The sequence below is a fragment of the Micromys minutus genome, assembly GCF_963924665.1.
Source record: "Micromys minutus genome assembly, chromosome: 1".
Classification (NCBI taxonomy): domain Eukaryota; kingdom Metazoa; phylum Chordata; class Mammalia; order Rodentia; family Muridae; genus Micromys; species Micromys minutus.
The window spans coordinates 230,354,405-230,498,184 of NC_137969.1; the positions used below are offsets into that span (position 1 = coordinate 230,354,405).

The window sequence follows — 143,780 nt, forward strand, 5'->3', positions numbered from 1 at the left end:
TTTTCTTATTCCAGGTTTATTAGATATTTTCTTTTTTGGGGGGGTCTAGTGTCTCTTTTTAAATTTTTAAATATATTTTAACTAAAATAGAATTGCATCATTTTCCTCCTTTCAGCACTCCCTCTGGTCCTTCCATGCCCCATCTCAAATTGATAACCTCTTTTTATTTGATTATCATTATTGCATACACACACACACACACACACACACACACAGAGAGAGAGAGAGAGAGAGATATACCCTACCCATTCTGGTTTTTGTTGTCTGTGTGTATATGGCCTCAGAGATGATATCCCTGAGGGAGGGTATCAGTAAAGAGTCTCATCCCTGAGAGGGGCTAATTCCCCTCTCCCTCAGTCATTAGTTGCCTGTAGTTCCTTGTGTAGGAGTGGGGTCCTGTGAGACTTCCCTCCTTCACGTTAGCGTGTGGGTCTTTTGGTAGTACCATTGCTCTGGTCTAGTTTATACGACCCTTTCTTCGAGACTTACTTCCTACCATATGCTTTAGACTGAGAGACTCATGTGAGTTTGCTGCAGCTGTAGGCCATACATGCCTGGTCCACTGTTCCTGTATCTTTCAGGAAGTATTTGGATACATGGTAGGTAGGTGGGTAGATAGATAGATGGATGGATGGATGGATATATGGATGGATAGTGTCCCTATATATCAAAGGATGGGGTTTTAATATAAACACGTGCTCTGTTTCCCACCATCTCTGTCTCAATTAGTCTCCTTTAATAGCAGCTATTCAAAGTGTCTCAACCTGGAACAATTGTCATTAAATACAGATGCTATTGCCCCAATATTAACAAAGGAAGCACCGCTTGAGTCTCTCTCAAGCAGACCTTGACCTTGACACTTGAGTTAGACACTGTTGGCACATGGGCTGGTCATAGAGGATGGTAGGACACTGTCAGGCTTGCAGTCCGTTTCCATCACAGGCAGGTCTCACTTCACCTCTTATGTCTTCAGATTGTAAGTCAAGAAAGAGATTCCACTAGTCTGGGCTGTGCTCATCTGTGCAATAATTAAGCCACCCTGGCTCAATCCTTTCTTTACCTTTCTTTCTTTCTTTATTTGAATGTACGACTATGGGCGTTCAGCCTGTATGTTTCTCTTGTCACTACTCTGGTGGCTATGGAGACCAGAAGCAGGCATTGGATCCCCTGGGACTAGAATCACCAATGGTTGTGAGCTGCCGTGTGGATGTGGCAAACTGAAGTCTTCTGGGAAAAGCCACCAGTGTGTAGACCTCCACTTCCAGACCCATCAAAAGGGACTGAGAGTCCCTGTATCACTGGGGTTACGAAGGAGCCTTTTAGTGTGTCCTCAGTCCCGGGGTGGAAGATCACACCTCTTTCTTCCACGTCTGGCTTGGGACATAGACAGTCTCTAATAAATATAGGTGATGGATTGTGGAGCTTTGAGGTGACACCAAGACCTAAGGGATTCTGAGCACAGTGCAGTTGTTTCTGCCAGGGCCTGTAACACCCCATGGTGATGAATAAATATATTAAGGCCAGTTACCTAGGAAGTAGACACGTTTTCTTCCTTGCCCTCAAAGAGAGACTCTGGCCAAGGAATAGGCAGATTTGAGGTTGGTAGGAAGCCACTAACTAACCTCTAGGTTTGTCCCGTGAGTCATCTCCAAAGAGACACTCCGCCCTCCTGGTGTTCCCACTTCCACAGCAGGCTTTTACAGCCTTGTTCTCCGCCCAGAGGAAAATGCTTCATCCTCAAATGTAATTGTGTCTGAGGAGGTGTCCTTTGCAACCAGGCGGGGTCACAGAGCCAATGAGTGAGTCAGCACATCCGGACAGAGTTAATTAAAGCAGTGAGGGCAGGCGGGGCAGCTGGAGTCTGGAGCACAGAGCCTCAAGGCAGGGACAACTCCGGTTGGGAATGGGGCTTCCTCTGTGGTCTGCTGTGAGGCAGGGATGGCTCTCTTGATAAGAGGATTTCCTCTATGGTCTGCTGGGCTCCAAAAGTGCAAAGAGAGGCCAAAGTTAGAAAAGGAGCCACCAGAGTCTGCAGAGGAAATGAAGAGTGGCTGTTAGGGCCTCCATGACTCTCCCAAACTGCTTAGGACAACGATTAATTGCAACTCTTAGAGCTTCCATTGGATTCCATTCACAATATCTAAGAATACCCAGGAGTCTCCCAGGAGTTCTCTGTGCCTGGAGGGGACTGAGAGAGACAGTGGAGAGGAAGGAAGATGTAATTCCCTTAGATCCTGCTAGCCCGGAAAGGTGTCACCTGGTGGATGGCAGGTGTCCGAGTTGTCCATTTACAGAATGGTGCCCAGTGGTACTCAGTGGGCAGCTTTAGAGCGAGTGAATGAATGATCTTCCAACAGAGGTTTAGTTGAGCTACTACTGCTTGATAGGTGGTAATGGGGAAATGAGCTAACAGATGAATTGCAAGGAAATGAAAGATTACTCACTTGGATGTTCTGGTGGTGTGGATGGGTATGACCCTTATAGGCTCATGTACTTGAATGATTGGCTCGGGAAGTGGCACTAATAGGAGGTGTGGCCTTGTTGGGAGAAGTGTGTCACTGTGGAGGGTGGGCTTTGAGGTCTCTCTGTGCTCAAGCTAAACTGACTGTGGCACAGACTCTCTCCCTGATGCTTTCGGCTCAAGATTTAGAAATATTGACTCCTGGGCTGGAGAGATGCTCAGTGGTTAAGAGCACCGTCTGTTCTTCCAGAGGTCCTGAGTTCAAATCCCAGCAACCACATGGTGGCTCACAACCATCTGTAATGAGATCTGATGCCCTCTTCCGGTGTGTCTGAAGACAGCTACAGTGTATATAATAAATAAATAAATCTTTATAAAAAAAAAGAAATATTGACTCCTGGACACTGCTATGCTCCCTACCATAACGATAATGAACTGAAACTATGATCTGTAATCTAGCCCCAATTAAATGTTGTTCATTATAAGAGTTGCCTTGGTCATAGTATATCTTCACATAGTGTATCTTAAAACCCTAAGACGGGTATAAATCTCACAAAGGTGAAGTGTCTTGGTCACCACTAAGGTCCCTGGTATCTACAGGTGTAGCACATCCCACAGGCAGCCGCACATGGAAAAAGATAGCTATGCATTCAGCTCAGCTGAGCACAAAAGCAGAAACTTACCGGAAACATTATGATTGTCTTGTGGGGGTTTTAAAAACAGACTTCGCTGCAGGGTTCTTGAGTGTGAACTTTGTAAAGGACAATGTCATATTGCAAGGTGAGAAAGTTGGATGTACCTGGCCCTAGAACAATACTCAGCTTTTTGTGGATGCTCAGTGCTTGCTTGATAATGAGTAGACAGAAAAAGAAGGAAAGGAGGGAGGGAGGGAAGGAGGAAGGGAGGGAGGAAGGGAAAGAGGGAGGGAGAGAGGGAGGAAAGGCGGAAGGAAAAATATTGGGGAAAGTGGCTTAGCACCTAGGAAAACATGGCTGTACATCTAGGGAGGCAGGGGCCTGTGAACCAGGGTGAGCCAAACAGAACTTAAAGTTTGATGTCAGCAACAGCATCTTCTATGCCACCTTTTACCTCATTTTTCAGGTACCTGGTCCTATGGGAGAATGTTAGACAACCCTTCCCCTCCTTCACATCCTGAGGTCACCCACCTTGGAAGTGTCTGCCCAACATGTCCCATGTCTCAGCCAGTAGCTCTCCCCTGTCCTACACATAGTCACTTCTACCTAGCAAGCAAGGCAAAGCGTTTAAGAAGGCCTCTGTGGCTTCTGCAAATGCATCCTTCTCTGTAGACCAGGCTGGCCTCAAACTCGCCTGCCTCTGCCTCCTGGGTGCTGGGATTAAAGGCATATGCCACCAAGCCAGGCTTAGAGAAGCCAGTGCTGACTCTAGGTGTTGAAGACGCTGTGTTAGTCACAGATGGCTCTGAACAGCCCTGCTTGGTAAAGTTTGCTGACTTCTGAGGGAAATGAGCACATGAACACAAACAATATCTTTGTGCCCAGTGGAATGTTGGGCTGAAGGAGGGGCCAGAGAAGGCTGTCTCTGAGATAGAAAGCAGCCACGCTGGGATGTCCCGGATGGCAGGAACTACTCCATCTATCTGGCTCCTGGGTACTCCCCCAGCTTTTAAATTTGACACGTTGTTCCTGCCCAGCCAGAACCTCCTAGGCAAGCCAGGCAGTGCCCTGCCTCCCTGAGTCTGGAGTCCTCTACTGATCCAGCTACAGTAACGACAGCTCTATCAAGACTCTCTCTGGGGACATGGCTGAGCGCGAGACCCAGATAGGCATGGCTCACCACAGGACTGGCCTCTTCCTGCTACTGTCATGGGCCACCTGGACACAGCGGGGTGGACTAGCATGACCCCATCTCTCCCTTTGTCCTCATCCTTCTCCGGGAACCAGCCAGGCAATATATCAGTGACAGGAGGCTTTGGCAATGCTAAGAGAAGCTGGCAGGGCTTGGGTTGGCATGTGAGGTGTAGGGGCCCTGGGCACACCTGCCTGCTGTCTACCTTGCCTCTGCCAGATGAGTATACCTTTTGTCAGCCAGGCTGGGAACTGGGGAGTTGGTTCTGTCAGAGAGAAGACAGGGACTGTGACCCTGAGGTCACTAGCTTGGACTTGAGGCCATCATGGCCAGAGACCTTTGAACTTGAGGTTAGACTTCCAAGATTAAGATGTGGGCATACTCCCTCTGGAACTCAAGGGGGAGGGGGGTTCTTCCACGCCCCTTCTTTGCTTTGGCTGCTCGCTGGTGGTTGATGGCATACATTGATGGCTGTAGCTGCATTTCAGTTTCTGACTGTTATCAGGGGCCTGAGGACACTGGCATTAGATTAGGTCTCCTGCTCCTATATGCTTTGTCTTCACTGACTACATCAGCCGTCCTATTTCCATCCTCGGGTACCAGGGGTTAAGGATGCCAGTGTATGCTTTGGGGGAACACGAACTTGGAGCAGCTGTCAATCCTCTATCTCCTGGGGGAGGGGCAGGAATATTGAGTCATAAATGTCACGGTGAGCAAAAGCTGGCTTCTTTTCTGTTCAGTGTGCGTATCCTTCCTATGAACCCTCAGGAAACACTAGCCAGGATAATACTGTGGGCATCCCTACAGCTATTGTAAGATGGGAAACTCCAGGAAAGCGGAGGCAGGCAGGGGGCATGGTTATAATTGGTCCTGTTCACTGTGAAGTCGGTCACCTAAGCAGGTGCTCAATGTTTGTTGACTGAATCATGCATGACTAAGGTGCTGGCAACACCAGAGGATGGGGGGGGGGTCTCAACCATGTGACTGAAAGAAAACCACTTACCTCCATAAGTTTGCTGGGGGCTGAGGCAGGAGGACCTTGAGTTTGAGGGCCAGCTGAACTATGCAGTGAGTTCTAAATCACGACCAGGCTGGGTAGCAAGATCCAGTCTGGAAAACAAAAGAAGTTCACAGTGTGTATACATCACTGGTGGGGTGTTCACGAGACCCGGCAGACGTTCGTGAGCTGCAATGCTAATTTTATGGAAGTGCTCGATCAGATTCTTCTGGAGATCCTGGGTGTGCTGGGTCTATAGCCTGCAGCACCAGGAGTGGGTGACGTTGAGACTCACTTTCTTTGCTGTAGGGACCGGCTGGACTGTCTCAATCAGAGGTCATGACGAAAACTCCGAGAACTGGGAGACCAGCACTATGACTTTGGCGACTGCACCAGAGTCTGACACATAAGTGACCAGTTTTGATTTCTTGGCATCCGTTTTCGATGTCTTCCTCGCTGACATCTCGGCGCTAGATCGTCAGAAAGCACAGACCCCCGAACTCTGGGCTGACTCTGAGGCTGTGGCCTTTCTTCTTTGGTTTCCAGTCGCTCACCTGGGCGCTCATCCGGCAGCTGCTCTTGCCCACCCGCGGCACCTCTGCCGACCCTGCGACTCTGAGACCCAGCGCGCCCTCTGGTGGCACACAGCCCCAGACCGGAGCGGAGAGGTCCCTGGAGCGCTCTTGCAACCCTGAATGTGACTCCGATGTTTCCTGCCGGGCATCCTGGACCTTGGATTTCCTTCCCCACCCCTCCCCCGCCAACAGCCCCGTGGATTATGTGCCACCTCTCTTTGTCCGGAGTACAAGAGGGCGGGACTCGGGCGGGAAAGGGATGAGGGAGGACGGACAACATCCTCACCTCCAGACTTCCAGTATGAAAGTGCAAACAAACGTCTCTTGAGAGCCCCAGCTATCTCGCCTTTTCCCCCTTTAAAAACCCACTGATAGCTAAAGGGATCTGGCAACTGTAAATCTGCCTACAAGACAGACACACAGCTATTGTGTAGGAGACCAGCCCCATGCTTTTACCCCATCATTTCTGAGCCAGTGCTAAATACCATGTGTGTAACCCAGTTTACCCCGAAGAGTGAGACCTATCGGTACAGTATCGCCTACGGGGAAACCGAGGCACAGAGACATTAGGGATGTGTTCAAGATCACACAGATGGAAATGTTTATCCTGACAGTCTGGCTTTATGCTAATGTTAGCCCCATGTCCGGCAACCTCCATACCGAACACTGTGCCGTCTCTCCTGCTCACTTGCTCCTGAAGATGATACCCCATCTTTCCATCTAGAATGTCCAACTGTCCTGCCCTGATAAACAAGTCTGCTGGGCATTCTTCCTGCTCCCCCTTGTTCCCAGACCCTGCACACACCCCATTCTCTTCAAGAGGCTGCATTCTTTGGGACTCCCTGCTTTAGCTGGGGGATGCTGAGCCTGCCCGCAGCTGAAGCTACTGGCTTTCTTTGCACCTGGCACGAAGTAGGAAAATGTTCTATGCTAATTTCCCATCTTTCCCACTAGCCATTTCCTCCTGAATCCCAGCTTCCTCTCCCACCAGAAAAAGAATAACGAATAGCCTCCGAGGGTCCCTGGTGACCCGTCCTCTATCTAGGGATTGAATGTGAAGTAGAGAGAAATAGCAGGGGGCTTATTGGGCTCCTAGCCCAGTGGAGAGTGTCTTGTTTGTTTCCCACAATGCCCAGCAAGAGCTTAAGGTAAAAAGTCTAACTGTGACTGTTGCTGACCTAACCAGCTTGGGAGCCACTTACCACTATACATTTAAATAGCAATGTCTGGGTGGGGTTAGTGACAGCTATACAGGGGGCATGAGATACTCCCCCCCCACCCCCCCACCCAGTTGTGTCTCCGTGTAAGGCTCTGGCTCCTCCTTCCCTATACAGGGACAGTTTCACTGATGCTTTCTTGCCTTCATCCTAGAAGGCAGATGCTATCTTTGACAAGTAGAGAAATTGAACCACACAGAGGCAAAGGGACATGCTCAGATCATGCAAGTATCTCAGAGAGTCCCACTCTGAGGCTGAGGTGGCCACCACTGTGCTATGCTGTCTCCTAGGTGATACAGAACTTAAATTCTGCAGCCTGATTTCTTCTCGTCAACGTCTGCGTTTTGGCCCAGGGCTGCTACATGGACCAGCTTGTTTCACTTGGCCCCATGCAGTTGTTCTGAAGACCTCTCACTTTACATTGCTCTAAGCAGTGCCCCTTTAAAGGGGACAAATAGCATACCAATGGTGGTCACTTCATCCAGCCCGATAGGTGATGCCCTGGGGTGGTCCCAGGGCTGTGCTGTGGCCATCACAATTTCTGTCTCTCTTAGAGAAGGAGTTTGGTAGTCACTATCCTAGTTTTAGCTTCTGTTGCCGTGGCAAAGCCAGCTTAGGGAAGAAATGACTTTTCTTGGCTCATAGCTCCAGGACACTGTCCGTCACAGCAGGGAAGCCATGCTGGTGGGAACTTAAGACAGCTAGTCACATCACCACCACAGACAGGAGAAGGGAGAAAGGCATGCACACAGGATTGTTGCTCAGATGTCTTTCTCTGCTCTTAATTCAGGACCCAAGTAATGCTTCCTGTTTCCAAGCTGGGTCTTCCCACATTGATTAATCAAGACAACGCTCCCCCGCCCTCCACAGACATGGCCACACATCAACCTGATCTAGTCAATCCCCCAGTGAGACTCTCTTCCCAGGTGATTCTAGACCATCTCAAATTGACAATTAAAAGTCACCACCACAGTTGCCACCCACTTCTGCTTGAGCTGCCTTGCCCACCAGGTACACCAGTGAGAGGGGTTGTCTGAGCTTCTGCCTGGGGTCCCTGTCACACTGAAACCTATCTAATATCTCCCATCCCTTCCTGATGGTACCAAACAAATTTTTTTTAATTCAGATTCATAACAGTTAGTTGTTCTTAATTAAAGTTAGGAAACAACCTGAATGTAGCTGTACACACTTGTAATCCCAGCACTTGGAAAATATAGGAGGATGAGGAACCAAAGATCAGCCACAGACACGTGGTTTGTTTAACTGTTAATCTGTGATATAGGAGACTCTGTATTAAAATCAGCACCAACTAAACCAAAAACAAACAAACAAAACAAAGTAGAAAGAAAGGAAAGGAAAGGAAAATAGATAAATAATGCTGGAAGCGTAGTTCCGAGTTAAAAGTGCACACTGCTCTTCCATTTCCAGCACCTGTGCTGGGTGTAGCCAAAATACCTATAAATCCAGGAAAAATCTAGTGCCCTCTTTTGACCATCAAGGGCAATTGCACTCACATGCACATACCCACCCAGACACACATGCAAGTGTGTGTAATAAAAGTAAATCTTTTTTATTCATTATTTTGTTGATTTGCAATTCAAATGTTGTCCCACTTCCCAGTCTCTCCTCTGCAAGCCCCCCTCCCCTTTGCCTCTAAGAGGGTAGTCCCCCACTCACCCACCCACTTCTGCCTCAACCCTCTAGTATCCCCCTTTGCTAGGGCAACAGGATCAATTGTTTTCTCCCCCTTTGATGCCAGATAAGGCAGTCCTCTGATACATATGTATTGGGAGCCATGGGCCCACTCATGTGTATTCTTTGGTTGGTGGTTTAGTCCCTGGGAGCTCTGGGTAGGGGGTCTGGTTGGTTGATATTGTTGTTCTTCCTATAGGTTTGCAACCCCTTTCAGCTCCTTCAGTCCTTCCCCTAACTCTTCCATTGAGGTTCCCTGGGCTCAGTGTAATGGTTGGCTGTGAGTATCTGCATCTGTCTTAGTCGGGTGCTGGCAGAGCCTCTCAGGGGACAGCTATACCAGGCTCCTCCTGTAAGCACTTCTTGGCATCAGCAATAGTGTCAGGGTTTGGTGACTGTATATGGGATGGATTCCAAGGTAGGACAGTCTCTGGATGGCCTTTCCTTCTGTCTCCGATCCACTTATGAAGGTAAATCTTAAAGAAACAAATATAGGAAGAAAAATGAATGAATGAATGAATGAATGAATGCATGTTAGTAGCAAGGGACTGTTGTGATGGCTAAGAGGGTAAAAGCACTTGCTGCATGACCCTGGTGACTCAAGATTGATCCCTAGGATTCATGAAAAGGTAGATGGGGTGAACTGGTTCTATAAAGTCTTATTTTAACCTCCACACACATGCTGTGACACATACCTCCCACACACAATATGGATGATAATAATAAAAATTTAAAATTAACAATGAGTTGGGTGTGTGGTGTGCAGCTTTAATCCCAGCATTTAATAAACTGAGACAGAAAGATTATAAGTTTGAGGCCAACCTGGGTTACCTAATGAGACTCTACCTGTTTTAAAAAAAATTGGTAATGACTATTTTTAAAAGGTGCTTTTTTCTTGAATCTAAAAACATCAGCAGCATTTGGCTATAAGAAAATAGAATTAAGGACTTAAAATACTTACTGTTTCTGAAATTTAGTTATTGCAACATTGAAGAAATTCAGACATCTGCAGTGGGGCTCAAACACAGCTGACAGGGCTTACCCAGCAGATGAGAGCCTGAAGATTTCAACAGCTGTATCTACAGAATCCCCCCCACACACACACACTCTTTTTGAGAAACGGTTTTCTTATATCACTATGACTGTCCTAGAACTGTTGATGTAGACCAGGCTGGCCTCAAACTGAGGTCTTCCTGCCTCTGCCCCTCAAGTGCTGGGATTAAAGGCATGGACCACCATGCCCAGTTCTACAAAACCCTCTTAAGAACCACTGTTCTGGGCTGGAGAGATGGCTCAGTGGTTAAGAGCACTGACTGCTCTTCCAGAGGCCCTGAGTTCAAATCCCAGCAACCAGATGGTGGCTCACAACCATCTGTAATGAGATCTGATGCCCTCTTCTGGTGTGTCTAAAGACAGCTACAGTGTACTTATATATAATAAATAAATAAATCTTTAAAAAAAAAAAAAAAAAACCACTGTTCTGCAGAAGGATCAGAAGTTTATATTTATCTTCTGCTACATAATGAGTTTAAGGCCATCCTAGACTAGGTGAGATTCTGTCTCAAAAAGCAGAGAGAGGAGTAAGGAGGGAGTGAGAAAAGCCACCACCATCACCACCTAGCATCCCTGGTGGGGTGGTCATTGCTGATGTGTACCGAGACATGTTCTTCCTTTGCAAGACTATAACTGCCATTGGGTCTGGGTGAGAGGATTACCCACTGTTCCAGAAGCTCTCAATGGCTGGGTGTGCATGCCTTTAATCCCAGTGCTCAGAGGCAGAAGCAGGAGGATCTCTGTGAGTTTGAGGTGACCTGGTCTACAGAGTAAGCTTCAGGGTACCCAGGGCTATGTAACGAGACTCTGACTCTAAACAAACAAACAGAGGCTAGCAGTGCCCGTGACTAACCAGCCTATGACCAGTGCAGGATTAATTTATGTTGATGGCCTTATTCATGCATGTTTTCACCAAAAACTCCAGCCGAAGCTGATACTCGAGGTATGAGGAGCCTTAATCCCCAGATCTGAGAAAACCTTCAGAGCAGCAGTGAGGCAACACAAGTGGAGTACTTTATACTTAACCTAGTGTCATCCATCCATCTTGGGCATAGGGTCACACTAAAAATTGTGTGGAATCACCTTCTGGCTGTGTGCATGAGGTAACCATGAGATATACATGAATTTTACATGTAGACATAGATTCTAGTCCTTCATCATCTTCTTATCTGTCAAATGGTATCAAATCTGTCATATTTCATCAAATATGTCCGAATGAGAAATCTAAAACAGCTCTGGTCTCAAGCATTTCCAGTAAGAAATCTACACCTGTGTTAGTATTACTGGATATGAAGGGAACACAGAGGCACACTTGTTTAAGGACAGGGAAAGGCACAAATTTAAGTTATTGTCATTGTATACTTGAACACAAGACAGTGTTGTTTTTTTCAGATGTATGTATGTATGTACGTATGTATTGAGTACACTGTAGCTGTCTTCAGACACACCAGAAGAGAGCATCAGATCCCATTACAGATGGTTGTGAGCCACCATGTGGTTGCTGGGAATTGAACTCAGGATCTCTGGAAGAGCAGTCAGTGCTCTTAACCACTGAGCCATCTCTCCAGCCCCAAGAGAATATCTTTTTAGGGGTGAAAAATACAAACTTTTGTTGAGCAATTGCTTGGTACAAGGCTCTAGGGAAGGTGGGCATGTTGATGAGGGAGGAAAAGAACAGGTATGGGCAGGGTGTGGCCCTTATTTTCTAGGACTCTTTGGGGTAAAAGACATCAAGTCCCAGGAGAAAACATCCTTAAAGGTTATGCTTCTGTGTCTAGGGCAGATTCCATCTTCAGGGAGAGCTGGATCCAGGAACCATCTGGGCTCTCTTCGGCTCCTTATGTGTTCATGCCTGATCTAAAGGGACACGGTAAAAAAGGAAGGCAGAGGTGACAAAGCTAATGTCCAGCTGCAAGGTCCCAGTTTTCAACTGTGGGACTGACTTGCTAAAGTGTTTCAAGGCTGGCAACTAGGAATATTCTGACTTCCCATCCTCCTTTCCTTGGATGAGTGTGGCAAAGGGAAGACTTGTTTCTGAAGTCCTTGAGTGTCTGTACCACTGTCCTAACCTGCGTTCCTTGACCTGTCCTGTGCTGCACTGGTCTCTGTAGCAGACCCTGGTGTCTCAGCTGTAGATAGAGAAGGCAGGGAGAATAAAGAGAGACTGAGATCTTCAGAAAGAAGAGAGATGTATTTCCTAAGACTGGGAAGTCTAAGGTCAGTAACTTGCATATGATAAGGGTCTTCTGTCTCTGTCATCCAGTAGTAGAAAGAAGGGGAGGAAGAAGGCGCCCCTGGTGACCTCTCCCATTCTCCCATTACAATGAGGATTAAGTTTCCCACACAGGAGTTTGGAGGGACACATTCAAACTGTGGTAGAGACAATGTAGAAATACTGACCTTGGAGGCAACTCCTAGAAGCCCTGCAGAACACATGGGTAAGCGAAAGTCTTGACAGATGTATGATCTTACATAATACACAGTGGCCCGAGCTCCAGTAGGAAGTGACTCCGAGAAGGTCCTGAGTGCTGACCAATCAGACCAACAGTTCGTCCCTCTCTAATATCCTGGAGCAGCAATGTGGGGAGAGGAGGCCGATTCTCCCCACCTTTTTGTTTAGTAATCATTGCATTTGTTGGGGGCTCCTCCCAAGGGTCTGGATGCTACAGGCTGCTATTAGTCCTTGAACTAAGATTCAGATAAGAACGATTTGCCATGATCTCAACTCTGTGTGATCCTGGCTACCTTTCTGGGTTGCTCTACCCTGCCCTAGGATGCACCACAAATCACTAGCTTTCTTCTTCAAGTTGTCTTGGTCGTGGAGTTTTACCCCAGCAATAGAAAAGTGACTAGTGCACACCTCATGCACGGCCCCTACCACACCCAGAGATGTTCCTTCTCAGTACGTGTGTCATCACGTTCAGACAATAGAACTTGGAAGAGGTGGGATGGTTTTCCTTGAGTAGTGTCCAGACAAATGAGGTCACAATCCACAATCATCTCTGCCTAGACTGTTGTCTGATCCATTCTTGGGGAAAGCACTGGGCGGTCCATCAACACGGGAGGCAGTCTGCTCCATTTGCTGGAGCAGTGAGCTGGCAGGAGGGATATATCAGGTCTTCTCTCTCTATTCTCTCCCACGGTCCTTGGCAGCAGAAATGGTTAATGTTGTGGTAAATATTAAAAAAAGGATCATCGGCTGCTGGTTCCCATGGGTTCTCACTCCACAAGCCACTCCACCGCAGAGTGAGAATGCATGGGAATTGGTAGCCTCCAATCCACTTTTTAAAAATTAAAAAAAAAAAAAAATTTAGATTAGACTTTTGCATATTGATGATGCTCCTTCCAAAATGATTTGTGGAGGATGAGTTGTCTTAATAAGACTCAAAATAAACCCACAGCAACTCTCAGGATGATCTTGCCTCTGTGGTCTCATCTCTGCCATTGTGAGGGAGTCTGTTGCTCACTAATAATCCATACATTGGGTTATTGAGCCGGGTGTGGAACATTGAGATGATCGTGCTCCAGGTACAACTTAGAGATGGGTTAGACTCTTCGAGGGGTCGAAGATAGGATGGGGCAGTCGGAAGCATCTAATATTACTCATTTTAGTTGAAGCAGATACTACCTAATGCCTTGGTTGTGGGCAGAGCCTCATCTGGCTGAAGTGCAATGTGGACTCAGAGCATGTTACAGTGGGAGACACCACGTCTGGGATCAGTCTCTCTGTCCCCAGAATTGAAGTCAGAACCCCCATTAAGAAGGGAAGTAGTAGGGCTGGAGAGATGGCTCAGTGGTTAAGAGAACTGACTGCTCTTCCAGAGGTCCTGAGTTCAATTCCCAGCAACCACATGGTGGCTCACAACCATCTGTGGTGGGGTCTGATGCCCTCTTCTGGTGTGTCTGAGGGGAACAACAGGGTACTCGCATAGAATAAATAAATAAATCTTCTTAAAAAAAAGGAAAAGGAAGGAAGAGGTAAAGCCAAGCTGTGTGCTAGGCATGTGTAAACTGCATACCCACCTTGCACCAAACGACCTTACATTTATTTGTTGATTGATATATTGACTGATTGATTGATTGATAAGTTCTTTGTGGTCCTAGATGACCTTAAACACACCAGGTAGACTGGGTTAACCTTGAACACAGAGACTTATCTGTTGCTTCTTCTGCTTTTGCCCACAGAATGCCGGATTTAAGGGCGTGTGCTACCAGCCCAGCTTTTGACAAACCACAATGTTGAGGTCATATCACAGAAGTATATATTGCTCCAGGATCATGTTGTTAACAAGGAACATAGCCAAGATTTGAACTCAGTTTTGCAAGATTCCAAAGCCAGTGTTCTTTGCCAATTATAACATTCACAGTAACAAGTAATGTCCAATCCATGTGGACGTCATGACACTAGGAAAGAACAACCAAGTCACAGTACCCATCAGGATGAGCCTGGTATTTGTCATGAATGTGCTTCAAGCCCAGCCATAGAGATGATATCAGCTTGAGGCTGAATAGATGAAAAACAAAAAAATAAAAAATAAAAATAAAAGACTACACATAAGCAACAATGGTGGGGGTGGTTACCAGGCTAAGTGGAAATGAAGTAGTCCATTCTTTTCCTTCTTGTCTTAACTTGAATAGCTACATTTTGGCTGCTTTGTGTATTAGGTTCAGTTTCATTGGAAGGTAACTAACTATCTGGGGCTTTCTTTTAAAGTCTCAAAACCACTGCTCTCAAATGGTGTTTCTACAACCCCACAGGCAAAAACATGTCTGCCAGTGGCACGTCTCTCTTCTGTGGATTGAAGACATCGAGAGCAATGAAGGAATCAAGACACCATAAAACTTCATACTCTAGCCATCCTTTGACATTGGGGACAAGGAAGGACTCTCTATACTGGAATCGATAAGTTAGCCAGGACCAGCAGGATTAAAGGAGATGTGCACTGTTCGGTGTTGGAAGAAACGGGAAAATAAAACTACTTGTTTGTCCTTGAATAGCCTTTCAAGTTGGAAAAGGGAAGAACGTGAGCTCACGAGCTCCGTTATGCAATCCTAGGACCTACCCTAGCATCAGGAGGTACCTCCTGGGTACCATTTCCTGGGTATCTGTGCAGAAAGTTGTGAGAACATCCATTTGGCTTAGAAGTGCTACCTATTTGAGCTGCCCATACCAAGCATGTTGACCCTGATGGGAAGCTTTGGTTTGGCAATAGATGGTCTTCTTTTTCATCACCTCCTCCGTCTTCTTCCAGTAGCACTTCACTTCCTTTGGGCCATGGAGAATTAAACTATACCCTTTGGCTTCCATCCATAACTGGTTAGTCCCATCACATTCCTTCTCAAATTTTCTCCCTCCCTGCTGATAGCAAACTTTTATTTTAATTTGAAAGAACTCTTCAGTAAGAGCTGGGTGTGCTCTGTTAAACCCGTGTGCCATGGGGCTAGGTCTGGTCCACAGTGGTCTCCCAACAGGCTCTTTCTAAAGCCCTGACATAAATCTGTTGGCTGTATGGAACATCAATTTCCCCTGTTATCCACTGTGATTAGATTCCCAAACTAGCTTCCAAAGCCACTGGTATTGACACTGTTGAAGGTAGCTGAGTAGAACAAAGAATAATTTGGGGGCAGATTTGACTTGGTTTTTAACTCCAGTTCTTCTAGCCCTGAGAAATGTACCTACAGACTTTCAGTTTTCTCCTCGGATAGTAAGATGAGGATAGTGGTACCCACCCCAGCTGCACGGTGTCTTGCTTACCTTGTAGTAAGAATAAACCACAGGACAGTGTCTAGTAGCCAGTGCTGAGTGAACACTCAGAAATGCTGGCTTGCGCACCTTCCAGCTCATTAAGCCAAAAACCACAGCATAATTAGTATACTCCTTCTGTGACTTGAAAATGGATAACAATGAAAATGAATATTTAATGATGAACTGTGGTGAGTTTGAATGAGAATGACCCCCATAGGTTCATCTATTTGAAAGTTTAGTAACCAGCTAGTGGAACTGTTTGGAAAGGATTAGGAGGTGTGGCCTTGTTGAGTAGTTGTGGCCTCGTTGAAGGTGTGTCACTAGGGGTGGGCTTTGAAGTTTCAAAAGCCCAGACCAGATACAGTACCCCCACCCCTTTCTCTGCCTACTGCCTATGGATCAGAATGTAAAGCTTTTTGAACTCCATGACTGTTTGCTTCTTGCCATAATGACCATAATTCTCTGAAACTGTCGGCAAACTTCCAATTAAATACTTTCTTTTATAAGAGCTGCCTTGATCATGGGGTCTCTTTGAAATAATAACTAAGCCACAGGCCCAAATAGAAATCCCACCATAAGATTAAATAACAATGAACTGTCTTAAATCATGCATTTGAGAGGTAGAAGTAGAAGGACCAGGGGTTCAAGGCCATCCTTGGCTATCTAAGGGGTTTAAGGCCAGTTTAGGTTACATAAGACCAACAGCGTGGCTGGGTAATGAAAGAAGGGAGGGATGGAGAGAGGGAGGGAGGTAGATGGGGGGAGGGAAAGAGGGTGTTGGGAAGAGGGAGGGAGGAAGAAAATAAAAAGTCTTCATTGTGATACTTGACAAATGGTAGAATTATTCAGTTAGGAAAAATGGCTAGAGGGGTGGATCATGACAGTTCTGTGAGCAGCTCTGGACCCTTTTAGTGCCTTGGCGATGACCATTATTTATCTATGTGAAGAAGTTCTTAGAACTCACTGTGATATCTCCTGATGGAATCTCTTGGAGGTGGAGGCAGGATGATTAGGGGTTTAAGGCAAGAGCCAGGAAATGGCTCACCTGCTAGAGGCATTTGCCACCATGTCTGGAAGCACTAGTGCCAGTGCCTGGAACCCATATGACAGAAGGAAAGAACCAACTCCCAAAAGCTATTCTCAGATGTCTGTGTGTACAACACAGCATGTGTGTGGACCTGCACCTACAGCAAAAGACTTTCTTGGAAGGAGTTTTTTTTTTTGTTTTTTTTTTTTTTGTTTTTGTTTTTGTTTTTTTTTTTTTTTAATCAGTAGCTTTGATTTGCTGAACAAGATGAAATTTATTAAAAAGCAACCCAACTTTTAGCCAGTTTTGTTTTTGTTTTTGTATCAATATAAACTTGGGTCCTATTCATGCTTGCCGACATGGTCGTCTGATCCTATCACCTGCCCACGATTCACCACCAGCTACGGTAGACTCTACTGGTTGCCCACCCACCTCTACTTCTTTCTTTCACAGCATTGAATGCCTCGGTTTTAAACATTCAAGAAAAGCAAGCCTTTCCCTCTATGAGTAAACACATTGTTTAAGGTAGTCGTGATAGGCTAGTTCTGCACTGACTGTGGTTGATTGGAGGGTGAGCATATGACTGAATTCTGGCCACTTAAGGAGTGAGTATACTTGTATGGTAGCATATGCTTGTAATCCAGGCACTGAAAACATGGTGGCAGGTGAATAGTTCCAAGCCAGCAGGGGCTACATAGCAAGACCCTGTCTCAGAAGGATAAGGGCTTGAACGCGTACCGCACTGGTAGAGTGCTTGCCTGGTGCACAAGACTCTGAGTTCCATCCCCTGAAAAGAAAGCGCAAAGGTGCTTCTTCTGGGGTTAGAAATGGAAAACTCCTGGGAAGAAATTCTGTCTGAACCCAATACAAGTCAAACTAAGCAAAGTAAGGAGGAGCAGCATCTGCCTCAATACAGACATGCATGCGTTCAGCCCTTCCTTAGATTCTACACAGAGGGCAAGTAAGCGATTCAAGACCACGAGGACTACCCTTCAACGCCCCTCCCTACCCCAAAAGGCCCATTGAGTAACAGGAGCTTTGAGTAAGAAGTCACAGACCCATGCAGTTTTGTTTTGTCTTAACCCCAGTACTTCACACTTGTAATCCCAGAGCTCAGGAGCAGGAGGATTGCTCCAAGCTTGAAGACCAATCTGGAACACGTAGCAATGTCCTGGCCAGCCAGAACTATGTGGTAAGACCTTGTCTAAAACAAACCAAAAAAAAAAAATAAAATAAAATAAAAAAAATAATAAACTAGAGCAAGCGAAGAGAAGAGAGACCCTATTCCAAAGCCACAGAGGGAAGCAGAAAGAACAGAATTTGGGGGATTCTGAAACAGCTGCAGGTGAGAGAAAACAGGGACCAGTCAGTGAGCCTGAGACCCGCACATCTGTGCTTCAGTAGGCCAGATGAGCCCGCCCTTCCTTGTCCCATGTTTGTCCCTTTCTCTCTGGGGTTCACATGCCCTCCACAATGCTGCTGACACCACCTTTCTCCAAGTCCCTTCATTGCCAGACTTGCAGTTGTCTTTCAGAGCAAGTCCCTGGGGTTGAGTATAAACCTCTCCCGCGCCTTCAGTCAGCAGGTGTAAAGAGGAATTACTGCCCTCCCTGCTCTGCTGGGCCTGGCTGAATTACCCCAAAGCCATGTTTATCATTCCATTGAACCTGGTGCCCATGTTTAATGTGCTATCTACGCTGACCCCAGGTGTCTCTCTGCTCCGCTGCTCTTCCTTGCAGCCGTCCTACTGTCTGTGGCTCGGAGGGTCATCCCTGACAAGTGTATTACCGGTGTTTATCCATATTAACTCTCGGATCGGTGACTGCCTTTTACCCATCTTCCCAAACTCTCTTTGGTTCTCCTGCAGCCTCGCTTTCTGCCCTGTTTCCCCCTAAGTCGGGAATCTATTGTGGTCTCGGGTGTCCAGGGGCTCATGAAAAATAGAGATGCTATGGATGGCTCTGCCGACAAAGCTTGGGCCTTCATCTGGAGTTGCTACTGACCCAATCATAATTGCATCATTCGGAGCAGTGGGGGAGCTCACCAAGGGGATTGGTTTAATTACATCACACATCTGGAGAGGCAGTGGTGGGCCTGCGTTTGCGTCTATCAGCGCTCTGTTGAAAGCTATCTTCTTCATCATGTCTTGCATAGGTGTAGCATGTTACACTTCACAAAACCTTTCCCTCTCCCCCCATAAAGCCTGGAAGCCATCACCCCATCTCACTCTCTGTAAAACATTCTGAGAGAGCTGAGGCAAAGTTCATTTTGTTTAACTGCATCATTAGGAAATCAAAACATGTCACATGACCCCTAGTTGGTCATGGGCATCTAGTTGGTTTATCTTGTTGATTTGTTTTGACTCAAAATTCATGATCCCCTTGCCTCAGTTTCCCCCTGGCTGGAATCTTGAGCACGTGCTGCCGTGCCTAGCTCAGATGTCTCCAGTTTTGACTTTACTTTCTTCTTTCTATGTAGCCCTGGCCTGCAATTCACCATCTCAGTTTTGAATTCTGGTGTCAGTGCTGAGACAGGATCAACTGACATGATTTTTTTTTTTTTTTTGTTCTTACTTGAAAATAACATTTCAGTGTTAGGGTTTAATTTCCTCCAAAGCTTCATATATTTTATGTTTTCTTTAAAATAGTTATACTTGAGACTAGAAATATAAATGGGAAAAGTGTGTGTGTGTGTGTGTATGTGTGTTTGTGTGTGTGTATGTGTGTGTGTGTATGTGTGTGTGTGTGTGTGTATGTGTGTTTGTGTGTGTGTATGTGTGTGTGTGTGTGTTTGTGTGTGTGTATGTGTGTTTGTGTGTGTGTATGTGTGTGTGTGTGTGTGTGTGTGTGTGTGTGTGTGTGTGTGTGTGTGTGGTGGCTCAGTGAGTAAAGGTACCTGCCACCAAGCCTGATAACTTGTGTTTGATTCCTGTGCCCCACTTGGTAAAAGGCAAACACTACTCTTAGGGCTTGTCCCTAACCTCTTTTCTTCTGCACAGGACCTACAGGAAGAACCAATCTGTGTGTTAATCAGGGAGCTTTAATGTACTATTCAGCTGTGCTGGGGAACATGAGTTGTTTGGGGTGTATGATGAGGGAGCAGGTCTCACTCACGCGTGTGTGCGAACTTGTGCAAACACACACACACACACACACACACACAGTTTTAAAAAATGAAATGTAAATGCAGTCCAGTTTTCCATTGTGGCCAGAGGATGTTGACAGAGGGACATTTGTAGTTAAACTGTCATTGGTTGAGAAGTTTTTCATTGGTTGAGATGAATTGCTTATACTATCATTTCTAGTCAAGAATGTTTTGTGCTCAAATTGATGCCAGAGTCACAAGAAATTGGATGATAAATTAATATGTGACACAGACAAAAATAAGGTCAAGTTTCTTTGTTATGAGGGAAAAAAACCCAGAATGCACTGTAATGGAAAATACTTAATTAGATCATTCACCCAGTCAATAGTTCGTTTGTTCAATGCCGCTTAGCTACCAGGTACTGTCAAGGCACGGTTTTCCTTCTCGTTCTTCCTCCTTTCCCTCAGTCCTCTGGCTCCTCTCTGTGTCCTGCCAACAGTTCTTTTCCTCCCCCAGAACATTGTCAACAGCACTATTACAGCCACGATGCCCTCTGATTGTCCTGGTGATAGGGAGGGAGGAAGGAAAACGCTTGTTTCTCAATTTTCTGCTCCTTCATTCTCCCTACTGGCTTCTGTTGTCTTCTGCACAGGACCTACTGGAAGAGCCAATCTCTGTGTTAATCAGGGAGCTTTAGGACACCATTCTGCTGTGCGGGGAAGCTCGAGATCTTTGAGGTGTGTAAGGGGGGCAGGTAACAGAGTTTTGAAATATCTGGATAGTCCTCCAAGACTCTTGGTGTGGGTTTTAGATAAGAGAGTTAATCAAGAACCCTAGCACTTACCAACTCAAGATCCCCCCTTCATAGTTTTTGGTGTTCTGGTGACAGTGCTAATAGAACACAAGATTTCTAGCCCCAATAACGGCCCATTAGAGCTTCAGGAAAAGCCATCATGTTTCTGTAGCATTTATCTGTCAGCAAGAGACCATTACAGAGCACAAACTCACATTGTATTAGTGTTATCAGTTCCTTATGATCCTTGGCACAAGTGCCAGCCAATGGGCTGGCAGTCTGCTGGCCCCCACGGGATGATATAACTCCATACCCAGATTCAAGCATATGAGAAAGCAGCAGGTTTGCAGAGGTGTATGTCTGGGGACATTCCTCCAACCTGGAGCCCATGACACACGGTCCTCAGAGATGCTCAGGCTAAGATCACTGTCTTGCCCAAGCCTGCTTTAGTCACTGTGGACTGTCAATGGATGTCCTCCCAGGATCTGCCTTTCCCAGTCCTCACCGTGGGCTGGAGCAGAATCAGGTTTGGCTTATGATCCAGACAACTCCATGGAGTCAGCCTCTTCTTCCTCTACTGGTGGTAAGAAGCATATCTACATGTTGGGTGTTTCCCCTCAGCCTTGGTCTCGCCTGCACCCTTGACTTCAGGAGATGTAGGAATGGGTGAGGGATGGCAGACCCAAACTGCAAGCCCTAACATCCACTGGACTCAGTGGCCAGAGGGTAGATTTCCTAAAACTGCCTGATAGGTCTTATTCAATGATGGTGCTATTAAGCCCTCTGGGGGTTAGGGTGCGGGGCATTGAGTTTTTGTGGCTTGAGAGGTACAAACAACTTACTCTAGCACTTGGTCCTCAAGCATATGAGAGGAGGAAGTTATGTAACTTGCCAGACATTTCTTAACTACCGCCTTATTTGTGGAAAATATAAGACTTATGGGAAGGTTGTACCAATGAATGGAGGATAAAGTCGAGACTGGGCTCTGAGGGAACAAAGGTATGCTTTGCACTACACCAGAGACAAGGGTGCAGACATTATGGTGACACTAAGGCACAGAGACCAGCTGTGACGGGGCCAGCAGAGTATGGGTCTGTGCATTTGACTGGATTCATGGTCTACTTGGAGCTTTCTGTTCAAAGGAAAGCATGAGATTGTGGGGCGTAGTAGGCAGTGTCGAATGGCCACGGGTGTAAACAGTGTATTAGAGCAAGAGAGCAGGTCTTGAATGTGGCCCTCACCAACTAGCAATTCCTTTAGCCCTCCCAGGAGTTCGTCATGATCTAAGAGGTGGACACAGATGCCCAGAGCCTAGTGTATCTATGTGCAGAATATACCAGAAGCTCAAATGCCCAGACCCCAGTGTATCTATGTGCAGAACACACCTAGAGGCTCATACTACTGACCTCACAACTTCTGAAAGAACTTGCACTCAGGGAAGGAGGAGGCAGGGGAAGGAGACAGATCCATCTGCAAACATTAAGAAGTGATTTTAAGCAGAAATCCAGACCCCAGCCAGCCAGCATGCTTTGCCAGTGTTTGCTGTGTGACCTGGAGGAGGACATTTTAGTGCACAGGGAAGTGCGCGGATCTCTCCATCCATCAAATCTGAAGAGAGTTCTAATGCAGGTGCTTCTCAGCTCAAGATGGAGTTACATCCCATCAACCTATCATGAATCCAAACAGCCATAGGTTGGAAAGGCGTGGAACATACCCATCCTAGTGAACCTCATAGCTAATGTTTTGGGGCTGAGTGGGAGCTGTAGCTGTCACTGCCTGGCACATCGAGGCAGTATCATACACATCTGTATGCTGGGAAAAGGATCCCCCTCCCCTTAAAGGATCTTGCTGTTTAAGATCCCCCTCCCCTTTGTCCATGAGCTGCTCTTCAAAAGGTATTGCAGGACACAGGATGCTGGAAGTCTCCAGTGAACAACAACAACAACACACACACACACACACACACACACACACACCACACCACACCACACCACACCACACACATACCACACACACACACACATCACACACCACACCACACACCACACACTCACCACAAACACACATCACACACACCATACACACACCACATACACATATCACACAACACACACACACATCACATACCACACACACATCACACACCACACCACACACCACACACACACCACAATCACTTCGCTCATGAAACTTCCAATCTATGGAGGAGGGGGACTTCTCACATCAACAAAGTCCTGATTGCTAACTGTTAAGCAACTTGAAACAATGTGACTGGCAGAAGGTTTGAGTGCTGTCTGGGAGGGAGAGAAGGATCTTCTATATGGCAGCTAGAGTGACTGGACTGTGGAGGGGTCCAGAGACACCTACAGCATCCTGCCATGGATCCATGTCCACATGGGCCAAAGAGCAGGCTTCATTCCTCACTGGGACAGAAGTCATTAACTTTCAGAGCACTGTCAAGCCCTGTGTGAGCTTGGGGACAGAAAGAATTCAGAGAAGCCGGTCAATGAGGCCTTCGAAAGAGATGGGAGTCAGTAGAAACCACTGCATTGCTTTGTCTCTAATAAAACACCCATTGGATTTTGTTTATTTGCTTGTTCTATTTTGTTTTAACGATGCAGGCCTGCTGGGGGTCTGTTGCTAGAGCAAACATTCCTGCCCATCTCTTAATATAATGCCTCAGGACCACCCCACACTCTCTTCCACTTCAGCACATGGGAACAGTATCAGCCGCCCTCCCCAGCCTTGACTAGGGCATTTATCCAAGTCAGACATCGCCCTTGAAGCCAGTGCCTACTCCCTCCACGGTTTTTAACCCCTCCCGGGGTTTCTAGCGCCTGCCCTGCCAGCTTTCTTCCCCAAACACACGGCTTTGCCTACAGGTACAGTCAGCTTAGACATTATTTTGGTGATAAAATTATGTCAACCCCCCCCCCCAACACTGCTCATTGTCTTTTGTAGCGAATAAGGTAATACTCTCTCCTGAGGGCTTTTCCTCCCCCCTTTTAAATAATTCTGTATCCACACCAGCACACATAATCAAATTGATTATAATCCCTGTGGCAGGCACATCCCCAAGGTGAAAAGCCCCACAAGAAGAGTTGAGATTTGACTTATGGCTCATTTTGGTACAGTGGCAGCCCATAATATTCTGGTTCACAGAGGGAGAAGCAGACAGGGATGCAGGTGTGTTGGAAGCTGGGAATTCAGGTGTGCATTTCAAAGTGTCAACCAGTGCCTCAGAGAAGCTGTGACAGGTAAGTTGGAGGTTTCAAAGTACAATTGTGTTTTCCCAAGCAAAGGAGGATTTATGCCTGGAGCCTGGGCCCCCAGTGTACTGTTGAGATTTGACAATGGGCAAAGCGTGACTCTTGTAGGCTAGAGGCATTTTATGGTCACAAGCCACATGCCAGAGGTTTAGAGCAGACTGGCCCAGGTGATAGGAGCAGGGACGGGAATCTCTCCTCTGGCTGGTGGCACCCCTCACCTGCTGGCCTGACCCTTTGCACACTAAACGTGAGGTTAGAGCCAGCGAATTTCTAAGGTACTGGCTGTTTCTCCATAGTGGTGATGGTGCGGAATGTGACTCGTTTTTAATTTGGAGAACAAACCCATACCGAGAGATTCAGAACGGGCTTGCCAAGCCTGTCGGTTCATAGAGCTGTACCGGTGGGGGGGGGGGCGGCAGTGCGTATGTTAGTACCCTCCCTACCAACAGTCCCACCAAGCAGTTTGACTTTCCTCTCTGCTTTTCAGCTGCAGAAGCAAGACCGCAAGCTTTAGGACTCTAAAATCCAGCCTTCCTACTCCACAGGAGGTGGGGACCTTGCTTGCCCGCGGGAGTGTCCTATTCCATTGAAGTCTCTTGGGCTGGCCCCCCTTCCCCCACCCCAGCTCGATTCTGTCACTTTAAGTCCAGCCCCTGAGAGATAGCCAATAGGAGCCAAATCATACATCAGTCTCTCAGCCTTAAAGCTACAGTAGGGTTAGTGGGCTCCAAGTGTCGGGCGCCCCAGCCTTCTCCACGGCTTCGCGTCCCCTCTGCCCGTTCGCTGAGCGCGCGGATGAGTGGGAGCGCGGAGCTGCGCGCGGCTCTCTGCCTCCGGCTCCCCCGCCGCGGCCGCGTCCTCCCACTCCGCCTTCTCGGGCTCACCGTGCCCGGCCGGGACTCGCACCTCGCCTGTGCCCTTCACTCGTCTTCCGCGTGATTTCCCCGCCGCCTTTCTCCTCCAACTGGGAATGCTAAAACGGGACTGATGGACGTGTCCGAACTCTGCATCCCGGACCCCCTCGGCTACCACAACCAGTAGGTGCCTTAGTTTCCCGTCCGCCTGTCCGTCTGTCTGTCTGTCCTTCTGCCCATCCAAGTGTCTCTCTCCTGGATGTCGCAGTTCCTCTTCTATACATTCCTGAAGTGGCAAGGACCTAGGAGGGGCACTCCGGACGTAGAAGGGGGCAAACCTCATACTTGCCAGGGTTTCTTAAACCCTCCTCTTAACTTTTCCCGCATCCTCTTTCATGAGCCCTTACTTTTAGACAACAGTGACGCTTTCTCGTTCACTCTGAATTTGCTCCACTGTGACAAATATCTCCATTTCCGTGACGGGCAGGCGGAAGCCCAGAACAGGTGCGGGAACCTGACCGCAAGGGTGTTCTGTCCCGGTCCTAGGAATCCTCCCCACCGGCGCTTTGATTTCCATGCTGGGTACCCAAAATGATTTCAGCCACAGGCAGAAAAAAAAAAAAAAAAAAAAAGAAAAGAAAAAAGAAAAAGAAAAATCAGGTGTGCTGATTCAGGTCCGGTGAGGGGAACTGCAGGCGACCAACGTCGTGCGAGCTCGGGGGTCCCAGCGGGACGCACTCGGTGTGCGGTCCCCAGGAACCCCTGGGGCGCGGCAGGGCCCCGGGTCGCTGCGCTCTGCACGTCCTGCTTGGGGACCGGTGTCCCGCCAGGAGCTGGGTGTTGCGCTCCGTGCTGCGGAGGTGAAGTCGACTGGTTGGACGTTCGGGGCAGCGTGTCGGGTGCTGTTTCCTTGCCGCGGGCTGAGCAGCGCCAGAACGTAGTGAGCGACAAGGGTGTCTGAGGCTGAGGCTGCGGCGACCGGACACGACTCTCCGTAGCTTCGGGGGTCTTGGGACAGTTTTCTCGGCGTATTGGGTGGGAAGGGGAGAACTGACCCAGAGTCTCGACTGTCGCCGTCCAACACGGGCCACCCGCGCTCTCCAAGGTGTCTGTGCCACCTGCTCAAGCACCTGCCGGGGTCTCCCTTCTGGCGCTCCGAATCCCATCCCACTTCCGTTTGTACCGGTGGTGCCGTCCTAGAAATGGTCTTCCTCGGGCTTAATAATTAAGATTAAAAAGAATCTAATGAAACTCTTAGCTTCTCACCGGCAGCTTTCCTAAGTAACTTTGTGTTTTTCTTTCCTCTACCCCAACGCCCCCTTTTCTTTTCCTTTTCTTTTTTCCCTGAAAGAAACTTACAGAATCAGGTTTTCTTCCCTACTACGGTCTTTCCCTTTCCACATCTTTTATCCTTTCCTCGAACCATCCCGCCAAAGAACTTGGGAGACACCTCTGAGATAAAGACTGTGGACCACCTCTGGTTAGGTGAAGTTTCGAACCCTCCACACCGCCTTGGAGACTACTTCCACTTGCCGGGACCAGCGTGAGGAGGCTGTCTGCCTTCCACTCTTACCCCCGAAACAGTGACACTTTCCCTTGTAGTTTCCGGATTTTCTCCCTGGCTAGGAGTCCTTTTAGATACCTGCAGAATTTAAACAGAGGTTCAGAAGGAGGTGTTGAGGGAGAGGAAATCGGTCCATAATTATAATGGATTCTGATTTCCACCAGCTTGAAAAGTGGCTTTTCAATTCTCTTTCAAGGTTATGCTGCTCCTGGGGCTGCAGGGTTAGAGTAGGGGGTCTTTGCTTTCAGGCTCCTCCCCAAGGGAGTAGGAGAGCCTCGGGAAGCCCTGGGGAAGAATATGGTTGGGGGTGTGGACCGTAATGTTTGTTGGACATTGCCTCATAAAATTACCAAGTACGTCAAATATTGGATATTTAAATTATTTAGGCTCCCTTTCTCCGGAGGTGACTTTTTCCCTTGAGCCTGAAATATCTCTGTGTTTGTCCCTAGCTCAAGTCTTCATCGATCAATATGAAAATGTGTATGCATTGCTAGTGTCGTCCAGACCCCCAGAAGGCCTGATTTCAGTTTGGAGAGATTTGTGGATTAAAAGAGAGCCTCTCCAGGAGGCAACAAACAGGGTGATGGAGCCAAGGTCTTAGAGGTCTGGGGAAGGTCTAAAGTGAAAATCATTTATAAAGTAAGCCTGACAGTGGTGTAGATTCGCTCCCCTTTCTGGCTCCTTCCTTCTTTCCTTTTTTTTTTTTTTTTCTTCTTCAAAATAATAATAACACTAACAATAGCTTCTCCATCCATGAGTCAAAAGTATGTCGGGTTTTGTTCTGTTTTTAAACCCAGGACCTTCCGAGCTGCAGGTCCCAGCCATAACCAGCAGTTCATTTGCGGGTGTTTGCTGAGGCTATGGTCTGTTTGCATTTGCAGTGGTACAGAGGTACCCGGGCATAAACAGGAGCTCGCTGAGGACAGAGGCCAGGATGTGCAGGAGGCAGGTAGCTCTGGAGCCGCTTCTAGCAAAGTAACAAAATGGGGGTGGGGTAGAGGGGAGTGGGGGGGCGCTGCACAGTCTGGTCTGTTGGAGGGACGGTGACGGACATGCGTTTATGACAGGCTGGTGTTTCTCAGGGAACCTGTGGTGGGGTGCTGTGAAGGGGAGTCATGGGCTGTGTATATACATTTTATTTTTATCCCCAAGTGGATTCATTGACATTCCCAGACTTTAGAAAGCCCAAGGGCACAGGAGTGTGAGTTGGGGGTGGGGGTGCAGCTCTCTTGTCCAGTCCTAACACGGAGAGCATTTGTCACATTTTCTGTGTCTCCCGCACTGCCCCAGGTGAGAAATGAGCATGCACACACACACACACACACACACACACACACACACACACACGTGTGCATCTTCTTTTCTACCCTACTGCCCTCCATTATCATTTTCCCACAGTCCGTCCTAGAGGTGACTCCCTCACCCTTTCTAATCAGCATTTCATGTACACGTATGACCTGCCACAGGCAGGCTGAACGTCCTCTCATGCGACTTGCCTGTGTATGAATGACTCCATGAGGCACTGGATGGAGTCCGAGGCTCAGAACCCAATGAGTGTGTCCTGGGGGGGTGGGTGTGGGTATGTGTGGGGGGGTGGAATTGCCACCTTCTGAGGAGGAGGACCACCTTGCTGTTGTTAAGGAAACAAAGAACAAACTGTCCCAAAGGTAAAATATGTGGGTTCACACGTAGGAAAAATGCCACATGGTAATTCAAAATCAGTGACCTGGAGAAAAACAAAGGGGGGAATTAATTTTTAATGGTACATTCAAAAATAAATCAGAGCGAAGGCATTAGTTGTGGTTTTCCAGGGGAGGGGCTCTGGAAAAGAAACCTTTCTGTGTCTGCCACTCCTCTGGAGGTGTCCATAGGTGACAGAGGATGGTGGTATAGCCAGCCGGAGTTATTCAACCCCAAGGCAATAAATAGAAAAAACATTAGGTCAGTGTCACAGGGCCCTGGTCAGTACTGAGGCCCTTCCGGGTCGGTGACAGCACTAATATCCTTGGAAATTTCCTCTTGGGGTGGATTATTTTATTATCATCTTAAAAACAATCTTCTCTTCTGCCAATAATTACAGTGTGTGTGTGTGTGTGTGTGTGTGTATGTGTGTGTGTGTGTGTGTAAAAAAGATCTTTTATAAAAGCATGCACAAGAGAAACATCTTGATCCCCCAAACAGGAACCTTTTCATTCTATTGATTTGGATTAATCAATAAATATCCCATTTAGTTGAGAAAAGGGACAGAGGAGACTTTCGGGACAGCAGTATGTGTGTGTGTGGGGGAGTGGGATCTGTGACAGTGACTTGCTGTCACACCCAGCCTCCTCAGAGTGCCCTGTCCTCAACAGAGCTCTTACAACTCCGTGCTTTGGGCTTCATATTCCTGTAACTGGACGTTTTGTCAGACGGCTTTTGAGGAGGGCCTAAAGTCATTGAAAAGTTTCTCTTCTTCCTTGGTCTTCTGCAAGATGTCATGCGTCTCTGGAGCAGAGGTCTCTGTCATTTCCATGCTGTGGTAGTAGCTGATAGGGTAGCTGGGGAAGGCTCAGAAACAGGCAGGCCGCAGAGGGACAGCCTCTGGCCAGCAGCACACAGCCCAGAGGCAGGATGCTAATTGACCTAGCTCCCTAGAATTTAGCTATAAGAACTGGTTGTCTCCCGATGATTAAGCCACAGTTCAAATTTTAAAGGAAAGAATGGTAGCTCTTTAAGCTATAACCTACCTTTTCAAATAAAGCCAGGCCCATACATTGAACAGCCTGACTCTGATGTCCTCCCTCATCTGCTAGCTTTCCAGAGGTCTGCCCATCTCTCTCAGCAGGAGACCCTCAAAATGCTCCTCCCATATACATAGAAGCTCTGCCCAGGATTAACCAGCTTTGCTGACAGGCTTTGGGAATGTCTATCTTGGATTCCGATGACTCTTCACTCAGTTTCACTCAGTGTTATTGCAATGTTCCAGCTTGGCTGGACTGTTCAGCTTCTAGCATCTGTCCTTCACTGTAATTCCCCAAGAGTACCTGGGGCAGAAGTGGACTGTGAGTACCGGGTCTGCAGATTGCTCTCTGGAAGCCACAGGGTAGGGTTGAGGAGGATGGGCTGCAGCCAAACTAGTCAGTCAGCTTGGAAGCATCCTGAACATTCGGCTGTGTGCCCTTGAAACTCCTGCTGCTTCGAGCTCTGAAGGGAAGGGGGAAAAGTGTGTGTGTGTGTGTGTGTGTGTGTGTGTGAGAGAGAGAAAGAGAGAGAGAGAGACATCTGTGACCCCTGACCAAACCTTCTTTAAGCCTGCTGAGTTTTCTGTCTCTGACCAACACACTCATATCCCTGTAGAATGCTTGCAGAAAAGATCATTAGAGGTAGGGTCCACAGGCTTCAGCTGGCCCTAGTCTCTCCTGGTGGAACCAGAGGGGCCTGGGGCTGGGCTACATCTGGTTGCCCCATTGCCCAATGTGGTCTGGTCCCTGTGCAGGGAGGCTGTGGTGCTTATAATTGCAAATGTAATTAGCAGACCAGCCATGGGGGACTAGGATACTCAACTTCTCTGCACATCTCAGTGACCCCTGTGATAGCTAGCCGGGCAGATTAACCCTCGAAGGACCAGCCTGCCCCTTGCCACCAGTGGGGCCCACCGATCTTTCGCTGACCACAGCAGAACTGTGCTGAGACCAGACCCCTTTCTCTGGAAAAGCTCTCTAGGCAATGAGTAGGAGAGGTTGGTACTTGGAGATTGTTCTTCCCTTGGACACTGGGTTAGGGACCCTCAATTCTTCTCTGCTGGGGCATTTCTTTCCCCCATTTTCCTACACTGGGATGGTGTGATGGGAGTCTTTGGCTGCTTGCTGGTTGGTCCTGTGATCCTGGGAGTCACAGTACTGGAGAAAGCAAAGCACTGGAAAGAGCTCATGATGACTTCTGCTCGAAGCACTGGGGGCTCAGGGGCAGTGGCTTGTATTCACCCATCTCATCAGTCTGAACCACAATCAGCTTGCAGGAAGTGATTGCTTCCCCTGAGCGTGAGCTCGTGAGTGTGTGCTCCGCAAGGCAGCCCAGCTTCTGGCTGTTCTGCTCAGAGATTTGTAGAGAGCTGGTCATCGGGTTCATCTTCCAAAACTAAACACCAAACATCATACAAGTGCAGACACATGTGGCAACCTAGTCTCCCCCCCCCAAACCCCCCCAAGAGCACCTCTCTATTTTTGCCTTCCTGCCTTCTTTGGTCAGGATTAATATCAGAGAGGACCTTAAGGAGATTTTAATTTACAAGTACTGGGGTAAAGAAGTGTCAAGCCCTTTTGTGATTCCACCATGAGCTACAGTCAGCCCCAGGAAGCTATGCTCTGGAGAGCAGTGTGTGCCGCTGTGTACAAGCATGCACCATGGGCATTGCCCACCGCCCCCTTTAAAAGGGGTGAGAGTGTACAAAAAAAATTTAAAAAACCAACACTGCCTGCCTGTCCCTTGCCTGAGCTGAGATCAGGTCTGGCGACATTCCAGTAAACACTCTCACCTTGAAGTTGATCCAGAGTATGGAAGGAACCACAGAGGGACCCGCTGGCTGGTGTTCCTGTGGCAGAGGGATCTAGCTTTGCTCAGAGGAGAGAGTGAGGGCAGACCTGCCTCTCTAACAGATCCCAGGAACGCTGGAGTGCTTGGCCCTTCTGCGGGCTTCCGTGTCCTCTGCTCTGCCCAGACAGCTTACGTCACCAAAACCTGGAGTTTAAAGAGTCAGATGGCTTCTTAAAAAACAAAACAAAACCAAAAACAAAACAAAAAAACCCAAAAATAACTGTAGTTCGCCTGTCCTTTCTATATGGCATCTGATGGGGGAGATGTCAGCTGAACATCTTAAAATTAGAATTATCTCAGTGAAAATTAAAATTACAAAAATCTAAAGTTTGCTAAAGGTGAATTTATGTCTGTGAGAGCATATAACCACACTTTATTTTGCTGTTTTAAAACCCGTATAGAATTTTATCTTAAAAAAATAAAATAAAATGTTCCTTTTTCGTTCCCTAAGACCCTCCAAGTTGTCTATTCCACACTGTCTGTATTCAGCTTTGTTCAGAGAGGAGTCTTTTCTATCCTCGGCTGACATTCAGCATTACGGGGATGGAGCCATTTCTGGGAATGGGTTTCTAGAATATGTTATTTTATTCTTCAATATCATCTTATTCCAGGGTCAAAGAGGAATTGCAGAAACACTGACAGGCTTTTGTTTTTGTCAACTGGCTTTAAACAAAATCAATTTTTTTGTTTAACGGTCTAGTGTGGTCCTCTCTGGACAATCACAGAGACAGGAAGCTGGCAGCCAATGACCGGCCTTTTACTAAAACTTGGCCTTTAAAACTGAGTGAAGGTGACACACCGAAATCACACCGGGCACTACCATCCCAGAGTGTCAGATCTGAAATATAAAGTATTCTTCACTCATGGCTCTTTAATTTTCAGTTGCCTAGTTAACTGGAGTTTATGTATTAGTTTTTAAAATTATCAATTCTTTTGCTAATTCACTTTGGGTTACTGGTTTGAGATTTTTTTTTTTTTACCAACTGTGTAGATACCTGAAGCTGGGCACGCCAGTACATGCCTGCAATCCCAACACTTGTGATGACAGAAAAATCAGAGGTTCAAAGTCATCCTCAACTGCATATAGAGTTGGAGGCTAGCCTGGGCTATAGTAGATCCACATTAAACAAGAAAGAATATGATCTATGTTAATAGAAGAAAGAATGAGGGAGGGGAAGAAAGACCTGGAAAGGTGGTTTTGAACATCACCAGCTTTCCCTGTGCTCTTGGGTCTGGAAGGATGGAGAACAAGGGCCTACAGTCCTAAGAACACATTCTGGGGAGAGGTGGGGTGAAGGGATGCCCTAGGTGACAACTCATCCTCATTTTCTGTCTTCACTCAACAACCCTCGCCATTTCCCTCCCAACCTGGTACAGCCCGTCCTATTCCGCTATCCAGCGTTTCACCTGCCCTGGGGTGGAGCCGGTAAAGTCTGATACGGAGTATCATCGGCCGTTCCATTTTTGATTCATCCATCAATCTCTTTATTTACCGACGCCCACCTGCTCATCTGCTTTGGCAAAACCAGCAAGAACAGTGAAGAAAGATCCAGTATTCAGATTTCATTCAAGCTGGCTGTGTCTGTTACCTGGGAAACCAGTGGTGAAAGTATGAATGGAGGTAACAGGAGAAGGAAAAACTCTTTAGAGTCAGTTTTCAAATCTTCCTCAGTCTCACCGCCCGGTCCTGGGTGCCCTCATTTGGGATCCTGGTGAAGCAGAGTAAGCTAGCTTGGTATGTCCTCTCCTTTCTGCTTTTCCGATCCATCTGCAGAGAACTTCATTAGTAATAAACCAGACCTTCAGCATGCATGAAACAATATTTAGCCGCCTCCCTTCAGGCCGACTCTTTGTCAGCCATCTCCTGGGTCTGTTGATGCCGCTGTCTACCTAAACAGTCAAGCTAACAAGCACTGTCAGAAAAGAACACTGCTTTTCACAGAAATAATAGCAAGAAGGTGGTGGTTGTGATGATTATAAGAATGGTAATAGCAGCTTTCACCTTTTCCTTCCCCCCAGAGTGCCAAGTAAATCCACATGATCTGTGTTCCCACGGTGTCTGGATAAGGGTGGCCACATTTTGCTCAGAGCATAAATACATTTGTGAGAGCATAAAATACACAAAGGCCTCAGAGTTGCATATTTGAATTCATCCAGGAGCAAAACCAGCCCAGTGTCTGGCTATGAGCAGGCAGGTGGCAGAGAAGCTGGTTGGGGTTAAGCACCTGTGCCCAACTGCAGAGAAACGAAGAAGAGAGATGTCTGTCTTTAAGGATGCCGGTTCGGCGGCCCCTCTACATCAGCAGCCTTTGTGCGGCTCCACCTGTCCTCTTGCCGTCGGGTGGTTCTTCTGGCTACATTCTCAGATGTTTCCAAGTTGGGGGCTTTTGAAGGACAAGGGGGCGGTTCTTTGACATGGAGCATCTACAAGAGTGGCATGAAGTGAGCAAAGTCACCTCCCTAGTCCCGGTCAGTTGCCTTACTAGCCATTCCATTTCTGCCAGGCTCTTGTCCCAGCTCGCAGGGTGTGGACCTCTCCAAGAGCCTCTACGTCACTCCTGTGTGCAACAGTGCCACAGTTGTGTTCTCCTTCATTTGCTTTTGTCTGTGCTTGTGCGTGCACTTTGGAACATAAGGCACCGCACTGTCTCCTCTAATATGTCAGGGACCCCGATATCTGCATTCTTTTCAACAACTTAGTATCACTATTACTCAGCTGCTTATCCACGCCCCTCTCAAAGAAAATAAAACCGAGGCTTTGGATTGTGAGTTGATTAAAAAGCGAGTTAGCAAACAAACCAGTCCCCTCTGGAAATGCCAGCAAGGGTAGCTGCACAGTTCAGGTTCAAATCTGATTTTCATTCGGTCAGTGAGAAATTGTATAGCTGCAGTTCCCTTGTTGGATTCAGAGATTTGGTTTGTTTGCTTCATTTTTTTTTTTTTTTTTTTTTTTTTGATAACGAATAATGACAATTAGTTTTTGTTGAATTTAAGAATGATTGGGAGAAATGATTTTTTTAATTTTTAAATGTTTATTATTTTCTTCCAAAGAACATTTGGAATCAGTGTGTCATTGTCACTGCGAGTTCATGGATGGCCTGAGCATGCCTGCCTGCCTTTGTAGCTGTTCACTAGAGAGAGCTGTCACGTTAGCTTCAGCAGGTGCAAGGCCAACTTACTATTGGCTGTTGGGGTGTCCCTTCTGTGTACCCCATTCTGTACTGATGCCAGAGGCAACTGGTTGAAATAAAGACATTTTCCTATATGACCAGTGCACAACCGAACAGCCACAGCCGTGGCGCTGCCTGTTTATTGATGACACAGGAACTTTCCAGTTTCTTTCCTCATCTCCCCAAGAAGTAACTAACTGGAAATGCACATGCCTTTGGAAGAGCCATGGGAACAAGACCTGTGGACTTTTGTAAGGCTGCGTGTGTTTGTTTTTATTTGTTTGCTTTGAGACAGAGTCTTCCTAGTTAGCCTGCTATGTAGTCGCAGGAAGCCCACCCGCTCTGCCTTCTGAGAGCTAAACTAAAGGCACGTACCACCACACCCAGATTCAGAGATTTTTCGCAGAAACGGTATCCTCTCTTGCTTTCCACACATAAGATCTGCCTCTCTTTAAGTTGCTGTGGTGATCAGAACAAGTCATTTCGAAGTGCCAGGCACTTAGCAGGCATGGGGTAGGGGTGCCACGAATGTTTCCTGTTCGTGGAAGTAGGGTGCTTGAACTGGACTTAGCTTAATGTGATCACCGTGGCTTGGATTCTGCGTGTGTAACATAGGGATTAGAGAAGGGATTAGTGGGGAGGGGGTGATGAATAGAAAATGTTCCTCTGAATGAGTGCGGATGTTCTAACCCTAACCCTAACCCTCCTGAGTAGAGTTGCTCGATGAAACAGAGAATACCATACAGTTAAATGTAACTTGGACTTGGATAATTTGGTCTAAGTTAGATAAACAATGATGTTTTCAGTGTAAATCTCATGCAATATTTGCTAAATCTTACATTTGTCTGATTAAGTAATGCGCTAGTATATTCTTATCATTATTGTTAAGGTTGTTGCTTTTGGGGAGATACCAAAGAATAGTTATATGTTTAGGGTTTGGGGAATGAGCAGAGGGTGTTGGGGGGTTCTTTTCTTTTCTTTTTTTCTCTTTTGTTTTTACAATTGTCCTTTTCTTTCCAACTTATTTATTTGTTTAATTTATTTTCGGTGTTTTTTTGACAGAGGCTCACGTAGCCCAGGTTGGTCTGGAACTCCCTAGATAGCCAGTGATGACCTTGAACTCCTCATCCCCCTGCCTCTATCTCCCAAGTGCTAAGATTATAGGCATGCTGTACTATGCCCCCCCCCAAATTATTTCTAATGACATTTGTATTCGTTGATTTTGTGTTTCTGTATGCATGCGTATGTACGGTCATGTGTGTGCCATGTGAGGGTCAGAAGACAACATGTGAGAGTCGGCTCTCTCCCTCTGCCATGTGTGTCTCCAGGGATCTGGTCCGTGGGTTTGGCAAGAGGCGCCTTACCCACTGAATGATCATCTTTCTGGTCCCTCAAAGTATTAAGTGACTGTCTACTGTATCTTGCCCATCTTAACTGGTTAGATTGCTCATGGCCTGGGGGGGGTGAGTGGGTAGAAGTGAGTTCGGCTCTCCCAATGTGCCAGTGGAATCAGGATTGTGAACCTCAGTCATCCGGGACATAGAGCACCCACAGCTGTTGAGGTTTGCTTTAGAGAGAAGCAGAGGGAAAACTTTTCTGCGGACCGGTATTTGCTTGGTGTTCCGCCCTCCACCCCACCCTCAGACGTGTTGGATAACTGCTACAAGAACCCGACATTCAAACAATGAAAAGGGACCCTTGCTCTACCTAAATGGCCAAGAACGATACTATCTTGCCGAGGAGAACTCTGTGGAAAGTCTGCTCTCATCAGTGTCATATTGGAAGCAGAGGGGACCAGGGATCAAATCTGAACAGGGCCATCTGCGAGGGGGTGCAGATAAACTAGGACCTGCTAGTAGCAGAATAGCAGCGAACCCAAGTCGCTCGCCTCCCAGAGCTATTAAGTACCATTGTTTTACCTAAGGTCTCGCTGTCCTCGCTGCCTGGATACCGGGAATAAAAGGGCTCTAGAGCCCCCTACAGGCCCTCTCCGACTCTGCAGCTCATGGGCACCGGCGGAAAGGAGAGGCGCATGGCCACCTCAGAAGCCAGGATCACAGCTCAGCCCTAGTTTCTAGTTCTCCTGAGCTGCGGGGCAGGTTCTGTAGCGTTGCAGCTGCTTCCAGCTGTGGAGTGCCTTCCTCCTACGCGCGCGCGCGCGCGCGCACACACACACACACACACACACGCACACGCAGGACGGGACACACTCACTGCGTCTGCGGCTTGCCTGACCTTCAGACAGCCTGGCAAGTGTTCCAGCCCCACTTATTCTGAGGAATGCCCTCTGGCTGCTGAATACGCAGAAGCATCGCAGCCAGGTGCAGAGCCTGGTATTCAGATCCATGGATGATCTTAATAATAATAGTAACAATCACAACAACTGACCTTGGTTGGGTGCTCACTATGTGACGCATGCTCCTAAAAGATATTTTACACATTCACTCATTGCTTTTCTCACACCAGCCCTGGGAATCTCATCCCGCAGCTAGATAAACGCAGGCATGGGAATAGGAGGTCGCTGTTTGAACCCTTACCTGATGTCCTCTCTCTGACATCATAAGGGCATTTTGGAAAGAATCCTCTCTTGTGGCCTGTGTTCCTCCCTTCATCATCTCCGCCTTCACTCTTTCTCCATCAGCTCCCAAGCTGGAGTCTGTGTGGTTGCTGGAGCCTTGAATCCGCCTGGAGCCTGCCTCAGTGCACAACTCCAGGGCAGCAAACCTGCCTTCGGTTTGCTTCCCCTTGCTCTGCCCAGTAACCCGGGGGTTCTCAGCAGGACTCTGAGGATATCTTCAGTTCTTTTCCCTCTCATTGCTGTTAACACCCACCGACACCTGAAAACGTATCCAAATGGACACTTGAGATCTGTTCTTCCCCGGAAGGCCTTCTCCTATCCCTGAGAACTTCTATGGATCCTGTGAAACCCCACCTAAGTGGCCCCCTTTCCATGAAGCCCTCTTTTACACCCCCTCAAAGGCTGGCTCTCTCTCCTTCATGCTGCCCAGGGGCCCTTGGCCTCAATCCTAACAGAGCAAGTGCTTGCTACTTCCCGTTTGAGAACGGCAGAGAGGTTAGAAGGGAAGAAAGGGGAACCTTGGTGACACAAAGGGAGACAGAGCCCTGTAGATAGTGGTGACCAGGACTGTCTGTGTCTTCACACCTGCTCAGTCTGAACAAGGAGCCGCCTAGCACTAGGGAGGGAGCTGGGAGGAGGCACTCTTCTGGGAAGCAGCTAACACTGTGGTTGGGAAGACACCTAGCTCTAGGTGCCAAGGCCCCAGAAGACTCCACTGTTAAATTTTCAGTCTGTTTTAAAAGCTAATAGTGAAACACAATTCACTATTAAGAATGAAATAATATGTGTATTTCAACACATCATAGCAAAACCAAAGATCATAATACAGAAAGCTCAGCATTTCCCGAGACTGTGGGACACTTTGAAGCAGGTAGCCACCTCTGAGCTTGTCAAGGAGCATATTGTACGGTTCAGTGGCAATTCGTGGCCCATTCTGTCAGCCCCTGAGTTTTCACACTGATAGCTTGAAAGAGGACACCACAGAAACTCAAACATACTATAATCAGTCATTGCCTCCTCTGAGTTCAGCATCGGCCACCAAAATACTATCTGGCTCCCTTGCATCCTGCTGTGTGACTCTGGATAAATGACTTGACCTCTCTGTGCCTCAGATTCCTTATCTGCAGCGAGCCTTTGGCACAACTAAAACGTGGTAAACATCAGGAGCTCAAGCAGAGACTGGTACACAGTAAGTGCTCAATAAGCGTTGACTCGTGGTCCTTAAGCTCCTCACTGTCCTGAACCGTCCAAAACCCACCATCACGGAAGACTTCCCAGATAGAGGAATGTGCACTGTATGTCTGGATTCTAAGGCTCACTGCTTCTCCCCCCTGCCCCACTGCCCATGGCGTTCAACCCGAGTAGCTCAGAGCAGGAAGCAGAAAATATTGAGTGTCCCAGAGGAACAGCTCTGTAGACTAGAGGATTGTGCCCCAGGGCCTGTGAGGCTTTGAGGCCAGGGCTGCCACAGACTGGGAGCCAGGGAGGAAGCACAGGTGAGTTCGGGGCAGAGTGCGCGGAGGTCAACCTGCTTGAGCAGGGAAGGTCGGCAGATGGCTGTTGGCTCACTGAAGCTCCGTGAAGAGACTCCTGTCCTCCCTGTGAGGGTAGGGCACAGAAGCTGTGCCCCAGCAGGCAGGGACTCCCCTGGTACTGGGGACAGAAAACCTGTCTCGGGCTAGTCCAAGGGGAGCATGCGCAGTGAATGTCCTGGGCTGGACCGTGTTGACAGTGCTGTTGTTTCTTGGGATATCGAGCGAGAAGTTGAAAGACCAAATCATTCAGTCTTTCCGCGGACACCCAGGCAGCAGAGGCCAAAATGGGCAAGGGAGCTCTGTTTCTTAGTCACCCCGCTTGGCTCTGGCCCTAAAAGGCCGTTTGCTCTGACGTAATCCGACATTGCTAAATCACACACAGATGGGTCCTACCCAACCCCCAGCCCAGCCCACTTCCAATAGTAAGCTAACTGGGAGCCTATGGATTCCCTGTAACGGTTACAGTTGCCTCTGCACAGACCCGAAGGTGCATCTCACTGATTGCTGTGGTCCCGTTGTGTCATTTAACTCTAGACTCATAGTCCAATGCCCCTGGACGTGACCATGTCTAGAATGGGCAGCCCTGAAAAGGTTTCCCGACTCGCTACTTCTCATGGGATTCTGCTCTTTCCTGGAACACCTCTTGAGGCCTGCCTGGGTCTGAATTACCCGTGAGTCGAAACACAGGGCTGGGATTGGAGGAGCCGCCAATAAATATGATACATCTGAGACTGTTTTGTTAGCCTGGGCTGCCCTTGCGCATAGCAGGGGGAAGGGGGGGGGGAGTGTCTGAGGATTTGAGGGTGTAGAGAGGCTGAGGATCCTGGGCCTACTCATCCAGTAAGTTCATCCCCGTCACTTATTCACCCTGGCCTGCTCTCACTGCTGATGAGAACTGTGTTGGCTCCCTGAGTTGAGCATTCCCTGGCTGACAGGGGGAAAAGAATCTTCTGGAGTAATATTGGGATCCTCAGGCTCCGAGGTCTTAGCAGGAGTGTGCAGGCACTCTGAGAGGACGTCGGAGGGGAGTGGCTCTAAGTGGGAAAGCTTTCCTGCTTTACAGAGTACAGAGGAGGAAGAAACTGCCCAGGTGACCCAGGGAGCCACTGGTACAAAACAAAGCCATTTTCTGAGATAACCGAAGTCCACATGCCTGGAAGGCACCGTGTCTATCACATCTCATGGCAGTCCAGCACGGACCAGCCTTCACATGCTTCCACCCTGCATGTGGACAAACTGCTCAGAAAGGTTCCGTGGGACCCCTGAGAAGGCTTATGGCTGTTCAGAAGATTTGAGCATCTGGAAGTGACCCTCTCCATGGTGGCCCCCTGCCAGAAAGGAAGGAGGAGGAGCCCCTGTCCCTACAGGGACAAGGAGAGTGCCTGTCATACTGACCCAAATGTGGCCTGTATTAGTGCTGTAGAAGGCCTCTGTGAAGACACATGGGCACTGCTTTATGACATAGATGCACTACCCAAGACATCTTTGTTACAACGAAAATATTATTCAGGTGCAGCGCCTTTAATCCCAGCACTCAGGAGACAGAGGCAGGCAGATCTCTGAATTCAAGGCCAGCCTGCTCTGCAGAGCAAGTTCCAGGGCAGCCAGGGCTACACAGGGAAACCCTGTCTGGAAAACAGAAAAAGAAGAAAGAAAGAAAAGAAAAACAATATTAAAGCAATCAAAGCAGTTCTACGAAGCAGGTCCTCTGGAAGCAGGAGACGGGTCTTTGATGACTAGCTATGGAGGAGTCTTCCTGTGTCCCAGACACCTGCAAGACTTGGACATCCTGGCGAGCTCCGGCCCCTGACCAGGCAAGAGAGAATACTTCTCATTCTGTGCCTCCTATCTCTCGGTTCTGGCCGCTCGGACCAGCCTGAGATTGTGCCTGTGGCATGTGGGCTTTCTTTCAGAGAGAGTGGGAAGCAGGGGGTCCTACTTGGCAGCCATGCAGGGATGCAGGGATCTCAGGGGATCCAGGGTGACCCTTCAGAATGCAGGGGTCCACGTGTGTGGCCACCGGCAACAAGTAGTGGGAATGCCACTTATCTTTGTCATTGTCCTCAGAGAGGAATCTTGAAAGAAAGATCTGTGGGGACAGAGTGGTGTGGATGGCAGGGGTGGCAGGGTGGGAAAAGTACAGAATGGGAGCAAATGTGGCTGTGTTCTCTGGTTGCCTCACTGTGGTCTTCAGTGCCCGGGGCAGACACACTGATGCTGCCCTACTAACCTCCGGCTAACTTCTGCCAGGCCGGATCCCAGATCTCACACTCTTCTGACCATTCCTAACAGAGGGGGACTCTAGGACTGTGCTGGGAAGGAAGGCTGTAGAACAGGAGGTGGGAGGGGATTCATGACCCCAGCAGCTAAGAGATGTCCTCATGGAATGTGGGGATTGGGTGGAAAAACAGGTGACCTAGGGTCATTCATCATCATCATTATCATCATCATCATCATCAATTTTAAAAGCAACGGAGTAATTATAAACAGTAAAATCCAAGATCTTTAAGCTCTAAAATTATGAGCTTTGGAAAGTTCTGGAAGGAGACACACAGTACTGTGATTTTAAAGGACTTGTGGGAAATGGGTTTAGGAGTCCTGGCACTGAAAAAAAAAATCTTTTTTTTTTTTTTTTTTGCCTTTCTCTTTCTTATAATTTCACATAAGTATCTTCAATAAAAGTAATAATTTGTGTTAATGAAGCAAGGTACATGAAAGCCAGAAGGCAGACATCTTTCTCTTGAAAGAAAAGCAAAGTCAAAAAGAACCTTATCCCAACATGGAGCCCAAGCTCTGGGGCCTACAAAAGCTCTGCTTAACCTTGCTCTACTGAGTTCTCTCTCTCTCTCTTTCTCTCTCTCTCTCTCTCTCTCTCTCTCTCTCTCTCTCTCTCTCTCTCTCTCTTTCTGCCACCAAGTTGGTCCTGGTCCCTCTGCTTGATGCCATGAGTGGGGTGGGGCTGAATCCAAGGCTCGGTCGTGGGGTGGGGCGTTGACAGTGACTGACTCTCCCTGCTTGGTGAGGGCTGGCTTGCCCTGCCAGGCTCTCGCTACGCTGCATGCCTCACACAGCCTGGCCGGGCCATGGGAGCTGGCAAGGGACAGCAGATCACCTGCCTCAAATGCCATTAATCTTGTGTCTCTGCGGGTCCTTGTCGTCCTTTGCCAGCCTGCCTGGCACCAACTGTGTGTGGTAGAGAAGGACATGAACGAGGCCCTGGGCTTCTCTCCGTGGTAGACCAGGACCCTGGAAAATACCATCTGCCTTTGATTTTTTGAGTCTTCTGACACCAATTCCCCAGGTCAGGATACATCAAGGAGAGCCCTGCCTGGTGAGAGCTCATTGTTATACCCTTGGCAAGACCTTGGCATCCAAGGTCATGGCTGTATTGGCACCCCTAAAGTCACCTGTGGGTCTCCCCAAGGAAGTTTCCAGAAGATGACCTGGAGCTTAAGATTTACGGCAAGCAGCTCATCGGCTTGCACACCGAGAGGCAGAGATTCTAATTTCCTACCCTGGTTTTCCTTGTCTAGTTCATCCTTTCCCCACAGATCGACCAAGTGCAGACTACAAGCCATCTGGGCACCATGGAGTCTGAGCCTGTCCATCCATATCTCCGCAGCAGCCAAGGAACTCTATTTTCTTTACGTTAAGAAAACCAAAGTTAGGGGCTAGAGAGATGGCTCAACAGTTAACGGCAGTAGCTGCTCTTCCAGAGGACCTGGGTTCAACTCTCGGAACCCACACAACAGCTCACTATCATTGTCTGTAATCCAGCCTGACACCCTCACAGACATACATGCCGGCAAAACCACCGATGCACAAAATATAAATCTTTTTTTTTTTTTTAAGCCAAAGCCATCTGCATGCTAACGATGCATTTCTGAAATCCTAGCACCCAGAACCCAGCACTTGGGAGGCGGAGACGAGAGATCAAAAGTTCGAAGTCTTCCTCTGCTACATAGAAAGTTAGAGGGACAGCCTGGGCTACCTCTGACCCTGTCTCAAGGAGAAATACATGAGCGAACGGCTCTTGCTCTATACCCTGTAGAGAAACCTCTTCACCTGGCTTGATGGCACTGTTGAGTGGGCTGAGCCCCTGGCACGGTCTCATCACTTCCCTCAGACAGCGGTGGCCATTGGAAGTTGGCTCTGGCAGAGCCAGCGAGGGTCTGCCGTTTATTCGGCCTCAGGTCCACCGCAGCGTGCTTTCCCGATTTCTGTCTTGACTCTCTCTGTTGCGCACATACATTGTCCTTATCAAGGAGAGGGGGCTGGAAGATGGACTGGTGGCCCCAAAGGCACAGAGCTGGTAAAAATCACAAGATTGGGGCTGGAAAAATGCCTCTGTGGTTAAGAATGTTTGCTGTTCTTCCAGAGAATCTGAGCTCTGCCCCAAACATTAGTGTATGGTAGTTTATAACTGCCTGCTAAACTCCAGCTTCAGGGGATCTAATGCCCTTTTCTGGCTTCTACACACACACACACACACACACACACACACACACACACACACACAGTAAAAATAATGCTTAAACTTTTTTTTAAATGTCAAAGCAAGGATATGCCCCAGGTTCACTCTGGTCTGCCATGCTGGGCACACCCGCAGATGACGAATGACTCCCGTAGCCCCCCTCCCACTGATTTTAACTTTGCTCACTTATGTGGTATAGGGTGCACATGCCCCAGTCCACATGCTGAGGTCAGAGAACAGCTTGTGGGAGTTCCGTCTTTCCATCCTGTGGGTCCCAGGGATGGCGCCTGGATCAGCAGGTTTGGTAGCAAGAGCTTTCTCTAACTGAGCCATCCCAACTGCCCCCACCCCCCCTCTTTTATTAGACCCGGGCTTCATGTATCTCAGGTTCTCCTTAATCACACCTAGGATGGCTTTGACCTCTGTTCCCAGTGCTTGCACCTCCCACGTGTGGGGATTCCAGGTATGTGCCACCAAGCCCAGTTTACAGACAACAGGCTTGTGCTTTGTGCTTCAGGCGTGCCAAGTGAGCACGCTGCCTTCCGAGTGGCAGCTTTTGATATCCCCCCTCCCCCAGAGTTCAGAGGCCATCCAGAGAGTGGAAGGTCTCTGTTTTGCCTCTTACAGACTACACTTGCCACCTTTTCCTGGCAGGGTCCAGTGAGTGACAGCCTTAGACATCACTTTCATACCAGTTGTCGTAGGTGCCGGATAAATTACACATGGGCCCCTTGCAAGGACCCTGTGAAGCAGATGCTCCTCTGCTCCTTGTTTTAAGATGTTGCAACTACAGCCTGGAGAGGTTCTTCGACTGGTCCAGGGTGGCCCAGCGTTACAGCACAGAGTCTGGTTCCTGTGTTCTGCACGGCCTCCTGACACCCCACTCCCCCATTTGCTTCTTTTCAGGCTTGTCTAAAGTACAGATGCCAATGCTGTGTGGGAGGGACTAGTCACCATGGTGATGCTTAAAGGTACAGGATAGGACAGTTTGTGGGTAGACTGGTTGATACTATTGTTTTTCGATTGGGAGTCTTGCTTTGTAGCCCAGGCTGGCCCTGAACCCCAGGCAGTCCTCCTGACATCGCTGTCTAAGGGTTACAAATACAGGCACATCCTGTTGCGTCTTTATTGGTTGTTCGTCAATTCGGGATGAAGCCTTTTTTTAAACAGAAGACTGGCTTTCGGGGGTGTAAAGATAGCTGTCTGATGGGGTACAAAGCCTCTCTGGGAGCTCTGGACTCTTAGAAAGGTCTTCATTCTGAACCTTGTGGTCTCACTTGGAGAGGGGGTATAGCAACCAGCTCATAGGAAAGCCAAGGAGACAAAGCACACTGTGTGTAAGGCATGCTTAGGTCAGAACCTGGGTTCTAACAGTCCCATCCTCCCTCTAACCCCCATTTTCCCTGTTTGTTATACTTACTGTGAGCAGTGCTGGGAACATTGCTCCAGCCAATGGTGAGTTCTTTCCTGGGGATGGGGGTGGGGTTAATATGGCCAAGGTCATTTAGAAGCCATGCTGGGGAATTAGGTAGGTGACAAAGCTTAGCAAAGCGATTTTTTGATGACAAAGAGAGGCTGTGACTCTTTCTCAGAGGATCTGACCCCAAAGGCAGTTCCCAAAAGAAGCGTCAAGAATATGACCAAAGGCAGCATGGCTGGGAACAGAAATGTCCAAGGTGACCATTTTGAAGGGGACTGCACTCTCTAGGTATATAAATATCACTGGTCACAATGGGTCTCCTGACTTCACAGTCACAGCGGATGCCCCAGACCAGCTGTCCCTGCTTCACGTTGTAAACTTGGTGGGAGTTCATGTAAGTCTCCGAGGGAACAGTTACTTCATGAGTAGCTGTGGCAGCCACTGGTCAGGGTCCCTCCAGTTCCATGCAGAATAAGCAATGGCTCTGCAAGATATCTGTAACTTTCTCATCACACCTGCAAATTGCCCGACAGAACCCATGCTGGTTTGGCCTGGAGGACCCAATGAGCCAGAGCTTGCAGAACTTGCTGAAGGCGGAGGGAAGGATCCAAGACACACAGGCTTTCCTGCTCCTGGCCCTTCCTCTGCCCTTGAGAATTAGCCAAGCAGTGAAACCCGGGAGGGCGACTCACCCCCTTTTCCCTGTGCTACCAGAAACTGACATTCTCCTTCTGGAAAACCTTCTAGAAAAGTCATTTGGAGAGGTAGAGACCTGGGGGTTTTGAATAGGAATATACATGGCCTCACGTGCAGGCCCGAGAACAGAGGTAGGATGTCAAAGGCAAAGAATTTTCCAGAACTCAGTTCAGCTGAGATGACCATCCGGCTAGTTTCATTCTGTTGATATGATGAAATGCTGACCAAAAACAACCTGGCCCCAAGGAAGGGGTTATTTGGTTTATACGTTCGGGTCTCATCACTAAGGGAATTCAGGGTAGGAACTAGAGGTAGGGGCCTAGAGGGATGCTGTTTGCTGGCTCTCTGGCTCTTTTACATGCTCTTGCTAAGACAACTTTCTTTTCCTTCCTTTCTTCATTTTTTTCTTAGTTTTTGTTTTTGTTTTGTTTCTTGAGACAGGGTTCTTCTGTGTAGTCCTGGCTGTCCTGGAACTCGCTCTGCAGACCAGGGTGGCCTCAGACTCAGAGATGCACTTGTCTCTGCCTCCCAAGTACTAGGAAGATAACTTTCCCATTACATCCAAAGGCCTCCTGCCTACGTATAGTATCGCCCTCGGTGGGCTGGGCCCTCTTGCATCAATTAATAACCAAGACAACCCACCCCACCCCCCAGACATGCCAACAGGTCAGTGTAATGTGGGCACATCCTCATTTGAGGCTTTCCTCTCAGCTCTAGACTGTATCAAGTTGGTGATTAAAGCTAAGTAAGGTAAGCACCTTCCTTATTTGGACATGTAAATTGCCTTTCTCCCCCCACCCCCGTGAAAAAATGGCTGTGAAATGCACCTTTTCACCTTTAATGTTGTTACTTGACACAGTGTCATCCCTGTATTAGGGGCAAAGTTGGTTGATAGTGGACAGAGTGGCCTTGAGATTGAAAGATGGGGGAATCCCCTCACCCAAACCCAGCAGCCAGAATCTAGGTAAGGCTGTATAGGGAGCTCAGGATCAGAAAGCAACATGTGGGAACACATGTTTGTGTCTGGCGTTTTTGAAGGTCCGCCTGTTCTGACAGGGTTCTGGCCTATCTGGTAGTCTTCTTGAAACTGGAGTCTGCCTTTCTGTGCTGGGCCTTCAGCTGGTTAGACAAGGCCCACCAACACTAGGGGTGACAACATGCTTTCACTTGACGATTTAAACTTTAATCTTATCCAGTTAAACCTTCAAAGAAATGTGTAGAACAATAGCTGGACAAGTATTTTCACACTCTATAGACCAGCTGACTTGACACATAAACTATATAATTGGCTAAATGTATTTGTAAAGTAATGTGTAATCTATACCATACCTCTGCCTTATGCCTTTCAGGCCCTGCTAGTATAGTAAAGGTTTTAAAAAATTCTGAAGTAAAGAAACTTATCTGATCTATTTACTCCAAATAATTTCTTTTGGGGTTCTAACTTCCTTCCTTCCTTCCTTCCTCCCTCCCTCCCTCCCCCCTCCCTCCCTCCCTCCCTCTTCCTCCTCCTTCTTCTAGACAAGGTTTCTCCTGTAGCCCTAGCTATCCTGTAGACCAGGCTGGCCTCAAACTAACAGAAATCTGCCTGCCTCTCCCGAGTGCCGGGGTTAGACGCATGTGGCACCACCACTGCCTGGCAATAGTCTTTACTTGTTTGACCATGGTACTTTTGGGGAAAGGGAGCATATTAAATTCCCGTGGAGTTGGGTCCAAGGCCCAATATACTAGGACTGCTAACTGTCACTGTGTATACTCGGTGCTGCTCAGCGCCTTCTCTGTCTGCAACACACGGCTTTGGCCTCTGGCTCTCTTCTCCACGCTTCCTGCTGTGCTGTGCCAATCCATGACCAAGGACATTGAGCAGTGGATGCTCCCAGGTTCCCTCATGGCCATCGGACATCTAGAAGTGAAAGGACTCGAGGAGGGTGTTGTTCTAAGAGTTGGTTTTAGTTTTTGAATCAAAGTCTCATTGTATAGTCCAGACTTGGTAGAACTTCAGTAGCTCCCCGAGCCTTCCACCTCCCAGCTTCTGGGATCACAAGAAAAACCCTACACTCCTGGCTAGGCACCTATTTGCTGGGGACTCACTCAGGGCTGAGTGCTCAGCCAGATGCACCCACAATCTCTTTTCGTCTTTCCAGTCACCCTTTGAGGTCCGCACAAGTGTCCTATTTGACAGAGACACAGACTGAGAGGCTGTGGGATTTTGCCACAAGTCAGGCTTTGGATCCTGACCCATGTGAGTTCCGAGCAGTGAGCTGACCACAATCTTGCCCGGGTCTTACTGGGTGAGGGCAGCCCTGCAGAGTGAGGACACTCCCCAGCCATGCTGTTTGGGTGGTTCAGTTCATCTGAAAGCAAGTCAACAGCAAGTACTTTTGGTAACAGAAAGAAATAGGAGAGAAGGTCAGGGCTCTGGTGAGCCTAGGGCTGTGTACTAACCTGATATTCCCACATCCAGAGGCGTTGTCAGAAAAATAGGGACACTGGGCAACACTGGGCACAGAATGTCCTGAGCTGCCATCTGCCTTGCTGGTGAGAGATCTTGCTTAGTTCTGGTTTCATTATCTGTGTGAGGGCCCAGGACTCTCGGAGGCAGACATGCCAACAGGCAGAAAGACCAACTAATGAGGGGCAGGAACTTTTGATCTAGTACTAGGTGTATCTTGGAAAAGTCTGGCTACTTTCTAGTCCTCAGCACGTTCTCTGCTTCTGTCCTAAGTATTCTGATTTGCTTGAGGGCATTCCATCAAGATGTAGGTGCTTGTGCTGGCGTGCATGGGAACATATGTGTGTGAGCCATGTGTATGTGAGTATGTGAGCCTATGCGTGTGAGCCTTGGGTATGCATGTGTAGCCAAGTTGCATGTGTGTAAAGGTATGTACACGTGACTTTGTTATCTGCTTACCAGAGACTGGCCTTGCCACCAAGGTGCCCTTAAATAATCTATGTGTATCTGTGTGTGCACAGACTATATGGAGATACATTCCTATATGCCACTGGACTTTTAAACTATGCTCCAATAGCCTCCTGTCCTTACTCAGCTGCTGCCATTCTCACTACTGTAAAAACACACGAGTTCCCTAAACGTGGAACCAGGGCTCTTGCTATCACTGCCAGAACAATAGCCACATTTCCAATATTATGAATGAATAACCAGACAGACTACAAGATGATCTTTTGGTCAGTGCCCTAAAATTTTGTGGACATACTAACTGCTGTCCTTGAACCAACCCCCCTCCCCCACCTCCCCACCTCCCCACCCCCCACCCCTCCCACTAGTTTACTGCCTCAGTCCTGCCACAAGCTTCTGTCTAGTCTTCCGAATATGCTTAATGATGGTTATGCTTGTCTCTTAAAAGCAACAAAAATCATTTGGAAGGAGGCATTTGAGTTGGCTGGCTACTTGGTAAACCCCAGCCCTAGAAGTGACTGTAACAATAAGACATATTTTTTTTTCCAAATGAGGTGTGGCTCAGACCTGTAATCTGAAGACTTGAGTTCAAAGTAAGCTTGGCTACACAGCAAGATCTTGTCTGAGAAGGGCTGGGGGACAGTGAGGTCTTGGGATGTAGGTCAGTTGGGAGGGTGCTTGCCTAGCATTCGTGAAGCTCTGGGTGTGATGGTGCACACTTGTAATCGCAGCATTTAGAAGTTAGCAGAGGATCAGAAGTCCAAGGCTGTATAATGAGTTCAAGGCCAGCCTTGGACCCAACATGAGGGCAGAAGGGAACTTGGGGGTCCTGGAACTTGAGGCCAGAACAACAGAGGTGGACACTCAGGGGCGCTGTTCTCCAAAGCAAGCAAAGTGAGAAAAGCATGAAGGAGAACTTAAGTTGTCTGGCAGTAGGGACAGGAAGGGAGCTTTTCAGAATTAGTAGGGTTAGGTGTCTCAGGTTGGGTCAGTCCTGGGGTAGGAGCAAGGGGTGTCTCAAGTCCATTCCCTCTTGAGGCAGCAATGGGACTCTGCCCACAGGCTAACTAGAAGAGGTGTGTGGTCTGGAGAGATGATGGCTCAGAGAGCCTGCACTGCCCTTGCAGAGGACAGAGTTCAGTCCTCAGCACCTATGTCTGTCTGTTGGCTCATAACTGCCTGTGTTTCCAGTTCCAGGGGATCCAGTGCCTCTAGCCTCTGCCAGCATCCAACTGGCACATGCACCCCACTACACACAATTAAAAATAAAAATTTAAATAAATAAAATAAAGTGAAGCGGCCTCTGTAGCTGCAGCACGTGCTCTTGTGTACTCTAGAGTGCAGGCCTGTGGTCGTCAGGATGTCACATACACACAGACAGAGCTCAGCTGTCTTCCCTACCCCGCTGCCGCTCTGGCTTTTTCGTGTCACCGTGGACATTGGGAACCTTTTTTTTTTTTTTTTTTTTTTTTTTTTTACGTACTTTAAAGGCTGGGTCTCACAAATCAGGCCTTGAACTCACCAAAGTAGCAGAGGTTGACCTTGATCCTCCTTTCTCTACTTCCCTAGTAGTGGAGCTACGGGTATTCAATACCAGGACTGGACTGACTGACTGATATTGATTGATTTGATCAATTGATTTGAGTTTTTTTAGAGTTGCTTACAGAGCATGGGTTAGGGGCTATCTATGACAGCATGGAACCTTACTAGTTACTACACCACTGAACAAAATATCTCTCCCGTCCCTGAAACCATTCACTATTAGCTTCACCTATGTGGCCTTGTGAGCTCCTCCTTCCAGGTTGGTTGTTTGTTTGTTTTGAGACAGACTTTGGATGATATCTCCTTCTACCAGAGTGCCATTTGTAGCTTAAATGTTCTTAGGAAGACAGTGGTGATAGCACGCGCGAAACACACACACACACACACACACACACATACACACTCACACACACACATATCATCATCATCATCATTATTAGTGACAGGGTCCATGTTTTCAGTGACAGGGTAGCAGACTTCAGAAGTTTAGTCTTCGGAGTGCCTGGATCCCAGTCACCAGACAACTTTGAGGAACCATCAGGAAGTGAGGGGGAACTTGGTGTAACATGTAGTGTAGGGAAACGGGGTAAGACCACTTTGGCTGAGAATGGTTTTCCAGAACATTTCCATCTCTTTACACTGTGGTCCATATTCTCAGTTTTCAGCTACACAGCTGCAAGGCCAGGAAAAAAAAAATCAAGTTCTTGTCTGAGGCCACACAGGCAACAAATGGGTATCAGGTATCACTGTGAGATCAAAAGATTTGGGGGATGCTGAGCAGTGGTGGTGTACACCTTTAATCCCAGCACTCCGGAGGCAGAGATGGGTGGATCTTTGAGTTCGAGGCCAGCCAGGGATACATAGAGAAACACCCTGTCTTAAAAACCAACCAAACAAAAATGATTTTGGAGAAAAAAACATTTCGATTAATTACTGGGTCCCATCCTGGGTTCTGGTGGGTAACAGTTCAGTGACAAGAGACACTGTGGGAAGGACTTAGGTCCGGGTGAGGGAAGGGAAGGCTGGTGTTTCTGCAGATAGGAAGACCAAAGACAGAGCAAGCAACAGGCTTTTGCCTTAATCCAGCATGGACGTTTTATCTTCCCAGACTTCACTCTGGCAGGCTCCTTGTAAAGATTTCAGCTCAATACCATTAGTGTCTATCTGCAGAGGCCCCTCATAAAACTGATTAGAAAGTGGGCTTTTGCATGTGGGGTGGAAACCGTGGGCCTAATCGCATTAGTGCATGAGATGATATCTGATTCCCTGCACAGAGCAAACAGACTGGGGGGCCTCCCCTGGAGCCAGGGCTCCCCTAATTTGGTTTGCGAATACACTAGCTAAGCAACCTGAGGGCACTCCTTAGGGGAGTGGATATTTTGTAGAGTGGGAACAAAGCACCCAGGGCCAGAGGGAGGGAAGTGACCACTGCTCTTGTCTGGAGTGGTGAGCTGTATTTCTGAAGGGGTGGGCATTCAGAAGACGAAAGCAGCCATGTAAGGAAGCTTGTTACTTATTGCTTTGCTAGTTTTTGAGACTCTTTGTGTATTTTCCCGTTTTCATTTTCATCTTTTAATATTAATATTAATAATAATACTGGCACCCAAAAAGGTGACTCACTTCCTGCTCTTCAGAGGACCTGGGTTCAGTTCCCAGCACCCACACAGCAGCTCACAACCATCTGTAACTCCAGTCCCAGGGAATCCAATGCCCTCTTCTGGTCTCACAGACTCTTGAATGCATGTGGTGAACAGACATACATGCAAACAAAACAACCATACACATAACATTAAAATAAAATCTTTTTTAAAAAAAGTTATGTGGTCGTGGTGCTGGGAGGAGGCAGAGGCTAGTTGATCTCCGAGTTCAAGGCCAGCCTGATCTGCTGACCGAGTTCCAGGACAGCCTGCAAAGAGATACCCAGCCTAGAAAAACAACAACAAACAAAGGAATGTGGGGGAAGGAGTGTGGTTCAGTTGGTTAAGTGCATGCCTCTGGCACAGGCACACTGCGTCACTGTAATGGTCCCAGCACCCAGCAGGTGGGAACATTCATAGGCAGCTCTGTTAATCTCTCCAACCAGAGTACTTGCTGCTTTTGCTATGGAGGTTTTGCCAACTTAACACAAACTAGAATCACCCAGAAAAGGGGAAGATCAATAGAAGAATTTCCTTCATCAGATTGCGGGCGTGGGGGTTGGGAAGTCTGTGAGGCAGGCTCCTGCTTAATGGTTTATATAGGAGAGTCCAGCCCCCTGCGGGCGGTGCCACCCTTAGGCAGATGGTCTTGGGTTGCATAGGGGAACTAGCTGAGCAAGCCAGGAAAGCAAGCCAGGAAGCAGCCTTCCTCCATGGGCTTTCTTCAGTTTCTTTCAGCTTCCTGCCTCGAATAGGTGATGGGTTGTGTAAGTTTTTAACACATTCCTCCTCAAGTTGCTTTTGGTCAGTGTTTCATTACATCAACAGAGAAGCAAAGGAGAACACTGCTTTCCCAAAGAACCTGAGTTTGGTTCCCAGCACCCACACATCACAAGGACCTGTAACTCTAAATCCAACAGATCCAAACCCCTCTGGCCTCTGCAGGCACCTTTGTGCAAGTGTAAGCTCTCCCTGTCTCTTTGTCTCTATCTCTCTCTTGGGCGAGCGAGTGTGTGTGCACACATACCACAAATACATAAATTAATTAATTAAAAAAAAACTCGACAATAAACTTATAGGAGAATCTCGGCTGTTCCCATTTTGCAGATGGGTAAATTGAAGGCTCACATTAGCTAAGTGACAATTGCTAGGTGACAAGCCCAGGAACCAAACTGTAGACTAACTGGCTTTGGATCCTAGGGTCTTTCTGTGATTCAATGTCCCCAGTGGTGCACACAGAAGGAGTGCATACAAAACATATAAAAACAAAAAGACACACTTTGGTTTTCACTTCTTGGACTGTTCCTTGTTACTTTTTGGCTTGTGTCCAGGCTTCCTCAGGGCAGGATGGAAACTTTGAAGGACTTCTTTATCAGGGTCTCCTTTGGGGGAGTGACTTGTATAACTTTCTCAGCTTTATCTAGGCCTGTCCTCTTTCCTGCTAAAAGCTGTGTGTTGACTGAGTCAAAAGGATCAGAAGTTCAGGACCAACAAGACGGCTCAGCAGGTAAAAATGCTTGCACCAAAGTCGGACAGCCTGAGTTGGATCCCTGGAACCCACGTAAAGATGGAAGGAAAGGACTAACCCCCTGTAAGTTGTCCTGTGATCTTCACAACGCACCACGGCACGTGCATGTGCAAACACACAGGAGCTAATAATTACTAGCACTGTGAGCTTGCATTCCTCTAGACCCCTGCCACCATGCAGCTGAGACCTCCTAAGGACCTTAGGGGGCTGGTTTTCCTCTTGTCTGTAGTGAAGCCACTCTCTGATCCCCGTGTCTCAAGCACACTCATCTCGAAACACACCCACTCTAAGCCCAGCACACCACACCCAGCCCCAAGGCTGCCCCTGCACCTCTCCCCCCACACATCCTTGGCTACTATAGCATGTGAAACCTTGTTTCCAGCAAACAAAATACAACCAAACAGCAAGCCAGGCAGGGTGATGTGCGCACTGCAATCCCGGCATTAGGGGACAGAGGCAGGCAGAGCTTTGTGAGCCATGGCTGACCACATTACTTCCTTACTGTCTGCTTGCTGCTCCCTCCCAGGGCTAAGAATACAGTTGGTCTTATAGAATCATGCTTTCGATGGCTGAGGTTTTTAAAAAAAGAATGTATTTACATAGTAAGACTGTATCGCTTTCAATAAAATTAGCATAATGCCTAGGTATAGGAGAGATCCAGGAAGTGTGATTTCTCACACTGTTCCCTTACCGGAAACTTTAAATTAAGATACTGGCCAATCACTCTTTCATTCCAGCACTCAGGAGGCAGAGACAGGCAGATCTCCACGAGTTTGAAGCCAGCCTGGTCTACAGAGCAAGTTCCAGGCCGACCAAGGCTCGATAGTAAGATTGTGTCTCAAAAACAAAAAAGCCAGCAAACCAATAAATAGAAACTACTTTTACTTTCTCTGTATTCTGAATCTGAGTTTAGTTTCTTCTCAACACAATTATTGAGCGCTTGCTGTTTATTCAGCATCCGGTTGTATGGTGAGGCCGAGAGGTTGGGCAGTCCCTGGATGGAGCTTACCCTGAGGGCCAGAGAGGGCTGTGAGCTGTGGATAACAACAGAATTGGGAGGGGCTCAGTTTGGGGGTTTGGAGGTTTGGGGTGACCAGTAAATAATAGACTTTGTGATTTGTGAGGCATATCTCACTTTTCCGTTCTGAGAAGTTTGGAAGATGTGGGACCACTTGGCTGATAAGTTTTTGTATCAGCTGGAAGCTCTGAGCCAGGGCTCTTCCCTACAACCAAGTAGCACCAACCCCTCCCCAAGCCCCTCCACACCCCTTTCCTGCCCCCCCCTTCTCTGAGAACCTACAGGCTCCGGTTGGCTTACAGTCCTGCAGGAGCAGAAGCTTCCTGCTCTTGTAGTGCCCTCTGCCCCTACCTTACTACAACCCCAAACCGACACATTTTATCATCCTTTATCCAGAACCCATCCTCTCCCCAGTGAAGAAAGGTTCCTAAGAACCAGAACACTCCAGCCCGAAGCTTTACAGTAAAATCCTGAATTGCATAACAGATGTATTATGGAGCGATTATTAGCTTTACTTAAAGATGTTCCATTTGCATGAGGATTAGCTTTGCGTTCCTTTAAATAGCTAGTTAGCTTTGCTGAAGCCTTGGTGTTGAGGAGAAAGGAGGGGCTGGAGAGAAAAGGGGGGCCTGCAAGGCAAGAGGTTTTGAAGCAGCCATAGGCCCCTGGAGCCTTTCTTTCCTCTGAAAGGACACCAGAAGTCACCAGCTAGTCCTACTGCCTAATGACACTTTCTTATCTCTCACCTCCTCCAGGAAGCCTCCCCCGACCCTCTTCTCTGTAGATAATACTGCATTTTGTGATCTAATCAGACACATGAGGACACTTTACGATGGCTTCATTGTCAGTAATTACTTGACTTTTTTTTTTTTAATATGGGTTCTAACTAGATAGCCATGGTTGGCTTGGAACTCGCTATGATGCTACATAGACTGAGTTCAAACTCAGGCAATCCTCCTGCCTCAGCTGAAGTTAGCCACCATGCCAGGCTGCCCTGAATGTCTTTAGGCACAGAGTCTGTTGTATTTGACTCAATAAATGAGTGGTACATCAAATTAAATACATGGTGTCTTACTGTCCTTAGGAAGGACACGTGTTTTCCCATGGGTGTGAGGGATGTTCTGTGCCCTAGGAAACACAGAAGGCGTGTTTGTAGAGAACCTTGTATTGGTTCCCACCAGCCCAAGGGAACCCTGGCTCTGCTCTGGTATCTTTGCTGCTAATGTTCCCCCAGCTCTGACAGTGATGATCGAAGTGGTATCCGGATGCTTTCTGATGCAGAGCTAGATTCCCCCCCACCCCCCCCCCACACACACTACTGCGCTTCCCTGCTTCCTAGCCCAGCCCATCTGGGCAGCAGGCGGGGAATCTAATGACACTAGATTATTACACAGGGTTTCCTGCTGCTACTTCTTTTCACTCTTGCCTTCCCCACCCCCACCCAGCTTTCCAGACTGAATTGAGCTGATTGATCCACACACGCTGATGAGGGAGTTTTGGTGTAACCCTGGCCTCCTGCTAGCTTGTCTGTCCCTCCTGTCACACCCAGGGTCCTGAGATGCAGTGTGGATGTATGCAGGTCCCCAAGCTTGGTGTCCTTAGACCAGTCTGTTGCTTTGCCCCTGATATCCTGGAGTCACATTGTACCCACCCCCCCCCTCAGCTTGTGACTCAGTCACAACCTAGCCAGGCCCAGAGTGTGGCCCCTTCTGTGGAGACCCAAATGGGAAACAAACTTGCCTTTTATGAGCCAGACTGGGGGGAGGGGAGAGGGCTCCAGAATGGGAAGGCAGAATTTGGGTCCAGTCTAAAACAATGGTGAACGAGAGCCATAAGGGGTGGAACAGGTTTGCAATCAGAGCACTAAGGCATACACTAAATAATTTGTTTGGGTTTTGCTTTTGTTTAATTCTAACCCCTTCCCCAAGTATTGGGAATCAAACCCAGATTCCTGAACATGCTAAGCAATTCACGCACAGGGCTATATTCCCAACGCTTGTTTTATTTTGAGATAAGGTCTCACTAAGTTGTCCAGATTAGCTTTTAATTCAGTGTGTAGCCCAGGCTAGCCTTCCCCTCCCCCGCCACCCCCACCATTCTTCTGTCTCATTGCCTCAGTCTCCTGAGTCATGAGATCACACCTAGTTGAATTTTATTTTCCTTCCTTCCTTCCTTCCTTCCTTCCCTCCTTCCCTCCCTCCTTCCTTCCTTCCTTGTCCTGTGTAATCCAGGCTGGCCTTTAAGTCCTGACCCTCTTGGGTCCATGTCTCCAGTGCGGGCATTCCAGGTGGGTACCACCCCTCCTGGTCTTTACAAACTTTCTTAAAAACATTTTATTGGAATAGGTTTTTCACTATAGACCAGTTCAAAGCATAGCACCGAACCCCTGCGTGCCCCTCGTGCCCCTCGTGAGGTTGCCATGATAAACATCAGCCTTATCCCTGCTGAGAGACGGAATTCGCTCCATCACTGTGAGCTGTGTAAACTCCCCACTCTTCTCAGATTTTGCTGGCTTTTCTGCCGATGTCCCCTTCTCCAGACCCCACTCTATACTTATTTGCCACATCTCTTGAGTCATCCCTGTGACATTTTCTCACAAGTTCCTTAGTTCTTGTACCACTAATAGTTTTGAGGCACACAAGCCAGGTCTTTTTCTTTTCTTTTTTCTTTTTTTTTTTTTTTTTTTTAAACTCTCTTTCTAAGTTGTGGTGCTGAAAGACTGTTAAAGGTCAAAGCTGAATTCAGAACTCCGAAAGAAGGGTCTTGGGGACTAGCTTCAGGTACCCCTCGCCGCTAAACTGCACAAATTAGGAAACCTACTCTGCCTCTTTGGGGGCATCTTGGGGCTAAGCTGGAGTAAGGCGGGGACTTGGCTCCTTGGATGTTCTTTGTGGGTGTGTCTCTGAAGCGGTAGATCTGCCCAGCAGGTCTTCTTTGCCTCCGCGGGAGGCGGGGGAGGGGGGTCTGGAGTTATAAAATGCAGATGAAGGAAGGTAGAGAGGGTGGGACAACTTTACTGGAAGCTCACACTTTGCCTGGCTTTTGAAGATAACATTCTAATTCAGTCCTCACAAACACATATTCTACCCTTAGTTAAAAAAGAAAATGGCTTTTTCCTGCTTGTAATGAAATGCTGGGGCCTAGAGGGGGTCTAGAATTTAGAACTTTCTGGAAATCAGAGGAAGAAGGGGCAGGCTGGAGTTTAAGCCTTGCTCATGGGCTCTGGTGTTCTTCCTTCCCATGGGCAGAAGGTTCCTGGGCCTTGTGAGCAGCAAAGCCTTGCTCTTGGCTCCTAGTCCATGGCTAGCTCCTGGAAGCATGACTGACACAAGGGATAGAAGACAGCAAGTATGGATTGCCAGTCCCCCTGTCTGTCATGTTGATCTCCAGCCACTGAATTCATCCAGCGTTTGACTCTGTCCTGTGGATTTTCACTACCTTTGGGTGATTCTATTTTCTGCTTGTTTTTTTGAGACAGGTTTCCTCTGTGTAGCTTTGGCTGTCTTGGAAGTCACTCTGTAGAACAGGCTGGCCTCAAACTCACAGAGATCCACCTGCCTCAGCCTCCCGAGTGCTGGGATCAAAGGCCTGCACCACCACCTCTGGCTGTGATTTAATTTTTTCACTTTTCCATTCCCAGTGAAATGGTCGTGACCCAATAAGCAAAACCCTCATACCGGGCATCAGTCTTCGATGTCAGCTCTATGCCCAGGGGTCTAGCTCTCTTCCAGGGTGGAGTGTCTCACGATCTGCTTCCTGAATCCTTCAGACACTACTAGCTGATGGCCACGGTTACCTTCCTTTTCTAGAAAGGGATGTATAATAATGGCAGATCAGGCAAGGTGGGAAACCATGTCAAAACAAAACACACAGTCTTGGAACCCTCAGCATCCGGGCTTTTCCCACGGGGCTTAGAGAGAACCTGGGCTTTGGGTGATATCTCTAAGGCTGAGACATAAGGCTTAAAGATGAGGGCGCTAGGAAATAACCATTCTAAGTGTGTGAGGAGAGGGAGGGATGGAGAAATGGGGGGGAGACATTAGGTCCTGAACACAAGGCAAAGTAATTTTGGACTCAGGCCAAATAGCCAAAATTTGCCATTAAGGCAACCAAGGCACGTGGGTTTGGGTTGAAGGCTCTTGGGCCCTGAGGCTGCCCACTTTCTGTGGACCAGGCAGACTTTGAGTTTGAGATCCTCCTGCCTCGGGCAGCCTCAGAACTGGAATTACACCAGCAAGCCAGACTAGCCCTGCCCTCACACTGGAAGTTCCTACTCCACCACTTTGAACTCTCTAACTTCAGGGCTTGTAGGCCACCCAAAGTACTAATTCGTTACTAAGTGGCATCTCTTCTGCCTGGATCCACCTGCAGGACAGAGGCCTATCTTTGTAACCTATGTCTTTCCAGCCTGGCCTTCCGGATGCTTTTCTATACCTGCTTCTTAGGCAAGTGCCAGGTGGAAAAACAGCAGAGGTGTTTGTTTGGATTTGGTATCCTGGCAATTTGGGGCCGAAGAAATACCACAAATCATACAGCACAGTAAACCTCACACGAGATTTATTGGTAAAGGCACAAAAGGGTGGCTGCCTCTTCTCAGGCAAGAAGCAGTGAAGAAATGAGCAGGAAGAAGGCATATATAAGGTCCCTCGAGGGTGGAGTTTTCCAGGGCAGAGATTTCCAGGATGGGGACTGGTGGGATTTCAAGTCCTGAGCTTGGGGCTTGGGCCCAGGGATTTGTGGGGTTTTGAGCTCAGGGGCCGGTGGGTTTTCAAAACCCAGAAGTGAGCACGGGCTTTTGATTCTGGTTTCAATTCCTTGGAAGCAGAGTTAGGAATGGTTGGGAGCCATTGTGTGGGTACAAGGAACCAAACTCGGGTCTCCTGTAAGGAGAGCCAATGAATTTACACTGTTGAGTATCTCTCTACCCCCACAGGGTTGTTCTGAAGATGAGGAGCTTGGACATAGAGAACACTGTGCAGACAGAAAGTGCTCTCCGAGGAAGCGTGGTGCTCCCCTTTCCTTTTTTGTTTGTTTTCCTGGTGTTCTTACAACAGCCCAGTGCCACAGAGTTATGTCTTGGGACCTAATTTACTAGTGCGCAGCTAAAGCCCCTTGGCATGTGATGGCATCTGAGGTGTCTCTGCAAATCTAGGAGCTGAGGCTGGACCTCTAGCTCCCCACAGCTCACAGGCCCTACCCTTGCTGGCGTGACTGACCCTCTCCTGCTCACCTCCCAAGAAGCAGCGTCACATTCTCCTCAGTGCTGGTGGAGGATGACTCTGCCTCCCTAGCTTGGGGCAGGACCATTGCTGCAGCGAGCAGCATCCCCACAGGATGAGTTCTGCAGTCCTGAGTGGTAATTGAATTGCAGAATACCATTTTGATGGGACCAACCAGCTGTTAATTTATCAGATCAATAGTCAACCACCGGGGTTGGGTTAATTTATCAGATCAATAGTCAACCACTGGGGTCGGTCATTGGTGAGTGACACCACTGCCAAAGCCATTCCTCGCTGCTCCAGCCCATCCCATAATAGCAGCTTGGATTAGGGAGGCCAAAAGCTGAGGATAATGCCACCTCACCCCCCCCCCCTTCTGGGTAGTAAAGTAGGGCTAGGGGATCTAGTTTAGTGGGTGAGTGCCTGCGTACCACACACAAAACCCTGGGTTCAAACTCCAGCACTGCATAAAATAGGCATGGTGGCACAAACTTGAAATTCTAGCTCTCAGGAAGTAAAGGCTGAAGAGCAGAAGTTCGAGGCTATCCTCAGATACATAGCATGCATAGTATGGTTAAAGCTAGCCTGGGCTATATGGGCTATCTTCTGCCAAAACAAAAATAAAATTTACGAATAGGGTACACACGCATGCACACTGCTGCCTCATTTTCTTCTTGTATTTGGTTCCCAAGAGGGATGGATGAGGTCCTCAGTCAGAGAGGACCTCACCATGATCACAGACTGTGCAGCCATTGAGGCTTGGAAATCCGAGGAGCTCGGGTTTGCTGAGTACTTGCTACATTGCAGGTGCTGCTCCTCAGTGCTTTCTGTTTATTGACACTGAACCCTCAGGAAAGCTCCAGGAGTTGAGTGTGATCTCGTTATTTTGCAGATGAGGAAACTGGAGAGGTTAGGTAAGGGATTGTGTATTCGACAAATGCTAAAACCACGCAGAACCGGGTGATTTGTGCCTTCATCCTGTGGGTTCCTGTCTTAAGGGTAGGAGCCTTATGGATCGTTGCTACTTACACATGGTGGTTGTCCCTGAAGTCATGAGGCTCTTTTTCTAAGTCACAATGTTGTCATATTAAAATAGCATTGTGGGGGAGTAGGGGAGGTGAGTGTGGAGAGGTAGTTCAATGGTTACCAACACGTACTGATGTTTTTGGGGTGGAGAGGACGTGAATTTAATTCTCAGCACTCCTGTTGGGTGGCTCACAACTGTGTGCATGTACACACATGCATGCGCACACACACATAAGCATGCAAACACACACACACACACTTAAAAATAAAAACAAATATATATGTTTTTAATTTTTAAATAGCCTTTTTAGTCTGAGTATGGTGGTGCACACAGCCCCAGTACTTGGGAGGCAGAGACAGGAATATCTCTCTGGAATAGCCTGGGCTACATAACTGCATAGTAAGTTACTTTGCAGAGATACATAGTTGCAGCCTATCTTTAAAAAACATTCTGATGTCATATGATTACAGTTTCCTGTAACCCCAGCTTCTTTGTCGCATTTTGGAATCCTATTTCTCTACAAGCAATCCTCCTGCTCTTGGTTATGATACTTCCTAAACATATGGCAGAGTTTTCAGGGTCTTTTAAAGAGTCATGTTTAGTTGTGTGCATATGTGCACACAAATGCAGATGGCTGTAGGGGCCAGAAGAGGGCATTGGCTTCCCTAGAGTTGGAATCATAGGCAATTATGAGCTACCTGGGATGGGGGTGCTGGGAACTGAACTCAGGTCCTCTCCTTAGCAACTGAGACATCTCTCCAAACTCAGGGGCTGTTTTTTGTTTGCTTGTTTGCTTTTAAAGAAGCCAGACAGCATTCAAGGAAGGGAAAAGGCTAGGGGGTTATGAATTCTAGGGCAGCCTGGGCTACAAGTGAGACTTATCTAAAATAAACAAACACGTGTCAGTAAAGGGCCTTGGCTCAGCAAGTAAAGGCTGCTAAGAGGACTAGGAGGTAAAGGACTAAGAAACAAAGGTGAGAGGTAGAGGACAGACAGGGAAAGGAACAAGGGAGAGGGGTCAGGGATATTTGTCCTGGAATAGGACAAAGAACTTTCTTCAGATAGGGAGGAAAAGGACGTGGCCCATAGGAACACAGCGGTTTGTAATGGTAAAAGGGAAAACCCCTGTGTTAGGATGAGATGTTTAATTTTAGTTGGGTATGTTCATTACATAAGGGAGGGCTTTTGATTGCTGGACTTCAGTACTTTGATAGCTGGACCCTGGTGGTCAGCCTCAGGAGGAGGGGGTGGCCAAAGGAGGGCATAGACCTTGGTGGCTGGCTTTAGGAATGGAATAGAATGGTTTTTATCAAGGCAAATGGAATGGGGAAGATGGGTAAGATCTGCTTGAGCCATATTTGCCAACCCTGAGTCTGTTAGAGCCCTTTGCACTTCCTATGTGAAGTATCTAATCCGAGATTCTCAGGACTCTGATGGTGTGACAGGAGGTAGCTCTCTCTGATAGTCACTCTCAGAAGACTGGGGGTCCAGCCTCTGTAAAGCATTGGCTGTCTACCTTTTCAGACCCTGTTTCCGTACTGACACTCAGCCTGTGACCTCCACATCCTTCTCAGGGTATGAGGCTTTGGGGACTATTTGAAGCCAGTTTGACACAACCAGTTCTCTGCCTTTCCATATTATTTCTTATCCAATTAGTGCTTGTCTGTGTTTTAGTTAAGGTTTTCTATTGCTGTGATAACGCACTATGACCCTAAGCAACTTTGGGAGGAAAGACTTTCTTTTTATAGCTTACAGTTCATCATCCAGGGAAGTCAGGGCAGGGATGCGAGGCAGGAATCTGGAAATAGGAAGGAGACAGAGGCCATGGGGGGAGAACTGATTGCTGGTTTGCTCCCCACAGCTTTCTCAGTCAGCTCTCTAATACACCCCTGAACTACCAGCATAGAGGTGGCACCGCCCACAGTGGCAAGGACCCTTTCATATCAATCAACCAATTTAAAAAATGTACCAAAGGTTTACCCAGAGGCCCCTTTTCTTAACTGAGGTTCTCTCTTCCCAAATGACTCCAGCTTGTTTCAAGTTGACATAAAACTAACCAGCACAGCCTGTCAGAGTTCTGGGCATTGGTGGAAAGCCAGGGAGCAGCCAAATGGAACTCCTAGTCTCACAGAGGAACAGGGCTTGATCTACGCATCCAGGATAGGGCAGCTGGCTGTGCCTTGGTGGAACCAGGAATTCGAGTGTGGCAGGGCCCTTGACCTCAACCCCAACACAGGTGAGGGAGGAGGAGGTGTCTTGTGACAATTTTCTCTGAGATTAAAAACAAACAAACAAACAAACAAACACTATTCAGTCCTGCAGGGGAGCTCCTTAAGCAGGTAAACAACTAAAAACTAGCTCCAGGAACTCCCTAAAACTGACAGGATTCACTAGCAAATAAAAGCTGAGAGTTGCTCAAGAGAAAGTAAAAACTAAGCGGCAAGGAACCTTCTTAGATGAGCTGAGATGCCAAGAAGACTCTCCCACGAGAAAAGCTGCAAAGTTCTTGGAGACCAGACCAGCTGCCTGGAGGAGGTTTAGAGCAATCGCTACTTGGAAAAGACGCTCTCCAGCCTGTTGAGCTGCCTACAGGCTGTGCGGTGTGCTCCAGGTTTTGGGAGCTGTCACCCATGTCACCCATGCTGGGGTGGGCTTTGGTGATGCAGCTGTCTTTGAGTCATCTCTGCTCCTGTAAGCAACTTCAATAAAACTCATTGGTTTATCAAGCTGGACTTGGCGGTATCTGTACTTTGGTCAGTTGTGGGTTCCCTTTCTATCTGGGGCGAGAAGACCAATGTTACATCTCCCAAGAAAAGTTTTGTCTCACAGCAGAAGTTCAGAGGGCTGAGATGGTGCAACCTTGGTGGCAAGTGGGCAGGAAACAGCAGAGGCTGTGGGCTGATCCTGAATGGCCCCAGGCTGCGTAAAATTCTTTGTTTTTGAGTATGGGACTGTCCCCTATGCACAGTAGCACACTTTAGTGTTTCTCTGACTTTGCAACCCCTGCCAAGATATTGACTCTTTCCTTCCTGGGCCTGAATTTCCTTATCTGAGAAATGGGGAAACAAGAGCTAGGCACAGCCACACATGAATATAATCCCAGTAGTTTGTAGGGCTGATATGAGAGGATTGTTATGAGTTCCAAGACAGCCCGGTTTATGATATGAATTCTAGGCCAGCTTGGCTATAGAGTGAGATCTTGTCACAAAACTGTAAAAAAAACTGGGGTGATCGCCTGAGGGTAAGTATAGACCATCTTCTTATTGCTGAGTAAGGAAGGTACAACTCATGTGGTTGAGAAGCTACCATGCATCAATGTGTTCATTCTCAAGATTGTCCGGAAGAATGAGCACTCTTGTCCGTACCCCTAGAGCATGAACAAGGACACCGAGGCATCTAGAGGTTAAATAACCCAGATCATGACTGGCAGAGCTGGGGTCCAAGTTCACACTGCCCAGCTCTGAGTGGACACTGACCACATCGGTGTGAACAAAGTCAAGTGTGCTGTGCGGCAGTCTGTAAGGTACTTATGTCACATCACTAACTGGCACAGAGTGAAATATACAAACGGGTTCAAGACTGGTGGTAATAACTCACAGATGCCATGTCATCTTCAGCAGGACTTGAGAGATGAGATAAAAACAATTTTAACCATTTACATTTTTTGCATTATATGTGAGTGTGCCCATCCATATCACCCCACCATGTGTGTATGTGTGTGTGGTTTGTTCTGCTGTGAGGGTCCCAGGTATAGGACTCAGATCATCAGGTTTGGCAGCAAGCACTTTTACCTACTGAACCATCTTGCTGGCCCTTTGAAGCTTTTTTTTTTTTTTTTTTTTTTTTTTTTGTTCATTTATTTTTTTTATGCGTTTGGGTTTTGGTCGTTGTTTTGCTTTTCTGTCCCCTTTTTGTTTTTTGTTGTTTGTTTTGTTTGTGTACAGGGTTTCTCTCTGTAGGCCTGACTGTCCTGGAACTCACTCTAGATCAGGCTGGCCTCGAACTCAGAGACTGGCCTGCCTCTGCTTCCCGAGTGCTGGGATTAAAGCCACCTCCATTCTCCAGTGTTTGGGGTGCTTTGCTTGCATGTATGTCTGCGCACCAAATGTATGTCTGGTACTCCCAGAGGTCAAAGAGGGCATTATATTCCTATGGAGCTGGGGTTACAGATCATCTGAGCTGCCATATGGGTTTTGAGAATCAAACCATGGTCCTCAGGGCTGAAGTTTCATAAAGTTAATAGAGGCCATCTGTGGGCCAGTGGACTGGGACTTCATGGCTGTCCTGAGGCTGCCACTCTTTATCTAGTGGTTTCTTCCGGACATCCTCTCTTCCCATTCTGGAGTCTACAGCCTGAAAACAGATGGATAGAAAACCCCAATTGAAAGGCACTAATTACCTATCATTATTTTCCCATGCGGTAATTTGTGTGCAATGAGATTTCCATCAGTTGTCTGGGATCAGTCCGGTTTTGACTAATCTTTCGAGTGACATGGCACTTAATTACAGATTTCTGCCTGAGCTCTGGAGCATGTGAGAGGAGGAAGGCTGCCTCTGGCTCTGCTAAACTGTAAGCATTTGTCCTGGGTCCCAGTGGGTGCCAAGTGGGGAAAAACACTGTTTGGGAAATACTCCCAGGGAGACAAATACAAATAAAACCCAGACTTCACAGAGGAAAGTGAATAGCAAAGTAACCGGAAATGGTGGCAGGTGGGTGGCCTTCTCTGTCAGTTTGGTCTCCCGGGCAGTTCCCCTCAGCTCACGGCATCTAAGCCCTACTCTTCTGTGGTGCTGCCCACCAGTCAGCCTGGTCCTTTAGTGACTGGGACGGTTACCTAATCTAAAAGTTGCCAAGTTAGGCAGAGGACCCTCTGAGAACTTGTGGGCCAGTGACGTCAGCTAGGCGGGTGTGCCTGGTTTTGAAAGTTGAAAGATTCATGTTTGCTAGCTGTGCATCTCACAGGAATGATAAAAAGTATTTCCTATTAAAATAAGTAGTTCACCCAGTCACAAAAGAACAGACATAATATGCAGTCACTGATAATGGGATGCTAACCCCAGAGGCTCGCACTGCCCCAGAAACAACTCACAGACTGTGTGAAGTCCAAGAAAAAAAGAAAAGAAAACAAAACAAAACAAAAAAAAGTTGAATTAGTAAACCTATAATAATTTTGGTCATATGTAGAAATGTGTATTTTTGATTCATTAGTTATAATTTCATTTCTATTTATTTGTTTCTTCTTTGCAATATTCATTCATTAAAGGTTATTATATCATGGTTAAAAAAAATATTACAACTGCCATGAAAAGGTAATTAATAAATGTATATAGGATATGTGATTGGAAGGCAATCATTGGGATAAACAGATGAGTCTGTGTCTTTAAATGATTATTGTCAATAACAGGGATAAGTACAAAACCATGAAATAGAAAACTATTCACATAACAAATAAAAACAAGAGGAATATAGAAACAAAAAAAAAAAAAAATAAGTAGTTCAGACTACTGGGGAAAGGTTCGAATGAAACGTCTGGGTTTAAGAAAGAAATGCATCTGTAATTAATGGACATCCGTGCACAGAGCCTGATTTATCATAATGCTAACATGTCTCGTCCTCGGCCTACCTACTCCTTTCCTTCTCTGTCCTCCTCTTCCTCCCTTTACTTCAATGTAGTAAGCACCAAGAAAGGTAGGGCTTTGACATCATTTACACTCTGTGCCATGTTAAAGGCCTGCTGCTTTTTTTTTTTTTTTTTTAAAGACAGGGTCTAATGGCCTTGGATTTTCTAATGGCTGAGGCCAGCCTTGCATTTCTGATTCCCCCTGCTTCCATCGTCCCTCCCGGGGCTGGGATTTTCAGCATGTACTAATATTTCCAACCTTCCTTAAGTGCTGGTTTTTAGAGTCAGGATCTCATGTGGTTGAGGCTGGTCTGGAACTCCCTGTAGAGCCAAACTGCTGTGCATCTCTTGGCAGGACGTTTAGACCTGTTCCTCCCAGGTGCCTGAGGGTCTGAGGGCCTTACCTAAGTGTCCCTGGATTCCAGTTAGGTCAATGATCACTGAAATGTGTGAGTCTGTATCTTAGACATGCCTCCCCATCCCCAGTGGCTTCCCAATCCCAGTCTGTCTGTCTTTATTTTTCAGACCCTCCCCATCCTAGTATTTTGGCAAATTCCTTTCATTTTCTCCTCAGTTTTGGATGAGAGTAGGGCTTGTCAGTTAACTCCCGGTCAGCTAGCTGCTGGATTTCTCCAGAAGCTGTCCATGGGAATTATCCCAATAGCAGCACCCATGTTGTACTGGCTGGGGACCAGTTTTATTTATTTTATTTGGAGCTCAGCTCCATCATCAAGACACCCCTGGGAAACAGAGGTTGTTCCACTCATGAGCACCCCAGGCCCAGAGAAGACACTAGCTGGTTACTCAGAACCAAACATACAGTGGGGCAAAACTGGTGTGTTTGGCACAGATGTTTGTCTCTGTCCTCAGGCGTGTGGCCTGAGGAGAGAGCCAGATGGATCTAGCTAGGATGACAGGTTTTTTTTTTTTTTTTTTTTTTGTGACTCAGATTCTTTTTAGTGGTGAGAAGACCCTACACCACAGAAGAAAACAGGGGCCAGTCTACACCTCCGTCCACCTGTCTGCCCACTAGCAGGTCACCTCGAGAGGACCTATATCCCTGGGGTTCCTGCTAAATTTTATGAGTCCCAGCATTTGAGGCTCTCCCTCTCTTTGTATGTAAAGACTCTTCAGCCTTGTATAGTGATGACCGGCAAGATGGAGGCCACATTTAGTCAGAGCGTAGTGACATTGAGGCCAAGGTGGCTCGCTGGGCTCCAGTTACCAGACAGATCAAAGGGAAATGATGCCTCAAGGGGCTTTGACCACCAATGATTGCTCTTGCAAAGGCCCTGAGATGGGATGCCTGTTCCCTTCCCACAGGAGTCAATAGTTATTGATCCAGTCAGCCCCAAATGAGGGTCTGGCCTGAGCCCCCTCCCAGAGCATGTCTTGGTTGCCTCCTCCTTTCATCCTGGGTCTGTACCCTTCCTGGACTTCCATTTGGTAACCTATCCAGTCACCTCTAAAATCTTTTCATTTTTAATTTTCTTTTCCCTTGTTTGATTTTATTCTTTTCTTTCTTTCTTTCTTTCTTTCTTTCTTTCTTTCTTTCTTTCTTTCTTTCTTTCTTTCTTTCCTTCTTCTTCTTCTTCTTCTTCTTCTTCTTCTTCTTCTTCTTCTTCTTCTTCTTCTTCTTCTTCTTCTTCTTCTTCTTCTTCTTCTTCTAAAGAAAGTGTTTTACTATGTTAGGCCTTCTTGGTCTAGAACTGTCCTATAGGCCAGGTTGGCCTTTTTAAGTCACAAAGATCCACCTGCTTCTGTCTCCAGGACACTTGGATTAAAGTTGTGTGACAGCGGGTTTTTGTAGCAGAGTCTCCAGCAGCTCTGGCTGGCATCCAACTCAACTCACTGTGCACCCAGGGGCTGAAGTTATACACTGTTGGGCATGAGTTTTTGCAGTATCGGGGAATCAAACCCGGGGCGTTATACAAACGGGGCAACAGTCTAAAACTAAGCTATATCCCCACCTCTGTCTAACCTTCTGAATATTTTTTGGAGGGTTAGAGAGCATGTAGAGGTCAGAGGACAGTCTTGTGACGTTCTGCTGCTTCAGCTGGGCTCCAGGGTGGAATGGGCTACTCTCTGCTTTTAGTGTGTCTCCATCTTGGGGACTCGATTCCAAACCCAGACCCTCCCTTTGTGTCCCTACATTTTATTATGTATTTCCTGGTTTTCCACTGTGTGGCCTGGAGGTGGCCTAGAACTTGTGATCTTTTCATCTCAGCTTAAGTAGCTGGGATTGCAGGCATATGTTGGAATGCTCCACACAAAACCATAAACCACCAGCAGCAACAGACAGAAAGTGGAGTGGACTCTAATCTGAATTTTTGCTTTGTTTTGGCGCTGGGATTGAACCCAAGGTACCATACGCAGTTTTCGCCTGAATTGTATTCCCAGCAGTATGCAAGTATCTCTATGGTTTGTAACCTCAGGGGTAGTTTTCCAAAAGTTCTGGATTTGGGGGCTGGCCCTGGGTTTGATCCCAGCATTGAAAAGACAAAGTCTAAAATTACCTTCTGTCTACACCTCTGGGAAAAGTGAATCCATTGGACGTTTACACTTTCCCATCTTCCCGAGCTTAATATTCATATTCGAATATCCCAAAATCTACAAAAAACCTCTTTTAAAAGTTACTTATTCATTATATATATATGAATACATATGAGCACACTGTCATGTCTTCAGACACACACCGCATCAGATCCCATGACAGATGGCTGTGAGCCACCCTGCTGTGGCTGCTGGGAATTGATCTCAGAACCTCTGGAAGAGCAGTCAGTGTTGGGAGACAGTGGGAAGGAAGATTAGTGGGGCAGGACTGAATTAGTGGTCAGCGGGAGGGACTGAACTGTGCTCAGCAAACTGTGAAATGTGGACAGTTATTCTTAAATTCCTTAAATTCCTCCCATTCTCAACGAATGGCTCCTCATCAGAGATTCTAACCCGACTCACACCAATCCAAAGTGCATCCTGCCTTCACACCCTGCCAAGTGTATAAGCAGGTGCTGTTGACCGGTAGGAAGGGCACTCCCTCCCCACCCCCCCACCCCTCCACCTCAGGCAGCCAGACTTCCTGATGAATTGTCTGCCTTCACTTCCCCAGGCCATTGCAACACCACATTCATTCCCACCATAAAGGTGAAACCGCTCTGGAGCCAGGCCACTTCCTAATGACACCAGCCCCTTCTTCCTCTGTCTCACCTTGTGGCCCTATCAGATGTATGGTCCATCTCCCTTCCAGATGGCTCCGACCATTAACCTTTGCAACAGGCTCTTTCTAGTCTCTTCAGTGTGCATGCCTTTGAAGAGGGGGTACCTGTATGTCTATGGGGACAAGAGGTTGATCTTGGGTGTCTTAATGATGCCACACATCATTTGTTGGTCTGACAGGGTCTCAGACAGACAAGGTGGCTCGTGCCTTTGATCCCAGCATTCAGAAGGGCAAGATGGGTAAATCTCTTCTTGAATTTGAGGCCAGCCTAGTCTACAGACTAGTGAGTTCCTAGACAGCCAAGAGTATATAGGTCCTGTCTCCAAAACAAAATAAAACAAAACACTAAAGAAATAAAGAAATGCAAAGAAGAGAAAGGGAGGAAGGGAAGAAGAGGAGGGTTGGGTGTGCGCGGTAAATAAATAATGACATCATTAAATCATATGCCCCTCTACTGGGATCCAGATACTAAATTACTAGCTGCTTATCCTACATCAACTCTGACTGAGGCCAGGATCCAGTGAAGGCTACACTGGGGGCTGGAGAAGAAGCCAGGGCTTGGGAGCACAACCTGACCCCTCTAGTGTCTTTCAGGGTAGGTTGAGCTGGTCAAGACTGGGAAGGCAGTGGGAAATCATGGCCCATACCCTCCCAGGAGAAGCTGCAGTCTCCCTCTCCCTCCCTCCAGGCAAACACTTCTTGTGCCTCCAGAGACAGGGAAGCAGGGCATGTTCAGCAGAAGCTGCCAGGACTTCCTGTGTCAGGTGCACACTGGAAAGTCTTTGTGGAAATTCTGTGGAAGCCTGTGGCAGGCTGGGTAGAATTAGGGAATGTGTGAGTTCTGGTCCCCCTTCACATTTTGCTGCTGAGAGGAGCAAAGCCTAGAGCAGTCAAAGGGAAAGCTAGAAGTTCAGTGGAGAGGAGTCAGCTGCCTTCTCTGCCCTGTGGGGAAGAGCAGAGCAATGCCTTAGGCCATGTGCTCAGTCAGAGTCCCCTCCAATTTCCTCAGGATACATTGCTGGTGGTGGGTAGCAGTAGCCAGGAAGATGACAAAGCACCAGCCAGGGATATAGAAAGGATTCAGGAGAGACCCTTAACTGGGGCCCATTGCTTATGAGATGGAGGATGGAGGCCGGTAGGAGAGGACTCCTGGGGTTGAAAGGAATGCTCCCATTGTGAGGACCTGGGAACCAGCCTTTACAAACTCCATATGTGGACTTGTAAGCTAGGATACAAGGGCTTTATATGGGTCTTTCATTCCAGTACCAGAAGCTCCTTCTCTCTATACGACTGTGCTGTGCAGATGAGTGAGTGACACCCCCAGGAGGTGTGCTGAGGGTCATCGCACTTTGCTGGGACCAAAAGCCTGGTCACATGACCAAATCTGTCATCTCTAGATGAGTCTAGACCAGGGATTGTTATGTGGGTATAATGATTAAAGCTCCTCCTTCCCTATGAAGTGACCCTTTCCGTGGGAACTTTACAAATATATATATATATATGAGCTCACAAGTGTTACCTTCAAGTGGTATAGAAAGCACGGACCCTCCAGCTCTGAGATTTTCCTTCCTACTCAGAAATCTATCTTTCTGTGCTGTTTTCCCAAGATGTCTCCCTGTTCCCTTTTTCCTTTTCTGGATGCATAAACTGGTACCAACTCTCTCCACTGAGGCAGGCGTGAGATCGAGGCTACTTTCACGGATCATGCCTCTAGATGGTTTTGTTTGTTTGTTGGAGACAGGGTTTCTCTTTGCAGTCCTGGCTGTCCTGGAACTCTGTGTAGGCCTGACTGGCCCCAAACTCAGGTCATAGTGTCTTTGCTTCTGATGTGCCACCGTGCCTGGCAGGAGACAATTTTTGAGACAATCTTTTTAGGCTTCCTACCTCAGAGACAAATCCTATCTGAACAAGGTTCCCCTGAGTAATCCTTCAATCCAGTCGCCTTTACATAAACTTGGCTGGAGAGACAGGACTCCCAGTAACAGGAAAGGCATGATTTTTGGAGCTTATGTGAGTTAGGGGTGGGTGTTTAATCTCTAAAAGAAAAGGGAAAAATAAACAAATAAACAAACAAAAAACCTCTGGCTGTTACATGGTGGCACACCAGGCTTAGTGGAGCATGCCTTTAGTCCAAGCACTTGGGAGGCAGAGGCAAGGAATACCTCTGTGACTTTGAGTCAGCCTGGTCTACATAGTCACTTCTAGGCCAATCTGGGCTACTCAGAGCAACTCTGTAAAGTTACATGGTGGTGCAGGTCTGTAGTCCCAGTTCCTTGGTGGCTGAGGCAATAGGATATAGAGTTTAAGGTTAGCCTGAGCTACTTAATGAATTTTAGGCTAGCCAGGGCTGGTCCACCTCAAAAAGAGAATAGGGAGGGAGAGAGAGAGAGAGAGAGAGAGAGAGAGAGAGAGAGAGAGAGAAAGAGAGGGATCACTGTGTTGAATTAGGTTTGCATTCTATTGGCGACAGTCTTTTGGGGACTGGGAGCTGGGTGCAAGCTGGTTTATCCTGGGGCTAAGAAGGAAAAATTGAAGCCAGGCAGTGGTGGAGCACAGCTTTAATCCCAAATCCCTGGGATGGGGGCAGAGGCAGGGGAATCTCTGAGTTTTCTGCCAGTCTGTCTACAGAGCAAAATCTTGGTGGCCAGAGCTACACTAAGAAACCCTGTCTGGAAAAACAAAACAAAACAAAAAATGCAGAGGAAGAGAAAACAGCATCAGAAAATAATACTTTAGATAGGACCTCCATTATCCAACCTGGACTATTACTAAAAACTCACTTGGTGCCTCCGGATTAAACTGCCCCTCTTGTTCAGTTAGAAAATGTGGCAGTCTTGGTGACTACGTGGTACTATTGAGGCAAACCCCAGGCGTGGACTTCACAACTCGTTGGGGTTGGAAGATACGGGGAAAGGGTCTAAAAGGCCATTTTACTGTGAGTGCCTGAGGTGAGGCTCCGTGCTTGGGATAGGTAGGTACACTGTCAGCTTCCACTTTTTGTCAGGTAGGCGGGTTGGCCAAATATTTAGGAGGGGCAGTTATCATCTTACCACCAGTAGGCTAGCTATTTGCAAATGACAGGTTCTCTGATTTGCAGTTTACGAATTATTAAGTTTCTTAGCACTCTGAAGTCGCAGAGACTCGTTCTGGGCTGCAGCTACTGACCTGACCATCTTTAAGGCTTCCCTGTGCCTTACCTATGGACACGCCCCTGTGGCCCGCCCACTAGGCCGGCGCCCCGCCCACCCCCTCACCTTGCTTGGAACTGACTCCGGCGTTCTGTGTCCGCAGGTTGCTGAACCGAATGTCGTCGGAAGACAGGCACCTGGGTTCTAGCTGCGGCTCCTTCATCAAGACGGAGCCATCTAGCCCGTCCTCGGGCATTGATGCCCTGAGCCACCACAGCCCCAGCGGCTCGTCGGACGCCAGCGGTGGCTTTGGCATGGCCCTGGGCACCCACGCCAACGGTCTGGACTCGCCGCCTATGTTCGCAGGTGCGGGGCTGGGAGGCAACCCGTGCCGCAAGAGCTACGAGGACTGTTCTAGTGGTATCATGGAGGACTCGGCCATCAAGTGCGAGTACATGCTTAATGCCATCCCCAAGCGCCTGTGCCTCGTGTGCGGGGACATTGCCTCTGGCTACCACTACGGAGTGGCCTCCTGCGAGGCTTGCAAGGCGTTCTTCAAGAGAACCATCCAAGGTGCGTGGTGGGCAGTGCAAGACCTGGATTCAGGCTTTGGGTGGGGACATTGGTCTACAGGTCTAGTTGGGTTATTCTCTTAAATACAAATTAAGTTTCCCGAGGGTCGAGGTGTTCTAGAGGCCTCCTGGTCTTGAAGTTTCTCACTCGGGGATTTTAGACAAGGATTCCAACTGTAAGGCTCATAAATACCATGTTCCTGTTTCATCTCTGAAACGCCTTAGAACGAGCCACAGGAATACCTGATCCTCGACAGCTCTTACCTGTACACTCTAAGTTGCATGAGCCTTCCCTCCAAAAGCCTATGGTGGGAGGGGGGAGCTAGGGAGAAGGAGGAAAAGGGGTTACCATTATTTACCCCATTATGTCATACTTAGGCTGTCTTTTTGCTTCTGTGTTAATCACACCAATTGAAAGGTAGACCCGCTTTCACGTGCACAGGAACTGACTGGGATCCTGGAGGCTTAGGGCTATTTTTTCCGTACATTAGCATATCACTAGGGTCACATGCTGATAGCCCTAGGGTATTCAGCTCCCCCCCCCCCACCTTGATGAATGTGTTCTGAAGTCCTGGAGCTTCCCTCTGTGCAGGTGAGCAGAGGATAATGGTGAATCTAGTCCTCACTGGGCAATATTCTTTAAGGCCCAGTGGGACTGGGCGCCGAATCTCCACGCTTCAGGCTTAGCGTTGAACACTACTTGCAGCTGTCCATCAGTCAAGATATCGGTTGAGCAGCCCCTAAGAACTGAGAGGCACCAATTCTTTCCCTCCTGGACCTGAACGGACACGCTGCCAAACCCCAGAATGCTACCCAGTACTCCCAGTCTGGTTCCCCACCCCACCCCATCCCCCATCCCCACCCCCTACACCCACCTCCTACCCACTCCACCACCCCTGCGTCCTGCCTTTGGGCCTCAACAGTGGTCTGTTCCACTCTTCTCCCTTGAGCACTTTGGAAGGCACTGACCGAGCCTCCCTAGGGTGATTCTCTTTATTCAACAAGTTTATATTTTGTTAATCTCATTGATCTAATAATAACTTTATTAGACCAAATGAGGGCATTAAAGGTTAGATATGTTTACAGTTCTGCTTAACCATTCGGGGAGGTTGGGCAAACCCACCAGGCTTCTGGGTCAGTCAGTCACTTGAACTTACCCGTGAGCTCAGACTTAGGTGTGCTGCCTCGGTGTCCTTTTGTGCTTTTTATAGAGTGAGTTTCCTTTTTAGGGTTTTATGTAGCCCTCTATAGGCACAATTTGCTGCGTAACCAAGTAACCATCCCTGGATCACGGTCTCTACCTTCCAAATGTCCATGCGCGGGATATTCATGTGGGATATTCTTTCACCTATTGTTTTTCCTTTCTCTTTTTCCCCTATACTCTATTGAGAATTGAACCTAGGAACTGGTGCTTACCCAGGCATGCATGTAGAAGTCAGAGGACAACTTGCTGAGTAGACCCTCCCTTAACCCGTGGGAGAACTATCAGGAGCCTTGACAATAAAGTGTCTTTCACCACTGAGCCGTCTTGCTGGCCCCAGCTTACTGTTCATTGCTATTTTTACTTTTATCACTTGCTGTACACTTTTGCTATAATAAGTTTCATCACATAGACCAAGCTTTGTCATATGCATATATTTAAATGAAAGTAGTGTAGTTACTTCGATCTAATAAAATTTAGATTATTAAACTGTTTTAGGGCCTCTGAGATTGCTTAGTGTAAACCTGCCGGTCACTAAACCTAACAACCTTTCAAACCCTGCAGCCCACATGGTGGATAACTTCTGACCTTACATGCCCATGCATGTGTGTGTACACACAACCTAAATAAAATACAGTTAGCCTATTGTGGTCATGAATAATACTTGGTATTTTGTGACAGGATCTTACTGTATAGCCCTGGCTCACACAAAACACAAGGGATCTACCTGCCTCTATTTCTTGGGTAATGGGAGATTAAAGAAATACACTAGCATGCTGGCTATGAATAATTCTCCCCTTCCACGGGGTTTTTCTACGTAGCCCTGGTTGTCCTGGAACTTGCTGTGTAGACTAAGGTGGCCTCAAACTCAAAGACCCCTGCCTGCCTCTGCTTCCCCAGTACTGGGATTAAAGGCCTGTGCCACCACCCAGCATAAACAATACCTCCCTTAGAGTCTTTTTGCCAAGCCAGCCTGCAAATGTGTAGGCAGAACACATTTTAACATCTTGTTGTACAGAGACAATTGATGGACACCTTCTAGGATGCTCTTGCTTTTGTTTTCTCCTTTTGGGGCTGGGGGTGTAACTCAGGACGTGGCGTACTGGGAATCTGCAGCTTTTTGGTCCTGCCCTTGGGCGGAAGGAACCTCAGGGTCTTTATAGTTGAAATAAATGCAGCGGCAGACAGTTCTGTCTCTTGCTTCAGGCAGGCAGAGAACTTCCAGTGAGCAAATGGCCACCTATGTTTGAAGCATTGTATGTTACTGAAACCGCGGGGCTTTTCTTGTTGAATTGGGAGGTGACCTTGCGGGCTCATTTTACACTCCTTAAGGTAATTTTGTTTGGAAATTAGAAGACGATCACATTTTCTCCTTCCCGCGGTTTCTTTAAATGGGGCAACGATATTTTAGATCAGTTTTTCTCGGAAACCAAGGCTGGTGTGTATAGACCCAGAGCCTCGGCCACCACTTTACTGGGTGGCTGGGAGTGTTCTTAGGGAAGATCTGTAAACAGTACTAATTGTGTGCTACCATGAAAAGGATACAGATCTCTTCCTAGAAGTTGGCTGAATGCTGTGGCCCTTATCTCCAGGAGAGGTCTGAACTCATTATAGAAGATGCTCCTCTCCAGAGCAGGGAAAGCTAGCTTGAGGCCAGAAGTTGGCCGGATACTCTCCTGATTAACTCTTTAGTTTCCTTCTAAGGAAGATTGCTATCAGCGTGTAGCCCTCGCTTGGCATAGCTTTTCTCCTGTCTCTTCCTCTCACCTGGCGGTTTAGTAATTGTCTGGGATGGTTTTATTGTTTCTAATGGAGTCAGTAGCCAAAGAATGAAGCAATCACTTGATAGGAATTCCTGCACCTTGCACAGCAGGGATTTGAGGCTGGAGAGGTGGAGATAAAGGAGATAAATCGTGTCTCCAAAAACAAAAAACAAAAAAAAAAAAAACAAAAAAAACAAAAACAAAACAAAAAAACAAAACAAAACAAAACAGGATTCCTGAGTGCCTAGGGGTTTGCAGGGTCTGCATGCATGACTCTAGGCTCCAGACCACGCCAGCTTTCTCCTAACCAGGAAGATCCGGACCAGTTTTCTTTGTATGCATGGCCAAGGAGGGTGTTTCCAGGACCGAGGCACAGTATGGACTCTTTTTTTTTTTTTTTTGGTTTAACTTCTGAGATCTGATTAGCCCAGAATTTGCTATGTAGTCCAACCTGGCCTTGAGCTCACAGATCCGGCTACCTCTGCCTTCTTTCTAGGAGCTGAATTTGAAGCTGAGATTTTTGCACTGTGCCAGACTAGAACCTAAGGAACTGCCAGAGGGCAAGGCTAGAGTTCTGTTGAGCAGCACCTCAGTCCTAGGCCATCTTTTCAGTCTGGCTTTGTGAGCTGGCATGGTGAGAGAAGCCTTTGAAGAACTGGGAGGCAGTCGGAAAGCCAGCCTGGTCTATATTAGCAATTTTAAGGTCATCCTGGGCTATACAGAAAAGGTTCAGTCTGTGGATTGATATCCAAGCACCTGTAAACTTCTGTAAGCTCTGAGCACAGTGGAGGCTCCAACTCTGCAGTCCCTTCCTGTCAGAAGTTTCTGTCTGCTCCTTCCTTTCCCAAAGGAAGTTTACGGAAACCAGCACACCTGGAGACTAACCCTGGTGGTTCATCCTCTGGGCTTGGCTGCTGGTGAAGGGTGGCTCGCTGGGACCAGCAAATCAGCCTGCCTTCAGCTTTTGTAAATTAAGTAGCGCCGGGACCCAGACACTCCTAACACTGACTTATTGTCCCCAACACGGCTGGCTGTTGGGCCACAAAACTTTTACTATCTTACCCCTTACAGAATGCAGCACAGTCTGCTTTCCAGCTCCTGCCGTTTAAAATCGACTCCACTGGTGTAAGTGGAAAGCCTTCCGCTGTCAGCGGAGATTGTCTGCAGAGCTGGGAGCTGTTAGGAGCATAGCCCAGAATAGATGAGCTCAGAGATAAACAAAGGCACCTTACTGCTGACAGACCAGTGGCTCCAGGCAAAGGGAAGACGGGGGTCTGATTGAATTTGCTAGCCTATCTAAAGGAGGGTTTGTGACTGTCCGGGACGATTAGCCTGCCCTTGGAGCAGAGACTGGCAAAGGTGCCTCCCTTCCCCGGAAAAGGGATGCTGAAGCTAGGGGCAGCATGTGAATGATGTATTAAATGTTCAGGTGATATGATTAATATCTTTCTCATTATGACCTAGTTCTCAGTCAAGTTGGGAACTTTCTAGTTAGCTAGACAGATCGATTTCTGAAGTTAGAGGCTTTGTTTCTGCCTTAGTGTCTCTGAAGCTTATACATCATGCTCTTGAGCTTGGGCAATAGGAATCTGCCCCCTCACAGACAGCCCCTTTCTGTGGTTAGTGCCCTCTGATGTACAGGAGTCTTAGGGGTCAGATTCCTGCCTGTGATACTGACCCCATGCCTACATTGATCAAGTATGTAGATGTTAGGTCTTCTGAAGAGCAGCTCCAGGGCCCTGTCAATCTTGACCACTCTAGCAGTGACTGACAGTAGCCTCAACCTCCCAAGTGCTTCATTTCCGGAGGCACCACACCCAACCGATACTTGTTTTGTTTTGAGATAGTCTCATGCATCATACTTCCACTTGCTAAGTACTGGGATTACAGGCATATGCCTGTAAAAATTCCATTTTTGAAAAGCTTTCCCATGCACATTTTGTGGGGTAGACTTTATTATGTTTCTATAAGAATTTTGAGTCTTTGCCAGCCTTCTAGCTTCTAGCTATGTTTTGAGTCGTGAGTGTTTCAGGTCCCTGTCTACCCTTCCAGGTTGATTGAATGTGTGGACTGCTCTCCTTAACCATTTTGGTTTTAAAAGCCATAGTGCATTAATATGTGAACACACACGCGAGCGCGGCTGTTAGGAAATAATTCTTTTAGTGTTAGCTTCCAGGTGTCAGGTTTAACTAGGCTGTATACTGCTTTTGACTCCCAAAAGTTTTAACTGTCAATTCGCGTTCCTGAGGGTAATGAAATCTGCCTTACATTGCTTTTTCCCTAGTTGCTGACTCATCCAGGTGACCAGTGTTGGTTGCTGACTCATGCATGTGGCCATGGATGATTGCAGTCTTTAGACAGTGCCATTGATTTCTAGTTAAATCTTCAGTTACTGAAGGGCGGGGCTTGTATTACCTTTAATCCCAGTTCTCAGGAGGTAGATGCAGACAGATCACAGAGTTCAAGGCCAGCCTGGTGTTTAGTGAGTGAGGAGAGGGAGGTTCTGTATTAAAATTAGGGAGGGAGGGAGGGAGGGAGGGAGAGAGAGAGAGAGAGTTGACATTATATATCATTTCTGAGACCATTGAAAACTTAAATTTGAATATTAAGCAACTTTCCCTTTTTCTAAATGATCGAAGCCCCTGCCTTAAATTTGAACTTGTGAGTTTGTGTTGAGTACCAACCATTGCACTGGGGACCAGTGCAGGGCCCCTAGTCTAGCCTTAAAGAAGTCAAGGAATAGACTGAGATGGATCAACCTCTAGTGACAGATGGAGACCAAGGCTGAGGGAGGAATCCAGGAAGGTCATGAGAAGAAGTAGCTTTCAGGGTAAGCTGAGGCCCAGGTAAGAACTCTGGGACCACTCCAGGCAGAGGCAACATTAAGTGTCTCAGGACCGATCTGTGGCTTTGTGAGTGGGTGAAAGCATAGACTGAGCTGCTCCAGAGGCTGAAGCAGGAGGATTGCTTGAACCCAGAAGTTAAAGACCAGCTTGGAGCTTAGGTATCTTATAAACCACCTTCTTAAGAAAGTATACTTATTCACCTGGGGGAGGGGTGTCTTCACATGCATGCCTGGTGCCTGCTGATTCCAGAGGGGGTCCTCAGATCTTAGGAGCTGGAGTTAGAGGCAGTTGTGACACACACACACACACACACACACACACACACACACACACACTTTCTTTATTGAGACTTTCTCCAAGTATCCCTGGCTGTTCTGGAACTTACTCTGTAGATCACACTGGCCTCAAACTTAGAGATTCTCCTGCCTCTACCTCCCAAGTGCTGGGATTAAAGGCACCTGGCTAAAGTGGTGAGCCCTTTAATGTGGATGCTAGGAACTGAACTTGCGTCTTCTGCAAGACCTGTATGGGTCCTTACCCACCGAGCCATCTTTCCAGCTGCCCCACTTTTTTTTTTTCCTTTGCTTTTGCTTTTGAGATAGGGTTTCTTTTTGGAGTCTTGATTGGTCTAGAACTTGAGATGTAGACCAGATCTTCCTGCTTCCAGGTGTGCGCTCTACCTACCACCTCTATACTATTTTTTCTTTTAAGAGTGGAATCTGGGAGTGTGGCCTATTGGTAAAACAAACACTTAGCATGCATGAGGCTTGGGCTCAGTCCCCAGCAATGAAGCCTATTTGTACCCACCCTGACTGCCTGGAAGAGGCGATCAACGTAGCAAGAATGAGACATCTCGCCAACCCTGTGATTTAAGACTAGGAACAAGTGAGGAGTTCTGGCTTGGAGTTCCTGCTCACCGGAGGCCTAGCTCCAGGCTCAGTGGGGAAAATCTCCACGGAGCAGGGCTGAGGTATGACAGATGGGTTGTTCTGTCTGGGACCACCTCCAGGCCTTTTGTCTTAGAGAATGAGGCTGGTTGGTGAATCCTGGGGGACTCAGGACAGGTATGGGGACAAAGCTCAGAATCTGAAGCAGCTTGCAGGCCAGTGACAAGCCAGCTGGCTGACCTTGGACAGGGACTTGAGTCCCCTGGCCTTGATTTCCCTGTCATCAGGGTCTGTTAAAACGGAGCCACCAGAGAACAGGAAGAACAGTGCATGATCCTGTTGAAAACCAGTGGATGCTCTCAGAGTGTGCCTTTGACTTGGTGACTTTGTTGAAATTATTCGAAATCATAACTGACCAGTTTGTTTGTTTTAGCTATATCCTTTTGAACTAGTGACTCTTTGAGCTTTCGCTTCTTTATTAGCAAAACCCTGTTAATAGAGATCTCCGTCCCCTCAATACTAGTGCAGAAACTGAGTCATGGACATAGTGAGTGTAACTTACTGCCTGGTTTATAATCGCTCTGAAACCAACAGTTCAGTGTTCCCTATGCTTGACCAAAGGAAGCCATTGGAGGTTTCTGGATAGAGAATTAAAGAATTCTGGCAGTGATAGGAAGGAAAGATCTAGAAGTCAAGTGTATCTGGGGGAAGAGGATGGAGTTAGGTACCATCAGAAGGGAGGAAAGCAGGAGAGGGTTAAAGGCACAGTGACTGGTGAGACTCTGCTAGAGATGGGTGCAAAGGCACGTGGAAAAAGAAATGTGGATCGTGGGAAGGTGGCAGAAGGGTGAGGAATAGAGGACATTTTTGAAATAGACGAAATTCTGGATGCACAAGTCTGGTCAGTTCAGAGACACTGGAGCCCAGGACTTCGTGCTCTGGGCTCTAGGTAAAATGAGATCTAGGGCTGCTGATCTCCAAATGTGAGCCCCCCCCCCCCACCTATTTGGATTCCTTAGAAATGCAAATTTAGGGCCCTGCCCCCTGGACTGAACACCTTGTGAGAGTCTCCTGACTGCTGGCTGGGCTTAGCTATCTGCTTACCACATCCAGCCAGCTCTGTGGGCAAGTTGGGAGGTGGAGGGATGAAGGGAAGGAGAAAGAGCCTTAAAAGGAGTTGAGAACACCATCCCATCAGTTCTGAAACACTGGTTTGCCCTGGGTATGGCTGTGGTTCAGTGATGGTGAGGTCAGCAACCTCACGTGCATATAGAAAACTTCCAGAATCCAAAGAAAGCCGAGATGGCAGTGGTGGCTCATGTAAAGGATCAGATTGTCCACTCCTTGTTATGAAGGAAAGTCCTGTGAGCTGGTGAATTTAGTAAGCAAAATATACAAATAGCCTGTCTGTCTGTCTGTCTGTCTGTCTGTCTGTCTATCTGTCTGTCTGTCTGTCTATCTTATATGTATGTGTGCATACCTCAGAATGCTATGTGATCAAGTCTGTAACTACATCTAAAAGTATGTTTTATGTGTTTTAAACAACATGAAAATGCTGGTCTCTCTACATAGGCTGGCTGTGCTGGAACTCGCTCTGTAGATGAGGCTGGCCTGGATCCACCTTCAGGGTGCTGGAATTAAAGGAGAGTACCACCACGCTGCCTGAAGCAGAGGAGTGGACTTCTCTTTTTCTTGGTGCCACAATGAAAGTTCATTTTAAGGCAGGTGGTGGTATCACATGCCTCTAATCCCAGCACTTGGCAGAGGCAGGCAGGGCTCTGAGAATTTGAGGCCAGCCTGGTCTGCAGGGTGAGTTCCAGGACAGCCAGCATTACAAAGAGAATCCCTGTCTTGAGAAGCCAAATAGACAGAGGAACAGATGATGAAGAGATGATGAAGTACACCTGCCAGGCAGCCATGCACAAAGGCCTTTGTAGAAAAGGGAGATAAACTTGGGCATCCATCCGGCTTAGCTAAGTTGGTGGTGATGGGTGTGGTCCCTTAGGAAGAACCAAGAGGAGGATGGGAGGACCCCTTAGCACACTCATGGCCTCTGACAGTTCACTGTTGCCCTTTGGGAATTCTCTGTGGGGTTCTTCAAGCTTTCAGTTTATTTGCATTCATCCTTAATTCAACAGATACTTACTCAGTGCCAGGCACTGTACTTGCTAATGAATGTGCCTGAGATGGTAACTCATACTTGTAAGTCTGGTGCTTGGGAAGCAGAGGCATGAGGCTTACACGGACTTGCTGGCCAGCCGGGACTCTGGAGCGACAAAGTGGGAGAGGGCTACGGGTGTAGTTCAGTTGGTAGAGTGTTCCCTAGCTTTGCATGAAGCCCTTTGGCGAGTGCTCACGGACACCATGTGTGGTGGTGAAGACCTGTAACTGAGGCGTCTGGAAGGCAGAAATGGGAGGACAGAAGACAGCTTGTCATAAATAAGATCCTGACTCAAAAATATCGAGTGTTTTTAATCCTAGCATGCAGGAGATGGGCAGGCAGATCTCTATGAGTTTGAGGCCAACCTGGTCTATAGAGTGAGTCACAGAAGACAACCGGGGCTGCACAGGGCTATCTTGAAAACAAAACAAAACAAAGCAAAAACAAAAACGAAAAACCCAATATAATAGTGTCTATCTGTAGTAAAGACTTCAGTTCAGAAAGGGAGAGCAACACAAAATTACATCAGTCGCTGTCAGTGGGAAAGATGGAAGGGAGGAAGATGCTGCTGTCCACATGGACAGACCCCAAACTGGGAGGAGGCTGTGTGGTGGACAAATGGCGGAGTTTGGGGTGTAGGGAACTGATGGGTTCTGGGTTTCATGGCCTCATAGACGGTATTGGTGATCCAAGATTACTGGAGCCTCTGTGGGGAAGGATGGGTTAAGCTAGTCAGAGGTCCCCAGAACAAAGGGCCAGGCCCTGGTGTTTGGATTTCTTGGCATGAGTGAGTTGCACCATAGATTGATATGCTGTCTTCTTTGTTACGAGTTTTCAGAGGATCAAACCTAGGGCCCTAGGCCTGCCAGGTTAAGGCCTTTATCACAGAGCTACATCCCAGACCACAGAATTTCTTAAGTTTTCGTAAGGTATAATTTCAAAATAATATTAATTTAAAGACTATGAGAGAAACATAGGTTCTCTTTTTAAAAATTGGTATTACATTCTGTTTATCGAGTACGAGCCCCTACACCACGGCACACACACATGTAGATAGAGGTCAGATCTACCTTCTGAGTCCGGATCCTTCGAAAGTTCTCAGGCTCCTACACAAACACCTTTACCCACTGAGCTATCTTGCTGGCCTTAGAAATACAGAAGGAAAGATAAGAGGGCCCGGCTCCACCCATCTTCTTTGTACTCCTATCTAAAGGTAACCACTATTTAAAAAACCAAACCAAACAACAACAACCAATAAAAAAAAAAAAAAAAACCACAACAACAACAAAAACCCTCTAGCATATTCTTAGTCACTAATGTTATAACTTCACACCTAAACTCTCTGTTTTAGAAATCCTGACTTTTTCAACATGGAGTCACTTGCAATCCAGGGCTAGCCTGGACTCCCATCCTCTGGGCCCTGAAATCATAGGCATGTGCCATTACACCCAGTCTGTTTGTCTGTCCCTATCCAGTGTTGATTCCTCCTTTATTCCCTCCCCTTATTTGGTTGAAACCTTTTTTTTTTTTTTTTTTGTTCTGTCTTCCTTCTTGCTTCACATCCTCTTGTTTCTAGGCTAAATGATGTTTTTTCGATTCTTCCACTTTCTGTGGTTTGTTCTTTGTGGGGCCCAGGCATATACTGCTTGAGCATGTTGAAGAGGGAACACTCCCGATGTATTGTGGGAGGGGAAAGGATTTTTTTTTTAAAGATTTATTCATTTTATTTATATGAGCACACTGTATATGTGTATGTGTATGTATAAGAACACCAGAAAAGAGCATCAGATCCCATTATAGATGGTTGTGAGCCACCATGTATTGCTGGGATTTGAACTTAGGTCCTCTAGAACAGTCAGTGCTCTTAACCACTGAGCCATTTCTCCAGCCTGGAAAGGATTTATTTTTATTTATTTTTTTTTTTAACACTTGGACTCTTACTATATCACACCTTAGGTTATGTGGGATTCTGGCTGACAGTGACCACCTACCTGCCACCCCGCTAACCCGGACACTTGCTGTAAAGTAGAAAAGCAAGGGCAGAAAACACATTGCAGGCACTTAGGTCCTTTCCCTGAGAATACTCCAAGTGCAGCTCAGGTTAGTCTGGGGCACATCATGTAGCTGGTGCTGGCTGTGAACCCCATCCCAACCCTCTTGCATCGATCTCCCCAGAGCTCAGCTGACATAACCTTTATGATTAACAAAAAAAAATCTGCCTTGTAAATTGTAATTTTTCTGAATCTTTTGGTTTTGGGGTAATTACAGATCACATGAAGCTGTAGGCAAACATACAGAGTTTATCTTCCCGTTTCACCTTGGTAAATTTTCTCTCACACCCTGGAAATTGATAGAGATGCAGTTTCCAAGTTGCCCTCTCACTGGTGTGGGGGTTCTGAGTGTGGGGCAGGAATGCAGACCAGTATGGAAAGGTGTTTGTTCATCTTACTCTGTGCACGTGCCGTTCCTTCAGAGCCGAGCCCCTCTGTATTCCTTCCTTGGTGAGTGGGGGAATCCTGTTTGATGTGTGGTCCCACTGCCCCTTTCCATCTCCGACTCTCTGCTACACATCTTTGCCTTTGATCCTGTGTCTAGAACATCTTTGGTTCCTGTTCTTCTGAGACTGTCGGCCTTCCTTTTGTGTCAGCCTTGGAGGGACTCTTGGTGGCCTTGAGGAGGCAGAAGTGCTGGTTTGAATTAGCCAGACACTCCCTCAGCATACACTTCCAGGAAATTTGCTTTTAGCCCAGGCCTGCACCTATCTCTTGCTTTATCTTAAATCTTCTATGCCCAAGGCCTTCTGAGGGTTACTCAAGTGTATCTTCCTCCTTCTAGGTCCTTCCTTTTTTTTTTTTTTTTTTTTTTTGAAGTTACTACCTTTTTTCTTTATTTTTATTTATTGTTTATGTATGTGTGTGGAGGTCAGAGTACAGCCTTCTGGAGTCTGTTCCCTGCTCCTGTGGGTTCTGAGGACAGAACTGAAGTCTTCAGGCTTCAGGACTTTTTACTTTCTCCTCCATCCCCCTCCCTTTTGAGAGAAAGGGTCTCCTGTATCCCAGACAAACCTCAAACTCAGTATATAGCTAAGGGTGGCCTTCAACTCTTGGTCCTCATTTTTTCTTTCCTCCTGAGTACTGGGATCATGGGTGTGTGCCGCCATGCTCGCTGGGATGCCGTTTTGGTGAAGGATCACAGGGCTTCGTGTGCTAAACAAGTACTCTGCCTCCTGAGGTGCATCCCTAGTGCCTCCACCTGTCCCATCCCCCAAAATCTCACTGTTTCGTCAACCTTTAGCAAGCTTGGGGAAGGCATATAGATGTGTGCTTCACTGTGCTGACTGGAAGGGACGTAGATAGCCGAGGTCACTGCATTACATCACAGACAGAGAACTTGCCTGTCGGAGTGTGGCCCCTGGGGAAGAAGGAGGATGGAGAGAGCCTTGGGAGCAAATTGTGTAAGATTCCAGAAGCTTCCTCAGTGTTTGACCCAAGAGGCAGGCTGAAGAGTCACTCTCACTGACATCGTGGGGAAAATGGGGGAGCACATTGTGAGGATGGTTTCAGTTTGAGAAAGCTGAGAAGCACAAAGGCAGTGTGCAGGTCTAGGATGACCATCTGTCCCAATGCAGGGCACCGCAGTTGGGTGACGGGGAGTCCACACAGGACTGAGATTATCTAGCTGTGGGTGAGGAGGGAAGGGTAGAGGGTTGAAGACGGGGACCACACAGAGAGAAAGAGATGCCTCTGTCCTACAAGGGAGCTGGGGCCTTCACTGCAGCTGCTCACCACAGCCCTTGAGGTCAGCTGGGGCCTTGGAACTGTTGGAGCTTAGCAGCTCCCCTGTGCCTGAGCCAGGATAGGACTGCTGGCTTGCTTACAGCCCACAGGGACAGCTGGTGGGGTTTCCCCTGGGGTTCCCTTCTCAGGGTAGGGTGGCCTAGGATCAAAGAGACTACCCCTCTGCCTCAGGGTCACACAGAGTTCCAGCTCAGCTCCGGATGTTCCTCAGGCACAAACAGGAGCTGAGGTCCAGCCATCCATAGATAGATTATAGCGCTCTAAAGTGTCCTTGGGTGGACAGGACCGCCTGTGTGGCACTGATGAGCTAGATGGTAGCATCCTCTACCTCTACGCTAACATCTGCCTGGATGTACAATTTAGTTTGCCGCCCTTGCCTGCCAGGGTCTGTGCTCCACTCTGTCCTGGTGTGCCGAGTTTATCCAGCTCTGAGATGGAAATGGCACCCATTTTATAGATGAGGAAACTGAGGCTCAGACAAGTTAGGACATTCAGTTTGGGACCTGAGTTTGTGCTAGCTGTTGGGTAATGTCCCTGTCCTATGAGGGTCTGTTCACAAACTTGGTCACAAGTGAGTGAGTGTGTGTGTGTGTGTGTGTGAGTGCCCCACCTATGGCCCCTCCCTGTGCTCCCCTAGACTCCCCTTGAGGCCACGGGAACGATGATGAATTAATCTCATCACTTTATCAAGGAGGCACTTAGAGAAATTACAAGAGAGGCCACCAGCCTGTTTTTGCTGGCAGCCAGCCGCCAGGCCCATAAAACAAATTGAAAGGAACCAAATAAATAAGTAGAATTAGGGACACACACAGGCACTCGTGTGTATGTGTGTGTGTGTGTGTGTGTGTGTGTGTGTGTGTGTGTGTGTGTGTGTGTGTGTGGTGTGTGTGTGTTTGCGGGCATGCGTGCACACAGTGTACTCTGAAAGGTCAAGAGCACTGCTGGCACTCTGGCTTTAGGAAGCACGCTTCTGTCACCTGGCCTTAGGAGGACAGCATGATCAAACCCACACATGCTCCTGACCCCCGCCCCCCACTCCCAACCCCATTCTGAGCAATACCCTGCGGCTGTTTCACAGAGCAGCTGAGAGCAGAGTTCGGAGGTCTGAGCTGTGCATCCAAGCAGGCCACCTGGGTTCAGTTCCCAGGCTGTTTCCGCTAACCACACCTCTCACTGGGTAACCTACCCCATCCTGATGTGATCTTCCTGCCACAGCATCCCTGGCGCTCATCTGTAAGAAGTTGGTTGGTTACGTCGAGCAGGGCTGCAGCTGCATCACCAAACACCTGGTTATTTAGCAGTTATCCTGCCTTGGAAGCCTGTGTGTGTCAGGTCTGCGTGAGGAGATAGAACACGGACAGTTGGGCAGCATGGGGTAGTCAGCACAGAGAAGCAACACCTTCCCAGTGGGATCTGGACTGGTGGCTGCAGGCCTGGGGCAGAAGGCACTTTGGACCTGCCTCCGTTTGCCAGTTCCAGAAGTTGGTCCTTGGGTATGGTGGGGTGGAATAAGGAACAGGCTACAGAGCCTCAAAGCCTACACACATGGAACAGATACTTCAGCTGAGCCTGTGTTTCCCCCTCCATTATCTTTAATGTTACCATGTATTGATAGCTTGGTGTAGAGACCCACACGAACTGAAATCCAAGAACTGAGTCTGAGGCCAGCCTGGGTTAGAGTAAGACAGAGTAAGTTTAAAATTACTGGGGGGAAAAAAAGATGAAACAAAACAAAGAGAACATGGTTATATGACTTTAAATTACTGCCACAAGTGAGTTCTAAGGAATAACAATTGAGGGACTGGCAAGAAGGCTCAGTGGATCCTTGTTGCTGAGTTTGACCTGAGTTCGAGCCTCAGGAGCTACGTGTTGAAAGCGGGGAACCAGAAGCTGTCCTCTGATCTCCAAACATGAACTGTGGGCACCTAGGTTCCACCCATAAACAGTACACACCCACATATACATCATCAGTGCAAAACACACACACACACACACACACACACACACACACACACACAGGGTTTGAGGGAGAGGTGAGGGATATAGGGAGAGGAATGAGAACCTGTATAAGAAAATAGTCCTATTGTCCACAGAGGTCTCTGGGGTTTCCTGGCTTGTGCTGTGGGGTTGCTGCAGTGTGGTAACTTGGGACCATCTCTGACCCTGCTTCAGAGCCCTTCTAGGAAGCTGTGGCGCAGGAGGCCCTGGGACACTTCCCGCCTCAGCTGTAGGTTACTTAGCAACGGGAGCTTGCCTTTGTTGGTGAGGTGCTTTCTGATTTCTTCAAGCCGCTTGGGAGCTACAGGGGAGTGGGTATAAGGGCTCTGGGCCTGAGTCTCCATTTCTTGGCTTGTGAATTGGGCACTGATAGGTCAGCTCTGAGGTATGGTAAGGGTCTAGAGAGCCTATCTAGAGGCTGCACATAGTAGGTGCACAATAAGCCCTGGATATTATTACTGTGAGTGGGTAGGTGTGGAGCAGGGCAGGTCCCCAGCTTCTTCCCTGCCCTAAGGGATGGGATGAGGACCTGGTGCCGGTTTGTTGTTCCACAGTTGTTAAATAGGTGGTCAACTGACAGGAATTCAGGGTAGACACTGTTCCTGGATCAGGAAGGCAGCCATGTTTTCAGTATGAGTCTGTGTTTATAAAACAACCAACCTGTGTGCTGAAGTGGTTTGTTATTTTATAGTTTGAGATAGTCCAGGCATGTAGCTTCAGTTGTCCTTAAACCACTGAGCATCCTGTTCGCCCCCCGCCCCCCAGGTGGGACAAATTGAATGGCTTGCCATACTTACAAAGTAGTTCTTTATGAGACAGATTATATAGTTCTTTTTTGAGACAGGCTGTGTATACGGTCTAGGCTGCCTTCCGATTCCTGTTCTGTAGCTAATGGTGACCTTGAACTTCTAACCCTCCCGAGTCTGCCTCCACATGCTAGGATCAGCACCAGGCCTGGTGTGTGTGGTGTACAGGACTGTATGACCTTAAGCAAGCACTTTATAACTGAGCTACATCCTCAGCCCCATTTTGTTTTTAAGACAGGGTCTCCTTGGTTCAGGATGGCCTTGAACTTTGATTGCCTAATCTAGGCTACAATTCTGTTTTTTTTTTTTTTTTTTTTTTGTTTGTTTGTTTTTGAAATTAGGGTCTCACTGTATATAGTCCTGGCTGTCCTCAAACACAGAGATTTGCCTGCTTCTGCAGGGATTAAAGGTGGACACCACCAGATCCAACCTAGGCTTCAATTATTTCAAGACAGGGTTTCTCTGCAGCTCTGGCTGACTCGGAACTCAGGCTGACCTTGAACTCTCAGATCTGCCTCCTGAGAGCCAAGAGATCTTTCACATAAGATTTTGCTTAGCCCTTCCCTTAGGAGCTCACGAACTGTTTTACAGATGAGAAAACTAAGGTTTGGTGACAGGAAAGTGTTAAGTCAGGGGAGCTAGGTGGCCTGGCCCCAGTGGGACGCAAGGTCCAGGTCATACCAGTTTCCTGAGGTTTTCCTAGTGACTGGCGAAAGCTAGAGTCTGGAGGAGCTGGGGTGGTCTGTGTTGATGTTCACTTCTGCACAGCCGCTCTTTTCCTGTGGTTAAATGCTGGCTCATCATATTTTGATTCCACCCCTCCTCCAAATGCTGGGGCTGTTTCCGAACCATGAGTGACCGTTCTCATGAGAACATTTTTCTCCAGGTGGCTTTTTTGGCCTACCCAGCTCACAGGCTGGAATTGGTACGGGAGAGCTTGAAGCATTCTGACAGTCGCTTAGAACCCCTGCTTCTAGAAGCAATTCCTTATGTAACCCTGGGCGGGGCAAGTCAGCTCCGGCCAATTAACCCCCAGATCGTCAACCTAATTGGTGAGAGTCCTGACGGGACAGCAGACACCTGGCAACCTTCTCTCTGTTGCAGGAAACATCGAGTACAGCTGCCCGGCCACCAACGAATGCGAGATCACCAAACGGAGGCGCAAGTCTTGTCAGGCCTGCCGATTCATGAAATGCCTCAAAGTAGGGATGCTGAAGGAAGGTAAGAGGCCCAACAGTCAAGCACCAGGGTCTGGGCTCTGCTTGGTTTGTCTTGCTGGGGAGAGTCAGACCTGTGAAAAAGGGTACTTATGGGCTCAGGGTGGCACCAAGGACCTTCCCCAGGGCAGCAAGTGAGTAAATACAGCTACAGGCCTGCCGGGCATCTTCTTGGAAAGCTGTGGGCCAGTCGTATGGAAGTCCAGAGGTGCCACACATCCTTTTGGGACACCAGACCCTATTTGGAGCCTCAGCTGTAGCTTGTCATTGTGGGAAGTCCTCATTTGAACTAGCTGCCCCCCTCCCCAGCCCCCAATCCATCTTAGCAAGTGACCTCAGAATCCCTGGTCCTCCCTCAGGTGTGCAGGTGAGCCCTTACACACGGCAGAGCTGCACCATGCTATAGGTGTCCCAAGTGCCAGCTGAGCTTCATTTAGTTCCAGCCGAGGTGGTTATTCTTGTTCCGTTTATATATCTTTGGCTTTATGCAAAGCTTTTATCCTTCCCGGATTTTTTTTATAAAGATTTTAATTAAGGAAATTAACTTTACCAGTTTGTATTTCTTTTGTGTGTATGTGTGAGTGTCTGCATGTGGACAGGTGCTCTTGGAGGACAGAAAGAGGACACCTGTCCCCTGGGAGTGAGTAGTTGTAAGTTGCTGTATGGGTGCTGGAAACCAAACCCTGGTCCTAGGTTGAGTTAACTAAAGCACAGTGAAACTAATGTTCTGGGCATCTCTTTTACTTTAAAAGTGGCTCCTGGGAACTGTGAGGTGATATCAGGCTCATTGTGTGGAAGACTGCTGTAAGGCTCTTCTTTCTTCATCATCTCCATGGGTCTGCCTGGGTTCAATCTTGTTCAGTACCATTTTGGGAATGGCATATGTGCATGCATATGTCCATGAGAACGTGTGTCCATGTGTGCATGTGTGCGTATGTATGAATGTATGTATGAATGTATGTATGTCCAACTGTTGCATGTACCCACATCAGTGTATGTGCACGTCTCTCTCAGAGAGAGCCAGTGTAAATTCTTACAGATCACCTTCCGAGCCTCGATCCTTCTTAACATGATAGGAAACAGGAAAAATTTATGAGGATGAGGAACAGGGCAGGCAAAGAGAAAGGGGCATGCTAGGGGGTGCATTCTCCTCTGGGAAGGGAAGTCTTCCCTGGGGTTGCCTGCCTCCCAAACCTAGCTCAACCTTCAGCAGGATGGGCACTTTCCCTACTCCTCTCCTGTACCCTGCTCTGAGCTATTTTCCTGAGAGACAGCTTGGGTGGACCTTCTAGTGTTCAGGGAAATTCCAGGTCCTTTCCCTCCTCGCCTGGGCCCAGGTTAGCATCTGTTCTTATAAAGAAGCTCCAATTTGCCTTTTGGGTCTGTGGTGCAATGAAATACCATGACCAAAACGAGTTGTGGGGGAAAGGGTTTATTTGGCTTACATTTCCACATTGTGTAGTCCATCACTGAAGTCAGGAAAGGAGCTCAAATTGGGTAGGATCCTGGAAGCAGGAGCTGATGCAGAGGCTGCCAAAGGATGCTGCTTACTGGCTTCCTCCTCATGGCTTGCTCAGCCTGCTTTCTTATAGAACACAGGATCACCAGCCCAAGGATGGTGCTACCCACAATGGGCTGGACCCTCCCACATCAATCACTAATTAAGAAAATGCCCTACAGGCTTGCCTATGGCCAGATTTTATGGAGGCATTTTCTTAATTGAGGTTCTCTCCTCTCTATAACTTTATAGCTTGTATCCAGTTGACACAAAACTATTCACCGCAAATCTCTTCTTTGTCATTTCTCAATCCCTTGGTGATGTGTTGGCTGCAGTTCAGAGGGCTCTGTGGAGGAAACAGTCTTCTCCTTTGGAGTGGGCTGTGTTGGGCGTGCTGTGTGGAAGACCGTGGTACAGTTCTGGTCTTGGTTGTATATAGGTGTGACCAAGATGGAGGCTGGACTTGATCCCCTGCCTTGTAACACCAGGCTCTTTTCTGCTGCCAAGACACCCGGTGTTCCGATGAGGCGGCCCACAGAGGCAGGCTGGTCGGTCTCTTTACACCTGTTCTTGGGTGCTGGGAGCCTTCGGGTTTTTAGGATTTAAAGAGACTTCCTCCTAAGCCCCAGAGGGAGAGCCCTCTTGTTCTGGAAACCGAGTGAGACACCAGTCCAGGCAGGAGCCCATTGAGCAGACACTCCCTCCCTTGGCTGGAGTATGCATAGCTCTCTGCCTGCTTTCCACACCTGAGGTAATGTGGGCAAAAGGCAACCTCCCCTTTAAGGTGATAAATGGGACTCACAGGGGCTCAAGGGAGATGGCTATTACACCTCCAGCCCCCCTCTTGAGAAGATCAGGCCCAGGTCCCTCTCCCACCCCGCCCCCCACCGCCCCGAGACAGAAGCCAGGAATGGGGGAATCAACACTCAGTCCCTTGACAGCTCAGGATTCTCTTTAGGAGGGCCGTGGTGGGAGATGCTGGGCTGGCATGGATAATGCAGGTCATCCAGCAGGAGCGCTGCAAGGATGCATGCTGGCCAAGTGGGAGGACTGGGTGATCCCAGAGTCTCCCCCCCCCCCCCCAAGTGGCTTCCCCCATGGCAGCCAGATGTCTCCTGTCCTGAAATACTGAGCCTGATTCAGCCCTTAGGGAGCTTCTCCTGAGGGAGGAAGAGAGTCACCAGGGCACATCCCACCACACCTCCAGTGCTGGCAGGCCTATATCTGAAAGAGAAAAGCAGACAGGAAGCCCCCTGAGTGTGAGTGAAGCCGAGCTCTTTGCTTAGTGTGGGTCCCCTGTGGTACCTGGTATCAGAAGCCCCACTGGGGGACCAGCCTTGGAGGAGCCTGCAGGAGTCTGGGTCACTGCCAGGAAGAGCGTTTGGCAGTAGTCCTGGCTCCAGCTTTGTTTGGGCGATCCTCCTTGCTTACATGTGCAAGGTCTAATCCCTGGGGGCTAGCCTGGGCTCCTGCCTCACTCTGACTTGATTCTGGAAACAAACGGCACACTTTGCTGTGCCTGCTTGCTTCCTGTGTTAGGGTCTCACAGTCAACAGGGGTTTTTCAGAGTCTTACAGGGAAGCAGGGAATAGAATCACTAACCTCCTCCCACCCCCCTCCCACTCCAGTTCTACATGTCAGAACCATATTTTCCGATTTCTAACTACCCAGTAGCTTTGGCTACCCCCGCTCCAGACACACACACACACACACACACACACACACACACACACACACACACACACACGTTGACTTATTTTTCAGCCTGCCTCATGGCTCAGTTGCTGGGCACTTCTGATCTCCCAGACTAGCCTGCTCTTCTCTTAGCTCAGTACCCTAAAGCAGCTCAAGATGTCTCCAGTGACTTTCTTAGTAAAATAGTGCATGCCACTGATCTGTGACTTAGGGGCTCCAGCCATTACTAGGGAGGATGTCAGGTGTGTAGTGTCTTCTGTCACAGGATCAAAGCCTGTTCCATTCCTCAGGTGGTGGGAGTTGGATCCTATTTCCCATGTGACTTCCTTCAGCTTTGCCCTGTCTATATCAGGATGACTGGGATGTCAGTGGACGGAGGTGGCGTCCCAGGGTCTTTATACAGACCTTTTGTGTGGCAATTCACATTTTCTGGGAAAGTCCTCCTTTTTCAGAGTGCAGAGTTGAACATAAAATGTGACTCGGGTTCAGAGCTGGTGACTGGCATTTGTGGTTCCTACGTACGTACGTAACACTCGCTGGACCTTTCTTCACTTGTATCGATACCTGCTGTTCATCAGGTAAAGGTGAGGATCCAGTCAGACAGCCATGACATGTCGGCTCCCTGGTGCCAATTCAGCCAGAGTTAGATACACTCGGGTTCTGCTTGTCTTTCCTTCAGCCGCCCACAGAGTTGAGGGAGCTTGACAGGACCCGTTCATTGATCTTCTTTGGATCTGTTGGGGGCACTCAAAGGGCGATGGCATTCCCTTAAGCTGATCCTCTCTAAGTTCTGGGATCAGAGTGGAATCAGACGGTCCCCTAGCATCTCAGGTGTGGGCTGATTTGGTCTCCAGACCAGAAAAACCCTGAAAATGAACCCACTTGCTGCGATTACCAGGTGCCACATTCCCCAAGTCTTCAGTTCGGCTTCTGGACTTCCTAGCCGGCTTGTCCCAGCCAGCTCCACCTTCTCCTCTCCCGACTTCTTCAGCCACCCCTGTTGTCCCCTCCCTGTTCAGCCCTGCCTGCCTCTTCCCAAGTGTTTTCTGAAAGAAATTTGATTTCAGTGAAAGCTGGGCTGATGGCCATGCAATATGCTCTCACTTCTCCCCGTGAGCGATGGGAAAAGCAGAAAGCTCCTCCGGGGATTCTGGGTAATTGGGTTAGTGGCCAGCTCATGTCAGGAAATTAAAAGGAGGCCCCTGATCAGGTTCCTGCTGCATGCGATCTAATAGTTTTGTATTTATAGAGTGCTCTGCCTCTGGTCTGTGCCAGAAATACTACTCTTCTAGTCTTGTGGATGAAGGAGGTGACATTCTTTTGCTTTTCCAAAATAAATGAATGTTTTGAAACAAACTAACTCTCCAGCAAGTCAGAGGACAACATCCTACTGCTTTCTGCTTATATACAGTGCCCTCCCACCCCATCCTCCAATCTGATGGCTGGAAAGGTCTTCCTAAAACCTTCTGCATACTCAGGTACATTGACCTCTGGCTGGACGGGTGTTGATTGACTAGAGGCAACTGCTCAAGGCTGTGTGAATTCTTACTACTTTCCACTCTGGGCACCGCACACCAGAGCATTGGATCACAGGTTCACCCCATTGGGTCAGACCCTGGTTGATCATTTATCGGCTCCTTGGGAGAGCAGCTTAGACCTCTCTAAGCTTCACTTCCCTCCTCTGGAAAATGAGAATCATAGCGTGACTCTTGTCTTCTTGTTTTCCCCATTTCCAGGGATGTCTCTTGGAATCCACCATGATGTCCAATGCTGGTTTCTGGCTCAGCAGGCTCTTTTGTTCGAATCTTCCCTGCCCTAACCCCTCAACCCCCAAAGTGGATTTTCACTTTTCTGTCATCTGGAAAGCAGTTTGGGGTCCCCATACACACTTAGCTAATGATCCCTGCTTCATGTTGTCTTGGAAATAGAAACAGTAAAATAGAAAAGCTTCAAGTACTATTCAATTAATTGTAGGGCTGGGATAAAACCCAGGGCCACATGTGTACTAGACAACGGCTCTACCTCAGCTCTCTCCCCTTTGAGACATGGTCTCACTAAGTTCCTTGGGCAGACCTTGAACCCCGACTCTCAGCCTCCATGTATGAGCATATGCCACACAGGAAGAATATGGACACCTCCACCACAGGCAGAAGCACCATTAAAGGTCCCTGTCATATCCCCATCATTTCTTTTTTTTTCTCCATTTTTTGGAGGAAACCATTATCCTGGCTTTTGCGTTACTTTCTCTGCCTTTCCCTGCAGGTTCATCTGGAGGTTTTTGTTTGTTGGGAAGGGTTTTCATTCTGTAGCTCAGGGTAATGTTCTCAGCAATCCTCTTGCCTCAGTTTCCCGAAGGCTGGGATAACAGGGATGAGCCATTTTACCGAGCTTCTAGTTTTATTCTAGTATGTTGGTTTTTAGTTTTCAATGACTTTATGTGAGTGAGATTGACGGTGGTGGTAGTAGTTATTTTTTCAAGATAGAGCCTCAGTAAGCAGTGCTGGCTGTTTTGGAATAGACTCATGAGTTTGTGGGTTTGTCTGTGTGCTGGGTGTAGGTTCACAGGCCTTTAGTTCCAGCATTTGGGAGGTAGAGGCAGACAGCTTGGTGTACATATTCTGGGCAGTCTGAGATCCTGCCTCAAAACAAAAGTGTGTATATCTCTGTGTGCCATGTGTTCATTGGTACCCTCGGAGGCCAGAGGAGGGCATTGGATCCCCTGGAGCTGGAATTAGGCAGCTGAGAGCCACCTGACACTGCTGCTGGGATTCAAACTCAGGTCCACGGAAGGAGCTGCCGGTGCCCCTGACGACTGCAGCATCTTTCTAGCCCTAGGATCCTGGACCACCGTAGCCAGCAACTCCCAGGCGGTGCTCTTCTCACAAGGTTTCCTTATTTTTTATTTCCCCGAAGTAGCCACTAACCGGGATGTTTTCTCATAAGCACTCAACCCCACTGATGTAATGATAGGCTGAGCAGTGTCTTCCTAAGGGGAGGTTGGACTTGGCCCGTAGACTGTAGTGTACTCACTCCTTTCCTTAACATCTGGGCTTGAGGGTTGTCATAGAAGCACCGTGTGCTTGTTTGCTTCCCACATGTGTATGTGGAAGAGTTAGTTTCCCAGGAGAAGGGCCTGGAACACAGCTTCAGCTCCAGGACCTGTGTGTGTGTGTGTGTGTGTGTGTAGTATACAGTATATATAGTATAGCACATAGCATATAGTATGTATGTATCAGTCCCCAGGTCAGTAGAGGACACTGATTCTCCTGCTTTATCAGTTTTTGCCTTATTCCCTTAGACTGTCTATGGAACTTGGAGCTAAGCAGGCACCTGCAAGCTGCCGAGTTCTTCCCATCTCTGCCCCACACAGTGCTGGCTTAGAAGCCATGCTAGCTTCTGTTTGTTTTTCAAGATTTCAAGACAAGGTTTCTTTGGCTGTCCTGGGACTCACTCTGTAGACCAGGCTGGCCTTGAACTCAGAGATTCACCTGCCTCTGCCTCCCAAATGTTGCGATGTGCCACCTCAGCCAGCTCAGAGGAGTCTTTTTAAAGCCTTAATGAAAGTCTGTCATCTTGTTTTCATCCTCCTGGAGTTCTCCATTGCACTTAGAATAATGCCTAGAATCTGTCCACAGGGTTCAGCTTTGCTCTGATTACTCCGCCATCAACCTCTATGTCCTATCCGCATTCCTATCCTTTTAGCTCCAGCCTTTTGGGCTGCCTTTCAGTCTCCCAGCATGGCTAACTTCTCTCCTTAGGAATTCCAGACAATGCCCTCCCTCTGAGTACATTCCTGAAGGCAGGCTTCTCATCCTTTGAGTCTCCTGTAGATTTCACCGTCCCTATCAGTTGCTGTCATTGAACTTCCCTTCCTCAAGGAATGACCTTGTTTGTTTATTTATGCACATGGCTTATTTTGTTTACTCTGACATCCCCTACCACCCCTGTTCTTAATTCAGGAAGCAGGGTGGCAAATTGCCTCTGCACTGGACTGTCAGCTCCAGGGTGCTAGTATGCATGATTGAGAGGCCCCAGTGGAGTATCTGGGACCAGCAGGCTGTGGTGCGGTGATTGATTAAGAGTGTCTATCACAGGCAAGGAAATGGAGAGCTATGGCACCAGGATGAGACCCACCATGATTGATCTGGCCCAGGTGTGCTTGGGTGATTTCCCCCCCCTCCTAGACCTACACAGCTAGGACATGACAGAGTTGGGTGTCTAGGCTCCCTGTAGGAAGCTGGTCCTAACCTCAGCATGCTTCCCCTGCTTAGCAGGAGCCTGCATTCTCTCCTCAGCAAGCCTACTAGGGCCTAGCTGGACTGACTTTTAACTTGGGAGGTGTAGATTTAGGTGTAGATTATGGCCTGTGAGAACACAGGCGAAATGTCCTCACTGGTGTGATGCCATGGACCAGAAGGGTCTAGAGGAGGGAAAGTGACAGTAGACAGACATTGATAGCGAGAATTCTGGAGTTCTCCTGTAACTGTTTGGGTACCTGGAGCCCACAGAGGAGTTGGAAGGAGTCTGGGAACATAATGTAGAGGTTTACCTTCCAGGAGAGTATCCCCTACCCTCACTTCCTCCCTTCCCCCCACTCCTACTTCCTCCTCTCCCCCCCCATCCCCATCACCAGGTGCACCCGTTAGTTTTTGTCAATTGGACATAAACCTAGACGTATCTGGGAAGAAGAAATCTTAACTAAGAAAATGCCTCTATCACATTGGTCTGAAGGCAAGTCTATGGGTGTGTTATCTTTATTTACACAGAAGCATCTAGCCCACTGTGAGTAATACCATACCTGGGTTGGTAGACCTGGATTGTATATGAAAGCAAGCTGAGTAATCCATGAGGAGCAATCCAGTAAGCAGCACTCCTCCATGGTCTCTGTTTCAGTTCCTGCTTTCAGGTTTCTGCCTTGAGTTCATTCCTTGGATTCCCCCAATGACAGACTGTAACCTGTAAGCCAAATAAACCCTTTCCTCCCCACGTTGATTTTAGCCATGGTGTTCATCACAGCAAACTGTGACACCAGGTTAAGCTCCAACCCATAATCCCCCCACCCCAGGGAAGAATACTCAGAGAAAAGTAAATGTATCATAAAGACCTAGATCCAGTATATAGTCACCAAAGAACTTTGAACAGGTACTTGTTCCAGACAGTACATGACCCCAGTGTCTTCAAGCCCCAGTCTCCTTCCAGTCTAATTCTCACCATGCAAGACTGAAATGAAGTAACATTTCGTCACCTACAAATCCAGGTGCTGATCCTCTGGCCTTGCTGGCTGTGTGACCTTGCTCAGTCTTATGTATCCCAGGCTAGCCTTGAACTTCATTATGCATCTAAGAATGATCCTTCATTCCTGAGGCTGGGGTTACCGGCAGATCCCATCCTACACGTTTATGGCCATATTGGAGACTGAGCACAAGGCTTTCTGTGAGATAGGCCAACAACCCCCAGCTATGTCCCCAAGTTCACCTGACCTTTCTCTAGTCCTCTTGTCCACCCCCTCACTCCCATGACAGCCACGAACTCTCCCTTCAGAGTTGTCTGTCAATCAGCTCAGTAGTGAAATGAGCGAATGAACGAACACCTTTATATGCAGAACCCCGTTCAGTTCAGTACCTGCTTCACCGAGTAAAGAAGCCAAAGATGGTGGAGTCAGTGGTGGTGCTGGGTTTTGGAGAGAAAACATGTCAACCATGAATACCATAGCAAGGTCAACAGGGATTTTTCCTGACTTTAGCTTGGGACAGAAGTGAGGGAAGGATACTACTGACTTCCAGACACACAGCTTCCCCACCTCCCATCGCCCCCAAGGGTAGAGACACATGATAGTCAGAGGGCAGCACCAGAACAGGCTTGGCCAGGTGGCGGGACCATGCTTTAGATGGCTATTTTTAGAGTAAATGGAAGAAACTTAAACTGGCTGCTACCCCATTGCAATCAGCTATTTTTGCTTCTGAGAGACTGGGATCCCATCCAGCGTTGGGGGAGGGGGGCTGCAAGTGAGAAGCAAGGCAGGAGGTGGCGGGAAGTGGGGAGTGTTGCTATTCCATTAAGAAAGAATGAGTACCCCAAAGCAGTCACAGTCTGGAGCTCTGAGGTGCCTGCAGTGGATGGCAGAGGCCAGCAGGTGGGGCATAGCTTTGAGACCCTCCCCTCCTCTACGTTTATCTGCTGATTTCTGGGTTCTGGGCTGGGCCCCTTGGGTTTGTGTCATAAGGTTGGTGAAGGGTACAGCAAGTGTGACATAGGCAAGGCCGAGAGTTCTGGGTGCTGGACTCTGTTACTGTCTGGTTATTTGACATTTTTACTGTCTTTTGAAATGGGGTCTCAAACTATAGCTGAGGCTGACCTGGAAGCCCAAGTTAACTCAGAGCTCATGTTGACTCTCCTGCCTCAGCTGTTCAAGTGCTAGGGTTATAAGCACAAACCCCCCACGCTTGCTCCAAGTGAGACCCGGGCATACTAAGTCTACATACCAGATTCTTAACCAGTTCCTCCCCAGCCCTGTGTCTGGGCAATTGCCTTTCTGTCTAATCTCACTCAGGATGACTGAATAGTAGACTGGTATCATAGGCCACGCTTGTTTGCCTGTGGCATCCGATGGCCACAAGGTTGCTCCCTGCTTTGAGCACTCATGAGTTGTGCTGCAGTTAACCCGGGCTTATTTCCATCTTCAGTTCTATGTTGGGGTGGAAATCCAGGAGCAGGGTTTGTGGTGATTCTGAGCTACCAGCACATATACTATTCTATACCTCCACCAGAATTTTCTAGACGTTTTTAAAAACTTTTTATTTTGAGATCACTGAGCTACAGTTGTCCGAAAATTCAGAGCAATTCCATGTACCCTTCACCCAGTCTCCCCATCATGGTGTCTTGAAAATGTAACACTATACAATCAAGATGGCTGACGTTAGTAACAGCAGTGACACAGAACCTTCTTCAGGATGAGGGTTTTTGGTATTGGCATTTTTTAAACAAATACTATTTGCCACTGAAGGTTCTTAAATGCTCACATAAAGTGACATGAGGAGTAAACGAGCCATTAGCCCTGTGAGGCTGGTACAATTACCCCATCTCAGAGGCCAAGACGTGGAAGTACAATTACCACTCGGGTAGCTGGTCCATCTGGGTTTACCTAGGCCACTACTATGCTTATACTGGGAACTTATCACACTGATCTGGGAGTCTAGCTCTGACCAAAACTCAAGGACTTTGTTTGCCCACATCTAAGAATTACATTGATTATCTATCTATCTATCTATCTATCTATCTATCTATCTATCTATCTATATTCTTGAGATACTATCTAAGCATTAAATTTCTCTGTACATCTTAAGGGGTTAAACAGTATCCAACAGTAGGACAAGGGCCATGTGTTACTAAGTATTTTGGAGATCAGCAAGGATTTTCATATTAGCATTATTAATACCTTTTTATATTTGGAAAGTCTCAATGAAAGGCTCTTAATCTGAGAGAGTAACTATAAGTTAATTAGTATTTTATTTGCACTTCCGGACTAGTTTTTTTTTTTTTTTTTTTTTTGTACTTACCTAATATAAGTACACAAACAATAAGACATTTTTACTTAAAGACTTTATTTTCTCCCAGGTTTGAAGTCACGGGGTGATTTAGAAGTAATTGTCCATTGTATCAGTCAGTGGGGATAACGCTTTACTGTCGCATCCTTTGAGCATCCTCTGATCGCTGGTGGCTTACGAATCCGCAAATGGAGATGCTTTTTTCCTCTGTCCTTGTAGCCCAGACTATCCTCAGACTTGTCTATATATTTGAGCATGACCTTGAAGTGTTGATCCTTCTGTTCCCAGTCCCCAAGGGCTGGTATTACAGGCAGGCAGCACACCTGATGAGATGCTTCCTACTGCTGGTGGTATTCAACTGCAAAGCTGAGCTACAAGCACTGCGCAAGAAACACGAAGTCATTAGATTTGGATTTGGAGGTGGCACCAACTCTGCTCCACAAATCCGGGAAGCCCAGGCCCATGTCCTCCACTCCAAATTAGCAAATCCTGACTATGGTGGTGTAGGACTGCAGGGAGTAGAGGACCCACAGTATGATGGGAACAAGCCTGTGGTAGTGGCCCTGAAAGCAGCACCTGGACTTCCAGGTCAATTGTCCGGGAAAAGCCAGGAAAGCCCAGACTCCAGCAGAGCGGGTATGACCAGTGCTGCCTTTTCTAGCCAGAGGATGACGCTGACATATTGAACCACCTTCTCGAGTGTCAGGAAATAGATCAGTCGGAACATGACCACTGGGTTACAGGTCATAGGCTTCGCAGCTTTGATCTGGGATAGGAGTTTAGAAGAACAAACCCATTCTGCACCAGTCCACGATCCTTGATTAGTTCCAACCAGAAAAGATGATGTGACAGTTGACACATCCTTTCTTTGGGGTCACTGGCTGCCTGGGTCTAAAGATCTGGAATAGAAGCACAGAGAGTTTGAGAGGTGTCCTGGAAGGACACTCCTCAGAATGGCAATGGAGCCTGGGGACTGACACTGGGCAGACCAGCCAGCTCCTCAGTCTGTTACTTGTTAAATGAGGGTAATCACAGCCGCTCCATATGTTGTGGATTAAACAGTGTATATATAAAGTCCCCTGTGAGCCATGCTGTTAACCACTGTTGACATTGCTTAGAACACAGTGTTCTTCCTTAGCACCCAATGGGTACTAGGTGCCATGGCAGAACCTGGCCTTAAAGGACACCAACCTAGCCAGCAGGGTACTCTGGTGCTGTGAAGAAACAACATCAACATGGTGTGTGTTACTGAGAATGGGGCTGGGGTTGTGTGCCCTTATTCATGTGGTCTTTCTTGAACATCTACCAAGGCCTTTAATCGAGTCAGAGAACATTCCAGAGGAACATCAGTGGAGGTGGCAACTGGCCTTTTTTTTTTTTTTTTTCTGTTTCAAAATTCTCTCTAGCTAACAACCACTTTAGGGTTAGGTGAGCTAGGGGAAGAGGAGGCTCCTGTGGAGGGACTTTTGGGGAAAAGAAGTGGGAAAGGGAATTCAGAATGAGAGACCCCATCATCAGCCTCTGTCACAGGCAGGGTGCCCGGGGATTCTTGCTGTACACTGTGAATTTGGCAGTAGTGTTGCACTTGGGTTGTGTTGGCATTTCAACAAGTGAGCTGAGCTTAGCTCTAGCGGGAGAACAGTTAGGCAGGAGTCTCCTGTCTACTTGTGTCTCTGCCTCTACTACAGGGGATTTCAGAAATAAGACACAAAGGTCTGTGCTGAGGGACTGGAGCTGTTTCCCCTGTCCCCTAACCTCCAGGATGAGGCTGGAGGAGGAAACTGGAGCAGGTCCACCAGAGTATCTCATCTTGATAAGTTGATCATTCTGGGAGCAGGGATATGGCTTGGTTAGCAGACTTGCCTAGCATGCACAAAGCCCTGACTTGAACCCCAGGAATGGTGTCGCATGCCTAGAATCACAGCACTGGGGAGGTAGAGGCAGGAGAATCAGAAGTTCAGGGTCATCCTTGGTCCTTCGCTACTCAGCAAACTGGAGGCCAACTAGAGGTACACGAGAGTGGGAAGCTTCTTTGCTCCTCCTGCCTGAGAAGTTGGCTCTTCTGTCAGTCAGGTGACGGTGATGCTACTGGTCTGTGTGCTGATTTAACATCCTGTGACTTGCTTTGGTTACCAACTGGCCCAGCCTGGGCTAGACCACCGGTTACTGAGGAGTGCCAGCGCCTTGAGCTGACAGAACTAGCCCTCTCTCTTCTCCCTCACCACTTCTTGCATGGTCATCCTTTGTTCAGGGTCTGCCCTTAGACAAATCAACACAGACCATTTGACCCTCTAAGCAGAGTTAGGGGAGTTCTTGGTAGTTTCTTAAGAGGTCTAAGGACCAGACTTAGAAAGCGCCAGGTCCCAGAATGCTCAGGAACGTGGAGAGTATCCAGGATGTTTAGACCTGAGGCTGCCCCCACACTCTGTACCTTTCTTGCTTCCCATTGGATGGGCCTGTGTCGGACTCACCTCCAAGGGTAGAGAGATAAAGAACTTTCCAGTGGGAGTGTAGCACAGGACCTCCAACAAGACCCTCCCTCTATATGGGAGTAAGCATTAAGTAGAAGGGGGTGGGGGACTGGATCCTGAGTCCCCCTCACTCATGTTCACTACAGTCTTGTGCCTTGCCTGTTACAGAAAGAAGTTCCAGTGAGGGATTAAAAGGCTGAGGATGTGAGGATGTAGCTCCACTGTAGAGTGCTTTGCTAGTGGAGGAGCCCTGCCTTACACCCCCCTCCCTACATTGTGTAAACGAGGTGGGGTTGGGGGGGGTAGGGTGCTTTCAAAGGAGAAAGGAGGAAGATTCAAAGTTCAAGCTCCCTTTTGGAGGCCAGCCTGGGCTAGATGTGGCTGAGAAGTAATTGGCTCAGTAAGAAGCCACTGGCTTGCTGAGTTTGGCTGCTGCCCTAGCTCCAGCACCTTCTTTCCCTTCAGGGAGAGGATGTGGCTACAGCCTTTTACTGAAAACTGGGTGTGGATGTGTGGGTGTCTTCACTGCTGACCCCAAAGGCCTTGCTCCACCTACAAACCTATTGTGCTTTCAATTGTTCTCTTTCTCTGGTCAGCTTCCTCTTTTAACTTGGTCTGTTGTTTATACTATCAAAGAAGTAGCCGGAAGCCTGAATGGGATGTAAATTGTCCCTCTATCAAGTGGCCCTTTTAACTTTCTCTTCTGCTGGGTGGTCTGAGTTGAGTATAGGCTAAACCCCCCCCCCCCATCTTTTATTTCCAGATCTGCAAGTCTTCCTGGAAAAGGAAGGGCAGACTTTGAGGTGCAATACTCTTACCTTAAGGAGAAAGTACAGAAGAACTTAGCCTTGAGGCAGTAACCCTGCTTTCTCTCTCTGAGAAACTCTTTTTCCGTCTTTTTACTTTTGAGGCCATCTCATGTAGCCCAGGCTGGTCATAGTAGCTGATGCTGACCATGGACTCCTGATTTTCCCATCTTCACTGAGTGCTGGGATTACAGGCATGTGCTGCCATACCCCCCTTTTAGGAATGCGGTGTTAGGGATCAGACCCAGGGCTTTGCATATGGCAGGCAAGAAGGATACCAACTGACCTACATCTCTAGCCCTCCTTTCTCATCTTAATGATCCCAGCCCTCCCTGCACGCAGTTGCAGAACTGAGACACTTGCTTGGCAGAGGTCTCGGAGGCTAGGAGTCTCCATGCAATTTTAGGATGAAGTTATACCTGGTGGGGCAGGACCAGGCTAGCGGGTTGGGATGGACTTCAGATGATAAACCCTGTTCTGGCATGACGGTGGCCATGTGGGCATGGCCGTGAAACTCTTAGCCAGGGCAGCAGTTCTAAAGTCAGAACGTGGAGATTGGGATCAACTCTTGATGCCAACATCTTTCTCATCTGACAGGTGTGCGCCTTGACCGAGTGCGCGGAGGCCGCCAGAAGTACAAGCGACGGCTGGATTCGGAGAACAGCCCCTACCTGAGCTTACAGATCTCCCCACCCGCTAAGAAGCCATGTGTGTACCCGGCAGGCCTTGCTGCCTTTCTCAGCCTGAAATACCTAACATCTTCCTGGGGGTGGTTCTGTCTTCCCTCCACTGGGTGGTGGCCAGTGTGCATCTAAAGATGGCCAGCAGTTCCTGGCATTGTCTGGCTTCATCAGAAGGCCTGTCTATACGGGATGACACAAACCCTGCCTCCATAAGGGCCCCAGTCACAGACCTTGTCTTCATGGCCACCCTCTCCCTGTTCAGGGACCTTTGAGCAGCTTCCAACTGCAGGAACATCGCAGTGCTCTCGACACTGTTACTAGCAGCTTTGTGATGTCAGCAGACAGACAGACAGACGCCAACCATAACTGACCCCCCACTCTTTCCCAGGCATTGACTTTGCTCTCTGTTTGGTCATTACAGTGACTAAGATTGTCTCTTATCTACTGGTGGCTGAGCCAGACAAGCTGTATGCTATGCCTCCTGATGATGTACCGGAAGGAGATATCAAGGCCCTGACCACTCTCTGCGACTTGGCAGATCGGGAGCTTGTGTTCCTCATTAGCTGGGCCAAGCACATCCCTGGTGAGTCATGGTGGGGTTGGGGCAAAAATGTTAAGGGGCTCTAGACTCACTCTGTCCTATAGCTGTGCCTTTGATGCCTGGAACCTGGCACCTTTCTAAAGGCTTCTTTCTTTTCTGTGAGATTGAAGGGAGTGGCATTTGGAAAGTTCAGCAATGTTTATGAACTGTTGGGGTGCATTAGAACCACTTATCATTTAAGTAGGAGCTGCAATTAGAGGCTCACAATTGGAACCCCCAAGACAGCTCAATGGAAAACAGTGACAGTGGAAAACAGCCATCTTCCTTAACATTAGCTGCAGGCAGATAGAAGGAGTTCGGAGCAGGTTGGGGTGTCGGTTCAGATTCCCATTATAGTGGCCTGAGCCTATCACTCGGCCTGTCGAATGGGAGTATGAGAAAACCTTTGCAGCTGAACTCCAGGGGGAAATGAGGTCGTGAGTTCCAGGTGTGGCATCTGGCTGGGATGGGCCAGTGTCACCTGCACACTCACCGTCTCATGGATCTTTGCCTTGTCTCACAGTTGAGACTCCATGTCAGGAAGTGCACGCACCGTGTGTTTCAGGCCCCGTGGGCCTCTCACTCTCTGGACCCAGGCCCCATTGTAAACCTCTGGGTGAGTCCAGGTGAACAGTGGGTACCCATGTAATTCTGTATTGCCCACACATGGGGGGGGGGCCTTTCTCTGTACAGTTCAAGGTCCTGCCTCTGTGGACTGTGTGGGAGACATTCCTTTAGCTCTGGCAGTAAACCCGTCCCCTGAGGACTCTTTCTAGCTATGTGACACATGGGTTCTTCTTTCTGTATATAGTTTTTTTTTTTTTTTCTTTCTCAGCCGTGGCCCTTAAAGATGAGCATAGCACACATGGTTACACAGCAGAGGTGTCCTGGCCTATGGATGCCTGCAGTTGATTGAGGTGATTCGGGTCCTATGTGAGGCTCACATGTACCTCATGGGAACGTACCAACCTGTGGACAGGGATTGGAGACGCTGGTGCTGACAGTAACCTTCGGGAAGCCTAGAGGTTTCTGACATTGGTCTCCTGGCTCTCTAACCCTTGGGTGGGTTTGCCAGGAGCCAGCTAGTACGTCCTTTGTAAGAAGCTCAGTCTCCTGGGATTATACTCTCAGTAGTTTTGAAATCTGTCCTGGGCTGACTCAGCACAGATGTGGCGTCAGGCTGATGCTTAAGACACCTCAGCCTGGATTGCTCCACTAACCCCAAGCCAAATTGGGCACAGCCACCCCAGCCTAGCCCTCAAGACTACTATTCCCGGTCAGACAGGTACAGTGTCTGAGAGACGACTCTGGAGTGACGCCTGGCGGTCTCCTGGATCTGTAGTACATCTTTCTTTTGTCACCCTTACTTTGATAACACGTGGGGGAAGTGAGTGTCCAGGAGACAGTAAGTCTCCCTACATCCTACAGATGCTTTTAACACCTGTGCCAAGTAAGAGGGATAAGAGAGTAGGGTGGTTGCCGGGGACATAGGCTTTGGAGCCAGACAAGGGGGGACTCCTGCCCCAGCACTGCCCTTGGTGACCTGTGTAAGCCTTTTCTGAGCTCCAGTGTTCCCATCTGTAAAATGGGAACTAGGAGTCCCAGGAGGATGTTGCACCCAGGCATGTAAGCCTGTGCACTGTGTGCATGCAGTACCCAAGGAAACCAGAAGAGGGCGTCATCCCCTGGAACTAGAATTTCAAATGATAGTGAATCTTCGTGTGGGTACTGGGAATCTTCCCTCAGCCCTCTCTACGGTAGCAGCAGGTGACCTTGCCGGTGACCATCTTTCTAGCCCCATGGTCAGCATTTTTAAAAATTGTTGACTGAATCCTACTTCTGACTACATGGAAGACAGGCTTACAGAGGAGAAAGTGAAGGTTGGTTAAAGGGCCAACATGTTACGAGCCTGCCCAATGACCGTGTTGTTGGGGACACTCAGAAGGAAGGATTTCTGACTGCCCAGGACTGGAGTCCTGAAACTCTCTTGTGACGAAGGATTGTGGCTCCTCCTTCAGTGTCTTTAGCCTGTCATCAGCAACACAGAAGGTACTTTATGCTTGCACTGTAAGCGCCAGACAGACTCTGGGTCTCTCTCAAGATGTGGCTTAGACAGAGTTGTAGGGGTACCCACTCCTAGCTCAGAAACCTGAACCCTCCAGTAGGTTCCCGAGTCTGAAACATATACATGTCTGTGTCCTGGTGCCTCTTCTGTACCTGGGGCCATTAGTGAGCGAAATGAGGTCCACCTGAGCATAACTGTGTACTGCGTACCCTGAATCTCAGCCTCACAACTGAGGTGGCTTCATAGGACCTCACGGGAGGCAGCACACAACTTGGCTATACTAGAAACCAGCCGGATTGATGTCTGGAGCAGTACAGACAGACAGACCACACAGTCCACAGAATGCTGCACAACTGAAAACTTACAATAAGTTTACCTCATTGCTTTATACCCAGTTGACGTTGGGTAACTAAAACCTCAGAGAGTGAAATCTAGAACCAGGGGGGCCAACCGGTAGCTCATGGTCTTTCTTTTTTTTTTTTTTTTTTTTTTTTTTTTTGGAGCGGAGGAAGATGCTCCTCCTACCTCTCCCTCTCAGTGTTGCAATTGCAGGCTCAGAGTAATAGCATTTTGCTGGGTTACTGTTTGGTTACGCTACTGTAAATACAGGCTGATGCCTTGAGTTGAGTTTTTCCAAGTATTGGGCTTCCTGGAGGGTAAGCCCAAGGCGTGAGAACAGCAGCCGATGAACCGATGAACCGTGTGACCCAGAGATGCGAGCTGAGCCCGAAGCTGCTGGTAGCACACAGAGTTTCAGTGTCCGGCATCATTGTCCCGTTGTCTGCCCTCCCCAGGCAGCTTGCGTTCCACCGTGGCCAGCAGAGCCTTCACCGGGAATCACCACTCCTGCCCAGCCCAGGCTGCTGTGTGCAAGGGGATCCCCAGAGGCCTCTTTGGACAGCCTGCTCCCAGGGAAGCCTGTCTGGCTGGATGAAGGATGAGCAGCCGAGCAGCAGCAGCTGTGTCTGAAGTGGCCCCGGATCCTATAATTACATCTCCCTTTATTACCTCTCTAATGGCCCTCCAGGTCGGCAGAGACCATCATAAATTAGCAGATTATGAACTCCACTTGCCACAAATTATGTGCCTTTTTTTTTTTTCTTTTAAATTCTAGGCGCACATAGCGTCAGTGGGGGGATGGGGCCTGCTGTTATTAGATCCACCAGTGCAGATAACGCAGTTTTCCTGGGGCCGAGGAGCATATGGTGAGAGGCCCGAGAGCCAGGGGTCCTGGGCCCAGCAGTACCTACCACTCAGGGTGAGCTGCAGCCTTGTTGGTCTGGAGTTCAGACTTTCTGCTCTAGGGACCTTGCTGGCCCAGATCCCGGATGATTTGTTGGAGGCCCAGCCCAATTGGAAACACAAGTGAAGGGCGTTTTCCCAAAGGTTGCTCATGTTTTACAAGACAAGAGAATCTACTTCTCTAATGCCAAGTTTAAGCAAAGTGAATGGGAAAACCTGGAGTCTTCTGGGAAGTGGGGGTGGGGGTGTGTGGGGGGAAGAACACAGCCAGCCCTGGTATTCCCTCCTCCCTCCCTCCACTGGCACATTTTAGCACTATCACCTGACTTTATCATGCAATGATGGAAGACACTTGCACTTTCTGTGTGCTAAGCAGACCAAGAAGTCTTCTATATGTGCGCACATTTAACCTCTGCACCTCTAACATGGTACCAGGGTCAGAGAAGGTGGCTTTGCCTAGGGTCACCTTTGGTGGCCAGCAGAGTGACTACTTTGACCAGTTGGCTCTGGAGTCTGTGCCTCCCATGAGTCTTTGCACATCTACATAAATAGTTCTCCCTGGACTGTTGGGTTGATAGAATAATGCATGGATCACACATTACATTTCCATAGTTTCCTGAATGGCATGTTTTCTGCGTGTGAGCAACAACCCCTCTCTCACCTCCTCCCTGGTCCTCTCCTGGAGTTAACAATCCCGTTTCCTCTCCTAGTGTTTCTTTTCTCAACTGTTAGAAAGCGTTAAAATGGTTTTAGCGGTGACAGCACACACTTGGCTGCTGCCTGGTGGCTTGCATGCCGCATGGGTGCTGGGGTTTTCGGAACTCTGTCCAGGACCTCTCAGATTGGAGAGGAGGAAGTGACTCCCACCCAGGGGTGAGCAAGCTCAGACCTCAGACCCAGCTGGCCCAGGGTCGGAAAGTTAGCCTTCTCAGTGTTCTCTCCCACAGCGACCCCCACCCCAGCTGCACTCCAGCCTCTTACACGGGGTCTAATGGGGTTTCTAAGCAAATGTTTTAGGTGGTTTTCCTGCCATCCCAGGGTCAGGCCATGGCACCTGTCTATCCTCTGCTGTGCTTACTAATCAGGGTGGGTGGGTAGGAAGGCACGCTTAGGGCCTGGGAATATGTCTACCTCTGTGGGGTTTCCCCGGGTTGCCTGTGCAGGGATTCCTGGACTGTCCTTAGCATCACTACAGGTTGCATGTTCTCAGAACCTTCCGGACTGAAGTTCTCCATTTTTTTTTCTTTTAAAAACATTTGTTTGTTTATTTATTTATTTTTGGTGGGTTTTTCAAGACAGGGTGTCCCTGTGTATCTCTCCCTGGCTGTCCTGGAACCTATTCTGCAGGCTGGCGTCGAACTGAGAGATTCACTTGCCTCTGCCTCCCCAGTGCTGGGATTAAAGGTGTGGGTCACCCCATTAGTCGGTGATATTTAGTGACATGTGGCATTGTCTCCATGGTAAGCCTTTGAGGCTGGGAGTTAACAGTTTGAGCAAGCCACCAGTCTTGCAGAGGCCATGCCTTGAGGGATGAGTTCCACCAGCGTGTCCCTGTGTCCCCATGCCCAGAGCCTGGCTGTGCTCCATTCTCTGCTGCCTTCCAGCTCATTGTCTGTTCACTTCACCCCCTGTGTCTCCTCCACCCTCCCCAGGCCTGCTCTGAGACTACCCCTCCCTGTGCCGTCTACTTCTTCCCCACCCACACCCTCCCATGCGGGCTGATTGGTATCTGTTAATTAATGTCATCCAAAGCCTCTCTACTCATGCACCCGATAAGGGAAATTGGATGTCCATTTCTATCTATCTTTTATTACCTCCAGCTTCCTGCCCCCCACCCCCACAGCCACCTACTCTCTGTGGTACTACTACTGGGAATATGGGCAGATACACACAGTTTAACCACTGTGTCTGTCCTGTCCACTACCACCTCTAGCCCCCAAGGAGGCACCGTCACCAAAGCTCCCCCTGGCTGTAGGGTACACTCCTGCTCTGTGATTGGTCACCCATGGAGTCTGGCAGCTGGGAGGTGATCCAAGACAAAGGTTGTATGGACAGGTCCAGGGCCCATAATGGTTGGACTTAGAAAATATAAGCAAAAGGATTGGCCTTCAACCTCAGGCACCCCTAAGAGAAGGGACTTAACCCTGGGTGGGTAACAAGAAAGAGCCCACACAGGCTGTAAAGGCCGCCAGGAACTGGGCAAGTCCAAAGAGGAGAAGGAAGTCCTAATGACTACAGGTAAGGATAATGACAGCCTCCCCGTCCTGCTTGGCAGAGGGATGGTGGCCTACTGTGCGCCAGAAGTGGCGTGAGGTCTTCACATATGCCTTCCCTCCTCAGGACACCTCCATCTCATGAGCAGTGACTAGGCAGGGCTAAGTCCTATGCTAGCAAATTCCTTCACTGACGGGGATTACTCGGAAACAGATCCCTTGATTTCAAATTGCACATGGCACATTGTGCCAATGGTTTTGTGGACTCTTCCTTTTCTTGCTCTTCCACACCATGGGAGTTGAATTCAGAATCTTAACACGTGTTGGGCAAGCACTCAACAACTGCTTTATGTCCTCAGCCCTGGTTGGTTTGTTTGTTTTGCTTGAGACAAAGTCTGGCTTTGAACTCCAGATTCTCCTCCCAAGTACTGGGATTCTAGGTATGTATCCTTCATGTCCAGCTATCTCCTTCTCTTAATAAATCTTTAGAATTTGACTAATCCGCTGCCTGTTTCTGGGTGAGCCTCCCTGAGAAGTTCCAGCCCCCTGTTTAGCAGTTATGATGGTAGAAATGAGCAAGCTTACCCTTCTCACTTGGCTTTTCATAACTAAGGCCATTAAGGGACTTTGCCTAAGTCAAGTGCACACACAGTGCAATCTCAGCATGTCACCCTCATCTGGCAGACACAGACCTTCCTCTCAACATGGATAAGAGCTCATGCATGCTGTAATTGTCTTCCCATGTAGTGCGTTCTGCTCTTGTGCCCGCTCCTGGGCTCGTTCCAATGACAAAGAGGTTCAGGTTTGCAGAAGTTACATGCCCTTGTCAACGGTCCACCCACTACTAGTACATGGAGCAGTCAGGGTCAAGCCCAGGCAAGTCAGTCGAAGCACATTGGACAAAGCAATGTTGTGACTCTGGAGCCCCCTGTCTTAGTTAGGGTCTATTGCTGTGACGAAACAGCCACACCCAAAAAAGCAAGTTGAGGAGGAAAGGATTTACTTTGCTTACACTTATGTATTATGTATATGGTCCATCGTTGGAGGAAGTCAGAACAAAACTCAAGTGGGGCAGGAATTTGGAGGCAGGAGCTGATGTGGTTATGGAGGGGTGCTGCTTACTGGCTTGCTCCTAGTGGCTTGCTCTGCCTGCTTTCTTATAGAACCCAGGACCACCTGCCCTGGGGTGGCCCCACCCACCATGGGCTGGGTCCTCCCCAATCAGTCACTAATTAAGAAAATGCCTTACAGTTGGATCTCATAGAGGTGTTTCCTCAACTGAGACTCCTTCCTCTCTGACTCTGGCTTGTGTCAAGCCGACACACAAAACCAGCCAGTACACCCTCTTAACCCCCATTTCCCCTCCCTGGAGGGAGGAGGTGGCGTTCTCAAGTACCAGTGCCCAGAGCACATCTGCTAAGTCTTCTCAAGCAGGGTGCAGACAGTCCAGGCAGCCAGAGTGTTCGCAGGCTGTCTTTGGAGTCCTGCCCTCCCAGCAGCCTATGCCGGGGCCATGGATACCCGAGTCCTCCTTCCTGGCTGGGAGGATCTGGTAGTAAAGTAGAGAGCTTCCCTGGAGCTTGCAGAGTGTGGGAGACACCTATCTTGCCACCCTCAAATCCTGCTATTAATTCGGCAGCTCCTTCAATTACAAATGCACCTAATTAATTAATCAGTGTGTCTCTCCACCCTGGGAAAGACCTAGAACCAAGGGGTGTAGGGATAACAACTGTCAACATTGACCCAACTCTTATGTAAGTCTTTCCCATGAATTTCGGTGTGACTCCTTTACTAAGGGGATGGCAATGGCACCATAGGGCTCCCCCACCTGCAGCTGGGTCCAAGGACACAGCCCACCGTCGAGGCTGCCCTCCAGCAAGCACCAAGAAAGTCCCTGGGGCCACTTCTGACCATTGTCTTCTCCTCCTTCTGCAGGCTTCTCCAATCTGACACTCGGGGACCAGATGAGCCTGCTGCAGAGTGCCTGGATGGAGATCCTCATTTTGGGCATCGTGTACCGCTCGCTTCCCTACGATGACAAGCTGGCCTACGCGGAGGACTATATCATGGACGAGGAGCACTCGCGCCTGGTGGGGCTGCTGGAACTTTACCGAGCCATCCTGCAGCTGGTACGCAGGTACAAGAAGCTCAAGGTAGAGAAGGAAGAGTTTGTGATGCTCAAGGCCCTGGCCCTCGCCAACTCAGGTACGGGTGGCACGTGATCCTCAGAGGGCTTCAGGGGTTCTGTAGAAGTGCCGTTCAGGCGGTGGGCGGGGCTGGCTTACGGACCGGGGACCGTTGCTATTATCAGCTAGCACTGCCTTGGTTACTTTTCTCTTCCTGTGATGAAAAGCGACGTAGGGAAGAAAGGGTTTAATTTTGGCCTAGGAGTCCTGAGGAATAGAGTAGAATGTGGGTGGGAGCAGGGAGCGAAGGCTCAGAGTGGCAGCCCGGAGGAGAGAGAGAAAGCATTTCATTCACACACAGGGAGCAGAGGGAGCGAACAGGAAGTGGAATGAGGTTACTAACCGCAAGGCTACACTTTCTGAAGGTTCCATAGCTTCTCCATACACCACCCGCTGGCGATCAAATGTTCAAATCCACGAGTGCTCATTTAAACCAGGACACCTGTAAGGGAGACCTGGCGTTCAAAAGTCAGTCATGGAGGCCGGCACTGGTTTTGTATTCCCTAGAACTTTTACTTACACAGATACCAAAGGACATAGATTATGGCTAGTCTATGTCTACCACTTGAATGATTTGCTTCACTCTGAGCCTAAGTGACCATAAGCAGTACCTATTCCACAATTTATTTGTATGTAATTATTAACCACCTAAGTAACACACAATAGTGAGTGTTCAGCTGCTGAACTGGCTATGACGTTATGTTCATAACTCTTATTATAATCCCATTTTACAGATGTGGAAATTGAGGCTGGGAAATTTGTAAAATTTGTCCAGGGTAACACTGTTTAAAGATGTCAGGGTTAGTTCAGGTGGAGGCACAAGCCTTCAATCCTAAACAGGCTGAGGTAGGAGGATTTCTGAGTTTTAAGCCAGCCTGCTTTACACAGTAAGGTCCAGGCCAGGCCAGGCTACACTGTGAGATCCCATCTTAAAATATATATGAAAAAGTAAAAAACAAATGAAAAAGTCAAAATTTGGATCCAAGCCACAGCAGTGTAATTCTCAGAGAATACGGGCATATGTCTACTCTTGGAATCTTCCATCAGATCACACAGATGCAACACATCTGACTTCTCATGTGATGGCTTAACCTGGTATTTAAAAGGTTGTGGATTATTCATCATTTCCTAAGCTTCCTACAACTTCAACTGGACTATCTGGACTGCAGTTTGGGAAATTGGCAGACCTGTCTATGCTAGGAGCCCTTGCCCTACTGGAGGTACTGGGTGCTGGGGAAAGAGACATACAGGGTCTCCACATGCATGTGAGGGGTGCTAGAAACACGTACAAAGGATTGTAATCCTGCTGCAGGGCACTATGTGGCAGAGTTCTTTCTCTGGCCTGGGCCAGGTGGACCTGAGTTCAAATCCTATCAAGAGCACTGGCTGCTCTTGCAGAGGACCAGAGTTTCGTTCCCAGCACCCACACCCTTCCCTGCACTCATAAACTTCTAATTCTAGCTCCAAAAGATCCAACACCCTCTCCTGGCCTTCACTGGCACTGCACACACAAGGTGTATATAATTACTTGCAGGCAGACACACACACACACACACACACACACACACACTCCCTCACACCAACAGCATGACCTTGGTTAGTCCTGTCCTTGAATAGGAGGTATTCCCAGGTCCACCTTTGAGCACCTGTGAGTATTAAAGATGAACCAAGGATAATGCAGCCCAGGGCCTGAGAGGAAAGCTCAGTAAATATTGATTCTGGTCACTGCTGCTTTAATGTCAGAGGAAAAGGTTCCCAGCACATGAAGAGGGAGAGAGAGAGAGAGACACACACACACAGGCAGATTCCTGCTTCGCTCTTTGTGCCAGGCTTTCCCCAGAAGTCCCTCATCCCAGGAACTCCCATCCTTAGCAACTTGGCTTTGTTGCTCTTCGCTCTCCAGATTTACTCTCCGGTACTTTTCCTGATGTAATCAATCCCCAGCCAGGCTTTGTCAGCTGATGGAGGCTTCATACAGCACAGCAGTCTGCCTTGGACACGTGTGTGGGTTCAGGCCTTTGCATTGTATTGTGCTCCTTTTGGCCTCTGCCTTCTGAAACTCCCTCTCCCCTCTCCTCCCTCTCCCCTGCCATAAATCATTAAGCCTCAACCCCTGTCTTAGTCTCTGCTCCTAAGGACCTAACCTAGTACACGCTGTTGTGTTTTACTTTTTCCTCCCCGCTCCTCATCCTCAGCATACGCTTTCCATACGTGCTGCAGTTAGTAAGCCAATGAGGATTGACGCCTCTCCAATTTTTGAGACAGTTTCAGTCTGCTGCCCAGGCTGCTCTGGGACTGACTGCATATCCCAGGCTGACCTGAAACTCACAGGAGTCCCCCTGCATCAGCCTTCCAAGTATTGTAATTATAGGTGCATATCACTGTCATGGCAGTGGCCCTTGCCTGCATCAGAGACTCCTTACTCCTGTCTTCCATGGGTTTCTAAAGCTTTGTGGTCCAGGAAGGAAGATCTGGGTGGACATGGGCCCTGCAGGTCATAGTCCCGAGGTAGAACATGAGCCTACAGAATGTATCGGATGGAGAAAGGATGTTCAGGAGACCAATCAGGCCTCCTGGCAGCAGTACAAAGCCCCCCACCATGGCTAAGTGGATGGGGTGACTCAGGTCCCTGGCAGAAGAGCAAAGCTCATCAGAAGCTGACCCAGGCCCCTTGAGAGTGTGCCAGCTGTCACTCACCTGCATCCTAGACATCTCTAGGGCTCTCTGACAGCAGAAAAAAAAAATTCATAGCCATTGATTTTGTAATTAACAGTTTATCAATGCCATCGATACAGACTTGCTGATGGATTGCAAAGAAATTGATCTTGCAATGTTATTTTATTTCATTTTTGGTTGAAAGCACCTGCCAATTGTGGCTCCTTGGGGAGGGTGACAGGATGGAAAATGGGGTCAGAGGTGACTGGGGCCCAGCCCTGTAGGGATTCTGGGAAAGTACAGGCTGGGAGGAGACCCAGGGGCGTCACTATGACCAGCCAGCACGTGCAGCTGCCTCTACAGTTCGATTCAGGCGTGCACTGGACTTGTCCGCTCAGCTCCCTTGGTCCACAAAGCAAGCTTTGGGGTTACAGTTTGTGGGGGCAGCACAGGATGTTGAAAGTGTCTCAGTAGTTTACCCCCAAGACTGGGAGATTCCCTTGGTTTTGCCCAGACCCACCTGTGTCCCAGTGTTTCAGACGGTCAAGTTCATGGGCTGGAAACATCCATGGCTGATGGTGCTGAGGATCAGACCCAAGCAAGACCTCGAGTATGCTAAGCAACCACCCATCACTGCGCTATATTCCCACCGGCTACCTCTGTCCCCACACCCATCTACCCTCCCCACCACCAAACACCCCAGACATTGACTCCTCTCCTGTAATGTCTGTCCTGCAGCTGGAGTTGTAAGGTTGGTGGCTCTACTGCATGTGGGTGGTATCCATGACCCAGCATCATCATGAAGACATGATGGTGTCAGTGGTGAGGCTCCTATGACACAGGTGCTGAACCCTTAGCTATGAGGTGCGTGTGGCCAGGAAAATGGGGGACAGAGAAGTCATATAACTTATCCAAAGTCTCACAGAGCCTGAAAGTGAGGGACTTAGAACTCTAGCACTCACAGCCAGATTCCAGAGTCCCCTGAATGCCTCTGGGACATCCAACAGGTTTGCCCACGTTCATGGGCAGTACCCTCCTGGTCTCTCTGGGAGGTCTGAGCTCAGCTCTACCTTTAGTCTCTGAGTCAGCCCTACACCTACCTCATTCCACTCTGAATAGTCAGCTTTTGCAGAAGGCAAACGGGCTGTCTGCTGGTCTGTTCCTCAACTCCAGAAATGCCTTCCATGCTGAGGCAGCAGCCAGCCCCTCCTGACACTGACCCTCTCCTGTGTCTGCAGATTCAATGTACATCGAGAACCTGGAGGCTGTGCAGAAGCTTCAGGACCTGCTGCATGAGGCGCTGCAGGACTATGAGCTGAGCCAGCGCCATGAGGAGCCACGGAGGGCGGGCAAGCTGCTGCTGACGCTGCCCCTGCTGAGGCAGACGGCAGCCAAAGCCGTGCAACACTTCTACAGTGTGAAACTGCAGGGCAAGGTGCCCATGCACAAACTCTTCCTGGAGATGCTGGAGGCCAAGGTGTGATGGCCCAGCACACAGACGGACGGACACGATCCATGTGGAGACCTCCACAGCCACCAGCCTCGACTTTTTCACACCTGCATCGGGGCTCTGAGCTGTCCCAGAAGAAGGGGTTTCTTGCTTCCTGGCCATGTGTAGACTCCTAGGGGGCAGCAGATGGGGAGATGGGGATGGGAGGGTGGGGGCGGGGGGCTCATCTGTCACCCGCATTTTCTTTGGTATTCTTTTTTTCCTTCTCCATGGGCAGTGCTAAGGCTTGGGCCAGGGCTGACTTCCCCGTAGGGCTGAAGACCATCAGAGGAACTATCCCTTCCTGCAAGGGATCCATTTCTGGACCACTCCCTACTTAGAACCTGGAGGTACCTGGATGGGTAGTGCTTAGTGCCCAGGACCCAAGAGACTTAGGTTGGGTACTCCTGAAGGTGTTGTTGTCACCGAGGGCAGGCCCTTAGGGCAGGAGGTCTCTGTGGCCTCTCCTGGGGTTCTGTGCCTCCTTAGTCTAGCCAGCTCCCACCCCTTCCCCCTTTCTTCTTGTCCCAGCACACCCAGCTCTCAGTGGATACTCCTGCTAGAGTAGCCACATCCCCACCCCCAAGAAATCACTCCCCTGCTTCCTGCCCCTACCTCAGCCAGCTGTGGTAACTCTAGGGCATGTACCTGGAAACTCACTGGTTCAGAAAAGAGTTGGGTTCTGCACCCACTGCTCCTTGCCCATTGTTTCTCCTCTTGGGCATGGCGAGACTAGAAACCTATGGGGAATTCAGGACCTGGCCCCATCTGGGGGCACTTGGGGATGCTCACTCAAGGTCAGCAGCCTAAGATGGGGTGTAGGATAGTGTGTCAGATAGTGAGAGACACAGTGGTAGAGGGGAAGTGTCATTGCATCTTGGAAAGGAAGAAACTCTAAAGGTTCCCCTTGACAAGAGGGCAGCCTCCTGGCATCTGCACCAGGACTGTTTGACACAGCCCTCCTGGGTCAATTCCTGGCAAGACCCTGAAGTCTGGTTGTCTTATAGGGCAGTCCACCAACCCATCCAAGTCTTAATAAACCCCTCAGCTAGGCACACAAACATGGCTTTTCTCCGTTTCACCTACTCAAAGGGAGGTCCTGGGCTCATGATGGTGTTTATGGGTTGACAGGATGTCCTAAAGATGAACAGGTTCTTTCTGGAAAACAGACGTGCCACTTTGCTGAGAAATCCCCCAGGCTTGATCTACTCTGATCCCTTCCTGGAGTGCAAGGGTCCCCTCTTCCAAGCTTTCTGGAACCTCCTGCTGCTACTGGCTCTGCCTCCCTGGTAACACCTCTAGGAGCTGCCGGGACTCTAGATTAGAGGCTGGCCACATCACATAGTCAATGCTAAACTTTCCTGGAGAGTCTTTTCCCTGCCCTTTTGCCCACAAGGAATTGCATCTCAGAGCCACTGGGTGAGTGGACATCAAGACATTCATGCCTCTATATGGGCTCTCCTTGTCCCTGATCCAAGGTAGATACCATTTTTGTATTAAGCTGGGTTCACTCTTAGGGGCTGTGCTTAACAATCCTAGCCCCTGTAAACTTCCCCCAGCCACACTTTTATGTGCTCAGAATTGTGGAAAGGGGGTGTCACCTAAAATTCCACCTATTTTTCAGCACTTCTTCTGGACCTCCAGACCACACCAGCAAGAGTCCGACAAACGCCCATAGCTGGCCAAGTGGACACTGCTTTGAAGCAGTGGCAGTTAAGTGGGCAGCCTTGCCTCCTTGGTCTACTAATGCAAGCACACCGGTATGGGGATGCTTGTCACCAGAGGTGGCTGCTCACCTGCTATCCTTAGATAGAAACCATTTTGGTTTTTGTTACTGTTGTTGTTTTAACAAGCCAAGAGAATGGACCAGTGATGTTGAGTGCTCTGTGGGAAAGCTGGGTCCCCTGGGTACCTGGAGTCAGAGGGCAGAACCCACTTGTTCAAAGACTAGCCAGGTGAGGGATATCTGTGAGGCCAAGGTGCTTAAAACAGAAAAAAAAAAATCTAGAGCCCTCCCTACACCTCCCATCTTCCCCAACCAATCAGAGTGAAAGCCAGACCCTTCCATAGCCATTTCTGGAACCCACGGAGAGGAGACCTCTCTTTGCAATTGTGTATTTAGATAAAGATTATTTCAACCCAGAAATAACACATAGCCAACGTTGTAGAAGGAGGTGCTGGCTGGGATTTCTTTCCCTTGTCCCCTAACCTTTTTGAAGATTCTGGATGATTTTGGCATGCCTCCCAGTTTTTGCATACATAAACAGAAGACTTCCTGGGGACACAGCTTGGGAAATCAGAGGCTCTCATTTGGGGACAGCTGGGTCAGAGTCTGTATACTATCTGTGCCTGGTCCCTTTCCTGACTCGACTATCCATGGGAAACAGGTGGCAGGCAAGGATGACAGACTTGTGACAAAGAGACAGGAGGGCCCAGAGTCCAAGCCCATGGAACAGCACCAAAGAGAAGCACTATGTGGAGAGATTGCTTTATTTTCTGATAATGATGTCGTGGCTGGAATGACTTAAGATGTATATATTTTTTAACCGGCAGTCCTTCATGCTGTCTCACCTCCCTGTACGTATGTGTTGTCCCATAGCCCTCATGGAAATCACATGCCCTGGGATTTTCCCATCCAGTCCCATGTATCTGAAATCTAATAAATAAGGAAAGGTCTGCTGAGTGGTTCACGGATTGTTTGTTGGAATACACTGCCCTCTTGGACAGCATCACCCTTAGGGCTCACATTGATAACCGGAGAGGTCAGCAAGAAAGCACATGTGCCTAAGAGGCCTCGTGGGTACAGGTTGGATGGATATTTTTAGTATGAGCAGGACTTACCCAGATGCAAGAGGCCCTGGGTTTAATTCCTAGCATCACAAAGCATGAAAATAAGAGTGATCAGCATCTGTCAGGAATGCGACTTGGGACATCCGATGGAAGCGTTCCTCTCTGTGAATGCTAGAGAGGTTGGGGCATTACTCAGCTGAGCAGAGCAGCTGCCTAGGCTTCCAAGTTCTTGGTGTTCAAAGCATTGAAGTGTCCCCAAATTGCAAAGTCACAAGGAACTTCATTCAAAAGTTGGTTGATGGTATCGAGCAAATGTGTTGCTTTGCAACAGGCTCCTTGAGTAATGAGAACCCAAAGCCCTGGTTACTTTCTGTGTGCGGGAGGAGAGGGTTGCTGAGGGACATGGGGTCAGTGGGTCTCCGTTTTCATCGACAGGCTTGGATTATTTAAGACTTAGCTCACTGCTCATATGCCCACGGTGCATCTGATTTTAATCATAGGCATGTCCAACTATTCATAGGTATAACATGGTAAATAGGGTTTATGCATTCAAAACTGGTTCCGACTGGATTGGTGGTCCACCTCTAGTTTCCAGATGTGTTCTGGGACATGTTTGAGTGGAAACTGATCACAAAAGAGCAATCACTAAGGGGCTACGAGGAAGGAGCAGCTTTCTCCACTGTTTGAAATGGGGTACATCTGCAGCTTGATGCTAAGTGCTCTTTTGGGAGAAGGGGTGTAATGATAGCCCAAGCTAAGCAAGAGTCCAAGGCTGCTATGACCCCACTATGCTTGCCTGCAGGAGAACCCAGAAGTATTATAGCAGGATGCCTTTTATTACAAGTAAAAGACATTCCATCTCAAATTGACTTGTGGGGAATTATTCCCACAGAGGAAGGGTGTGTGTGTGTGTGTGTGTGTGTGTGTGTGTGTGTGTGTGTCTGTGTGTCTGTGAAGTAGGATACCATCATCAGACTGGGTTTGATCCAGAACTGACAAGTCAATATAATTCTAGTTCGACTTTTAAGAATCTAGTAAAAGGAGGTTTATTAGATTGGCTCTCATGATACAGTGGCTGTTGTCAATGGCTGTCTCAGAGAGGCCGAGAACAATGTAGTTCTGTGTCCGTGACACTGGGTACCTCATCTGTCTCCACCTGCATAGCTAGGAGGATCCCTATGGAGTGCTCAGCTTTTCTGATTCGGTTTAATCCTGATCTGTCTGAGGCATCTTTAACTTCTACTCTTAGGTTTTTTGTTGTTGTTGTTGTTGTTGCTTTTTTTTTTTTTTTATTTCATACCCTGGGGGGGGGGAGATCTCTCATTGCAAATTTGGCAAATGCCTGGGTCTCATCCTTAACCCCAGTGTTTCCAGGCTTTTTCCTGGAGGAATCATTAGTCATCTAGGGCTGAGTAAATCCCATTCAACATCATTGCTGCTAAGCAGCTGGAAAAGATTAGGCTGGAAACCCTCATAAGCAGACCACAGAACCCACATCTGTGGACAGCTGAGTCTGGCCAGCTTTCAATAAACTATGAAAGGCACCAACCTAGAGTCCCCATCACAGTCTGTCCTCTTAATTTTAGCATACTGGAGGGCACACAGCAGCTATCCATGCTTCTTAACAGGTGTGTGCTCATGGGTGTGGGGGTGGGGTGGGCGTGTCAGGGGCATGTCAATCATAACACAGCAAATGAACTGGAAGAGAGGGCTGGTATCTAATGGTGGAAGGTTGGGACCAGAAGAACTGATGTGAGCTTTAAGATGCTATTGCTTGCCTAGAGAGACACCATCAGGGCAAAGCGTGGTGCTCCAGCCAACCAGGAATTGCCATGAGCTTCCTCAGTAACAGATTGAGCTTGGAAGCCTTTGCCTGGGGTGGGTTCCTTCCCCAAGACACAGCCTCCACTGTACAGAGGCAGGCTCTCTCTGCCAATGCCACCTTCTGCGGTGTTGAAGCTGCCAGTCTGAAAACACTATATGAAAAGTTCCAAAAATAAGCAGTCTCTAAGCTTTAAGTAACCTTAATTACATTGTATCATGATTATTATATTCATTAGTGCTACTTGCTTATCTCCTATTGTGCCTAAGCTAAACTTTATTACAGGAGTGTGTGTGTGTGTGTGTGTGTGTGTGTGTTTGTGTGTGTGTGTATGTGTGTATGTGTGTGTGTGTGTGTGTATGGACATCCAAGTGTGCATATGTGTGTGTGCAGGTGTGTGGGGTGTGTGTGTGGAAGGGTGCACTCAATGGCATGCATGTGGAAATCAGAAGACAGCTAATTGTATGGAGTCACTGCTCTCCCAGCATCACATGGGCTGTGGGGCTTGAACTCAGACCATCCGTCTAGCTTTCACCATTGGGCGCTAGTGCTTTCACCCACTGAACCATCTGCTCATTGACGGCAGAGGATGAGACAGGAAGTGAGAAGAGCACATGCTGTAGGGGTCCTGGCTTTGTCAGCCTGGAGTCTGTTCAGCATTCTTGGTATAACAACAGCAAACCACGTCAAGTCCTAAGCAAGACATGATGGGTCAGACCCACCATTAGCTATAGGAATGATATAAGACCTTTGGCCCAAGGCTAGCAGGATTCCAGGAGCCAGCAGAGCTCCTCCCCTTACCTCCGTGTAATGAAGCCTCACATGGGGCACAGCTGCCCATGACCAATGTCAGTAGGTTTCTCAATGGATCCCAGATGAGTTAGATGCAGTGACCACAGTCTTTCCTTTACGGGGGCTGAGACTTTAGCAAGGCTTAAGGTTCCAGAGGTCAGGTTCATACCCAGACTTGTACAAGTCCAAAAGAAGTCTCTTCTTTGAACCACCATATCCCAAATCTGGCTGGTCACTGAAAGGATCGAGTGTATAGGAGCCACTCAACAAGCCCCTCCATCTTCGCCTCATCCTTGGTTATGATGGAGCCACAGAAGCTATCTCTAGCCACAGACCCCACCCAACCTTCCAGGTCTAGCTCAGGCAAATCCATAAGGACAAGAGTGTTGGGGAAGGTTTCTAAATGTTTTACTGGAGGTTCTCTACGTACTCCATAGCCTATGCACACCAGAGGGGCCACTGGAGGAGACACTGTTGTGCTGGTTTGGTGGCGTTGTGACTACCCTAAGCCATGTCCCATTGAAGTCCAATCACTGACGTAGCCTTCTGACATTAACAGGAGCAAAACTACCAAGACTTTGAACCTTATTTTTTGTTGCTTATCTTTGAAGGAAACATTAAGTCTAACCCCATGGTTAGTATTGAGACAATTTCCCCCACCATCCTAAAGGTCCCTGGATGGGAAAGCTTAGATTCATTTAAAGCAGGAATGAGCTCAGCTGTGCAATGTCCAAGCTTAGCAGTCAGAAGGAAGGATCAAGGGGCCAGCCCTGGGCTTGCAGCTTGGGGGTGGAGATGGCAGAGATTTTGTGATCCTCAGCCAGGTCTCTTGGGAACCAGTACCAGCTAAGATTCCCTTCTGTATTGTAGTCATAGGCCTCCTGGGAGGGCAGGCATGGGGAGAGGATGCCAGCATCTGGTAAAGAAGAAGGTTGAATAACTCTGTCCTAGTCCTGGCCACATTGTCCTCCGTCCTGTGCCCCATGCAGCCAAGCTGGTGTCCCTGCAATGGGGGGGGTAGGAGGCTAGAAGATGAGAGACCCCGGGCCCACAGGCGACTGGGTGGGGGTTGGGGGGCAGGGGAGTAAGCATTGAAATAAGGGGACTTTGACTTCGAGGAATCATTCCTGGAAGGAGACCAAGCTCCCCCAGCTTCCCCTGGAAATTGCTTTGTTTAATATGCAAAGTACAACTGTCTTCAGAAGCCTCTCAGCATCCATCACTCTATGCAAATTCCGACCCTAGGGAAGAGAAGCCCCTGTAAGTCACTCCAATCCTCTAATCAGGTGTGTGTAGGTGACAGCAGTGTGCCCAGGGAACAGCACAGGGCAGACAACAGCTTACCACAGCCAGAGACTAGATAAGAAGCCAGTGAGAGCTACCCTAGGTCGGTAGGTTCCCATCTATGCCCAGTGGTCACATGCATCCCTGGTCCCACAGGTCTTGGGTCTAGGATAGAGCTGATGCTGTAGGCAACTAACTAAAAGGTGGGAATCTAGACAAGCTAGTGAGTCAGAAGCCTTTCCCAGGGTGTAGGGGATGCCCATTCCCCCACCAGGGATAGTGATGAATGTGAGGGTCTGGCTGTGTAGGAAATGGACAGTTCCCCTGAAAGCCTACCATCTGTTGGCTCAGGCACTCCCCAAGCTGCAGCCTTCAGAGACAAGAGTGGGAGCCTCTCCAGACGAAACACACAAGGCTAGTTGACTTTGATTCAAAGATATTTTAAATTAGATGTTTGTGGGGTACACCCATGTAAGTACAATGACCTTGGTGGCCAGAAGGCACTGGATCCCCTGAGCTGTAGTTACTGGCACCTCAGAGACACAACAGAATAGAGCATCAGATCTCATTACAGATGGTTGTGAGCTACCTTGTGGTTGCTGGGATTTGAACTCAGGACCTCTGGAAGAGCAGTTAGTGCTCTTAACCACTGAACCATCTCTCTAGTTCCAGAACACTCTTAACTGCTGAACCATCTCTCTAGCCCTGTTTTTGTTTGAGACAGGGTCTTGTTGTAGTGAGACTGTAATTCACTATTTTAATTAATTAATTAGTCATTAGTTAATTAGTTAAATGTGTATGTGTTCTCACATGCATGTCATAGTATACACAGGGAGGTCAAAGAGTAACTTATGAGAGTTGGTTCTCTTTTCCATGTAGGACCTAGGGATTGCATTTAGGTAATCAGGCTTAGCAGCAGTCACCTTTACCCCCTAATCTGTTCTACCAGTCCATAATAAATCAGCCTTGAACTTGTCATTTTCTTGTTTCAGCCTCCTGAGTACTGTGATTACAGTCTGAGCCACCACGCCTGATGAATCTTGTTACCTTTGAATTTCAGGTACATGAGAGTGCATTTTTACAAGCGTGTATTCCGGAGCTGTGTGGGCTTATGTTTTGCTTATCTGAAAGTTGAGTTTCCAAGTCTGTAACAATAGTGGCTGATCCTGGAACTTAGATCATACACCTCGTTTGACTTTTCGAGTTTAGTAGTGAGGATCTTATTTCTCTCTCTCCCTTCTATTTCCTCATATCTGTTCTTGAAACGGAGTTGATTCCCTCCACAGCCAGCCCTCTCCTGAACGACCTGCCTCAACTTCTCTTTTGTAGGACTAATGTGTAGAACATCAAAGAGTCCTAAACAACAAACTGGCCAAGAAATCAAACAACCCAATCAACAAATAAACTAATGACATGGACAGATAGTTCTCACTAGATGACATGCAGGGGACAGGAGAAATGGCTCAGTGGTTAAAAGCACTGACTGCTCTTACAGAGGACCTGCGTTCAATTTCCTGTATGCACATGGTGGCTCACAACCATCTGTTACTCCAGTTCTGGGGCTCCAATGCCCTCCTTCTGTCCTCCACTGGCACAGTACACACTACACACATAGTACTCAGACATACATTCAGGAAAACCACTCAAACACATAAAATAAAAATAAATTAGCATGTCAAAAGTGCAACTTGGAGCTATAGTGAGATCCCAGCTTGGTCTGGTTAGAACAGTAGCTATTTAAAAAAAAAAAAAAAAAAAAAAAAAAAAAAAAAAAAAAAAAGAGCAACGAGTGCTGGAAAGAAAAGAAAATGAATAGCAACAAGTGCTGGAAAAAAATGAACAAAATGGAAGCCTTGCCCTGGCAAGATTGGAAGGCAGTTCAGCCAGTATGGAAATCAATATGGAAGTTTCCCAAAAAGTGAATAACAATAAGGTCTGGCCATTCCACCCCCGGGCATTCAGCCACAGAACTACAAGATGACTTATCACAGGGATAGCTAACTGTTCATCAATACTTATCATTTCATTACCCGTAACAGCTACACCATGGAGCCAACCTTTGTCCCCCAATAAAGGATGGCTGAGAAGAACAGAGTTTGTAATCAGTGGGGGCTTTTTCGTCTGTAAAGAAGAATGAAATCATGTCATTTGAAAATAAAATGGATACTACTTGGGATAATCAGATTAAATGAGTGTCTATTGAAACTGGGTAGAAGGCTACCCCAGAGTTGGTGAGAGAGGAGGGAGGTGTGTCTACTCACCTCTAATGGTCACTTTGGTACCTGGGGTCAACCAGATAGGGCTGGGGTTCCTTGGTATTGAGGATTTTGTGCAGCCTCCCTTCAGAGAGGACTGACCTATTAAAGCCAAGATGCTTTGAGAAGCAGCACATTGGAGTCTACCTTCTGGGGGACAGAATCTTCCCAGGGACCAAGCAACAGGGAGCAGAGAAATATCCTCTTCCAAACTCAAGGAGCTGCCTGGTGCCCAGGCTAGCAGCATTTTGAGTTAAAAGCAGCTGAAATATGAGGGAGCAGCCCTGCTATGAGAGTCAGGGAACCTGCCTGACCTTGGGCTCATCTTTGTCACTTTGTCCAGGACTCCAAGGGAAGAAGGTGTCTTTCTTTGGTCCTCCTGTCCTAATCCCTTACTTGCTGGGCTGACTTGAAACAGCTCTAAGCCACCTTCCAGGGTCTCCTTGGGTACTCTAAGGCATTCGTCTCGATCTCTTTATTAACTCGTTCATTCAGTTACTTTGCTATGGTGTCTCTTGAAGCCCAGGCTGGTATCAAACTCACTATAGCTGAGTCATCCTGCTTCCACTCCCAAATGCAACAATTACAAGTATCATGCCCCCACTTTATAATAACACGCCTCACTTGTCCCCTTTCAGACTGGGTGGCAGTGAAGTTATCAAACATACTGCCCTCTCCATGGGGTGGGGCCAAGACCAGAGCTTGGTCAGTCAGACCCCAACCCTGGTACAGTCCTATGAAGGCAACTTTTAAGGGATCTGCCCTGGTTGCAGCTACTCAGGTTCCTCCCCTTCCTGTGGACAGGCTGTCACCAGGAGTTGCTCTAGGAAAATGTCCTTTTCTTGGTATCAGTACCTGTGCTCTGCAGTCAATGAATTCTGAATCCAAAAAGTGGCTGTGGACCATATCACAGGTGTGTCGATCTCAACATCTACTGCCAAGGATGCTTTTAATAGAAAAATAACGAATGGGGTTGGAGGTGTGGCTTAGTTGGTAGAATGCTTCTTAGTCTGGAAGAAGCCTGGGACTCAATTCCCAGCACTGCACAGACTGGATGCGCCCGAAATCCCAGTGCCCAGGAGGCAGAGGAAGAAGAAGAGGAGTTCTAATTTTTCTTGGATCACATGACAACTTTGAGGTTAACCTGGATGGTACAAGACACTGACAAGGAAAGAAGGAAGAAAGCAAGGAAGGAAGGACAGACAGACAGAAGAAAGGAATGAAGGAAGAAAAGGAAGAACAGACAGAAGGAAGGACAGAAAGAAGGAAGAAAGGTAGAAAGGAGGATGGAAGGAAGGACAGACATACAGAAGAAAGGAATGAAAGAAGAAAGGAAGGACACAGAGAAGGAAGGAAGTTAGAAAGGAAGAGAGGAAGGAAAGACAGAAGGAAGGAAGGACAGAAAGAAGAAAGGAAGGAGGGATGGAAGCAAGAAAGAAAAGAAGGAAAATGAAAGTAAGGACAAAAGGAAGGAAGGATAGAAAGGAGGAAGGAGGGTAGGAAGGAAGGATGGAAGGAAGGAAAGATGGATGGAAGAAAGGAAGGAAAGAAGGAAGGGCGGAAGGGAGGAAGGAAGGTAGGAAGAAAGGAAAGACAGAAAAAAGGAAGGAAAGAAGAAAGGAAGGAAGGAAGGAAGAAAGGAAGGAAGGATAGATGGAAAGACAGAATACACAGCCATTGGAGATCCCACCAGTTCTTGGAGGTTTGCTGGCAGCACACCAGACTCCTAGGTCCCATGGCTGTGACCCCTTTTATGGCATGTGTGACACCCATCACCCAGATGATGCTTCTTAAGGTAGCAGCTTGTGGCAGGTGACTCAGCAGTCAGAGGCCTGAAGCAACTGCCCTTCATTCTGACAGTAGCAGCGGGGCCTTTCATGGTTTTCTAGAAAGATCATACCCTGGCCTCCTACCTCTCACAGTTAACAAAATGTGCCCACTGCTAGTACAGCTCCTGTCTAGCAAAGACGCAGACAGCCTTTCCAATACCCTCATCACAAACAGTGAGTGAACAGCAGCAGCTGACCCAGGTTCAGGTGCAGAGTGTGGTCTTTGTGCTCCCCACTTGAGATTTGAACATCATATAAAACCATGTACAATTGGGTGTGAAGACACATGGCTGTAACCCTAGAAGGTAGGATGAATGAGTTGAAGGCCAGCCTCAGCTACCTGGCAAATTCAAGGGCAGCCTGAGCTACATGAGACTCTGTCTGAAAACAAAAACAACAAAACACTACAGAGTCTAGGCTTTGTCTTATACCCATTTCTCTTCATAAGATCTAATTAGGATTCACTGAATACTGGATTATTCTCATATACCATGTGATGGTTTGCATATACTCATCCCAGGGAATGGCACTATTAGAAGGTGTGGCCTTGTTGGAGGAAGTGTGTCACTGTGGGGGTGAGCTTGGAGATCTTCCTCGATGCCTGAGGATGTTCCTGGCTTTTTTTCAGATGAAGACGTAGAACTCTCAGCTCCTCTGGCACCATGCCTGGATGCTACCATACTTCCACCTTGATGATAATGGACTGAACCTCTGAACCTATAAACCAACCCCAATTCAATGTTGTCTTTTATAAAACTTGCATTGGTCATGGTGTCTGTTCACAGCAATAAAACCCTAAGACTTACCATATAATGATTAAGAATAATGGTAATTCCCACTTCACTTTCCCTCTCTCTGCATCTCTCCACTTTCTCCCTCCCATAAAAGCTGCAAGTCTGTCTTATCTTCTCTGACCTTATCCTTCCGGTGCCCTATGATCCTACCCTAGCTGGGTGGTGAGAGCGATGACCACACCCTGTGGTGTTTCTTCCACCCGATTCTCAGTGGCAGTTCCAACAGTCTGGATGATTTAAGATTTGGGGGTTTGGGTGTTTGATTTTGAGTTCTTTATATATTCTGTGTTATACATTAACCCCTAGTGAGTACCAATAGAGTGGACAAAGATCTTTCTCCTACTCTGTAAGCTGAAACTTTACCTCCTTTTTTTTTTTCCCTCAGCAGACACTTCCCAATTTCACAAAATTCTGATTATCAGTTCTCCTGATGATTCTTAAGTTTTCAGAATCTTTCTTGGAAAGTCCTTGTGTATGGCCTCATCTGGAAACTTTTTTCTCTTCCTCTATAGCTTCAAAGTTTCCAGCCTTACATTAGGGCCTTTAAACAAGTTTGAACTGATTCTGATGAGTGGGACCAAGCTTGGTTCTTCCACAAGTGGACATCCAGTCCAGCATCATTTATTGATGAAGCTGACTTCTCTACTGTGGGTTTGGGCACGTGTGCCTACAGCCAGCAGGTTTAGCTGTGTGTGTTTGTTCCTGGGTCTCTGTGCTACTCTACTGGTCTATATGTCTGTTTTCCTGGCAGTGCTGTACAGCTCTGGTTACTATGGCTTTGTGGGGCAGTTTGAGATCAGGTGTGATACGTGTTTCCATCTGAACTCTAGGACTGATTTTTTTTTTTAATTCTGTGAAGAATGTCATTAGAATTTTGATGGAGATTGCATTAAATCTGTAGATCACTTTTTAGTAATATAGAGAAGCTGTTTTCACACTACAAGTTCTGCCAATGCATGAATGCCAGAGGCCTCTCTATTTTCTAGGTTCTCCAATCCCTTATTCTCTGTGGTACTGAGGACTGCCCCCAAGCCTTATTTACAATCTTTTAAAGTCTTCAATTTCTTTATTTGCTGTTCTAATGTTTTCAATATAGATGTTTTTAACCTCCCCAGTTATGTTTATTCCAAGATAAAATTTTATTGTAAATAGAATTCTTTTCTTGATTGATTTCTTAGCATTTTGTTACTATTGTATACTATTTATTCGATTGGATAAAACTACTGATTTTTCTATAGTGACTTTATGTGTGTGTGTATATTTGTGTGTACGTGCATACATGTGTGTGTTTGTGTAGGAGGCCAGAGATCAATGTTGAGTGTCTTCTAAAACCTTTATTTTATATTTTGAGACAGGAGTTTTTCCTTTTCTTTCTTTGGTTTGCTTTCCGAGACAGGTTTTGTTTTTGTTGTTTTTTTTTTTTTTTCTTTTCTCTGTGTGTAATAGCCTAAGCTGTCCTGGAACTTGCTTTGTAGACCAGGCTGGTCATCTGTCCACCTCTGCCTCCTGAGTGCTGGAATCAAAGGCATGCCCCCACCATGCCAGCGAGACAGGATTTCTAACCAAAACTGGAACTCATTGGTTTTCCTGGCTGGCCAATGAGTTCCAGGAATCTGCCCATCTCCCCTTACCCAGTGCTGAGGTTACAAATGAACCCCGACCTTGGCTTTTTACGGGATGCGGGGGATCTGAACTCAGGTACTCATGTTTGCATGGAAGACAAATTTTGACTGAGCCATGCCAGAATTCCTTCTTCGTACGCTGACTTTGTGTTGTGTTAATTACACGGATGAAACCATCAAAGCTAAGGGATTCCTTGCAGAGTCTTCAGAATCTTTTAAGTATTTCGTCACAGTATATGCAAAAAGGGTACTGTGAGGTTTTCTTGGATAAGCATCCACACACTGTATTAGATGAGAGTAGAGAGGGAACATTCTGCTACTCATTACTTTAGTGGACGCTTGAATTTTCTCTTATGTTGGCATTAGGTTTGCTGATAACCTCTGTTATACCGAGGCATGGTTCTTCTGTTCCTAGTTTCCCCAGGACTCTTATGAAGGAATGCTGGATTTTCTGCCTCTTCTGCGCTGTCTGAGACAGTCATATGATCCATACCCCGGAGTCTGCTTTTGTGCTGCATCAGTTTCATTGACTTGAGCATGTTGAACCATCCTTGCCTTCCTGGAATGAAACTTGATTACAGCCTGTCATCTTTTTCATGTGATTTGCAAATATCTTACTTAGAATGTTGTTGTTTTGGCTTGGGTTTTTCAAGACAGGCTTTCGAGGTGTAACTTTTGCTGTCCTAGAATTCACTCTGTAGACCAGGCTGGCCTTGGATTCAGGGATCCACCTGCCTCGGCCTCCCAAGTGCTGGCTTTGAAAGCCTGCACCACCACCACCACCCAGCTTCACTTAGAATCTTTATGTCTGTGTTCCTCAATGAAACTGGTCTATGTTTTATTTTTATTCGTTTGTTTTTCTGTTGAGTGTCTATATGAGGTTTTATCATCAAGGTAATACTGGCTTCACAGACTGTTTCTTCCCTTTCCACTTTAACATTTAAATACAAGTTAAATAATTTTATTTACTGCAATCGTATGTGTATGTGTGTTCATATGTATATTTACATGTCGTGTGTGCGCATGTGCATGTGGGTGGGGTCTGAGGCTGACATTGGCAGTTTTCCCTGGACATTCCTCAGTTGAACCTGGAGCTCCTTTTTTGCCAGCCCTGCCAGATAACTTGTTCTGAGGATTCCCTGCCTGCCTTACAAACACTAGAAGTACAGGGGGGCTGCTACATGCACCAGACATTTGTGTGGGTGCTGCTGATCTGAAATATAGTCCTTATGTTTACACACCAAGCACTTGACTTGCTGAGCCATCTCCCTACCCATCTCTACTGTTCTTGGAATAGCTTGAAAATCATTGGTGTTATTATTTTTATTTTATTAATTTTTAAATTATTCTTTAAAATAATTTTTATTACATTTATTGACTTAGTGTATGAATGGACATGTGTGTGCTATGTTGATGCGCAGAGGTCAGGACAACTTGTGGGACTCAGGTCAATCCTTCTACCATGTGGGTCCTGGGGAATCGAACTCAGACCATCAGGCTTGTCAGCAAGCCGCTTTACCCACAGACTCCTCAGTCCCAGCAGTAAGTCTTCTTACATGCCTGGAAGGACTCAGTAGCGAATTTTTCTGGTCCTGGGTTTGTTCTGGTTCTCTCTTTCTGTATGTGTATCTATGTGTCTTTCTCTATGTCTGCCTGTGTTTGTGGATCTCTGTGTGCCTATTTGTGTCTCTGTCTCTCTCTGTCTCTCTGTTTCTGTCTCCCCTCTTCCTCACCCTCTTTGTGTGTGTGTGTCTGTGTGTGTGTGTGTGTAGACCCCAGGTTGGTGTTGGGTGTCTTCTTTAATTTCTTTTCACATTTTGTTTTGTTTTGTTTTTTAAAGACAAGGTTTCTCTGTGTAGGGACTGGCCATTGCTAGAACTCACTCTGTAGACCAGTCTGGCCTCAAACTTACACCTACATCTGCCTCTGGGATTTAAAATGTATACCACTACTTTCAGCTCCATATTTTCTTCCTATTATTATTATCAGGATTTTTTTTTTTTTTACTGTATCTGAAACTTATCAATTTTGCCTAGAGTGTCAGCTCAGCAAGCATCAGGAATCCTCCAATCTCTGTCTCCACAGCACTGGACTGACATGCGACCATGCCTGGAATTTTTATGTGGGGGATTCAGAATCTGAACTTAAGTTGTCCTTCTTTCATAGCAAGATTCATTGACTGAGCTATCTCCCCAGTTTCTCAGATTTTGTAATACTGCTTCAACCTTATGGTTTATTATAAATATGTGCAAGCTATTTATACTCTTTTAAAATTCTGTTTTTATTTTATGTGTATGAGTATTTTGTCAGCATGTATGCACGGGTGTAGTGCCTTCAGAGGCAGGAAGAGGACACTGGACCCGACGGGGCTGGATTTAGAGAAAGTTGAGAGGCACTGTGTGGATGCCAGAACTTGAGCCTGGGTCCTTCGGAAGAGCACCCAGTATTCTTAGCTACTAGGCCATATTTTTTTTTTTTTTCAAATTAATCTTTCAGGTTATCATATGGACCACGGGTTTCATTGTGGTTTGTGTCTATGTCATACTCTGTTCTTATCTGTGTTTTTCCCAAAAGTTTACAGGCTTTTGTTTGAATTTTAGTAGGTCATATGGGTGTAGGAACTCATACATTTTCATGTAGACGTCTAGCTCACTGAAACGTAAGTTTCCAAGTATTTGCTAAATATCCTATGGATTTCTTTGCTGTCTGTTTTAATGCTCTTTTTTTTTTTTTTTTTTTTTTTTTAAAACCTGTATTTTTATTAATTTGGGTTTTCTCTTTCTTTCGGTTAGCTTGGCTGAGTGTCTGATATTCTTATTTCTCTTTTCAAACACTAATTTTGTTTCACTGATTATTTTGATTTTCTTTTAGTATCCTTTTCATTACTTTTGTATACTTAATTCTTTCTTTCTGCTTTTTTTCTTTTCTTCTTCTAAATCTGGGTTTGGCTTGTTATTATTTCTCTAAGGCCTCGACATGCATCATTAAGTTATCTGCGCTCTCTCTGATCTTTCACATGCGAGAGAGCAAACATATAATCCCACTCTTGCCTCTTAGACCCGCTGACTGTTTCTACAAAGGTTTGGCAAGTTGTGTTTTTATTTTCCATCGATTCTAGGACTTTTAAAGGTTTCCTGCCTGATTTCCTCAATGAACCACCGAGCATTCAGAAGCACATTATTTAATCTTCACATGTATGTACAGTTTCCACGGTTGTTTTCTAGTTTTATGCCACTGTATTCCACAGATGCCTGCTAAGTTGGTGTGATCGCGCGAGCCACAGGACCGTGTATGTCTGAAGTCCTTGGCTGATTTCTTGCCTGCAGGATGTGTTCATCATCGACTGTAGCACTGACATCACCCATCTTTTTGTGTCTGCTCCTACCTGTTCCTTTATGCCCAGTGGTGTCTGCTTATGAAATTAGATGCACCAAAGTTCCCTGCATATATGCATATACAATATAATGATGCATATACAATGAAAACATATATATGTATATGTAATGACAACACATATATGTTGTCACTGTATCTTCATAATGAATTGTTCCTTTTATTAATATGTTGCGACCTTTATCTTTTCTGGATAACTTTGGCTGAAGACTGCTTGTCAGGGGTGGACACAAGTACTCATGACCTTTCCACTCTCCATGTGATTGGGATATTATTTTTCATCTTTAATGTTTTTGCTAATGGGGTAGTTTATTGCAGATAATAAGCAGATGGATCTTATTCATGGTTGCTTTACTTATTTTTATGTATATGAGAGTTTCCCCTGCATATATGCTTGTGTGCATTGTGTGGTGTGTGTGTGAGTGTGTGTGTGTGTGTGTGTTATCCATGGGGACAGAACGGGGTATTGGATTCTTTATGACTTGAGTTATGGATGGTTGTGAGCTGTCGTGTGGGTTTTGGGAATCAAACCTGGCTCCTCTGGAAGAACAGACAGTGCTCCGTGCTCTTAACTGCTGAGTCATCCTTCTCCAGCCCCAGATCTTTTAAATCCAATCTTCTAAATTGAGTCCTAAGTGTTAAGACCTTTAATGGGGCTGTTGTTGAGGTACATTGGCTGATGGCTGTGACTGTGCTGATTCTTTTCCTGGTTGACTCAAATATTGCTTGCTTGTTCCTACTTTTTTCAGTGTTTGCTGATCATTAACCTGAATACGTTTTACACTTCCTTGGTTTTCATTATTTTATGTATTCCTCTCCTGAGGTTATTCTTTCCTGAGAATAACCTGTGTTTGATATTGTCTTTTCCTCTCCTCTATGTGTAGAATGCATTCTAGAATCTTCTGTAAATGGTCATGAATTACATTTCTCGTGTTAGCCTGAAAGCCCTTTTATTCTCTACACTGGCTTCAAAAGGTCCCCAAGAGATGTCCGTGAGTTAACTGGTCCCTGGACCCCACACTGAGTAAAAGAACAGGGTTTGGCCTTTAGAGCAAGTACTCCAGTTAAGTAAGTGAGCAAGTTACCAACCTCCCACGGCTCATGTGTTTTTACAGTGACGGTGCAGGAATCCCGATTCTCAGGTGTGTAGCAAGGGGTGGAGGAGCAGAAGCCAGAGTAAAGTCTAGAGACCAGAGACTCCTCTACTTCAGCCACCACAGCCCCACCACAGTAGGACTGGCAAAGGACCCAATTCTCTCAAAGGGTGTATTTGCAAGAGTTGGATAGTGTTAAGCACCGTTAAGAATCTTTTATTAAGTCTTTGCTGTGAGCACCCTTTAATTCTTCTCCTTCAAATAAAGTAGGCTGTTGGGGCCACGTTGATTTGACCCTCTGGTGACAGCTGACAGACTCTTCTCTTATATCTCACCAATCCACCTGCCACAAGACTCACCGTAACCACAGCCGCTGACTTCTGCTTTAGACCTTGCTCCAGTCGGCTGCTCCACAGGACTTGCATGTGCTTTGGAAGGCTCCACTCCAGGCAAACAGCCTTTGTTGAGCTTCAGATGACCCTGCTTACCCTGCAGGTCCTCTCGCTGGTGCAGCATCTCTATCCTGGTAGATTTTGAAGCCATGCACACGTAGAGCTGTTATTGGAAGAACTGTGATCTACAAAGGTGCTTGCCATACCCCTCACTGCTCCTCAGTCTTGTAAGCTTAGGCATAGAGGCTTCTCTCCCTCATACTAACACCTAGTGTTGAAATATTAGCTCCCATAACAGCTCCTGAGTGGTCTTTGGGTTCCTTGTGGTCTTTATTATGGGCCTAGTGAGCTGAGCTGCTTGCACAAAGAGCAGATGAATACCCAGGCTCCAGTCCTAATGGTACCACCGAGGATAGAGCTGAAGAGTCCAACTCTTAGAGCTAAGGCCCCCAGTGCCCAGACCTCAGGGCTGTAACACCAGGAGAGGCTGAAGAGTTCTAGAAACTGACTATGATGGCTGGCATTAATAGTCCATTTGATTATTAACTCCAAGAGGCAGATCTCTGAGCACACCTGTAGGGGAAATTATCTCGAGCATATTAATTGATGCTTAGAGATATCACGGGAGGCACCATTTCATGGGCTGTACCCTGGACAGAGAGAGAGAGGGAGAGAGGGGAAAAAGAGAAAGAGGGGGGAAAGGAGAGAGGGAGAGAGGGGAAAGGGAGAGAGGGAGAGAGGGAGAAAGGGAGAGAGGGAGAAATGGGGAGAGGGGAGAGGGAGAAAGGAGGAGAGGGAAAGAGGGGAAAAGGAGAGAGGAAGAGAGGGAAAGGGGGAGAGAGAGAGGGAGAGAAGGGAAAGAAAGAGAGGGAGAGTGGGGATAAAGGGGGAAAAGGGAGAGTGAGGGAAAGGGGGAAGGGACAGAGAGGGAGAGAGGGAGAGAGAGGAAAGAGGAGAGAGTGAGGGAAAGGGGGAAGGGGGGGAGATGAGCACAGTTACGTATTTGTCTTTTGAGTACACAGCACAACCAACTGCTTTAACTCCTATTGCCTTGCCTTTCCAGCCATGATGGGTTGTGAGCTAAAATAAAACCTTCTCCCTTAAGTTGCCTTTGTCAACTTGCGCCCGGCAACTGGAAAAGAAGCAAAGAGCATGAAGGCTAACAGTCTTGGAGAGGAGAACATGGGAGGGGCTGAGGTTGCACCGAACAGGTGCATAAAAGGGTAAACAGGAACCCAGGATGTAAAGACTCAAAGCCTCGGCTACTAGAAAGGTTTGAAAGAGGAAGAGAAGCTACGGTGTTATGCGGCAAAACTTCTTCCACAACCCACAGTCTTCTCACTTCTCACATAGGGAGCCCATGATGGATCAAAAGTAAGGAGACCAGTGAGTGTTATTGGGGTTATTTATAGAAGCATGGGTGAGAAGGTTACTTCCAGCAGCAGGAATGACTCAAAGACAGCTATATTATGAACGTATATTATGGATGACAGCTCACAAAACCTGTAGGCAGTTCAATAGGCTGGAGAGTGTCCTCGGCTACAGGTTTCTGCTTCTTCCAGGTCTGATCTCAGAGACTACTCTGCTGCTCAGCTTACTTCTGTCTGAGGGGAACTTTCAGCTTTTATTGTTTACTTTGTCAGGGAGGAGCCTAGTGAATCTGCTCAGTTTCGGGAACTTCCTGAAGCTATTTTGAGTTGTTTACCTTCTTGTTTAAGAAGCTTTCTTCAGGATAGAATAAATTCTTTAATTTCTGAGGAATCTGTTACACAATTTAGGGGATAAAGAGGTGAGGCTCAAAAACTCCAGCTTTTGCTGTGTGCTGTTGATACTGACAGCTCAGAACAATACTTCTTAGGCAGTATGCCTTTGCCTTGAGCACATAGTGCAATACACCTCTGTCTTTGATGGCTAGGAGCCATAATCTTTTAGTCTTCCAGGGTTAGAGCTATAAGCCTCTGAGTTTGGCAGCCAGCTTGTGAAATTCTGGAACTTAAGTCCATCAACACTAAGGGGCTGTTCCTTGGCGATCCGATTTCTGTCTAGATAAGCCAAAGACTCCCTAGCCAGCTGTTAGTGCCTGCAGGATTGCATAGGACTGGAAACAGCACACACAGGGTTAAAACTTCTGTTCTTGCTGGAGACAAATGTTTTGTGTTGAGTTGCTGCTGGGAAGGGAAAGGAGGGGGAGAGAGAAAGCCCCTTTTTTATTATTCTGAGGTGCATTTTAATTTGCACAAGCGATGCTGTGTCTGTGATGGATGACACAGAGGAAAAAATTACAGCCCAGAAAGCCCAGCAAAGGGGGAAAAAATAAAAGAGATCCCGAAAGGATTAAAAAAAACCATTGTGATGCTGCATCCTGATCAAACGCTGGGGGCTGGGGAGTGGGGAGGCTGGGGAGGCTGGGGAGGTTGGGGAGGAGTACCTGGGTGGGGCTGAGATGTTCAAAGACTAGGCACTGAGGATGCAAAGTAGAAGCAGGTGTCTGGTAGGAGCTCAGGCTAAACTACAATCACCCTGGTACCCAAAGCACCTTCCTTCTGTAGTCTGGCCAGTCCAGGGTACGGTACATTCGAAGGAGGTGCCAGCCCAAGCCAGCTCTTGGCATGCTGAGAATTTGCTGGAAGTTTGCTTTTCTTCTCACTGGATCTCTGGGTCATCTTTGCCCTCTTTACTGTGCACTAGTCCATCCTAGAAGCTCCTCCCCTCCACCCCCGCGCAAGGGTCACAACCCAAAGGTTGAGAAACACTTTCTAGAGATGAAGCTAAACACCAATAAAGAATACTGCCAGTTCTGCGTAAGTCCATTGCTGATGGCAGGGTTTCAATGGTGAGGTTGCCTGTGCTTCCTCCGTCTCCAGGAGCAAAACTTGAGCAAATCTCAAAGTTCCTTATGCAAGACCCCCCAACCCTCAGCCAAGCATCATCAAGGCAACTGGTAGTCCAGGAGAACAGCAGCAGCAGCAGTTCCTGCAGGCAGCTCACCAAGTATTGATGGCGCGGTAAGAAGGATGGCTGAGAAATCTTAAGGAGCCCTCCCGGGACACCCCTTCTGCAAATAGCTGGCCCCCTTCAGACAGCACTCATTCATTAATAATCTAAATGGCCAGCATTTATTGAATGCTATGTGCTGGGCTCTGTTTTAAGCATCTTTTGTTACCCAATCACTTCCTATCCAGGGCGAGCACTGTTAGAATCTGCCTCTGGCAGAAGAGGAGATGAAGATGCCAGAAAGCCCAAGAGTTCTGTCCAAGATCACACACTCGGAGGCATCAGAGCTGGGGCTCATTCCCAGGTAATCTGGTTTTGGAGTCTCACATGGAGTCAGAGTCTACCCATTGTTAAGGTTTGCAAGAGACTTCATGAAAAGGCTTACAGTCTCTTTTCCTGAAACTGAAGCCCATTATGCCCTGGAGAGCAGAGCTGGGAAACTCCCTGGGGCTTTGGGGGTGAGAAGACGAGGGCAGCGCACCATTCACTGCTATGAAAGCCCAGAGGTGCAGCTGTCGACTACTCAGGAGAGGTCCTGCTGCCCAGAACATCTGGAAACATGGTCTTGTGAGTACATAAAAGGGCACAGACAGGGGGATCCACCCGTAACTGGAAAATAAATAAAGTGGATGTAACATTTTTAAATGAGGATGTGGTCATTGTACATGGTAACGGAGTTTATAAGGACGTTCTGATAGAGCTAAGTGGAGTCTTGCTCTGCTGTGTTAGCTCACTGAGCCTCGGTTTCCTCATCTCTCAAGTGGGGCTAGTACGTCTTCCTGCCTCTCAGATTACTCCAGGTAAGGTTGACATTGCTCTTGGCTGTAAATCTGTTGTTTCATATGTAACACGTGTGATGCTGAGTCCTGAGGAGTGTTAAGTACACCCTTTCTCCCCCAAAATCTCCCTCGTTTGGACAGCTCTCGTGGAGACTGAAGTGAAACTGTTAGTGATGGTCTTATTTGAGCTTGCCACTGATAAGTGCACCTTTGGTCTGCTCACCCCTTGGACAGGCTACTCTTAACACATTTTTTTTTTTTTTTTGCGTCAGTACAAGACTTTGTTCTGGAAGTCTGTGCAATTTCTGTAATCTCCTGTACAAAAACCACGCACACACTTGGGGATGGAGTTTTGGGACTCAGATTCCCATCCTGTTCAGAGTTCATGTTATCAGGGGCTCAGCTGCAGTCTGTGCCTACCCTGCACTCCCGTTTCCCTTTGACAATCTTTTCCTATCTTCCCTTGGAGACCATTTATAGAGAGCATTTAGAGAGGCTTGTAGATCTTTCTTAAGTGCTCAGTTCTAAGCACACTGCCACCTTACAGGGAGGTCTTATCCAGAGGCCATACATAGACACGGTGTATGGTTGGCTACCTGAATGGAATAGGGTCCTATACTGAGGGTTAGTAATTAATGCTCCTCCCTCAACCAGTGATGAATTTTTGTGCTGACAAATATCCTTCAGCATCCCCTGTATCATGCTCTCAGAGCTTTGGTGGAACAGAGTCCCTGTTGCCCATGGCATGTCCTGTGCAGTGACTGAAAAAAAAAGTTGCTTTCTTTTTTCCCTAGTCCTACACACGTATGTTCTTACGCATGCCTCCTCAGCCCACCTCCCATACGATAGGCTCACTCTGAACCTTTGTCTCAGTGTATGTCAGTGGGTAAGTTCAGTGAGAGCTTTAGCTTGTCACCCTGGACGTGTGCTTTTCTGGTGGAGCAGATCCTATCCTAGTCTTTAGTCTGAACACCAGGCCCAGGAGTCAGTGATGCTCACAGCTGGGGCTTTTTGATGAGGCTGCAGGAAAGATACTTAGTGCTAGTCTCTTGGATCACTGATTTCCAAGGGAGCTACCAGGGTCTAGGTAAAAAAAAAAAAAAAAAAAAAAAAAAAAAAAAAAAAAAAAAAAAAAACCAAAGGAAGGTTAGCAGAAAGCTGAACTTCTGACACCTCCAAGCAGTCTACCTAACTGGGCTTTTCCTGAACTCACCCTTGGTAGACCTTTCAATGGTGTGGGCTGTGATACCTTTTTTCTTTTGTTGTCCTTCTCCCAGGCATTGCTTCTCCAGTGGAGTGACACCTCCTAAAGGTTGCTCCAGGGTATTCTTGTATCTCACTAGGTCTAATGCTCCAAAGTAGCCTATTATACAAAGCCACAGGCTCCCCCTTGACACACATGCCTTGACATGTAAGCCTGTGGCTTAAACCATGACCATTTTCTCCATAGTAGGCCAGCAGCCTGGTCAGCGCAGAGAGTAGGGACACACAGGTTCACGGCAACACACCACTGCAGGCCGTGTGCATGTGGGTGTAGCACAGAGGCACTTCATACTAGGGCACAGGCCAGGGTCATTTGCAGCTAATCTAGATTGTACCTGGGTTAATCCTAGTTCCTCTTCCCATGAGGACACGAAGGTGAAGCACTCAGCTAGCCCCTTGGCACATAATGAACATTAGTAAGTGAAAAAAACAATCATCATTATCGATCATTGACAAACCACCTGTCTCAGTCAGGGTTTCTATCCCTGCACAAGCATCATGACCAAGAAGCAAGTTGGGGAGGAAAGGGTTTATTCAGCTTACACTTCCACATTGCTGCTCATCACCAAAGGAAATCAGGACTGGAACCCAAGCAGGTCAGGAAGCAGGAGCTGATGCAGAGGCCATGGAGGGATGTCACTTACTGGCTTGCTCAGCCTGCTTTCTTATAGAACCCAGGTCCACCAGCCCAGGGATGGCACCACCCACAATGGGCTGGGCCCTCCCCCTTGATCACTAGTTGAGCCTTACAGCTGGATCTCATGGACGCATTTCCTCAACTGAGGCTCCTTTCTCTGTGATAACTCCAGCTTGTGTCAAGTTGACACAAGACCAGTCAGTACACCACCCAATGGTATTTACACACCATTCTTGTAAATCGCTTTTGCCTGTCTTCTAGCATCTACCTATCCTCTATTCCTTCTTTTTCAAATTTTAGGTCTGTCCTCAAGACCTTCCATCCTTCCCTTCCTGGGCCCTATTCTTGCCGTTTAACACTCATTTCCACGGGTGCAGCTACAAACTCTTCCCAGACATGTGGCCCCTTTTTCTTGCAGCTCTGCCTGCTGGGACTAGCTCTCATGTCTTGTGGTCAGAATCCCATCTCCCTGAGTGATCTTAGCAATCTCTGTACCAGTCAGAGAGACAACAGCAGTGAATCACAGAACTCCCGGTGGCTTAAACAGGAGCTGTTATGATTTCCTTTGGGTGCTTGCCCATCATATGGTGTGTGGCACAGGCTGGGTGGTAGTCTACACCCCAGTCCTGTATACACTACTCTTCTGCTTTAGGGTCATGGGGTCAGGAAGCTGCTCAATGAACGAAGCCAGAAATAAGAGGAAGAAGAAGAGAGGGAGGAGGGAGGGGAGGAAGAGAGGGGGAAAGGACAGGATAGTAGGAAGCAGCCACAGAGACAAGACATAGCCTAGTTACACACTTCTCCCAGCAGCTCCTATGTGCTAACAGCCACTCAGTATATACTCCCATTCTGAGATTAACTCACTGATGAAGTTAGCTCCCTCCTCATCCAATCATCTCTCATCACTGTCAGCAACTGGGACCAAACCTTCACCACAGGAGCCTTTGGGGGCATTTTTTAAAAAAATCTAATTTATATAAACTCTCATAAAGAAACACGGGCTATGGGGGGCCCACTTCTTTAAAGTGCTTGGCCCACAGCTGTTGCTCCATTTCTCTGGGATGAGCAGCAGTTACGCAAAGGCTTTCGTCTTCCTCAGGATGTGTCCAGGGCAAGGCTGGGCTCTTATCAGCCAATCAGGAATATTGGAAGGTTTCCTTGAGGCTTAGGAAACTCTTTGCTCTGAAATTTACAAGAAGTGCCCAGCAAGTCTTGTGTGATCTCTCCAAGACTTTTAGACTAAGGCCCCACAAATGAATATTAACACAACAGAAACCTCATTCTCCTATAGTTCTGGAACAGCATGGCCATGTCTTCCCAAAGGCTCTGTGGTGGCAGCTTCCTTCCCTCTTCCACCTCCCTCCAGTTCCAGGTTGTCATAGTTTGGATTATTGTTGCTGTGTTGAGATGCCATGACCAAAGGTAAGCTAGGGAGGAAAGAATTTATTTGGCTTACACTTCTGCATTGTTGTCCATCACTGAGGGATGTCAGAGCAGGAACTCAAACAAGGTAGGGTCCTGGATGTTAGAAGTTGATGTAGAGGCCATGGAAGGATGCTGCTTACTGACTTGCTCCCTCACGGTTTGCTCCTCTGGCTTTCTTATAGAACCTAGGACCACCAGCCCAGGGACAGCACCACCCACAATGGGCTGGGCCCTCTCCCATCAATCATGAATTAAGAAAATGCCCAAGTTGGTCATGGTGTTTATCACAGCAATAGAATCTCTAACTAAATCAACATACATGTGGGTAAAACCTTCATGCACACAAGATAAAAATTAATTAAAATTACAAAAATAGAAAGTTTCAGTTTTTCTTTAAAAATGATTCACATGTTTCTGGGCATGAACATAGTCTGGGAAGTTGCCATCACCTCATTAGTCTCATTATAGGCATTTCGCAAACATAAGAAAAAACAGCTTTAGAACAACATTAATGGGAGGGTGGGCAAAGACAAAATATAGTAAAGAAAGTAATCCCAAGTTGTGTGTGTGTGTGTGTGTGTGTGTGTGTTGGGGGTGTCTATCAGTGGGTCAGTGGGTAAAATGTTTGCTTGCAAGCACAAGGATCCAAGTTTGAGAAAGAAGATACATATTGTGGTACATATATGTATCTCAGCATCCAGGAAGGGGAGACTTGTGGGCCTTGGGGCTCCCTAGCCCACTACTCAAAAACTGCCAGTCAGAGAAAGACCCTGTCTTAAGAAAAAAGGGAGACAATGCCCAAGGTTACCGCAATTCACCCCATGCCCACTCCATGCGTCTACTCCCCTCACAGAGAGATAGGGAGAGATAGTGTGGTGGTTTGAATAAGAATGGTCTCTCTATGGTTCTTATATTTGAAATGTTTAGTCACCAGGGAGTGGCACTACTTGAGAGGGATTAGGAGGTGTGGCCTTATTGGAGTAAATGTATCACTGGAAGTGGGCTTTAGGGTTTCAAGGGTCTAAGCTGGGTCCAGTGGCTCTCTCTTTCTGTTGCCTTCAGATCCAGATGCAGAACTCTCAGCTACCATGTCTGTCTATGTGCCGTCATGCTTCCATGCCAGGTGGTAACCGGCTAAAGCTCTGAAATTTTAAGCAAGCTCCTATCAAAAGCTTTTTAAAAATAAATATTGCTATGGTCTTGGTGACTCTCCACAGCAGTAGAACATTGACTAAGACAGAGGGAGGGAGGTGGAGGAAAAGGGAGGTGGGAGGAAAAGGGAGAAGGAGGAGGGAGAGGAAAGGAGAGGAGGGAGAGGGAGGGGAGAAGAAGAGTGAGGGAAAAGGGAGAGGGGGAAAGAGAAGGAGAGGGAGAGGGAGGGAGGAGAAAGAAGAGGGGAAAAGGAGAGTGAAGAAAAAGGGGGAGGGGAGGGAAGATGAAGAGGGAAGGGGAAGGGAGAGGGAAAGAAAAAGGGAAAGGGAGACTAAGCCAAGGCCTTGATGTTCCTGTGGTTTTTTGCTCACCATCTTTCCTGATCACTACACACAAGTGTCTCTGCTGTTTTCTCTTCCTTGAGCTCCTGTCAGCTGTGAGCCCCTGAGTGAACCCTAACCCTGGACCTTCTGTCTTACCTGGACTCAGACTTCTGCTGCCAACTGGACATTGCTGCTTCGGGTGCTGGACACCCTGCTGTGCAGCACACACTAATTTGGGGGAGGGGACATTTCGCTCTGTATCCATCTCTCATGTCCCTTCCTCTGCTTTCTTTGTCTGTCTGGATGAATTACATATATGCATTGCACCCATTGACCATGAACCTCACATCTGTGAAGACCCCACGTGATCGAAGAGTCTGTTTTCCTCATCTCACCCCTGCCAGCTGAAACCCAGGCCTCCCCCTTGTCCCCTGTCTGTGTCCCCCCACACCCGTTTATCACACCTGGGTTTATAGACTTTCAGCTGAGCTCCATCTCAGGGACGATCCCTGTCCGTGCCAATTGAAATTAATTTTGCCAGTCAGATTTCACGAGACACTGAATCAAAGGCTTTTCTAAAATCCAAAAGCACTAAATCTTCAGTTGCCCCTCTTCCTACTTGTGTTACAAATTAGTTAGCATAAAAAAGCATCATGGCTTCCCGGCATGACTTCAGTGTAAACCTGCCATCTGAGTTGATGGCTCCGGCTTCTTTTACCCTCCAGCTGCTTACTGGATTTTCCACTCATAAAATTTATCGTAAATCTTTAATCATAAAATTATTTTCTATGACCTGTCTACAAACAGAACTTACAGCTTCCTTGGGGTGATGGGAGGGGGTCGTGCGATGCTAGAACCAGTCTTCCTCCTGTTCTTCAGGTCCCCTGTCTTTCGTTTCTCTCATGGTCATTCTTGTCCCCTGGAAGCAATGTCAAAGGCTCTGTAGTTCATCAACCATCTCTGGCCAGACCTTTCCGTTTGTGTGACACAGAGCCCTATGATTTATGTATCTTTCTAGCATTTAATTTTTCTAAGTGACCCTTTACCTGTTTTTTTATTATGACTTACTAATTGCACCCATTTGCTAACTTTATTTTTCTTATTAAAGACAGGTTTTAATAGCTAGTTCATTTCTCAGCCACTTAAGGATTCCGATTAATCCCACAAGCCTGCCTGTCACCCAGGAATGGGTCTCCCTTCCTTATGATGGGTGCCCCGACTCTGAGAAGCAGAGTGAGCATCGGGTTAAGTGTGCCGTGAAGAAGAGGCCAGGGGGACACACAGAGCTTGTTTTACTTATCTCTTCTCACCAG

The 143,780-nt window shown here is 47.7% G+C and overlaps 1 protein-coding gene across 1 annotated transcript; it reads left to right on the top strand.

Annotated features, from left to right (window-relative positions):
* Nucleotides 1–24,492: 24,492 nt before the first annotated feature.
* ESRRB (estrogen related receptor beta) lies at nucleotides 24,493–115,956 on the top strand. Its single transcript, XM_080908311.1, has 7 exons — nucleotides 24,493–24,778; nucleotides 71,616–72,025; nucleotides 88,588–88,704; nucleotides 103,312–103,422; nucleotides 103,819–103,980; nucleotides 111,433–111,702; nucleotides 115,577–115,956. The coding sequence occupies exons 1-7, from the start codon at nucleotides 24,729–24,731 to the stop codon at nucleotides 115,819–115,821; spliced, it is 1,365 nt and encodes a 454-aa protein (XP_080764437.1). The 5' UTR covers nucleotides 24,493–24,728; the 3' UTR covers nucleotides 115,822–115,956.
* Nucleotides 115,957–143,780: the final 27,824 nt, after the last annotated feature.

Excerpts from the sequence above, each read along its gene's own strand:
- ESRRB (XM_080908311.1), top strand. The coding sequence starts at position 24,729 with ATGGACGTGTCCGAACTCTGCATCCCGGACCCCCTCGGCTACCACAAC. Across the intron at positions 24,779-71,615 it reads CCCCTCGGCTACCACAACCA|GTTGCTGAACCGAATGTCGT; the intron begins GTAGGTGCCTTA and ends CTGTGTCCGCAG. Across the intron at positions 111,703-115,576 it reads CCTGGCCCTCGCCAACTCAG|ATTCAATGTACATCGAGAAC; the intron begins GTACGGGTGGCA and ends CTGTGTCTGCAG.